Below are 122,374 nucleotides of genomic sequence, written 5' to 3' on the forward strand. Positions count from 1 at the left end.
TTACTGATCTGCCAGAATGACAGAGCAGGAGCCTTTGGGAAGCATGCCTCCCAAGCGACACTGCTCTTTCAATCCTGATGCTCTCTGCAATGCATCAAGAAGAAAGTATGGCGGAGGACCTTCCTCCCCCACAACTAGATCCCCATATGCAGGTAAATAAATGTAAGGGTGGGGAAGGATGAAAATCAGGAACTTTTCTTTATTCCATAATGTAATCCATACCAGAAAAGTTTTCGAGGATTCTTAAAGGCATGCCTTCCCTTTTAAGAATTGCAGTTTCTGAGGCAGGCAAACTTCCATGCTATCTCTAATCCATACTCATGTCTGTGTTCTGCATTCCTGTTGGATCCTTCTACAAAAGAATAGCAGATATTAGAAGAAAAAATGTTCCTAAAAGTTACACATTTCATAGTCCTCATTAGAGTTTTCAGACCCAAGGTGTACAAATGGCCATTAAAATGTCCATAGTTTATGCTGGTTGTGGACACAGAATTTCTGACATTCCTCAAGAAACTTCCTAACTGCATTTTGCAATCAGGCCACAGGAAGAAACAAATTAGCAGCAATGTGAGATCCACATCATACTTAAATGTCCCCTAACACCCAAACGAGCGTATGCAAGAGGATGAGTTAGAGCTAAAGTTCTGTTTCTGGGATAGTAGAATAAGCTCCAATACAATATGTGCCTGCTTTCCAGAGAACTCTTTAGCATTTCTATAAAATTCTGTATCTCTATATAATTTAAAGCTCTGAAGAAATTACTGACTTTCTTCTTCCTCAGTCTCAGAATTTATAATTTAGGGATCACATTGCTTTTATGTAATGTGTGATGCAATGTGATGTGAAGTACTGGCAGTGAAAAAATCTTTGAAAAAAATCTAGAGGGGTTTTTTGGCATAAGAAGGAAATTGGTAAATTTAAAATATGGAATTTGACTCAGGGCATTTCCTCTGATATGGTGGCAGTAATTGGCTTGTATTTCCCTTCAAGCAGTTATCCAAGTATAGAATATCTTCTGTATTTCATATAAGTTATTCTCTCTCTCTCTCTCTCTCTCTCTCTCTCTCTCTCTCTCTCTATATATATATATATATATATATATATATATATGGGAGTTTAGGCAAACACGATGCACATCATTTTAAGACACAAAGGGCTTCCACAGATGATATTTACAAGACTTTGTAATGTGGAACATGAATTCTGGAAGTAAAAAACCGCTTCTCCTATGGTACTATTTTATATACTATGAAAACCTGAGTGTTTACATTTAGTGTAATTATCATTCAGTCATAATGCTTAAATGGCATATAAAGCAACAAATAAAATGATGTTGATAAAATGACAAGCAATTTAATTGATGTTAACAGTAAAAACCCACATTCACTAAAGTTCTAAACTGATTAGATACTGATGCATTTGTGCCAAGAATTTCATTCTCATGAGTGCTTGAAAACTGGAAATGCTATTCAAACAATGCTATTTATTTTCAATTAAATCATTGAAAGTATATGATGGATAGCAACAAATTTAAGTAAATCATATTTTAATCAATTTCTTTACAAGACTTCTGGTCACTCAGGATCTTTAGCTGTAGACCAGGAAGATTGTCTGATAAAGTTCTCATTCATCACTTGAAGAGATCATGCCGTAGAATTCTGTGTCTTAGAAAATTGTTGTATATTCTTCTCCATATTAGCAAATTCAATAAATGAATGCCATATTTTTAAAAAAGTGTAAATTTCTACTTGTCCTCTGTACCTGCAGATGTTCAATGAGTTTCTCCATTAATTCAAGCTCCCAGATTTTCTATTCCCATTTTGTAAATGTTAGTTCAATTACTGATTTCCAGTTAGTTGCTTTGACTGAGCTGGCTGCTGTCCAGAAACAGGAAAAGAGCTCCTTATGTCCTCTTTGTGAATTAGCATTCATATAAAAAAATAGTAGCCCGAGGTTTGCAGATAGTCTCATATCATGGTCATGTGACCTCACTAGCCAAGGCAAAAACCTTCGCTCCGGTGGGCAATCCTACCACATACCATTTTGTGAGCTGCCCCGAGGCTTAGTTGCGATGGGGGCGGCATAGAAATATTTTAAATAAATAAATAAATAAATATGTAGGCAGATATTTCTGGTGGTTCCACACTTCCAACAATTAGGGCTCATATGACAATCAATGTAGCTCTGCTTTAGTGGCACATCACATCTTCAACACCTTTTCTTTCACTTTGTGATATAGACTTCAGGCTGACCTTAGAACACAGTGCTACTCACCATTCTGAACTGCAGTTCAGGTCCTTTTCTCATGTCAAATTTGCTCCACTGCCTTGCTATTAATTGTAGCATTTTACATCTTATATATTTGCACCTAAAGCTTTTGTTTCAGATTTAGCCCAAGGAATTAAACTTTCAAATGCATTTAGTGGGCACATAACCTGTGCTTTTATGGTCAGTGTAGATGTGAAATGAAGAATGTATTTCTGAAACCCTGGAAATTGTTCTCTTATCTGTGTTCCAGTTCCTATTGTACAGGTCAATGAGTCCATAAACCCTTTTCTGCCCATTTTACATGTTGCTTAAATTTGTCTCTTCAATAAAAAGGTGGATTGCATAAAAAAGGGAATAACGGGGGAGGGAGAAGACAAGTATTTATTCCATCTTTGCCAGGTCCACATCATCATGTTTAAGAAGGCTTTACCAATCACCGAGCTTTACAATGGAATGGTGTGCCCCTTAATACTTCTTTCTGGTCTGTAGGTATCACAGTACTAATCTTATGTTTAGTTTGATCATCATGTAATAGATAAATGAGTTCTTTGAGCTGAAAAGCTTAACATTGAGATAATCTGGAAAATCCCAGGCCCCTCTTTTACCATCTTCAGGTAAAATGTTTTCATTGATCCTGGCTATTTTGAGTTTTTCCCCAAAAATAACTGCTGTCTGTTATCCATGTTTATAAGTAAACTGCTATATTTTCCTTATTTGATTTGCATTCCAGCTGCTTGCCTGAAGTCTTTTAATCTGCACAGCCAGCCTTAAGCTCCTAATAGCATTTGATAGTGTTAAAATGATATTATCTACAAACAAATTAATGAAATTTGACTGTGAATTAATTTGAATCCCTTCTGTTAATGGAGAGCTACAAAGCAACTTTGCTAAGTGTTCAATAGAAAAATCATAAAGTAGTGTGGATCAAGGACAGCCTTGTTTGGTTTCTATTTAACCATATTTCGAAGGGAATCTGTTCTATTTGTTCTTATAAGTATTTGGTTTTGAAAATGTAATTAAGACAATTGTGAAATCTGTTTTCCATCACTATATTTTATTTATTTATTTATTTATTTATTTATTAAAACATTTTTATGCCGCCCCATTCGCCGAAGCCTCGGGGCGGCTTACAACATAGATAAAACAATAAGTTAAAATATCCATATAAAATAATCTTAATTAAAACACACATTATAAAATAAGCCACCCTGGCCAGATAAAATTCAATTGTATTTAGCATTTAAAATGTTGCTTGAATAAAAAGGTCTTAGCCTGGCACCAAAAAACAAATAACGACGGCGCCAGGCGGACCTCTCTGGGGAGCGCATTCCATAACTTAGGCGCCACCGCTGAGAAAGCCCTTCTCCGAGTAGCCACCCTCCTAATTTCTCTCACGGAGGGCTCCCGGAGAAGGGCCTCTCCCGCCGATCTCAGGGGGCGACTGGGCAAATATGGATGTAAGCGCTCCTTCAGGTAACCAAGTTATGCACCAACATATGCAAGTAATGTTATTCTAGCTAATCAAAAGCTTTAACTTTATTTTATGGCATAAGGATTTTTCCACTTCTTGTGCAATGCTAAAGCTACATTAAATATTATTCTTATCAGGTCAGCTATATTAAGCCTTCCAATAAAAGCAATTGTATGTGCAGCAACATCTTGTGGAGCTAAAGTAATAGGGTGGTATGAAGGAAGCCTCTTTAGGGTTTTTCCCTAGTTTTTGTAGGACTGGGAAATTTGTCAAGAGTGAGGCACTGCAGTATCATAATTTTATTGAATAGCTTTATCATATATGGTGTTAATTGACCAGTAGGCCAAAATTTGTAATATCCAGATTTAAATAAGACTGCTTAAGATAGTATTCTTTAAATAAATAGGAATGAAAAGTCTTTTTAGTTTAGAAATTTGCATCTCCATGCATCTATGAATATATATTGTTGTAAAGTATGGATTGTACTACATAGGGATTGTTTGTTTAGGGAAAGGAAACAGGGTCAACTATTAAATTCAATTCTGCACCTATTATTATCCCATCACTAAATTAAAAATTTCAAATGGTTTCAAAGCAGATGCACAAAAACGTTTTGTTCTGCATTAAAACCACAGATAGTACCCAAGATGAACTTTTGTAGTGCCAATATCTCTTTTAAGAAATATAACCCTCCTATTTTTAAGACATCTCAAAATGCCTTGTACTTTCAAAAAAAGCAGCTTTAAAAATATAGCTACTCCTCTAGCATTAGATGAACTGTTTGCATCGTAAGTTTCTCTAATACCAAGTAAATAAAAGTAGTTTATTTACCATATCTTTCTTATGGTGCATCTCTTGATAAAACAATATTGGTTTAGTCTACATAATCAGTTTTGGATCCTTCTTTGCTTTTTAAGACCCTAAGCCCTTTGCATTAAATATCATAGGGTTTTGTTTTGTTTTTGCAACCATTATAATTCTTCATCATGAACTTAAATATGTTTCAAATCTTTTTATCTCTCCCTCCACAGGTTCCCCATGTCATCTTTAGTCATTGTAATACAGGAAGAATAGCATAAGACAAATCCCAAGTTTCCTTCCCTGCACTGCCTCTTGCTTCCAGGAATGGCACCACGGCTATTTGCTTCTGACAAAAGGAGAACAAAATAGTCATAAACAGCCTCCCCACACACACAGTTAATTACAGTACTAAAACTACAATAGTGAAATCAATCTTTACTTATGTCCACATTCACCAAAGCTTGACAATCATGAAGGCCTCTCAGATTATTTATTCCTTGTCAGACATCTATTTTGCAAAAGGATTGCTTCTTCTAATGGACTGTAAGGTTCTTGTTCTTAGTTTAGTGGCAGCTGCAAAAGCTTCATAGAATCAAAGAATAGTAGAGTTGGAAGGTGCCTTGAAGGCCTTGGGCCCAACCCTCTGCTGTTGCAGGACACTGATTTACACCACCCACTCAGATGCTGTCCAGTTTCTTTTTTAATGTCTCTGGTGTGGGAGAGCCCACTGCCTCTCTAGGTAGCTGGTTCCACTGTTGTATTGCTCTGACAGTGAGGAAGCTTTTCCTGACATCTAGCCTGAATCAGGACTGGCTCAGCTTTGACTTGATTATTCTGTGTCTTGGACTCTGGTATCAGCAAGAAGAGACCTTCCTCTTTGTGACAGCCTTTGAGGTACTTATAGAGGATTATCATGCCCCCGCCCCCCCCAGTCTTCTCAAGGCTGAACATGCCCAGTTCCCTCAGTCTCTCCTCATAGGGCAGTGTTTCCAAACCCTAGATCATTTTTGTTGCCCTCCCTGGACCCTTTCTATTTTTTCTGCATCTTTCTTAAATCTTGGTGCCCAGAACTGGACACAGTATTCCAGATGAGGTCGGACTAGTGAGGAGTACAGGGGGACTACTACTACTCATGATTTGGAAGTAATACTTCTGTTAATGCATCCCAAAATTGCATTTGCCCTTTTGTCAGCTGTATCACATTGTTGGCTCATATTTAGCCTATTGTCTACAATTACTCCAAAATCTTTTTTTTCAGTTCTTTTGAGCCATCTATTCCTTCTTTTATCAATGCATTTGGTTTCTTTTTCCTATGTGGAGGACTTAGCGCTTGTCCTTATTGAATCCTTCTGTTGCTTTCAGCCCAGTGTTCAAGTTTATCAAGATCGCCCTGGATCTTCATTCTGTCTTCTAGGGTGTTTGCTATTATCTTACCTTGTATTTCCTCATCCAAATCATTATTAAAGATGTTGAAGAGCACTGGGCCCGGGATTGACACTTCATTTTCTTCCTACTCTTCTTCCACACTTGGTTATATTTCTTCTCTGTGATCCAAATTCCTATAGATCAAGCACTCTTTTGCCTCCCAGTATTTATTACTGCAGTAATAAATCAGTATTTATTACTGCAGTTGTATCATCAGGCTGTGTTACATTTTTGAAGGGGTGACTGCAGCAGTATGTTATTCTACTTTTATGCTGTTTTTCTATGCAGTATTGAAAGGTTTTGCCTTTCTAAAGAGTTGCTGGGCTGTTATCTTGGAAGAGCGTTATGTCAGATTGATTATACTAGCACTTTTGGCCAGCCTGGGTACAAGATACAATAGCATCTTTCATTTCTAGGCTTGCTGAGTGAACCAATACATCCTGCTGTTTATTGTTGTTTGGCAAGTAATTGTCTGATACTATACATTTCTTCTCTGTATCTCTTTGGGATATTTGAGCTTTGGCAAGGACACTAGCTGCATCCCACCCTTCCACCAATTTTGGTATCTCCCTGAAGTAGGGATTAAATATGTGGCTTTCCAAAGACTCAATACATTGCTGCAGCTCTTCAATAGCCTTTTTCAGCCTAGTCTTAGCTCTCCTGTTTTACAACCACAATTCCACTGCTTCAAAAGCTGTGTTCCCAATTGCATCAAGTTTGGCAGCAACTATTTTCATTCAAACAGGTGTGGTGCTTTAATCCATTTCCCAATAGAGCTTTTGTATTTGAGAATTTACTATCTGAAAGGGGTGTCCTTTGCTGCCTTAAATGCTTTTTGTACCTCCTTCAAAACAGGAGGCAAGATCTTTTTTATTTTGTGATGTTTCCTGAAACACCTCTGGACAGAGTATTCATTTTATGGCTTTTTCAGGCACACTCTTTGCTTTCTATTTCCATTATTTTACAGTGTATGCACGGGGAGTAGGCTACCATCTTGGTTGCAAGCCAATTTTACTTGCTTACAAAAGCTTAGTTATGAGTTGGGGGGGGGGGCATTTTTCTTTTCTTCTCTCTTTTTCGTAAAAAATATTACTGTCTGAAGCTGCAATATCAAGTAAAAGGCTGACATAAAAGGCTTCTTAACCCTATGTTTCTACTAAAAATATTGCCTCTGGCTTCTACATACTCTTTCTGTGGACAGGATACAGGTAATTGCCTCTATTTCTTCTCTTCAGATTGTAAATTTTAAAGATAAATGGTACATTAGGAAATATTAAGAAACTTCATGCTACTCTTTTCCTTCAAACTGAAACTTCAAAGTTGTGTGGGAAAAGTCTCAAACGATTATGGAATGACAACTAGCTAACCTCAGAAAAATTCGATCCAACTGCTTTACACACATTTAGTCTTAGATGGAATTTTTGGGCTGTATTCCAAATCAATCCAAGTCTGAAAAGACTTTGTACTGGTGCATATTAGCCTACTTTACTCAGATAAAGATGTCTTTCAAAACAGATTATGATGCAGGAAGTTAAGTGATAAGGCAAAGTTTGTTCGTTTGTTTTTTCATTTTCAGCAATTAAGCAAACATCTATATACCAGAAATCAAACTCAGGCAACAGACACTTGAAGATTTACAGCACATGACAATACTCTGAAAGATGCCAATGTCACAAAAGATCGATGTGGAGAGCAGAGTGATGTATTCTTTTTAATTTCATAAAGACACTTATGTTTTGTTGAGGTCCTTAGAAGACTCTGAGTTTTAGAAGACTAAAAGAAAATATTTTAGGAAAAATGGACTTACTCACCAGTACCATGTTATAGAGGGATTTACTTGTAAAGAGCAATAAAATGGATACTGACATAGATAGCAAAAGCTTTGGCATGCTCTAGGGCAGCCTTTCCCAACCTTACTTCAAGAAATGTGAAATAACAATTTCCTTCATTTCTGACCAATGACCAGGCTGGGGCTGATGGGAGCTGTAGTCTAAAACATCTGGAAAACACCAGATTGGGGAAGGCTACTATAAGATAAATAATAACTCAATGATTTTGCTTAACATGAGATTATTAAGGCTGTGTTTCAAAAACAGAAGCATGATCTACTCTGCACCATACAGAAATCAACTATCTGTGCATGGAACCTCTCAGATACTCAAGAGATTAAGTTGCACACAAATCAAACATCAACTGAATTGCAACAGTTTAATGAAAGGTTCCTTTGCAAATATGCTGGAAAATTGCTACAACTTGTTTAATAAAACAGTTCCTTGGACTTTAAGGAATAATTGCTATGTTGCTGTTGATTCCTTGGGCATCTAGAGTTAGTCTTCATCTGTCTGACTCCTCAATGGAACTCATACTAGGATGCTTCTGCTGAGAGTTTCTTGTTTAGTTCCAATGCTCGAACATCTCCATTAACTTTTGCATTTGCCACCAGAGCCTATAGAAGAGTACAGGATGGTGGGGAGAGACAATGGTACATTAGTGCTAATGCTTACATTCACCCTAGCAGTATGAGAACTAAAAGTTATTTCCTGACTAACATGTCAAAAGTTAAAGGGGGCACTTGATGACATGACTTACCCCAGGAATAATAGATAATATGTCTATTATCAAGGTAACCCATTCATGGACAATCTACTTCCATGCTATATTTCCATGGCAATTTGGCTACCATGTGAACATATAATGAAGAGTTGGGACACACAGTATTCTTTGCCAAAGCATCAGTGCTCCACAAATGCATATTCTTTTTATTCTTAATGTATTATTCTTCACTGCTTGCTGGGAGGTGCAAGACAGTGCTGGACCCCAGTACTGAGAATCAAAACATGTCAGTTATCATTATGGTTGCTAAAGAGGTTGTAGTAGGAGCCTGGCAGGTTTTTGGCACTAACAGCTGTCCACTTCTTTTGATGACTCCTTGTTGCCACCCCAAACATGCACTGTTCCTGCTGGGGAGCAGAAAGAAATTAGGAAATCTTATGTTTCTTCTAGAGACCAAAACTAAAGCATGACCGAAATAGAAGCAGTGCTACAAAAGCATGCATTTTCTTATGGAGCACCGGAGAGACTGGAGAGTTCATTTGCTCAGACAAAACCACAATTCTCTAGTTTTCTTAAATGACCTGCTAATTACCACTTGTCTGCTTTTTGCTAGTCACACATACTGCTTCACAATTAATGGCTGACAGTACAACTCCATGGGTACACAAATCCATGGGTACACATGGTGTAAAAAGGAAACCAGATTTCACTATTCTGAAGAATGGGTTATCTACTTAATATATAGGGGTGAGGAACAGGTTTTAGGTGGGGCCAAATTGCCCACCACTGGGACATTCATGGACTGGACAGAGTCAGTAGAAGGGGCCACAATTTGCTGACATCAGCAGGTAGGGCCACGCACAAATTTAACTCTCCCACCCTCTACTCATTTTGCATTTTTCTGCACTGAGACAGGCATGGAATTCTCCATGGGAATGGTGACCAGGGGAATTCTTTCCAACACCAGCATTCTTTCCTGCTGGTGTTGGAAAGAATAATTCCGCAGGTTTTTATGGCACATATTATTCCCAAGGGGAAGTGCATGATCAGATTCTGTCGACTTTTCTGTTCAAGAGCCCAAGCTAGGGTATGCATTTACACCTCCCCGCAAATAGTACAATTAAATCTAAATAGATATGTCATATATATACAGCATATGAATACTCCAGATATTATAAAAACACACTAAGCTAAGAACCTTGTAAGAAACAAAGTTTTAACCTTGCACAAAAAGTATGTAAAGATATGTTTGAGGTTGAATTCCTGGGGAGGGCATTCCATACCTGCACCACAAAATTTCTGGCTCAAGTGCCAGTACATTAAAATTTCTCAACCAGTGGACACACAGAACAAGACTTCATTCGCTGACCTCATATAATAATAATCCCAAGAATTACTCAGCTGTGCCTAGTTCCTAGAAGAAAAAATCAAAAGCATTTCTGTAATAGTAACTGCTTACATCTATCAATTCATAATCATCTTTGGCATATAAGTGTCTTAAGAGATACCATCGGGCAACTGATATTACAGTTTCTGGATACCCAGGTTGATACACCACTCTTTCTAGCATGCGACGAGTTTCTCTACAAAGAAAAGAGAAATTGGAATACCAATTAGATGTTACAAGATATGAAAATAAAATTACTTGAAAATGCGGTTGAGTCAGTAGCATTTTAAAAGTTCAAATTAGGTCCTTCTATTCAAAAAGTACATTCTGCACAGCAAGTTTTCACACATATTTAAGGCACTCAGTACGAAGGAACAGAAAGAATCTAGATCCTGAAGCAGAAAAACCCTTAAATAGAAACATAGAAACAGAGCGAGGCAGAAGGGGCCTCCCGGGCCATCTAGTCTGACCCCCTGGCTCCAGCCAGCTCCGCTCACGACACGCCCACCATGGGTTTCACCTTGTCTCTATGTGTGGTCTCACCTTATCAATGTCCTTGTAAGTTCCAGTTTTCAACGGGAAGTGGAACAGGTAACAGATTGACAAGGTGCAATTGCATTCAGGCTAATTTACACACAGTTGCTGCGAGCCAGTGTGGTGTAGTGGTTAAGAGTGTGGGACTGGAACTCGGGAGATCTGAGTCATTGTCCCCACTTAGCCATGGAGCCAACTGGGTGACTTTGGACCAGTCAGACTCTCAGCGCATTCTACCTCACAGGGTTGTTGTTGTGAGGATAAGAATGAGAGGCAGAGGAACACTTCCCATATACCTTTTTTACTCCCCTAGCTACTGCAAAAAAGGGAGCCGCACGCTTTTTTCAGAGCATGCTTATTGCTGTGATGATTGTGGTTCCCTCACAGTTCTAAAATGCAAACAAATGCAGAAGAAACAACTGAGTTGGACCAAGTAAATGGTGTCTCTTTAAGACAATTAAAAATTGCTGAAGAGACTTGAACAATTTTCCAAAACTGCTTTTTGGAGAACCCTAAATTACACACACACACAGGCATCGAATGAAAAGCAGCAGCCATTCAAACATGGAGAGGGAGACAAAGCAGGTTCTGCTATGAAGGATACTGAGATACCAGCGGGAGGACTAAGAGGAAAGAGGGATAAAACAGGCCACAGAGTGCTGAATCATCTGTTGGATGCACCATGGGTTGTTTTGTGAACAACTCATACTGTGTAGCTTATTCACAGGGTGGCTTAGTTATGTGTGAACATGGGCCCACTTAGTCTTATTTCTTGGCTCTGAGTCAAAGGATGATTTCAGTGTGAATAAGGCAGGTGTATGTACAGCCAGAGATTTTGCTTTCTTTTTTTATATAGCAGTTCTCACTCCTAAGAAGTAAGACACGTTTCTGTTTTAAAAGCGTTGTTAATTTGGCAAGGGAAATTGTTGCAGTAGAAACCTGCCAGAAACCACCAGTTGAAAGCACCATCTCCTTCCTCATATCAGATTTTTATGAAGTCAGAGTTTTTAGCGCTTCCCTAGTTGGTATCCTCTAGGTATATTAGACTGCAACTTCCATAGGCTATACAAGCTGGGAATTATGGAAGCTGTAATCCGAGGCCACCAGCTTGGGGAAATGTCATTTTAGGCTATCTTTAATTGGAAATGTTCTCATTATATCCACAATTCTGACTAAATGTCATGTAACAGACAAACCAGTACATACCTGGAGCCCATTTTACGGTTGTATTGCAGAAGTGCTTGAAACAGAAAGGCCAGAGGGCAGAAGGTAAGTTTCAGAGCTTCTGTTGTGGCTTCTTGAATCAGAGATTGCCAATGATCTTTTGAAATATTAGCCTTTAAGCAGAAACAATGTTAAAATCAAAATGCACTAAACTAGCCCATGTGATGCAACATAACACTTTGCTTATCTATATTATTATTATTATTATTATTATTATTATAACATTTCTATGCTGCCCCTTGCCGAAGCCTCGGGGCGGCTTACAATTTTCATGTTATACTTAATCACTCTAAAGAATGGTTTGAATGGTTTATGCAGCAAAACAGGTTTCTAGAAATGTGGATACAATGGAATTAAACTTCCGTTGTCAATGTAACTAAACTTTCTTTCTGTGCAGTGTTTCACACAGCCTCATGGACAAATAAAGATGTTCATGGTTAAATCTTACTTTGAAAGTTTACTCACTTTCTTAATTCATGAAGATCATGATCTTATATTATTTCAAACACTCACATCACACGCAATTCACTGAGAAGTGCTAGTATATCTCTTATATGCCATGAACCACCCAGAAACTTACTTACCAATTTCAGGTAAGTTAATGAAGCATGTTTGATAAAGGATTTCTGACTCCACTAAAAAAACAGCACTCTACTTTCCAGTGGGAAAGAATGAAGAAAAAGCACTGGCTACTTCAGGCCCATTTATAAGGTATAAATTAATAACATTTGCACACTCAAATGATGACAGATGAAATGTGCTTGTCTAACAATTCAGTAATAAACAATCATCTTAGTAACTCTGGCTGGAACACTGGTAGGCAAGATGCCATCACATCTGCATAAACTCTGCTGCAATTTGGCAGTGTGAAATGCTGAAACTGCCTTTGCCTTTAGAATTAAGTGAAATGAAACTCCTCTGCACGGGCTTGATAGCTAAGAATGCAGTAACCCTCATAGTACACTTCTGATTAAAGCTGATTAGTGTACATTACTTGATCACACAATTTGTATGGGAACAACTCTTGCCCTTTATATCCTCTGATTTTACTCATACTCACGAAATGAGAAGCGCCCTATTGCATTTTAAACTCAGTTTATGTAAATCAGTGCAATTTATCATTTAATAACTTATCTCCCTTACCATGCAGATTTCTAGCGCAAGCTTAGCAAGTCTTAGTAGGCTAGAGAGCTTCCCACTCCAGTTGCCCTGCTGGGATGCCACCTGCAGACTTTTTCGGTAACACATTTCTGCAGCAACCATCATCCGCTGAGACTGGTACACTTGTGCCAGCCACTGGAAGGAAGAATGAAGTCCATTGCTCAGGCTGGCAACTTTGTTTTTATTCTTCTTCTACTGCATACTTACATTTCTAGTCTCATAATTTCATTAAGCATTCTTCAAAACAAACCAACCAACCCACCAGCAGCAAAGGTTACTTTAAAGCAAGTAAAACCCCAAATACAAGTATCCACAAAGTATCTTACTATTCTTTAGCACTCTAAAGTAGAAGTATAGAGCCAGAGGTCAGTAAATCTACATGGAGCTTGGCATTAAGCTTTACTCAATATTAAACATGCTGGACAGGTGCCCCTCTTAAGTCATGGAGATGAGAGCTTAAGCCAGAAACATAGCCTCTACATATAAACACAGCTTCCAGGGGTATCAGCATAGGTAACATCTGTGGATCACATGAGTGTCCCACTGCTTACCGGTGTTATCCAAAATATATTTACAAAATTAGGGAGCTGCTACCAGGGAAATTAATGTCACCCACAAAAAGCTGCAACCCTCCCTTTCCCTATTGTCATCTTTTTTTATAAGTTTTTTATTCGAAATTATAATCCTAAAAACAAAGAAAAACTAAAAACGACATCAATCATCTAAAACATCGGGCCTACTGGGTCAGCCCCCACATTTTTTTCCATTTATGATAGCTTAAAAACAAGTTTAAATCTATACGAAGACCTGTTTCTCTAACCAATAGTAAAAAGAGTCCCAAGTTTGACAGAAGTCAGTATCTTCTTTCTCCTTCAATGATAAAGTCAATCTATCAATTTCTGCACAGTCCAAAATCTTTTTTAAAATCAGTTCATCGGTGGGTGGTTCTTCACTTTTCCAGTGTTGAGCAATCTTTCCCTATTGTCATCTGTAGGCTCTCAGACAATTATTATAGTTGCACTGAATGGGATGGGATGGCTGCCTAGTGTGTGTGCTGAGGGGACCAGCAGCTTGAGATGGGATCAAGAGGTGACCTGAGCAATGCAAGCCAACCTTCCCTCTCTTTCTCAGCCTCTGCTAGGCATGCCTAGCTCACAGTCTATCGGGACCCCATCATTTTAATATCTGCAAAGCGAAGCTTTCACCAAATACAGCTGCACCTGCAGCTTCTCATATATGTCCTCTGTGCTTACTAATAAAATCCCCTTTTTCATACTGGCCTAAGCTACCAGAATTCTCTTTCCATTTCTACTCAACTCAGCAAGACCTGCAAGTAATTATCTTGCTGATGGTAGCTCTTTACCTACTCTGCTTTGCCTATGCCTCCTGAACCTTCCCATACTTCCCCTACTGCTCCTGCCATTCTGTATCCCACCCCAGCTGGGACATATCTGAATGCTGCCTTGCAATGGGAGCACACACTCTGCTGGCTTGGACACCCTCTTCCGTTCTGTGGGCCCCAGCCTTCATGACTGGGCACAGGGAAAGGGCAATTAAGAGGCTCTATGCCGAAAATTCAGAGTGCCAGATAACACTGTAAGAATAGCCCTGCTGGATCAAGGGTCCAACTTTCCATTTCCACAGCTGCTAACTAGGTGCCTATGGGAAGCTCACAAACAGGACAGCAGCTCAATAACACCAAAGATATTCAGAAACATGCTGCCTCTGACACTGCTGGTAATATAAACTCACCATGATTAATAGCTATAAAGCTGCCACACAACTCCCTTATGGAATACAGAGCTGCCCTCTGGGAGCTTTGTCTCCCTTTTAACCATAAAAAGACCTGCTGCGATCTTCCTAATATCACTGTGAGACAAGACAGCGTTACACGCATTGTGGAAGCGCTCTTTTAACTTAGGTAGTTGGGTGGGAACAATTTTAATTCACTGCAAGTCAGTGGCTACTTGCAAGTATGAATTTTTCTTTGTTACACCTAAACCAACTTCCCTCTCAGGAGGCCTTGGGAAGGAGGGAGAGGCCTGAGAGAAGGGGCAAAGCCCACAGAGATTCTTCTGTAGGCCAGAGGGGGAACCTCTATGGGCAAGACTCAGAACACAGGCCAGAGGTTCTCCACAGCTGCACTTAAGTCTTTACACTATCTGGTCTGAATCTTCTAGCTATTTATTTTCAAGCTTTCCACTTGTTTGCTACAATTCCATTCCCTTTCATGAATCATTTGATGTTCTTCCTACTCCTGCCATTGTGCACAAGCTCGATTTGCATCTGTTCCTCTTCATCTCTTTTTCATGTGAAAGGACCTTTCTCTTCTAGGCCTAAGCTCATGCATGGAAGAGAGCATGTACTGACAAAGATAGGTATCTACAATTTTGCACTTAGCAATGATATTCTTGGCTAAAAACACAATGGTCAGAACCTAGTAGTCTGATGAGATTAAAAGATGCAGCAGCTCAAGGATCAAATACTTACATGGCCATATATTTATGTGTAAATGATACAGATTTGCCACCAAGCCACAGATAAAAAATCTTAACATGGTTTTTCAAACATCCCTATACTTCTGTTCGCTAAGAAAATGACCACTTTTGAGGATGAGGCACCACTAAAATCATGAGATCTAGCAGCACATTCTGGATATTTGTATTTAACTCCAGGGATAATAGGGAGGGGAAAGGCAAACTTGACTGCTATTTTTAGTATATTTAATAATATTTTATGTCATAGATAACGTGAACTCAGTTCTCCAAGTATGAGGCTTGCAGAAGTACAAATGAGGGTATGCTCAGTGGACACAGATTGCAGGCTGAGCATTTGGAGAATGGAGGAAGAACAGAATGTCTGGACACTGAAACACATTTTCCATATTGTAATAATTTTTTTGCAACTTCCACTTGTCCAGCATTAATGTGATTTGAGCATAGAACACTGAAACCGTTATAATTTTCTGTTACAAAATAACATGACTGTTTTTTTCTCTCAGTGGGACTGTTTAAGCTTAGAAAAAAGGCAAAGAAGGGGAAACATGATAGAGGTGTTTCAAATAATGCATGGTGTGCAGAAAGTAGAGAAGGAGGCATTTCTCTCCCTCTCCCATAATACTCAAATGCAGGGTCATACAACTTACAGTTAAACTATGGAATTTGCTGTTATGGGAATTGGTGTTGGCTGCCAATCTGGATGGCTTTAAAAGGAGATTGGATAGATTCATAAAGGAGCAGAGTATCAGTGGCTACTAGTCCTGCTGGCTAGGTGGTGCCTCCTTTACCAGAGGTGGCATGCCTGTATACACCAGTTGCTGAGGAGCTTGGACAGGAGGAGGTCTTGTACCCATCCTGCTTGAGTGATCCTGTGAGCAGCTGGTTTGCCATTGTGATACTGAGCACTAGACATGATGGTCTGATCCAGCATGGCTTTCCTTATTTTCTTATGTCCACACATGCATGCATGCACACACACAGACAGAGAAAGAGCGAGAAAAATGTTGTTGAGGAGCTCTAGTAGATGAAAATTACTTTGTGTTAAAGCAAAAAAAAAAAAAGATAACGATATCAAAGTTATCTCAGATGCATTAGATATGTCTAAGTCAATAAAATCAAATTTATCAGGCAAAGCTTTGTTATGTAGTAAGATTGCATTTCATTCCAAAGGGATCCTGTACTTATTTTATGATTTGGTTTTCGGTACATGTTAGCAGTGATCATACTAGTGGAACTGCAACAGGAAGAAAGAAGGCAGCATGTAGTAGAATAGGTGGGTAATTCTATATCTGAAATACATCCCCTCTAGCCCATGTGAATTTGTATTCTAAAGATTTTTTTTCTCCAGAAACAGTGAAAAAACAGCTCTGTGTTTAACCACTATTTGTTCTTTCAGTTCTTGGTCACAACATTAAAACATTTTTGCTTGCAATAATGAAATGCAAAAAGCCATATTCTTTGGGCAAAGTATCAAGTGCATTTCAGTGCAGAAGAATGGCATCAAAGTGAATAAGAAAAGGCTACTTTGATTCTAAAGATCAACTGGAGAAGCTACCAAGAGCTGATGTGCTGAGGCAGGGTTAGAGTTATTGACAGTATCTATTCTGCCACAGGCAGCCATGTCAACTTCTATTGACGTTAGGGGTGTGATGCTGAAGGACAAGTAAATAGCCTGACTGTAAAACCTACTCCACCTGCAAAACTATGCTCTCTTTCTTCCTCTCACTGTGTCTGTGTCTCCATGCAAAACTGAGTGAGAGTGGGAGTGAGGAGGCACAAGTACATACTTTCCCGGCATACCCATGTGGGCAGGCATACCTGTTGGGCATACACAGGTCAAAGATCCTGCCAGCCACGAACTTCCCACAGTCTTGGACACAGTTAGATTGGATCCAGATGTAGGTGTTTACAAGGGCCTGGTGTCCCTCCTGCTTATGTCAGCCCCACCCCCAACCCCCTGAAAATACTACACAAGAGGAAACCACTACTGATTTTCTTATGTGTCGTAGAAGTATGTGTATATTTTCATCTCAGAAAATCATCATTATGTGTTATAGATTTCATTTACTAGTACATTATGTTATTTACCTCATTTCAAGACTACTAGAAGTACAATACATACTTGCATTTTTGATCTTTTAAGTAAAAATTAGACATTGATTCATGAGCTGTCTTATGTGGAAGGAAGAGACTTCATGCAAGCAGAAGGGAAAAGTCCTTCCAGCTGATTTTTGGGGATCCCTCTTCCCCCCACACCACAGCTCATCCCGTTCAGCAGGGTCTCCTGACTCTCTATATAGCATTTTCTATGGGCTGAAGGGGCTGCACTATGGAGAGAAGAGAATGTGAAAGTCTACTTCTTCTAGCACTATTGACCCAGTGTAAACAGGCAAAAGTAACCAGAACAATTTTAGTATCAGAACTAATATTGTATAATATTTAGTGTTTTATTTGGTTGACTTGGGTTCTTGCTTGAATGGAAGCACCCATTTTTGGCAATTTTCCCAAAAAGCTGAGAAAGACCCATTCCAAATTAAGTGGAGGGTTTCACTTGTCAAAGCTGACAAAATTTAGTACCTCCTATAGTTTTGCATGGCTAACTATAGCGTTCAAACTTCTGAGTGAATTTTTAAAATCAGCTTTCATATTACTTTCTTATAAGAAGCAACTGTTATGCTGGATTGTAATCAGAGATTAAAAAGAGATCTGACCACAAACAAATAATTTCCAATCTTACATGCCAAGCTGTAACTGAAGAGGAGTTGGACATCACAGCCTTCCGCAGCTCTTCTAGGATGGCATCAGGAAGCTGTTTGTGAGACTGCATAAGGGGTTTACACTGAACTTGTCTTAAAAGCAAGTACAACATTGGTTGTTCGGGAAACATTTTCAACCCCTAGAGGCCAAAAGAAAAAAAAAAGGTTGAGTTTCAAGGATAAGTAGGGTCTTTGTATGAAGAATACAGCTTTGAGTGACTCTGAGGGTCTAGGCCTCTCAGTTATTAACAATCAAAAAAGGAATGTGTGTCTCTTACAAAAATAGATGCAAAAAGCAAGGCAGTAAAACACAATTATTATTAAGCTGGCCATCAATACATTCTTTGCTGAAACCAGAATTCAAAACAATGCCCACAATCAAAAGTCACAAGCCCTCCTTCCCCTACCCCACACATTAAATCATCAGTTGTTGTGAATGAAATGGAAGCAGGCAAGTATACTGGTTCTTACTGTTTGTCCTAGCTATGGCTAGAAAACACAGGGATGGTCCATCTTTGGGCTGTTTAGCATGATGTCTGACTCAATATTCTGGGTTGTTGAAGGAGAAACAATCAAGACTAGAGCCCAGGGTTTAATCTGTGAAGCATCCCTAGGTTGTTGAGCAGGATCAGCACACTTACTTGCATCTGCTCTGTTTACAACAACCTAATGGTTTAAAAAAATCTAGTTTCTTCCAATTTTTGAAAACAGGCGATATTTAATAAGTAATTCCTAACACATTTTGGTAAAGAAGTAGAACTGCAGAACAAGAATATTCACAGACATGTTTTACTAGAAGACGACACAATTACCATCTTAATTTATCGCTGAGTAAATTCCCTTAAGGGTGGCAACCAAAAAGTGTCAGAAAGCATTCATAAAATAATTGTATTCTGTTGTGTTTTTCTCTTGCACTGGTTATCCTAGGAGATGTTTAGTTAGATAGCAAAGAGTTACAACACCTTTTCCCCTTTGTGGGAAATCAATAAAGTAAAACCTCACATCTTTGGGTCAAGCAGAAAAGAAGATGGTATGGAATTGTCCTTCTAACTGACTAGGCCGTAATGCATGTATCTCAGCTCTCTACTCAAAGATTCACAGCAGACACTATCCTGAGAATGATCATACCTTTGTGCAGAGCGCCTCGGCTTCTGCGGCTCTGCCTGTTTCATTTAAGCCAGTAATAGCTTGGAAAAGAGACCACTCCTCAAGAGCTTGAGCATGGGGAGCTGGAAGATCCTTTTCTTTAGCTAGAAAGCATGTAAAGTATTATTTCTCAAAATCTCAAGATTTATTTGCATCTAAATCTGGAGTCTCAGTACCAGAAGCTATGTTCATGTGATAACGAAACATGCAATAAAATACATTTTAAATTAAAACCACTCTTGCATTGGTATATAATTGTATAGCATAAATTGTGTTATGTATATTTAAAGGCTTAGCTCCTTGTCAAGCCTTGGGCAAAGATGTGACCTCCTCTCCTTACTGACTCCACAAGCTCCCCAATGCTTAGCAGCCCTCTTTTATCCTTGAGCTCAAGTCAATTTCTGCATGCTGCAGCTACAAACACAGCAGGGAAGGAGAAAGACAAACCCTGAATTTGCTATAATCTTTGTTTTCTGAATGCACATAAAGCAGCCTTGAGTTAAATTTCCAATTTTTAAGTGAAGGTTCACACATTCCTAACAAGGTTCACACATTCCTAACAAAATGATTAACTAGATATCGGTATTCATGTGAAACACTGCCAGAACTGCTAATACTTTAAATCATAACAGTGCATTCATTCTGTCTGATAATCTAGGTCCTTACATTTACATATTTTTTCCATTAGAACTGTGACAATGTCCTTTAACACCAGTAGAAGCACTTATGGTATAAACAGTATAGAGAAAAGATAATGCATAACATCTATCAGCTAGTCACACTGTTTTTCAGGATGGTCAAGACATGAATGAGCGCTTATTTATATACAGAGCCCCATGCTCCTGCAACAGACATGTAGGTTTAATCTAGCCATGTGGCAGGAGGAGATAATGGACTGTACCAGGCTGCAGGTGCGGCCACAGGAGATGCTCCACTATGTCATACATTTCCGTCAGGTAAAACACCCCCGCCCAAAAAAAAAAAAAAAAGTTCTAGCCTAATTTTCTGCCAACAAGAAGTTATTACACTTAACACGCCCTCTAGCTGACATCTGAAAGTTCTATACCTTTATTTTGCTACCTCATTCCACTGTATCTGCAGTCCCATGTGAGAGTATTGGGTGTGGTACATAAATGTAATCATCATCACGATAATCAAACCAGGTCTTTTCCCCAGCTTTTCAACTCAGTGATGGCAGTGACTATGTCATTTTTTCTATGATGATGGACTAGAACTGTAACATTTCTGGAGTGGTTCCAAGCAACTTCCAAATTTTGGAGTTACGTTTATGGGATTTTGTGACTTTATCTACATTAGACAAACTGTGCTGCACCCAAATATGTTGGTATGTTCATGAACTGATCGTTTCATTTCAATGACTAAGGCTGGAAGAAAAATTCTGAAATCTTCCTTGCAAAATGACATATTCATACCAACAATAAATCCTTACTTTTTATTGAAATTGTAGCTACAAGCATTTCCATTAAATGTGTTCTCTTGGGCTGTGCATTATGCAGACAAGCAACTGTGTTTTCAGCATGACAGGCAGCCAGGAGCACTGCCCAAGCAGCAGCATCATCTGGAAAAGAAAAATTGAACTGTCATTTCCCAGGTATAAAAGTGGATGTACCCAGGGATACAAAACCTAAGTATTAAAATGGATACCTACTGAATCTATCATTGCCTAGCCTAAAACAGTAAGAATCTCATACTGGGAGATGCAGATTTTTCCATAAACAGCACAACATTGTACAACTATTTCTGCAGGAGTACCAACACTGAAACAATTCAGAATACAAGAAGGGGTTATATATAGAGCTTAAGAGCTGAGTAAAACTTGGTTTCTTTTGCTTAGTCTGCACAGGGAGATACAGATGCTTAGAAGAATTTCAGGGTCTTTATGCTGCTCTTTAGGAAGAGGTTCTCATAAACATGTTTACTTAGGATCCAAATATTATAAACAATGCATCAATACAGAGCCAAGTAAAAAATTCACACCAAGTTGAGATTTTAGTTTTTATTTCATCCATTTACACCAAAAGCTCAGAGCCGCCTACTAGAGTATGAAATAGCAACACACACTGTAAATCAATAACCTACAACACAACTCCATTTCTCCTCTAACCTCGGGATCAGAAATTAAAGCCTCAGTCTTTCAACCCCCATATTTATAGTCTCCTACCATCCCACTTCTGACAAAAGAGAAAGAAAGAAAATTTGGAATTTTGTAATTTAGAAATCTAGTCATTCAGAAAAAAGATTCTACAAATCAACAAGTATCTACCACCTTTAGATGGGACTCCGACTAGCTCCTTCCAGCTACTAAATACTACTGTGCAATTTCAATTCTATTAACCTTCTTTTACCTAGTGCATTACCCAAATTTATGTTCAGCCTTACTAATAAAAAAATGCTATGTTTCTGTTTACTTTTGCTTTCTGCTTGCCAAGCAATATGGGTGTTTCAGCTACCTACACTACTCTATTCCTTCTTAAGACTTGGATGATGCTGACTTCAACATCAGGTCATCCTTCCTCACTCCTTACTTTCTCTAACATTTTGCCCAAAAGAGATCTAGTGATCATAAAAGTTTGTCCACAATTTTGATCGTGTCAGCTTACCTTTATAATAAAGGGATTGCTTGACTGTGAAATGATTGGCTTATTTTGAACCAACTTCATTTTGTATGGACCAACTTTGTTTTATGCATTGTGTGACTCAACAGTCTTCCAGTAAAGTCCCTGAATCCTGCCTAAATTTAAATACTGTTAGTTTTGGATGCAGAAGTAGAAGTCACCTGGGGAAAGATGGACTGCCTTTTGGATATTCTTCAATGCATTGTTCTTTTCGTTTTCAGTTGTATGAGATCCTACAGCCAACTGATTAACTGCAGTATTCATCAAGGCTTTCTGAACATGGGAACATATTACATATGATTATTCTTGTATTTTAGAAAATCACGCTAAATTTACCATGTAGGAAACCTTTTTTAATAGGAAAACACTAACCTTTCCATGGTTCAAATCAAGAATGTGAGCAACAGTTCCTGCTGCAGCGCCACCCTGAGAAGTAAAATATCGATCAGCGTAAGACAGAGACAAGTATGACATATTAATGAGCCAGAAGAATTCTGCTGCCCTTTGGATCAATACATGTGAAAATGTCAAATAGGTCAGTACATTTAAATATTCTAACTTCTCAAAGGGATTAATAAAACTCAATCTGCCACTAGCTCCCTTTGCTCCCCGCCCTTTGTACATCTTTGCTGACAAGGGGAGACAAATGGTGTCTCCACAGACAGAACAAGCACAGAAACTCAGTGAGAGATTGTACTGCTGTTGCAAGCAAACTCAGATAGGTAAATCCAAGAGCTGATTTGCTGCAGCAATTACCTCCCATCATTATCCCGTATCCTTCAGAGAAAGCAAACATAAAATGAAGGGAGCTTCATCTGGAAAGTGCAGGAAGGTTATCTTCAATCTCCTAGGATAGCCCCCTAGCAATGCCTGTGGAGGACCATGGTTGGCTAAATACAGCAGCCCCTATTCTTTAAATGCAAAAGTGTCTATTCAATTCCCACACTCCATCTGTATCCTAAAATACCAAGGCAACTTTATTTCCCCTGGAGAGCTCTATTTCCAGGGCATAGGTTCTGGCCATAGCTACAGAAAATTTTCATCGATCAGAGCTAGTAAGCATGCATTAGAACCATGGAGTGCTTTCAGGGTCTTATCTGGGGTGGGTGAGAGCTTAGCAATGCTTTAGGAAGCAGCCAATCGCTATCATCAATAGAAACATGTTGATCTCCTAATAACTACCCTAGATACTTATCAAAGCATTCAAGGTCTATTTATAGATAGATAGATAGGTTTTAAGAAGCTTAAAAAAGGTATTGTTAATACACATTTGAAAAACAGAGCATGTTGAAAACTGCTTGTCAAAATAATTCACAGTTGTGTACAATTGCTGATGCTGAGAACTTGTTTTAGTAACATGTTATCTATTAAAATTGTAATTAAGCATATTAGCAAATGCCCATATATGTTTCACCCCATGCTTATTCACCTTTGCGTTCTGTGGTGTATACTGCGGTACCAGTTGAGATAGAAGAGACCACAGGGCAGGATTATCTGGATTGCTGGAGAAGAGACAACAGCAGGACTCAAATTGCTATATTCTATAGTGTAAAATCCATCGATAAAGACTGAAGTTATAAAATGTGCTTTTTAACTAACCATTTGTAAGCCAACACTTTCTAACTTACACCATCCATTTATTTGTTTGTTTGTTTGTGATATTTATATACCGTCCTATTGCAAAAGCCTCAGGATGGCTTACATAATAAAATACAAATGTCAATATAAATAAATTATAACAAAGTGTCAACAACATAACAAATCGACCCACTCTGGCTGCAGTTAAAAATATAATATGAAAAATACCATATTAAAATATTGATGAAATAAAAAGGTCTTAACCTGGCGCCGAAAACCATATAATGATGGCGCCACGCGGACCTCTCTGGGGAGCGCATTCCATAGATGGGGCACCACCACAGAGAAGGCCCTCTTCCGGGTGCTCTGCCTCCTAATATCTTTCACAGAGGGTTCCTGGAGGAAGGCTTCTGCTGCCGATCGCAGGGGGTGGGAGGGCAAATAGGGAAGAAGCTGTTCCTATAGGTATCCAGGTCCCAAGCCATTTAGGGCTTTATAGGTAATAACCAGCACCTTGAATTGAGCCCAGACTTCGATGGGAAGCCAGTGGAGCTGGTAGAGGACTGGGATTATATGAGAATAACGCTCAGTCCCCGTCAGCATCCTGGCAGCTCTGTTCTGCACCATCTGAAGTATCCGGACTGTCTTCAAGGGCAGCCCCATGTAAAGCACGTTACAGAAATCCAACCGGGAAGTAACCAATGCATGTGTCACTGTTGCTAGGCAATCTTCCTCCAGGTAGAGGCGATGGTAGGATTAGCCGAAGCTGAAGGAAAGCGCTCCTCGCCATCGCAGTCACCTGAGCTTCCAATGACAGCTCCAGGTTGAGGAGCACTAGCAAGCTGCTAGAAAAAGCTTTAAAAAAAGCTTTTTTCTTTTAAGCTAGAAAAAATAACTTTTATATAAAAAGTAGTGATTTAAAATGTGGCAAATAAGTAAATGCAAGAACTAGTTTGAAAAATTACTGAAAATTGGGTTAGACTAAAATTTAAACTGAAGTTATACTGACAGGTCAACATTTCAAAGAATAAGGCAAAACTTCACAACCCCCAAAACATTTTCCTTATAAGTTGTAATTTGGGCTGAATGCACTTTCTTTGGCTCAATCCGAAATGTATTTTGCTAAAACAAGTATCAATAGCATTAGTTTTGGATTCTACCCCTAGAAAGTAACTTTTCTTAGTCCAAATCTGAAATCTGGATACCACTGCAATTCCCATGGCATCATTTGAACATGATGGGGCCTGAACACTTCCACGCGATCCTACTCTAAACTTTACTGGAGTTTGGATTTGCCTATTATGTTGGATTGACTAATGTTAAGTTGGAAGCACCCACAATTTCTTAGTTATAACAAATGATTTTTTAAAAGCAAACAAAGTTCATTCTTGAAATTGTTCTTCCTCTTTTACCAGATATCACTCCATCAGGTTTTATGTTCTTTCCCCACTGAGCTGTCTGTTCATTTTTGAAGAAGAGAAAGAATGGCTAAACTAAGAGTTCATTTATTTTATAGGAAGTCAGTGCTTTTGAAGTTCAGTCAATTGTTCATATCAAGCTGGGGATGTTCACTTGACATGAATCAGCGGAATTTGCAATTTTAAAAGTCTGGCTTTTGAGTAGATAAAACTTCTTTTCACCAGAGAAAGGAGTCTGAATACATGTACATATAAAGCCATGCAAAGTTTCACATTAGTGAAGCGTAAGGAATCTGGTTTAGGGGTGGGAATCCATCAGACTTTCTCAGCTAAGTTCCCTGGACTCTAGTTTGCTTTCTCTCTGCCCTAAACTCAATTTGCACCAAGTGTTTGTGTAGGAGTCCAGCAGGAAGTGAGTCCAAGTGAGTCTACAAGGCCATGTTGCACATGGGCTGCCTATACGCCTACTGAGCAAGTGAAGTTCTGCTTCTACACAAGTGACTTGCGGGTTTTGCAGACTTTGTGAAAAATAGAGTACTTTGCGCAAAGAAGTCACTAGAGTTTCTTGCTTATTGGTAGACTTGATCTTGGCTTGGCTCAGCCAGGACCAAGAGTGCAAAAAGAGTCCAGCAAATGTATCAGAGATGGATTTCGGCTTGATCAACCAATCCCTAGTTCACATTTCCACTTAGTTCAGTTCAGCTTTGCAGTTCACAGCGAAGTCTTGGCAAGTAAATCTTCTGAGCCTGACATACCTCACAAGGTGGTTGTAATGCCAAAACAGAACAGAAGGGTATGATATAATAGTAACATTTCTTTTTCAGAAAAGCAGATTATGTACCTGTGGATAGCTTTAGAAACTTGTCTCCGGACAGCCATATTTCTGCCTTGTAATGCATAGACAGCAGACGTGAGAAGGCACTTCTTATAATCATCTTTTCTTTTTACATGCTTTAATAATTCTTTAAGTGCTGCTGTTGCCAGTGTAGCATCCTGCTTTATCAGCCCTAAAGTGCATAAAGCTTGCAGACTTTCCACATTTGGTTCCTGTAATATAGAACTGTAAGTACAACACAGATAAATGGCTACTCAGTGTATTATTACTACATAAAATGTGATGGATCTGTTGTTAACTTGGCATGCTATTTAGAAATCTAAATGTTATTTGTCAACTAAAATTTGTGTGCACTTCTGAACCTGTGAAATGGTCCAGAACTACAAAATGGGAATGAGTCTTAGCTCACCAGTAGAACACTTTGCATGTAGAAAAAGCCCAGGTTCACGCCTAACATCACCCAAGCCCAACCATTCTACCAGAGATTCTTTTAAGTGGAATATTCCAAGGAGTCTACTTTGGTCTAGTGAAGACTTTTGAAAGCTGCTGCCAGCTAGAGTAAACAGTCTGGTTACACAATGACCAGCAATTTGACCTGGAATCAGTGAGCTTCATCTTTTCCTCCTCAGCTCTCTGATGACCCAATGCCTACTTCCAACAAGCAACTATATCCTGCTAGCATGTTGCTCAGCACCCTGCAGGAACAGGAGATTTACACGACAAACTATAGCAGGTGAGGTTCCTTGAAGATACTTTCTTCAGAACTGGCAGTGGCACAGACCAATTGTGTTAATGAATTCATGTCTCCTAAGATGTGAATTGTTCATTCCTAGGGATCTAGTCACACACAGCCTAAAGACCTCTCTGACATCCCTTCCAGTCATCCTGAAGTAATGAGATGGAAACATATATTGCAGAAAGCAGCACTTCAAAGATATTCCCATAGATATCACTGCAGCAGCTTCAAAGTGCCTGCAAAAATATGTGGGTTTTGCTTTTAAGTTGATAAATTAGGACAGCAAGATCTCCTTATTAAAGGTAGAGTATCATTGTTCATTAAAAAGGACAAAAAAGAATATGACTAATATGACATATTTAGCAATATGACTTTATGCATACAAAGCCAATTGTATCCACAACTGTTTTTGGTTTTGCTTTCAAGAAAGAGAAGATAATAGCAGCCTCACTCCCAATTAACTTTGTTGAGTGTGTCTCTCGGGTCGAGAAGCCTAGAATATTAAGCCAAAGGACGATCCCCATTAGTAGTTAAAAATCTGAAGTAGATGGAATTTTATTTTATTATTTATATGCTGCCTCATAGCTCGAAGGCTCTCTAGGTGGTTCACAATGAAATTATTATGGATTGTTTTTGTTTCCTCTGAGTAGACTCCCTCATTTAAACTGTAATATGCACAAATCATAGTTTGCCAAATCTGGATGGAATGTCAGATTGTGTTTAGTCAGAACATGAGGGCAGAACAGAGTGCATGAAACCAAGACTTGTATGTCTACTGTTTTGTATGTCCAATCCACAAATTTTGCTCTACTACACAATTCATTTATCATCAAATAAAATCTTACATTTTTCAGCTGGGAAAAGTAGTGAACAATGTCAATCCCCTATGATTTCCCCAAACCTGACAAGTTAGAAAAGTTGTGCATGTGAATTAAGAGGAACATATTGAGCATCAAAATGTAAGCAATGTATTCTCTTGACATAGTAAGCTTTCTATTGTAGACTTGATTATCCATATTATTATTATTATTATTATTATTATTATTATTATTATAACATTTCTATGCCGCCCCTTGCCGAAACCTCGGGGCGGCTTACAACATGATAAAATACATTGAAATACAATAGTACATAATAAATTACCATTAAATATAACAATACAAAAAATACATTGATTTACAAATACAAAATTAAAATTATCAGTATAAAATAAAAATATGGGAGGAGAAAGAGAAGGAAGAAGAAGTTGCCCAGGCCAGATCATATGTTTTAACAATTGAAATGATGTTTAAATAAAAAGGTCTTTACCTGGCGCCGAAAAACCAGTAACGACGGTGCCAGGCGGACCTCTTTGGGGAGTGAATTCCATAGGTTGGGCGCCACCGCAGAGAAAGCCCTCCTCCGGGTACTTACTCTCCTAATTTCTTTCATGGAGGGTTCCCGGAGAAGGGACTCTCCCGCAGATCTCAAAGGGCGGTCGGGCATATACGGACGTAAGCGCTCGTTCAGGTAGCCAGGACCCAAGCCGTTTAGGGCTTTGTAGGTCATAATCAACACCTTGAATTGGGCCCGGGCTTCAATGGGAAGCCAGTGAAGCTGATGGAGGACTGGAGTCATGTGAGCATAACGCCCCGTCCCCGTCAGCAACCTGGCAGCTCTATTTTGCACCAATTGAAGTGTTCGGACTGTCTTCAGGGGAAGCCCCACGTAAAGCGCGTTACAGAAGTCTAGGCGGGAAGTCACCAGCGCGTGTGTCACCGTCGCCAGGCAGTCGTATTCCAGGTAGGGGCGCAGCTGATTAATCAGCCGAAGCTGAAGGAAGGCGTTCCTCGCTACCGCTGTCACCTGAGCTTCCAAAGAAAGCTCCGGGTCGAGGAGTACACCTAAGCTGCGGACCTTATCCCTAAGAGGGAGTGTTGCACCATTCAGGACCAGGTCAAATCCACCCTCTCCGAAACCCGATCCGCCAACCAACAGGACCTCCGTCTTGTCTGGGTTGAGTTTCAGTTTATTGGCCCTCATCCATTCCCTTACCTCGGCCAAGCACCGGTTCAGCACAGCCACTGCCTCACCTGGATTAGTGGAGAATGAGAGGTAAAGCTGGGTATCATCAGCGTATTGATGATTCCGCAGCCCACACCTCCTGATGACCTCTCCCAGCGGTTTCATATAGATGTTAAATAGCAGAGGGGATAGAATGGAGCCCTGTGGTACCCCATGGCATAGCTGCCATGACGTAGAGACATGGTCCCCCAGCACTACCTTCTGGAATCGACCGTCGAGATAGGAGCGGAACCACTGCAAAGCAGTGCCTCCAACCCCCAATCCCGCAAGTCTATCCAGAAGGATACCATGGTCGATGGTATCGAAAGCCGCCGAGAGGTCCAGAAGAACCAACGGGGATGTACTCCCCCTGTCCTTCTCCCTGCACAGGTCGTCGTACAGGGCGACCAAGGCAGATTCAGTACTGTACCCGGGTCTGAAGCCGGACTGAAAAGGATCCAGATAATCAGTTTCCTCCAAGAGTGCTTGGAGTTGTCCCGCCACCACTCGCTCCAGCACCTTGCCCAGAAACGGGATGTTGGCCACAGGTCTATAGTTAGTGGCCATCTCTGGATCCAGTGACGCTTTCTTCAGGACCGGTCGTATTACCACCTCCCATATGCAAATACATGCAGTTATAATCAATAGATGGGGTAAAAGACATAAAACTGAGAATGACTCTGAAAGCTCTTCTGCAAGCACAACCAACCACACAAATGGATAAGAAACTTGATGAATGAAGGCCAAAATCTATAGGTGACCCACATTAATGATACTTTGCAACTGGAATGGTATTAAATATAACTACATTGCCTCTAATGTATTGACTACTAGTAGAAAATCAATACAGCTTTAATATAATTTTTATAACTTCTTCTGTGGGCAACTGGAAGAACAGCTTTAAAAACATAGCTCAGCACAACTAGACTGAAAATTTGAGGACTAACTCTATAGCAATCTTCACATTTGGCTGCTTCCCCCTTATTTCCAGCCAAACCTATATTCAATTTTTTAATATTAATATTAGATGGGAGCATGCTGCCAGTTAATTGGAGCACTATAACCTAGCTTTTACAGTAATTGTTTACATATTTATAGCAATGCTTTGTCCTTCTTGTTAAAGTGATGTATCTTTGAAGAAAGTTATCATTTTTTTCTAAAATAAATTACTAATATTGTATAGGATGCTATTACTGCTCCAACAGATGGTTAAAAACAGTCAAGCATGCACAGTTTCTAATATAAGGGTATAAGTTGCTCTGGCTCTCAATCAGAGTACTTTATTAACACATAGAATCTAAGATTTACAAGCAAGGCAGTTTTTCTGAGACCACTGCAATTCTTGTTATTAAGATCAAGATAAAGCGATGTTACATCTTGCTGCTTCACCAAAGCCTCTACACTTCCACATGGACACCAAGGCATTCTTAGAAAAATTAAGTGTGTAGCTGCAGTCCAGAGCTTTGATTTGCCACATGTCTAACTGTCCACACGGGTTACCTATGGCATGTGCATGTGCATTTTTGGCTGATTTTTTAAATGTGGTCTGTGTACAACTCCAAGTGTGCGTGCATATGGAGACATTAGCCGGTTTGTCTAATTTGGTGTGGTATGCATTTTGCTTGGTGTGCATGTGTCTGCTTGTTTGAGAGGGAGAAAGGGAGGGAGGGAGAGTATCAAGTCTGCCTTCTGTGAAACTGATATTTTCCTGTGCTTTGTGAAGGCAAATATATGATATGGGAATTGGGGCTCAAATTTCACTTCTGCCTGGTACTCAGTCATCTTGTTCATATCACCCATTTTTCAGCCTTATCACTCTGCTTTCTGTGAAACAGACATTGTAAGAGAAAACTGTGGATTCCAGTTTTCTTGAGGAATTTGGAGTACACGTCTGTCCTGTACTTATTCTTTGCTTTTATTTTCTTTAAGCTTCATCAGTTTTGGAAAGGGTGTCATATGACTAGCCATGTCTATTGGCAACCATTTCGTAAACTTGCAAGCCCCTCACTCATGACAGTCATTTTGCAAAGCAACTATAACATTCTCTCAAATTTTAAATGTACTCACTAGTGCAAAATGGTTGGTAGTCCCATAATTCCTTCAAGCCCATTAATATATGGAAGCTACAATCTTATTTTGGGATATTCTCAAATTGTTTTCAAACACATTAGAAGGTGCAATCATTACTTTCAAAGTATTATAACTGTTGCTTTAGATCAGGGACAGGCAACCTGATCCCTCCCACCTGTTTCAGGCTACAACTCCTTTATACCTCTATTAACCATGCTGTTGGGGCTGGGGTTCACAAGAGCTGAAGTCTGGAGAGCATCAGCTTGCTCACCTACTTCAGTTAAATGTCAGGATCTTATACATACCATTTAAACAAGAGGGCCTTTGCCGCTTCCACTTGATTCTGCTTGTATTCCATTATGGCAAGGGCTGTCAGGATGTATGCTTTGTCTTGCTCATTTTCAGCAGCAGAAAGTGCTCTCTCATAAGCTAATAATAGTAAGAATTAAATTGAGAAATTCAGAAGAACAATGAGGAAACATCCCTGATCAAATACTTCCAAGATAAGCAGCACCTTACAGAAAGAAAGGTACTTTCTATATTTTTGTAATAATCTATTTGTATATGACTCACTTATCTTGCAACTTACTTAACATATGAGTGACCAAGCTATGCAGAGAACATAAGTGTTCAAGTTATTATTTCATATAGGCAAAGATAATCATACATTTATTATATTTACAAGTGGACTATGGCGTCTCTGTTTGAAAAATGCAACCCCCCTGCCACTTAACATTGGTAGAATTTGGCTTTATGGGTCTAGTCCAGCAAGAAATTCTTTCTGATGCTGAATTTCAAAAAGGTTCAGGCATTTATTTGCTCCTAGGAAGCCACTAGTGTGGGACCTGAGTTTGTACATTCCATCCCTTCTCTATCTGCAATGAGTACAAGTAAGCTGGGAAACTGCATGTTTATTGGAATGCAGTATCTCCTACTTTAAAAATATTTTCTATCCACAGTAATAAGAAAAACAGAGAGAAACAGTTCAGGCCAAAGCCAGTCCTAATTTTATAGAAAGAACCAAAGGGCAAGATAACATTTCAAAGACCCCATGGAAGTTGAGCACTCATATTAGCCAATCTGCATCTTCAGCATAGGAAGGTTATAAATAAAACACAATAAAATATTATGAAGTCACATAATACCAATAAAAACTCTAGGTCACAGATTATGGGACAGCCATATATAGTCTTCAAAGAAGGGGCTGACAAACCCTTGGCAGAACACTGGGGGTGAAGCCACTGAAAAGCCTTATCTTTTGTATCACTACGCTAACTGCACTTGGTCATTAGTGAATGAGAAGCGCCTCTGTTGATGACCATGAAGTATGGTCAAGCTGGTACAGGAAAAGGTGGTCCTTCGGTTAAGTTGGGCCCAATCATATATGGCTTTAAAAGCTAAAATCAGTACTTTAAATTAATGGAGCTGGTCTTTGACCATAATAAAGTTTTACCTGATCTGATCAGTACTTTAAATTGGGTGTGGAAACCACTGGCAACCTATGTAACTGGAATAGTACTGGTGTCATATGAGCAGATCACCCAGCCCCCAGCAGTATCTATTTCCACTTCTCAGCTCCAAGACTGGAAGACAGCTCAGGCTATTTTGTGCTGTACTGCAATTCAGAAATACTCTAAATTTTGGCATGATGTCAGAAGCAATATTCTGCCCATTCCTGTTGGAGGCTGGTGACCACACATTCTGAATGGACACCAAGAATAGCCAAAATTTGTGGACCTCCATTCAAGAGTTTCAGTCAGCAGAATGGACAAGCATGGAAACAAGCCGCAATTCAAGTATTTGAAGTAGAAACATATTCACATGAAAGACAATTAGTTGCAGTAATAATTTATCTTGCAAATCCATACACATGATGAGTATTTGAGACACTTACCCTTCTTACTTTCTTGAAAATGTCCTTTCTTAAAGTAAGCCAGGGCAATTCCTAGAATATCTTCAAATTCTGTGAGGTAAGTTGATAAGTAAGCCTGGACAGCATCATCATAATGCTCAAGAGCACTTTCAAAGAGGAAGAAGAAACAAAGCCCAGTTGGAACACACAATTAATTCTTATTCAGTCTTAATGTTCACCTCTTATTCACAAATGTTCAGTTCTTTCAAATTGCTGGGTGAAATCCATCTCCATAAAGATGTAAAGAGGCAATTGTGGTCATTACCTTGACCATTATGGAGTTGTTCACTCCTGCCTGTGATTAGTTCATCTATCAACTTGCTTCAAAAAATTATGTAAAATCTGTTCCAGATTTGTCTATAAGAAGATTTGGGAATATAATTTAAGCTGCTGAGTTTATGCAATAAATTCTGTTTAGTTTGAAACTCAGCTAACTTAGAGACCGCCTCTCTATGAGTGATCTTTTAAACTGTATTACTTAAATTTCAAAGTTGCATTGGGCAACACAAAACATCAAGGAGAAAGACTTCCAATCTCTTAGTCTTCATCTTTCTGAACTTCCTTCAAATCCCTCCTCAAAATTCAACCTTTCCATGAAGTGCAAAGTCAAATTCTCAGGCCCTACCGGAATTCTGCAAGTACTAGTAACATTTGCAACTAAAACTGTGTATGACACTTTCCCCAAGCTGCTACCCTTGCAGATGTCTAGCCTACTACCCTCAGAAGATTCCATTCATCACTTTTTTAATTCTATGACTATAAAAATTAGCAAGGTTTTTGTGATCCATTTGTGCTGAAGTTATTGAGCATGTTTGGTTTCACTTTAAAGCTAGAATGCTGCCAGTATGTTCAAGTGTTTTGAATTCCATATTTCCTCTCAGCACTGTGGCAGCAGGGACCAGACTGCTGTGATAGGAGTGAGCTAAATTTGAATGCTGAGGGTAATCATTCTCACTGATGAAGAGAAGGGGAAAGGAAAGGGCTATGCTGGAATCCTGTGCAGGCTTAATCAGAAGTTCTTCTGAACATACAGATAAATATCTATTCATTCTAGAACATTAACAATACTTTTCATTTTTAAAATAACAAAAAACCTCAATGAAGGGACTTGCTAGTTTAAGACCAGAACTAAAGTTATCTCATGTTGTCTCAAGCTCCACCAGCCCAGGAAATTGAAGCCTTAGGTTGATACCCTAACACATGTGCCTTGTGATCAGTAGTTATGTTGTGCAATGACACAAATTGTGCTTGGTTAAAAGTAACAAACAGGTGTATGTAATGAGGAATCCCACTAACAATACAGTAAGATTCAGCTGCTTCACAAATACAGGGCTAGGACAACTTTGAGTACCTTTGCTTTTCTCATGCACTCCATCCACCCCATCTGGACTTGGGTTCAAATGACCAAGAAAAAGTGTTGGCATATGGAAGATTGCAAGCAAGTACTATTTATGCCAATCATCCCATTACATTGCAGATCACAGGGTACCTCGATTAAAGCCTAAGTTTAAGTTTCCAATTTCCTGGCTTTGAGCCACCATAAGATAACCTCAACTTGGCCTTAAACAGGCAGATATTTTGAATTGTAACAGGTTGAATCCAGACAAAGCAGATGAAACTCCACTCTTGCAACAAGGCATTCCTTCTCCTCACCATTATATTCCCTCTAGGGCTCCCCCAAAAGATACTATACCACAGTGCCTTAAGTACAGTATGTACTGCAAGTATATATTCAGGGAATTGTTCACATGATATGACATGATACTTTTTCAGTGCAGTAAGTAAACTAGAAATCTTAATTGTAAATGAAGATTAAAATTATACTTCATTAAAAGAAAGCAGACTTACCACATTGACCTCCCATAATTTCTCATTGCTATATTGTATTTCTCTTTATCTTCAGAATTTTTCAGTAAGAGAACTGCCCTAAAAAGTAAACATAAGCAATAAGAACTTTTGTAGGTTTAATATGAATGGGTGGTCCATTTATTTTTATTTCACTGAGGCTGCTTTAAGATGGAAGGTTTCATTTTTCTAAGTAAAGTTACTGAAGCTCACTCTTGACAAAAGTTTGAGCCATTATTTGAGGTAATGCCACTTTTTGTGTTTGAGGGTCGTATTTAGTGGTTGTGTAAGAAACAGTCAGTGTGAGCTTAAGTGGACAGGAAGGCCTGGGGAAATGTTGTCCATGGGGTCGCGATGGATCGGATGCGACTTTGCGACTAGCAACAACAAAGACAGTCATAATGAAGCTATTGTAATCTTTCTACTTATTTGACATAGTATTTCCTTGAACTTTCAATATAGAGTAGGATGCAAGTTATAAATACCAAGACTATATGGTATAAAAATATGCTTAGCTTGACACTATTTTTTTCTGTTCTGCTGTTCAACCCAGGTTACCTTTGGTATGCATCTGCTGCCTGCTTTTTCAGTTGAAGATATTCATTCAAATAACCAAGCATTGTGAAGGCACATGCATCATTTTGGATTCTTTCTGCAGTAACAAATCACACACACAAATGAAAAGAAAGAAACTGGGGGGGAACAGAATAAAGAAAGAAGACCAGGAGAATATTTTAGATCAGCCATGATTGTTCCTCTAAGATTCCCTTTACCTCTGGTTGAAAAGTACAAAGACTACCCAATATATTGTTTGGAGGCAATCTGAACACAAGAACAGTTCTTTGAATCTTACCATGCTTCTCTTTCTCTCTTACCACTGAGTAGGCAATTTCATACCTTGGATTTGACTTGTGGCACAATTGCCAAAAAAGGCTGGTGAGAATGTAAGCTTATTTTCAGATAAAGAGAATATGAGTGGAGCCCTGCTGGATCAGAGGAAAGGTTCATCTAACCAAGCACCATGTTTACAATGGTGGCCAACTGATGCCTCTGGGAACTCTTAAAAGAACAGGATGAAGGTCTTCCCTACCTTGTTTGTCCCTAAGGTACTCAGATGTATACTGCTTCTGAACATGGAGGTTTCACTTAGCTATTGTTAACTAATGTCAGTTATAATTATTTTCTTCACAGAAGTCACATAAAGCTTTTAAAAGCCATCACAAACTATTGTGGAAATGAATTCCATAAATTAACTATTGTTGTCCAGCACCCCTTCCAGGTTTTTGAAGGCCCCTGGGGAAGACACTCTTGAATGGGCTTTCTTCCTCAATGAGTCTGTCTTCTCACTGCCATCAGCATGCAGTGCTACCTATCGCTCCTTCTCCTCATCACCATCAGAGGGCAAGGCCTGTCACAATGGTGAAGAGAAACTTCAGGCTGTTCTTGTCAGTAGGCCCCTGGAAGCATGTGAGCCCTTGGCAGGGGCTTGACTATGTCTGTCCTCAACACCAGTTCTGATGTTATTTGCAATGCTGCTTATGTCTGTTTTGAATATCTTAATGATCATATTTCATTTGATCAGTTCTCCGTATCTGAGGCTTTTCCCCCTTTCTCATTCTAACCACACTTCCTATAGAGTAACTTTATATAACACAATGTTTCATTCTGAGTAACTAATTCACTGAAGTTTACACCAACAGAACAACTGTTACAGGGGAAAGGGAAGTAGGCTGTCACTTTAAGCATCAGATGAAGTTACCTGTGTATTTGGTCAGAGCAACCTGTGCAGCCGGAATAGCATTCATCTGAAGAATATTGTACCTATACAATTCAGTGTTTCTGATGGTTTCATCTTGCAGGGTTGAGCATACAAAATGGGCATAGCCTTTTGCTCCCTCTGTCTGTTTGATGAGAAAACACAACTGGAGTGAACAGCTGTTCAGTTGAGAAATTCTACCTTTAACATTCCTAATTAAGCATATAATGCTGCATGGTTAACAAAGGATCAGATACTGCTCTTTACTATTCTGCTTCTTAAAGCTAAACCCTAGCCATTTGATTCATTTCGATAAAATCATAAATATATCACAGTACATTTGATCAAAATAAAGGCAACAGTCATCTGTCAAAAGTTTCATATAACAGGAAAGTGAGCAATACAATGGACCTCATGGTGGCTTCAGGCCAGCCCACAATTTCCCATTTACTGACTTGAAATCTGTAATGCTTACATGCATGCTGAGTTCAGTTGTATGCCTGAAGAGGTCCATAGTTTCATAGCTGCCTATTGTTTCTGCAACGAGAGCCTGCAAAGACAAAAAACATACAAACAAACAAAGCTTGTCCAACATACACTAGAGCACTACTCTACAGCATCACTTACTATCTTTACGTATGACAAAGATTGATTTCAACCTGATTAGTATTCTACAGTAGTAACAGCCCCAGGCTTGTGGATACAATGATTCTTTCAGTGCCCCAAACTTAAAAGTGGCAGAGAAATAGAACTGGTACCCTAGAATGTTCCACTACATGCAACCTTTTTGGACAGAAAGGTGAGGAAAGTGTGAAGACAGTAGAGAGGAAATCTCTACTTTCATGCTCACCTGAATGCTTTTCTAGCTGCAGTTGTGAAAATGTCTCTCTCTTGAGTCTTTTTTAAACAATTTTCAGTCATTTCAGGAACCGTTTTTAGTGTTGTAAATACTCGCACTATTTTATCCTTGAAACTAGTTTTACTTTTGCTGTTTTGTACTGCTGGTGGCTTTTATTTGCTTTTCACCTTTTTATCATACTGAGATTGCCCTTGTTATACCAAGAACAACATCATCTACATTTATATTCCACTTTTTCCCTCTTGTGAAGAGCCCAAGGTGACTTACATAGTCCTCCTCTTCCTTTCTGCCAGTAACAATGAGGGTCAGTGACTGGTCAAAAGTCATCCAGTGAGTGGCCACATAGGTCCCAGAACCTGGATCTTCTGAGTCCCAGTCCAACACTCTAACCATTATACCACACTGGCTTTCATATGGTTATTATATGTTTACATTTTCAAAGTGTATACTGTTCAGACAGCTTAGATTATTGGGTGATTTAAATAAGTCCACACCAAACAGCTACTGCAAACTCTGATACTGGTGTCACTTCTTCAAGCTTGACTGTACTGTGAATCATTCTGCTATGAGAGTCATAATAATATATAAACACTGGACAAAGAATTCAGCCATGTCTGAAAGCTTCTGCAAATAAGGAGATATTGCTACAGGAAAAGTTGGAGAAAACAACAGACAAATCATAATGAAAACACTCTGGTGTTAGTTTTGTTTTGAAAGCCACATATAGCAATAAGTCTAACCCTCTACATTTTGTGTTACTTAGTAAGGATAGTACTCACTTTCAGTTTCAGTAAGAACTTAAGGACAATCAGGTGCTATGCTGCCCAAATCTTAATAAGGCCGCCATATAAATGGAAAACTGCAAGAGGTTAAGACATTACCTGCCCAATCCAACATGTTAGATAGGAAGGTTCCAGGGACTGGGCTACTTTGAAGGCTTCATGTGCTTGCTAGAATATAAAAAATCAACACAGAACTAAATCAGCAGAGAGCACTCTGGGTGATGGGGCAGGATATAAATGTTCTAAGTAAATAAGTAAGCAAGCAAGCAAGCAAGCAAGCAAGCAAGCAAGCTCTGCAAGATACAATTGTCTCTTCTTCTCACACTTGCCTAACAGTTTGCTCCAAGTGGTCAAGTTACATAAAAACAACTGAATGTAACCAAGCCAACATTCATGTTAGAACAGGGGTAGGGAACCTCAGGCTTCTGGGGCAAATCCAACTCTTCGGGGGTTTCCAGTTAGGCCCCCTGGAGGTCCCCAAAGGGCCATGTTCCAGTTTTCTGCCCACATCCTTTCCCCTGACTGCTGATGGTTTGGTGATTTTTCAGTTCTTGTAGGGTTTTCACCCATTCCAAAAGGTTGGGATGCCTCTCCTGTGGCTTAGCTGCTGATCATAACATGTTTAAGCTAAAATATCCTGAAATTTGGGTATCCTGGCCCCATCTTTTTGCCTATGGTCACATTCACCACTAGAATATCGCCCCTGAGAGCTTCTCTGAAATTGTATTCAGCCCACAGTGTTGAAAGAAGTTCTCTACCTTTTGTGTTAGAATAAACCTCAAACCTGCACAACTGTCCGGTCATGAATTGGTGAACTCCCCAGGAGATTAGTCAGCCAATGGTGTGGCCATTCATCTTTCAGCACAATGCATCTTTCAACCACACCAACCTCCCTCTTCCCCACTTTCTATACCAGAGGTACAAAATGTGTGTCCCACTGCCAACAGGCAACCTTCCAAGCATGTATGGCAGTCCTCAGGTCCCCAGTGTTTACGGCCACTAAAAAAGTGGGGAGACACTCTAGGTGCAGGCTCTGTGGTGCCTGCTATGGAAACCCCATCCATGGCATGTACCTGGAATGTCATAAGAAACACTGCTTAAGGGATCTGGGATGCTCTAGAATGAGCTTCTACAGCAGAAACCATGGATTTATTTTTCAAACATATTTTCCTTCCTTTTTTGATGCTCAGGTTGGGCTAGTTAGGTTGGGCAGGGAGCTGTAACAGTCTGATGCTGTGACATGCTGCAAAATGATCTGTTGTTACTGGGTGATATATTTGTACACACTTGTGGACACTTGCCATTTGAGCAGACACCTAGTGAGGCCACTGAGACTGGAAGGGTTGTGCATCCCTGTTCTATATGGTTTTCAAGAACTATGTTAAGAAAGTTTGGGGGCACAGCTGTTGTTGCAGTCTCTGGGGCACTCCTGTGACATCTCCGGGGGACAGTCACATAAGGGTCTTCACCCCAGTAATTATATTTTGACTGACATTCAAATTATATTAATTAAGCATTTAATGCTCTGACAGCTCACTCAAATGGAAAGGTAAAATAGCATTTATTTACAGGTAGTACCTAATTTAGCTCTTTACACTTAAAACTACATGTTTGAAGACACACTCTTATTTACCTCTATGTTTCCACTTGTTAAGTACAAGACACCCAAGTTAGTCCAGGCAACAATGTTCTAAAGAGAATAAAGGTTACAATATAAGTTAAATATTCTTGAAATCTCCTTCAAAAAGATGCAGCTATCTAAAGCACTTACAATTTGGTCTGCTTGAATAGATTTAATGAATGCATGTTGAGCAAGGGCATAGTTTCCAACACCTGAAAGATAAAGACCTCTGCAACAGTTAGCAAAAATGCAACAACCTTTGAATGTTGAAAGCATGTGTCAATATTTTAAAAGTTTTCCTTTGAAATGTACCTTTGCAACAGGCCACCACACCAAGGGCATTCCAGTATAGATGATTTTTACTGTCTAATCTCACAGCTTTTTTAAGACACTGGAAGAGATTAAGAGTGCAGTGCTATAGTCTTACATGTCATTTTTGGATGTCTTATGGTAACAAGCATTTTATTTTTACCACAGCTGAGAAATGTCCCTAATGCCAAGGGATCAAAATATCTGCTAGCATCAAAATCTGCTATTAAAGACAACTGGAAGGTTTAAAGAATTACCTGTACAGATTTCTCTAACAAGTCACTTGTCTCATTCTTGTTCCTGTCCAGTGCTGTAAGGTGCTGTGCTTGATGATAGTAATTTATCCCAAGATCACACCATGTATTTGGTGAAGACATCAGTTTTAATCCCCTGCTATAACACCTGCAGAAATAGGGAACGTTGAATGAAGAGATTCATCAATTCTTAGCAAAACAGTTGGGAAAGTAAACACATTAATTTAAGGATGTTTTCAAAGGCTGCTGTGTTTATGCATCCCTTTTCTGAAGAAACATGACTTTAGGAAATGATCTCAGAGAGGAGAATGTTAAACAGACTTCATTCCTGAAAGCAAATGTTTGCTGTGGTTAGAATTAGATAATGAGTTCACCTATGCCTACACAGCATAAGCTGGGGGCAGCTCTACTGTTGAAAAAAAATGATATCTCAAATTCCAGAAGTTCATTCTAAACAGATATTGATAAAATAGTGAAAATGTATTTTCTGGGCTATAGCTAAGGAAGTAAACTTCCCCTTCAAATTGTATTTACCCTACCTTTCTCCATATCAGTCTGTTTTCTCTCTGTCTTGAAAGTCCTACTACTGCCTATTTTATCCAAGCCCTGCATAGCCAAACAGATGAGGTTTCAAAATTCTGGCTGTTTTGCACATTTGAAAGCCCACTTTCATTCTCAGCTCTTTGGTTTTCAGTCTTGTTGCGCATGACAGTCTTCATCCTGTTCTGCAATGTGACCACGCTGGTGTTCAAATGCGTTAAGACTGATATAATGGCTCTACGTTCAAAAGCACTCAAAGTGTTCTAAAGTAGGGGAAGAATGGTTATACTTCTGTGCATTTTCTGGAGGAGAGGGAATTTCTCCTAAGTAAAAACTTGGAAATTGTCCAAACGCTCTTCATTATCTTCTCCTCCCTCTCCTGCCCATGCCAGCAAATCCACTCAGGAGAAGTCAACTAGCTTTATAGAGCTGTTGAACATTATATATGATGTATGTTCATCTTACCTTCCCCCCAGACTGAGCAGATCACTTTTGTTTAGCACACATTTGTCCATGTTCTGACCAAGAAGGAATCCTAAAACTTGCACATTCACTTTGGATGATGAAATAACACAAACAGAACTACAAGCATCTCCAAGCAACTTCCAAAGGCAAGACACTTCTGGACGATGCTTTGTTGCTCTGAAAGAAATTTTATAAAAAATCATAAAAGCAGAACTGATTTAAAGAACGGACAGTCTGGTTCCAGATTGGCCATGGGATTCAGCAAAGGCGCTTTACTGGAGATACAAGCAGGGAGATGCTCTTTTTTGTTTTCCCCTTCCCTCTGCATCCGCTTTCAACACTGTCAGGGTTCTGGAAGTCCACCAACCCTCCAGAGTAGATTTTCAAGAGGCACAGGAGGCTGCAGAAGGAAGGGTGAATCATAAAGATCATCTCCAACCTCATTCCTCTAGGACAAGTGGAGCTCCAGTACATGATGCTCTGGATCCAACACTTTCTTACTTCCCAAATAACATTTAGTTCTCTCTCAAGTCAAGAAACAGCACTCCCACCTGCCCGCACATGTCCAGTTTTTCAGCTGAGCTTTAGGGAAAGGGGAAATAGGTTCCTGGCAGCTCTTGGGACTGTTGAGGGAATTGTCTAGCGCCACAGGACCTGCACTCCTGATTTACAAGAACTCCTTTATTTGTTCTACTGATTTTCTCTTTAAATACCAATGCTATTTATTGAAATACAGCAATTTCTTTCAAAACCATCTTAGTATAGAATGGGTGATATAGAAATTAAATAAACAAAACCTATAGGACATTGTTGGTAACATTGATTAAGACATGAATACTAACCGTGCTAAAAAAGTAAGGGAATGTTCAATGTAGTCCAGAGCTTTCCCATCCAGATAGTCAGCAAGGGCCATCTTTGCCAACATTAGATAGCATTCCCCCAATCCTAAACAGAGAATAACTTATCCACATGTGACAAGCCTACAATAAGCGTAAGTTAAACTCACAGGGCTCACACTGTGGCAAATATTGGAAAAACATTGGACACTCAAAGTATTTAGTATAAACTTTAAAATCATTAGGTGCACATTATCAAGAAAGCAGCAGTAAAACGCCCCAGAAAGCTAAGCATAACTGAATATTAGTATATTTTAATGTCACATATGCATGCACACTACTTCCAAAAATAAAATATAAAATAAAATAAAATAAAATAAACTTTTCCAGCCCCCACCTGGAGATGCCAGGGCTTGAACCTGGGACATTCTGCATGCAAAGCAGGTGCTGTTCCACTGAGCCACAGCCCTTCAGTAAATGATTAAATTGTCCTCTTAGTTTACAGCTTTTTAAATAGTTTGAACAAGTGAAAAAATACTTTACTAGCAATGTATTCATCATATATTTAAGGAATATAGGTTGTTTTACATAATGTTATTGTGGGATATATCCCACAATTACATAATTTTATTGTGGGATATATCCTTTCTTTCACAAGTCTCAAAAATAAGCTAGCCATTCCTCTGATTTCAAATCACCTATACAAATTCACATATGTTGCTTAAAAGTGGTCACATTAGTCTTAAAACAGGGGCCAGTACTGAAACATATTAAGCAAGAAATGATAGCGCCATAACTCTCTAGTGTGACTATATTGTATATGTCATGTACATATACAAATACACAAATACCTTTCAGCGCAGGGACATAATTATCTGATTTCTTCAAGATGTGTTGATATTCTGCAATAGCTTCTTTATATTTTCCTAGGATCTGCTCAATTGCTGCAGCCTTATAAATACTATATATAGACTTGGGGTTTAGTTCTCTGGCCTTTCGGAAAGACTTCAGCGCGGTGGTGTAGCCCCCTCTGCTCAGATATGCCTCTCCGAGGGATTCCCAACAGTGGGGATCCTTTGGATCTGCTCGAAGTGCTGCCTGCAAACTGAGCACATTGCAAAACACAAGCCATTTATTTATTAATAACATTTGTTACTCTACAGGTATCTCTTTAAAACGTTTTATCTAGAAGATTCTAGACTGAGACTTTGACAAAAAACCAACACAGCACAAAGTGTGTGTGTTTTTTCCTTTGAACAGTTTGCAGAGGAAAAAAAATACACAATATGACTGCCATAACTGTAAACACAACTTGGAGCCTTCCTGGTGTGTTCTCCTCCAGTTGCCAACAAGGCTCTAGCAGGGATGCTGAGAGTCTGAATCCAACACAGCTGGAGGGTATAAGGTTGAGATAGGTTAGTTTGGATAACATTCTAATTTCTGTTCAAGGACAGAATACTGCTCCCTGAGCACACACAGGCTCCTTCCTTATTTGTAGTCTTCGAGCATCACTGTTAGTGAAGCCATTCCATTACAACCATGTCTATTTCGCGTTTTCTTTTTTTAATTCTCCAAAGTACTACAGCTGAAACAGAAAAAAAAACCAAAACAAAACAGGATAGGATAGGATACTGTCAGTAAAATACAGGATGGCTTTGGTTGCTAGTGAATGGTATTGCCAGGTTGCAACATGCTGAGATGGATCAGTAGCAGAACCCCATCTATAGAGGCATTGTCTCGGGACAAATACAATGTAAAGATAAGCCACTGAATTGACTGCTAAAATGAGAAACTTTCCACAAAGAATTCTGCCACCCTTATGAGAAGAGAAATCAAGATTAAGCAGTTCCAAATCTATTCATCTATCCTTTAATCAGTAGAAGTGCACCGAGAACAGTTTGGCTGGCTTAGGTTTTTTGTTTGCTTGTTTGTTTTTGTTCTGAACTGGCAACCATGTTTTCCCCTCATGCTGTACTCCTGCATTTGACAATCAAATTATTTGAGAAAACAAAGATGGAAGCAGAAAGCAAGATTTTGTTTAAGCATTTCTATAAATTTCTCAAACCTACCCACTAAATTCTCCAGCTGCATCTCAAAAATAATAAATAGACTGGTGAAGAAAGGGGGGCATGAATCTGAATGGAAACCAGTGTGTTAGCTGGGTTTTCCTCATGGACCTGTCCCTAGGCAAATTCAGGATTCTCAGCAACACCCTACTAAGCAGCTGCTTGGTAGGCTGGGGAGTGTGGGGACAGGAAACTGAGGTAGCAGATTCACTAAGCAACCTGCTATATGTTTACTGCGAAGCATGTCCCAGTGAGTTCAACAGAGCTCACTTCTGAATAAATAGATTTAGGATTGTAGTCTTTAAAAAAAGAGGTTCAAAGAAGATAGCAATTTTGGAAAGCAGCGATACCTGAAATACAGGTGCAGACAATCTCTACTTGGAGGTAAAATGGAATGGTAAATCTAAAAGAAATTTTACCCATTTTGTTAATTAATATTTTATTAGTGGTCATTCCAGTACTAAGTACATTTTAAAGTGCCATTATTATAGTGGACTTTCTTTTTATTTACATAGAAATCATGTATCTGCCTCCTTAGAAGTTCCACTTACAATGGGGCATGCTCCCAAGTAAGTGAGTATATGATTTCAGCTTTCATATATTATCAGACACATCCTAAACTCTGAGCCCATTTATTAATTTGAAAATGGATTTGAGCTTACAATGCTCATTTTGATTTTATGTTAGATGTTGTCATGAAGTAGAGCCAGGCTGCAATTGGTTTGGCTGCCAAGTGAATAATATCTGCAGTTCAATTCCTCCATTAAACAAACAAATGGAATTCAATAAACAATTAACCTACAGTTTACATAAAAATGTAATGCTGCACAATTTTCAACTAAGCATTAAAAAGCAAAGAAACTGAGGACTAAGGATCACAAGCACACATCTTCCTTAGGGAGGCAGAAAACGCAAGTGAAAATCTCACTTGCAAAAACAAATAAACACTGTGGACAAGATGGAGGACAGAATATACAGAGGTGACAATTGGGTTGTGGAAAACTGATGACAAGAGTCAACAACTTCTTCCTTTTAAGAGCAGCCTTCTGCAACCTAGCACCAACTATTGGATTGCATTTTCCAACAGTGCCAGACAGCATGTGGCCTTTGGCACCTTCTTTTCTAACATTAGGACAGAAGATATACAATCCAATGGAGGAACTTTAAAACAGGTGAAGACCTTTAATTAGACTACTGTAAACCAAACGAGAGGACAACTAATGAATCTTGAATACCAGTCCAGAAAGGTCTAAGATATTCTGTTTAATACGCTGTGTCTGTTTTAAGTTTCTTGGTGGATCACACACATTCTGCCTTAATTGTGGAAAGAGGATATCTTAAAACAGCTTTCTTCAACTGGTGCCTCTTGTTTTAGACTACAAGTATTCCTGACTATTGGCCATGTTAGCCGGGGTTGATGGGAACTGAAGTCGAAACAACTGGAGGTGCATCAGGTTGTGGAAGGTTACCCCTGTTACAATACTTGCAGATAACTGATTGTGTTGGGGAACTGTGTTTTCCTCTCCCCATGCTGAAGCTGTCAGTTTTCCATTTGCACCCTTTAACTGTAATCCTACATACCCCTGGTTGGGAGATGTAAAGATACACTTACAATGGTTATTGCAACTCAAAAGTAAGAAGAAAAATTCAGAGTGGAAGAGAATTTGTCTTTTTTAAAAACATATATATAGACATCTATCCAATCATCTGTTTAACCAGCACTTTGTAGAGAATGATGGCATTATTATTATTGCTACTATTACAATTATTAATTATCTTACTCTGCCACTGCTTGGGAATGCTGACCAGCTCGGAGGTAATACAGTCCACGACGAAGCCAGGCCCATTTTGCTCTCCCAGCACTGGCTCGTTCAGTGACATCCGTCAAGATGGTAAGAGCAGTTTCCTGACAAAAAAGATAAAGTTTGATCCGAATCTATGCTGGACATTTGTATGGGTGGAAGGGGACATCCCTACTGCCCCTTTCCCAAATCAGCCTCTCCAGCCCCCTGAAAATGCTACAGCATCAGGAGAACTTGCTGACTACAGTGAGTTGTGGTGTGAGGACAAGGGGGATCCCCCAAAATTAGGCAGCAGGAACTTCTGCCGCCTAATGAACGTGGCTGGTTGTAGCTCCTTGTTGGTAAGGAAAAGTCACTTACAGGACTGCTTGGTGGGTCTGCAATTGATGTTACAGGTTCTAGCATAGAGCTTCAACACTGAACACATATACTGAGACCAAGCTTTGGCTCATTATTATTATTATTACATTTCTATGCCGCCTCTTGCCGAAACCTCGGGGCGGCTTACAACACGATAAAGCTTCCTTATACACATACTTACTACCTGAGTAGTGGGTAAGCACTGATGTGCATTATAAACTTATTGACAGTGACATTAGCAAAAACCCTGACATCTGTGATTTGACTTTAAAGAAAAGGGAAGCACGTTGGACTTTTATAGAGAAGCTGTAATCATAGAAAGGATCACCTTCAAGCTCTTGTCTTTCAAAACAGATTGCACACAGCATATGAAGTGTGTGCAGAACTGCAAAGGCCTTTGGGGCAGCATAGAAGGAACTCTCTAAACGTTATATTCCTTGCTTGTTTCCATACTCACCAAAGTTAATGTTTTGTAATTGTCAATGTCACAATGGATTGCTATGCTTTTCTCTACTTTAAAAGTTTCACCCAGAAAGCTCCCTCTGTTGACCAAACACTGAAATACCTGGGAGAAGAACAGAACACTCTTCTCTGTCGCAGTCTAGTTTCAGAGCTGGCTATTTTGGCAGCTACTAAAGACGTCAACTGAATCTCACAGAGTCCCTCTCAAATCATGATCAACTCTGCTATAGTTGCTAATATTTCCCAGTTACTTCTCCAATCTTGTAAATATTAGTAGATATGTAAACATATGCCAGGTGCAACCAGAAAAACCAGCTGTGGGATTGCAGGGCTTATGAAGATGAATATAAGGGGAACAAGGATGTAATCCTTATAACATAGGACCTTAATGCTGTTAAGCTGGAAAAGCTAACAGAATAGTGGGAAATATTTTGGGGAAGCACCTGCCACCTCACAGGATCAATTTATCAACTACTGTACCAAGTGGTAAGTAGATCCTGAAGTCATCTGAATTGGATAGAAATGTTGACAGTGTAAAACATTCTGGGGTAAAATAGTTTACAAGTGAACAAGAGTAATTGTCCACCTGGTAAAATTTAAGCTTAAAGAGAAAAGAACATATCTTTGAAATGCATTTTGGGAGGACCACTGCAGCTATTCTGATCACTATAGTATATAAAAATGCTTAAACTGATATGTAAAATACCAAGTCTCCAAGTTCAGTGCTTAAGTCTACCACTGCTGCTCCAGCTTCTCCATCTGTTTTATCTTTCTCAAAAGCCTTTTTATAACAGCCAAGAGCTCTGTTTTTATCTCCTGCAATATCCTTATAGTAGTGACCTAAATAGCGAAATGCACCTCCAAAGTAATTGTCCAGTTTTGCTGCCTGCAAAAGAAAAACAGTTACTTTAGTCTACTGCTTTCATATGCACAAACATAGGTTTGATATAAACAACAGGGGAAAAAACCCCTGCCAGACCCTGCATGAAATAACAGAGAGCATTAGTGCAGGAGTTCTACAGGAACTTGAGTAAGTGAAGGAGCACCATGTCCCACAAAAATCTGCCTATGCCTTAAGGCAATCTTTAGAGGCTCCCAACCACAGAGGTGAGATCAGTTGTGAAAGAGAAGGGGGTTCTGGAATGGAATGGAATGGAATGGAATGGAATGGAATCACTGGAATGCCCTCCTGGACTACTCTGAAGCAAGGCATTTTTTAAAACTTATCAGGTCTTATAAAGCTATGGCTGACTCTTAAGGGATGTATTTATTTGATGCTGCTGCTTTATGTATTTTGCTAGCCTACTTTTTATATCATTGTCTTACTGTTGTGTTTTGATCTTGGTGCTAATCTGTTTCTTTGACAGTGAGCTATACCCTAAGAGTGGCTTATAATGAAAAGTGGTTTGAAAATCTTCAAAGTATATAAACATATAAATAAAAAAAACCAGTGAAAGGACCAAGGGGATGAAAATTACTAGCAATACCCAGTTCTAATGTTCTCAGCTCAGATCTTTCAGCCCTGTCAGAATCTATCTCTTCCATGTAGCCACTAAATTAACCCAGTGTCCGCATCTCTAAGACAAACCTAAATAGGAATAACTTTATTTCTCCACTATATTTGCTACTCTTGCATCTGTTGGATGCCCACCCAGAGAAAATTCCTTGTGGCAAGAATGTGTCTCTTTTTGCAGATAAGGAAGTAGATATTCAGCTTTCAATTTGTCCCTTGGCTGTTGTATTTGCTGACCACTGTAAGCAAGTAATTGAAACACAGGAGAAAGGAAATCACTGCTAATTATGTGCAGTAGGCAAGTTGTCCCTTTCCATATTTTACCTTCAGAAACTGAGTAAGAGCTTTAGATTTATCTTTTCTTGTCTCTTCACTCATAAACCAGTAAGTGAGGCCCAGGCAGAAATGGAAGTCAGCAACTTCAGCTTCTTTTTCAATAGCTCTCTGGAAACTAGAACAGTAATAGTGATTGTGATAGTGATAGAAATAGAATTGTTTTCAAATATCCTTTCTGCTAATTAATATGTGATTTACCTTGTTGCTGCCTCATGATAGTTCTTGTGCCTGTAATGAATCAACCCTTCAAGATAATAAGCTTCTGCCAGTTCAGGATGTGTCAGTTTAAGTTCTTCTGCAATCTATAAAAAGGTGTTAAGTTCTACAATTTCACAAGGTACAATGCCATCTTTTTAAGATAATATTGAATTATACAGAAATGTATACCAACCTTAAAAGCTTCATCAGCAAGTCCTTTATTTAAATGGGCCTGTCCTTTAAGAGCTATAAGTTTTGGATCGTTGTTTTTTTTCTAAAACCTAGAAACAAAATGCATATTTTAATTCTCAACAGTTGGAAAAATAGAAGACATCTCACAAGATGGAAATATTTAGTCACACCAAGCCTCCAATTTAATACATACATGTTATTGTTGTTAGCATTTATATCCTGCCTGTTCCAAGAGATTGGGACTCAAGGTATCTGTGGCAATTTTATATATGAAAGACTTGATTTTCACTTCCTCTGAGTAGATAATAAAGTCTGAGAGTATTTCATAATGTTGATTTATTCTCTGCAGTAATTTTTTGGGGAAATTACACACCCAATTGATTTACAAGCCACCAGCAGCTAAAGAACTTCTACCGCGTACTGTAATACATCCTGTTGTTACTGAAGGAAATCCTTCTACTGCATGCCAGAAAGTTTTAAATCCTTTCTTACTTACCCAAGAAGTGCCTAAAAGACTGGTGAAAAATGTATAACCTCATTATCCCTAGTGATCTTTGGCTTTCCATGATCCTCAAGCCTCAATTTAAATGAGAAGCCAGCCATGGAATATAAGAAAGTAAAGAACTAGTTGACATTATGGATCTTGCCATAAGGGAGCCCTGGAGAATTTTATCTGCACTGGAAGAAAGGTAACCATTTGCTCCAAGGAAAACTTTACTACAAAGGCAAATAACTGGTATGGGGTCTCCAATTTGGCCTCAGCTCCCTCACCCCTGCACAGCAGGTCCCAATCTAGATTCAGTCCCCTATGTCTGCTATTTACTTTTAGAAAAAAATCTTGCCTAGTTTACTGCTTAGGGCAGAATGCATGGGGGCAGTTCCATTCTGCCAAATGTGTTACACAACTGGTCCACACCACATGCACAGCAGCTTATTGCATCTGGAGCAACCTGAACAAGTGGGAACACTGATTTCTGGAAGGCAGGTGCTCAGTGGAGCTTAACTAAAGTAGTTCCACCAAACTGCCTCCTTCCATAAATGGTGTCTCTGCTTATTGAAGGGCTTCCCCTAGGAAGTATTAAGTCTCCCTTACACAGCAGTGTGTCAGGCCTCCACAGTGGAATTGGCAGGGCCCAATGCTTGTGGAAGAGAATCAACAGGATGGAAAGCAATTAGAGGAAGGACTAAGCACTTCCTGAGCTTCTGACCACTGTATTGAGTAATCCTGCTATCTTCCAGAGCCACAGATCAGGATCCAAAGACATATTTTAAGGCTTAACATAAGTTCAAGCTCTCTTAAAAACAAAACAAAAACAAAACCCTTTCTTTTGAACAGCGAAATCCCATGTTGTATCCACCCATGTTTTGCAGTGTTTGTGTTCATTTGCATGTGACATAGGGAACAGCAATTTTAAGAAACAGGGTCTACAAAGACCCTTTGGCATGCAAAACTAGTTACACCATACTTTAGACTGTAATATCGGAAACAGTGAAAAACTGCTAGCAATTTATAGTAGATGTCACACATTCAAATAAATATTGGTGGTATTAAAAACAATTACACAATATTAAATTATAAATGTACCTCAGAACATTGTTGGAGTTTCAAGCAAGAAATTGACTATTCTCACAACTTTGTAATTAGATAGATGTTCAGTGAAGACAAATTAGATTCTCTTGGGGAACTATCCCCTGACAATGCCTAAGGCAGTGCAGTAATTGATGTACATTCCTCTTAAGAAGGCAGATTCATATAGGCTAATGGATTACAATTGCAACGTCACATGAATTTTATCAAGTTTTAAACATGTTATAAAGAAGCATGACCAGTTTATCATAATTTTTAAAGTATATAAACACAGTTGGTTGATTTGTCCTGTCCACTGGTTAAAGATAAAATTACAATGAAAGGAAATAAAAATTAGATTGCAGCCTGTTTCAAATCTTTTGTGTTTGCTAAAATAAAGTAGTGTTAAGAATCATTTAAAAATATATCATGAAAAGAAACAACCATGTTCACAGCCAAGGAGTTGTTGTTGTTACTATTATTACTATTTTCATTACTGCAATTTCTCTTGGCGATACACAACAATGCATAAGCATATGTACAACAGGAAAACAGATACAATAAAGTACATAAACAATAAAGTATAGTGTATTTTGGCCTTATGCAAGCACTAATGCAGAAAAGTTATCTTTTGAATATATTTATATTTCCAATGAAAATAAGAAATGTGATTATCTTGCTGCATTGACAAATATCTCTTCCTAGCAAGAAGCCAGATATGTAATTATTTGAACAGAAAACACTGCAGCAAGTGAAGCAGCAGATATTTAACAGCTCTTTCACTACAGATACAGAATCTGAAATTAATCAAGGATGTACATATAATACCAATAGCAAATGGCATGTACTGAAATCCCAGAGGCATGGCTTTATGTAGAAACATTAATCAGTGAACCTTTTCCTACTGCATCTCCACATAAGAAAAAGAATACCTTGTTATGCTGCTCTATGCCATACAACTGAAAGGAGCCTGCAAACAAAAGTTACCACCATCACCAGCAGCCTGAGTCTGGAGGAACTGTACTCTAGAGCAGGGGAAGAAGGCACTGCAAGCATGAATAGAAATCAAGAAACTGAAATGTGTGTAATGAAGAAGGGCAGCTGTGGAAAAAACCTTACAAGATATGACTGTGTTAACAAGGAAGAAGGGAAGGAGGAACTTGTCTCATAAATGCAGCATTCTGAAGGAGAAAGTAATGCTGGATGAAATTCTCACTTTTTGTAATTATTAGAGTGGGGGGAAACATCTTGTGGCCTTCCAGATGTTTTACCCTTCAGCTGCCACCAGCCCAAACCAATGTAGCCAGTGCCGAGGAATCACAGCAGTTGTAGTGCGAAACATCTGGATGGCTACAAGTTACCTAACACTCTATTAATGGAGCATAGGACCTCTAGGATCTAAACCAGTAAATTCTAAGAGGTGAGCAGCTGTACAGGAAAGGTTGAGAGTGGAATGTCAAACAGATTCGCACTAACTAGATACCATGGAGAGTAAGAAAGGTAAATCTTGGCCAGGTTGCCAGATAGGGCCCGTCTGTGACGCATGTGTAACTATGATGACAAGCAGCAACACTGACATCAGAATTTATTTTTGTTTCTTTTCCTACCATAGCAGAAGCAGTTTTTTTCCTTTGGCAAGGTACATGCATTAGGCCAGTGAAGGTGGCAACCTAGGTCTCACTTCCCTCTAATGGAGCTATAGCAGCAATGTACAGGCATAACTTCAGCGTAAGGGTGTTCTTTAAAATTAATGCAGAGTGCTTCCAGATGGGGGGCTCTTAGTGCTAATAGTCAAAAGACATCCTTTCTTCCTTCTGTTTTCTGGCAAGAAAAAAGATGCAAGAAGCAGGGGACAATATGGGAGAGCTATGAATGGAAGATAATGTTGTCTAGAACCCTTGTAAAATTCTGCAGACGTGGCAGTGCATTTGAACACTACAAGTCTCTTCCGGAGGCACTTACAGGTTGTATTTACCAACACTGTGTTGTTATTTAAAAAAACAAACAAACAAATCACATACCTGAGTGAGGGAACTTATGGCTTCTTCTGCAGAGTCAGAACTTGGAATTTTAAGCAAGGCCACTGCTTTGAAAAAATGGGCAAGGTCTTTCTGTTGCTGACTGGAACTGGAGTCATTAAGTTGTCCCAGTGTCTTTAAAGCTGTTAAAGAAAAAAATCTGTTCCTATGCTTGTTTTGAAGGTCCTGTCATATTAACAATGTTGACGTTACAAGTTTGATAGGGTACTATTGAATTATGGATTTTACTAAAACCCTGTCAATTCAGAAACTGCTGCATTGTTACTACATTAGGACATTTCAAGAAAAAGTTATTCAAGTTCACCTTTTTGTAAACTATATTTTATTAGTACAGTCTAACCCATCACTTGCTCCATTAACGTATGCCAAGAATCTTACAATTCTGCGACATAACATGCACAAAAACATTACGAGCATGATTCTATGTCCTCCTGACAAAGAATAGCTCAGGGTTCACAGGACAGGCCTGAGTCCCAACTCCAATCTTGGAGAAACCCTCTGAGGTCAGAACTGGGAGTCTGACCTCAGAGGACCCCCCTGCTGCCCTTGCAGCTGGTGCAGCCCTTTCTGTACTGGCTGGGCTCCAAGGATGGAAAAATATCATCAGAACATGTACAGAGAGGGCAGAAAGGAAGAAGCATGCACCACTGTCTTCCAAAGAATCCCAGCAGTAGCTCAGCCTCTCCTCTTTGTGAAAAGGGCAAAGCCTTTAGACAGCTGAAATCACCTCTCTAAATGATCTGGAGAGCAAAGGGTTAGGATTGCCTTTGCACTCCTTCTACCTTTCACTGGATGCCCATAATCCTCTAAGTTTGGAGGGTTACACACTTGATTCTACCTTCCATATACTGAACACTGTGTTAAAATAGTTCTAGGGGGTTTTTGAAAGTGCCTACCACTGAAAAATTACAGCAGGTGAGAAGGTTTTTTGTTATTAAATGATACAAGAAATCCACCATATTCTAGAGCCTTTGACTGCTGAATATGACAGCTGCAATGCCTGCTTGTTATCGGTATCCAAAATTATTACTCTATTGCCTTTGTTATTTATTTCACTGCCTGGATTACCATGTCATAGCAAACAACACTGCATGGTTTCCACAATGCATTGGTTTTTGCCATTTTATTACTGGTCATATTGTGTGTGTGGTTCCTTGGCCAACATGGTTTCCCTGGTCTCCACTCTGTCCCCTCAAACTCCCAGCAGTGCATGTGAGTAAAATCCCATTCTTTACTCTATTGCTCTCTATAGACCTCAGCAGCTTTGTCCCGATTGGTCACTGGGCAATTTCTCCATCTTCCCTCTTGTGTGTTCCTTCATCGCTGCAATGTTTCCTAGCCACCCCAGCCCACAAAGGAATTTTTATTAAATCATGATAATAACTTTTGCCACAATTACCCTCTTTTCCCACCGAGTATTTATCCACCTTCTCCCTGTTTTGAAAGTGAACAGGAAGATGTGCATATCACTTACCCAATTGGAATATAGTGGGTGATGATGCATATGTTGCTAGGGGCCTGAGGATAGTAAGAATTGAAGGCTGAATGGCCACTTCCATGGCCACTCTTTCTACAAGACTCTTATCATATTTCTGTACCAAGAGAGCCAAAATGGAAATACCAGGTAAAGGTGACCAGAGATGCCATGGTCAAGTGTGGAAATCTTAGAACAGAGTTGATTTTTTTTCTGTGGTTTTGGGAAGCCAAAGGTACCATGCAAAAATCCCACAGCTGAGTCTGGATGACATGACAGACCAACAAGGCTTACTGACCCTGGCTTCTCAATATGCAAACCTGGCTAGTTACTTTTTTGTCATTGTATTATTAATTATATTTAATTGAAGGGTAGACTATAGTTTTTTGAAGTTGTATACAGTTCTGCAATTACCTTGATTACAAGCATGAACAGCCTCTTTGTACTTATGCATTTTCACCTGTGCCTTTCCTAAGTAACACCACGCTACTGGACACTGGCTGGTCTTCTGCAAACCTAGGAGAAAAATAGGGTTTAACACATTTCAAACACATGAGGTCAGATGGATCTTCTTGTTCCTACAGTTTTAAGATCAAATGACTTTTCAGTCCAAATGTAGAGAAGGATTCCACCAAAGCAATGTACTCAGTTATTATTTGGACCAGTTTATGTCCAAATATAAGAGTAGAAATGCATTTAAAAATATATACTTCACTCTGAGCACTGATACATAATCACAGAACTCCACACGTCTCTAGTTCCTTACCTTCTGTTAGTTTTTTTTCAGCTTCTTCATAATTTTTTTCTTGGAGAAAGTGAATTCCTAAACCAATAAGAGCTGGCCCACTTCTTGAGTCAATATCTAAAAGCTTCTGGCAACATTTCAAGGACTCCTCAGTGAAAATGCCTAGTAGACATGGAGGAAATTGGTCACTTTTTAGAAGTTAAGAAAAAATATAATGCAACCAATTTTGCCATTTTCCTTTTCACAAGTTTCTACTGGAAAGGTATACCATTTTCCAGTTTGTTCATTTTCAGGGTCTAAACATAAGACAATCTTGTTAAGGGATGGAATCTATAGGCCAGATCAGATTTTGCAATTTAGTGCACTGTTTTAAGTCAAGCATTTTCTTGTCTTAGAGGAAGATATCTAAGTAATCTATCCTTGCAGAATAACCATTTATCTCAATTGTTCAACACATTTAAGAAATGAAGGTCATCATCACCACAACAGAGGTATGTGCCTTGTAACATGTTGTCTAAATATAGTCATTTTCAACATGGGTTAAATCAAACCTCACACAAGCAGGTAAATATATTTAAGAGCTTTGAAGGTCCAGAGCAGCACTCTCAATGATAACCAGATGACTATATGAGGTGGCTTCAAGATGACTAATGTAACTTTTTCTTGCATTTTCCATCTCCCACATCTGCTAGAATTTCTTTATCGAGATCTAGTTAATGTACCCAGCTTTAGGCAAACTGGAATTGTCCTTAGTTTGAAAATTTATATAGCTCTCAAAAATTTACACTGGGTGCATTTGCATGTCACAGCAACAAAGCAACTTACACTGCACTCAAAAAACAACCAAGCTCACTACAGGTTGTCAGCCCATGCAGTAGTCAAGTAGAAGATGGAAATAAAGTAACAAACAGCAAACAATGAATTACATTTAAAAGCTACCTTGATTACCTGATTGAATGAAATGCACACAAAGAACTTCCAGAGGATCACTCACAGCAGCGTACATCATCATCATATCTTCACAGGCTTTCTTTAGTCTAGAAGACTCATGCGGCATCTTGTTTTAGGGGGAGAAAAACAATCGATCAGCAATGCAGATTGTGGGGCACATTGAAGTGCATCATTGTGCATTTCACCAATTCAAGTAAAAATGATTCTTACTTTTGACAAACACTGAATGAACTTGCTGTAAAGCTTTTGGTGCTCTTCACTTGGCACTGGGTCTGCGGAATTCACTGCCTCTTCAAATGCATTAAGTAGCTGAAAAAGATGGCAGGATGGAACAAGAGAGCCCATCAAACAGCATGCTTTGAGCAGATAGTGCTAACTGGATACTGTATATGCCTAAAGCCTGAAAAGATTCAACTTTAGCACAGTAGCAGCAAAAGACAAAATTAGAACCAAACTAATATTATTTGGTTGCATGACCCTTTCTGATATTTTTTTTATTTTTTAAAGGAACACCACCTATGAGAAATTTGATGACAGGGAAACAGTAGGGGCTGCTTAACTGTTCCTCTGACAGCCATTTGTCTACTCAAAATCTACTCTCTCCCTCTCAAGTTATTTTGCCACCTACAGTGGAAATGATATAAGGACCCATATTTTTATACACATATTGAAGAGCAGCCTAAGGAGTTGATGCCAATTAAATAGCTGGCTGGAAAATAGTTCCCTCTAAGCCACCCACACCCTGCCAACCCTCTCCGCAAAATTGGTTTGGCTAGAAAAATGAGTCAGGCAACATGGTTACATCTAACACACAACATGGTTTGGTCATTACATACAAGGATGAAAATGTAAGAACTGATAGTGTGAATTGTTACACAATTTCTGCATTGCTTTATTATTCCAAAATGCAGCATGGCTTATTTTCCAGAAGCAATTACTAGCCATAGGTCTACAGGTGCTTTCTGTTAAATGTTCATCTTTCTTATGTATTATTTTCAAAAGTTGCAAAATTACTCCTTGGAATGAGGTCAGGGTGTCTTTGTGGCAGCACAGATATCAGCTTTCCCTGTCAACATGGATAATTTTGTTCAGAGCTTGAGACTGGATAGAAAAAGGTAGGCCTGAAAAACTTCCCTTCCGGCTGGCCCCACTGTCCTACAGTTGTGATTTCTGTCTTGACACTTAACAGAAGAAATCTGACAGCAAACTCATGCAGGAAGATAGAAGTATGGGTCAAAAGGCAAGATTCTTCACAAATTAAACATCCTCTGATTCTACATACAGAAAATTTTCCTAGATTCTAGGTGTGTGGTTTGTTTCAAGAACAGAGCAAAAGGGAGTATTGTGAAGCATGTTAAGAGGAAGATTTAGGAAGGATTGGTTTGATCAAATGTTCCAGCTCAATCAAGGGAGCTAATGCACATAAAGCAGGGATAAGAAAAAAAGGCCAAAACTGCCTGAACTATTTGCTCATTTTGACATTAATAAATTGGATTGCACCTTAGGCTTTCATGTTTATTTTGTATTTGTTTATTTTATTATTTTTCATTACATTTATTTACACAGTTTATTACTTATACAATAAGATATTTATGACACACAAAATTTTGACACACAATTTGCATCAGAGATGGGCACAAGCAAGTTTAGCCACAGATTCAAGCAGGTAGTCCAGGAAAAGTCCCTGCATCTTGCCATTTCTTACAAAATACAAAATTTCCAATGAAATTCTAGACTGCCTTGATCTGAGACTCAAACTTGAATGATTGTTTAGCACTTTTGCTATGATGGGGTTTTAAAAACAGCAGATAGTCTGAACCTAAATGGGAGCCCTTACCAGTTGCTGTGTTTCATTATCCTGGAGATGTGTGCCTTCTTCCAGTAACTGGACCAATCTCTTCCACAGCTGATGAAGCTCGGCATTATCGGCACCTTCTTCCTGTTTTATTTTTATTAGCTTGTGCCACATTCGAGCAACCTGTCAAGAAAATTAGTCAAGCTTCAACAACTTCTCAAATCAGAGGAATGTTTGATCTTTGACTACTAGAGAACTGAAAGGCATTTTCCAATTTCAGCAATGAAGGTGAATGTCTTTTAGCTTGACTGAGATGTCAGAGGCAATAAGGAATCAGTATTATAAAATTACTTTGCAGTATTGCGTACTGTTGCCTACTGAACCATACAGCTACATAAATTGCTTTACTGCTATGATGTGGGCAGTGCCTCCCAAAATTGGCTGTTTCCACACTGCATTCTTGAATTGCCATTCATTAGTTGTCGCTCATTTCTTATGGAAAATCTAGATGTTGTCACTGTCAGTCTATTATGTTCTAACATTTATGTGCTGTTCTTCTGTGTTTCTTTCAGATCTAAATGGTGACAGCATTTGGGAAGAAAATGCAATTGCAGTATTGGCCTTGTCTAGATGGACAGGCAAAGCACATCAATGCTGTTAAGGAGTTGCCTCTAAGGTCTTTTTTTTTTTTTTTTAGCAGACTCAGTCCATTATTTAGCTTTCTGCTCCCATTTTATTGTTAGTGATGGATGAATGGTCTACCAATTGTCTCTTCAGGAGATTCTGGCATTAGGACAATCAAGAATTCTGTAAAGAAATAAGCTTGAATGGTTGATTTCTCTCAATTATTGTTGCTGACTGTACTATAATAGCAAAGTAGTGTTACAGAAAGCCAAAAAAAAAAAAAAAAGCAGCTTCCCAGTGATACCTTCAAGATGTGCTGGATTACTATTCCCAGCATTCCCCAGCCAGCATGGCTGGTAGGGGAATACTGGGAATTGTACTCCGGTGCATCTGGTGAGTAACAGGCTAGGAAAGGCTGAAATAAAGTCTTGCCCACCTTTCATTTTTATTATTAGATTTATATCCCACCTTAAAAAAAAAAAAAAACCTCAAGGTGGCTTACATCATTCTCCTCCTCCTGTTCTCAATCTTATCCCCACAACATTCCTGTGAGGTAGGGTGGCCTGAGAGTCCTGACTGGTCCAAAATCCTCCAGTTGGCTCAAGGCTGAGCAGGGACTAGAACCCATATCGCCTGAGTTCCAGTCCCATACTCTTAACCACTGAACCACACTGGCTCTCTGTCTAGGAACAGAAACTGACACTGGCACAACTGAGAAGTTATTAATCATTAATTTTACCACCTGCAATCGTGAGAAAGTAATAAAAAAGGCTAAAGTTCTTAATTAACACTGCTCACAGAATGAGAATTACCTCTAAGCAAGCAATAACGAGAGGATCTTGGCCATGGAGAAAAGTAGTATTAGATAATATAATGTGACATTTACTGGAAAGTCTGTTTTAATTCCACTTTGAGTTAATTGTGAAAAGGCAATACCCCAGCAGCATTGAAGTGCTCTAGCAACCAATGTATTGCTGGACAATATAACAACAGAGGAACTGACACTAATAGAAGCACTCAAATAGCCATTGAAGCATGCCAATAACAGATGGTATGCCAATACGCTGTACTGTGAAGTAACATTAATGCTAACTACAGGGTTTGGTAGTTTTATTTTTGCATGAAAGAAATAACTAACTTAATGGATGGTTCAATGAATACAAAGAACAAATGCTACCATAAGATGCACAAGTAAAATTGTTATATAATTTCTATCCTTTTGACTTAAAAGGGTTGAACTGTCAAAATGTTTCTTTATGAAATAGACCTTCAATGACTTTTCTTATCTTGGCCACCAACATAATTCCATTTCGGACTGGGTTAGTGATAGATGTTGATATTCCTAAAATCTAAAACTAAGTGAACATAATCCTTAAATCCAGAGAGTCAGAAAAGTCATCTGAGGAAAACAATACAGTGCAATTATGAGATGGAAGAACAACATACATTGAGACAAAATTCAGCCACATAATATGACTAATAAAAATTGCCTTGTGTCTGAGTTTAACACTGGCAAACATTTATTCACTGTAACATTCCAATTGTAAAAGAGATTGGTTATAAATGCTAATCACAATAAATGAAGCTCAACAAGACAGCAACTAACCTGAAGGTAATTTTTTTCTTGCTGATATTGCTGCACAAGCTTTCTACACACTTCACACCACTTCTGTTTATCAGTGCTAGAAAAAATATGACAAAACAGTGTCTATTAATTTCATATTTTAGTTGACATACCATATCAACTTAGAATGAGGTCTCTAAAGACCAGCTGTTCTGTGTTTCTTGTTGGGATCAAGCCTCTATTCTACCACTTCTTCAACCTTTTAAGAGCAGCCACTGGTTCCTGCAGTCCTCTTTGTGCTCCTCCTGTGTGCTGGTATTGGGAGGGGTAATTGCTCTTGGCACACATTCCCAGGGCATGCTGGGAGAAAGGGAAAGGGGAGCGGCAGCAGAAGCAGCAGCAGCAACAGCAACAGGGGGTCTCAGTATGCGGGCCAATGCCATTCATTGAGATGAGCGAAGCAGAGATGTTTATCTCAAGGCCAGGCTCCCCAGGTGCTCCAGCCACCAATATGAATGACCAAGATTTACAGCTATTGGGAAGGGGCTCGGAACAGGAGAATTTCTCAGAAACAGATGAAGCTGATACTGCTTTTGAACGCATGATGTGACAATGGGAGAGGAGCGCTACCCAATTACAGGACTGGCACACAGAGAGGAAGCATGCTTGTTTCCAAAAGGCCCCTCGGAAAAGGATGTGGCATAAAAAACTCAGAAGGAGAGTTCCTAGAAGTAAATACTAGATGCAGTTCAACGCACCACTCTGTGCACGTTCAGAGATTCATTCTGGGTGATTGTGCTTTTGGAAAACACTTTGGTGAGTAAAGAACTTTGTGCAAGGAAAGGTCTGTGGCTCTGAAAGGGCAGAGGGAGGAAACCTAGCTCCTGACACTGCGTTGTGTTTCTCCTTCCCCTAGGCATTGACCCCCTCCTTATCCTTTATTTTTCCATCACTTCCAAGCTGATCTTGGCACAACTTTCCTTCTTTTGGTCTCTGAATCCATCCACTTATGTTTAGGGCCACAAAAGGTTTTTTTTTAATCCCCCCACCTTGACTTTGCTGGGGTTCACATGCCACAAGTAACTCTGTGTGGTTCCCACTGTGTGTGTGTGTTTGTGTTTTGTTTGTTTTTTCTTCACGTGGAGGTGCCTGACAGACAATCAGGCTCATTGTGGTAACTCTTGTTCCTCCCCCATCTCCATCTGACTTTCGATGTCTCTGCACTAATGCCCGGAGTATGGGAAACAAGCAACACAAACTTGAGCCCATAGTACACGAGGGCAATTACGATCTTGTAGGAATAACAGAAACTTGGTCGGATAACTCCCATGACTGGAACTCTACAACTGAGGGATACAGCCTGTTCAAGAAAATAGGAAGGACAAAAAGGGAGGTGGAGTTGCACTATATGTGAGAGACACATATATCTGCACAGAAATTCAAGAAGAACTTAGTAGCCCCATAGAAAGCATCGGGCTCAATTTAAAGAGAGCAAAAGATAAGAAAAACATAGTTGTTGGCATATATTACTGTCTACTCAGTCAAAAAGAGGACAAGGATGCAACCTTCGAAAAGCAACTTGCCAGCATTTCCAAGAAGAATGTCGTAGTCTTTATGGGGGACTTCAATATCCCTGATATATGCTGAGAGACAAATTCTGCCAAGCATGGCCCCTACAAGAGGTTCCTGACATGTGTTGCCAACAAATTTCTCCAAGAGAAAGTAGAGGAAGGTACGAGAGGATCAGCTATCTTTGATTTAATACTAACAGGAATGGTTGGGTGGACAAAATAACAACCATGGGAACTCTTGGGGAAAGTGACCATGCAATACTTGAATTCTCAATTATAAAGGAGACAAAAGGTGACTGGAGCCAAACAAACACCCTGGACTTCAAGAAAGTCAACTTTAATGCACTCAGAAAAATAAGAAGCAAAGTGCCATGGCAACACACCCTTAACGGGAAAGGTGTTCAAGAGGGGTGGGAAATCTTGAAAAAGAAGATTCTCCAAACACAACTATGAACAATTCCATCAAGAAAAATGTGTAGAAGATGGCAGAGGAAGCCCACGTGGCTCCACAAAAGGTTAAGTGATATCCTGAAAGAAAAAAAGAACATGTACAGGAAGTGCAAGTAGGGCCAGGTCATGAAAGAAGAATATAAAGAAATAGAAAGGAATCGCAGGAATAGCATCAGGAAGGCTAAAGCAGGAAATGAACTGAGAATAGCAAGGGATGCTAAGCACTACAAGAAAGCCTTCTTCAGATGCATCCAGAACAAAAGACATGAGAAAGAGAAGGGTGTTCAGCAATTTAAAGTGGATGGCAGAATGATAACAGATGACAAAGAAAAGGCATAGAGGTGCTCAATTTCCACTTCGCCTCAGTCTTCTCCCACAAGGAAATCTGCAATCAAGAGGAAGTACAAGCTGGAACTGAGAGATGGCAGCCCAAGATTGACAGACAAATGGTCAAGGAATACATAGGTAGAATAAACACTTTCAAATCTCCAGGGACCACCTCCTATTATCTTGGATAAATCTTGGAAAGCAGGAGAAGTGGCAGATGACTGGAGAAAGGGACAACATTAGCCCATCTTCAAAAAGGGGGAAAAAGATGAACCTGGGAACTATAGACCAGTTAGTATGACATCCATCCCTGGAAAAATTCTGGAGCAAATTATTAAAAAATCTGTCTACAAGCATCTTGAAGAAAATGGAGCCATCCAAAATAAATCCTGTCAGACTAATTTAATCTCATTTTTTGACTGGGTATAATCCCAAATGGACAAAGGGAACACTGTGGAGATAATCTACCTAGACTTTAGCAAAGCTTTCAACATAGTGCCACATGACATTCTGATAAGCAAATTAGGAAAAACCTGACTAGATGGAAAAACTATTATGTGGATCCAAAATTGGCTGCTAAATTGGACACACAGAGTGCTCATCAATGACACCTTCGCAAATTGGAGGTGACTAGTGGGATGCCACAGCATTCATTCCTGGGCCCAGTGCTCTTCAACATCTTTATTAATGATTTAAATAAGGAAATGCAAGGAAAGATAATCAAATTTGCAGATGATATAAGAGTGGGTGGAATAGCAAACAACCTAGAAGACAGAATGAAAATCCAGGGCAATCTTCATAAACTTGAACACTGGGCTGAAAGCAACAGAATAAGATTCAATAAGGACAAGTGCCAAGTCTTCCACTTAGGAAAAGAAACCAAATGCATCAATACAAGATGGGGAATATGTGGCTCAAAAGAACTGAACAAGAAATTGTAATTGTGGACAATAGACTAAACATGAGCCAACAATGTGATGCAGCCACCAAAAGGGCAAATGCTATTTTGGGATGCATTAACAGAAGTATTACTTCTAAATCACGAGAAGTAGTAGTTCTTCTATAATCCTCACTAGTCAGACCTCATCTGGAATACTGTGTCCAGTTCTGGGCACCAAGATTTAAGAAAGATGCAGGTAAATTAGAAAGGGTCCAGGGGAGGGCAACAAAAATGATCCAGGGTTTAAAAACACTGCCCTACAAGGAGAGACTGAGAGAACTGGGCACGTTCAGCTTTGAGAAGAGAAGACGGAGGAGGGGCATGATATCCCTTTATATGAGTATCTCAAAGGCTATCACAAAGAGTAAGCTCAAGATCTCATCTTGCTGATACCAGAGTCCAGGACACGGAATAATCAAGTCAAAGCTGAGCCAGTCCTGATTCAGGCTAGATGTCAGGAAATGCTTCCTCACTGTCAGAGCAATACAACAGTGGAACCAGCTACCTAGAGAGGCAGTGAGCTCTCCCACACTAGAGACATTCAAAAAGAAACTGGACAGCCATCTGAATGGGATGGTGTAAATCAGTGTCCTGCAACAGCAGGGGGTTGGGTCCAATGGCCTTCAAGGCCCCTTCCAACTCTACTGTTCTATGATTCTATGAAATAACACCGCAGGGTTCAGATGACACAACAGACCAAATAGTGCCAAAAAAAAAAAAAAAAAGTTGCTTATCATATCATGTGAATCCACTTATTTCTCTTCTGTTTTCTTCCCTCCAGAGTAAAACTCTATCAGAGTTGGCTGTTTCTGCTCAGTCTTTAAGATATACAAGGACTTGCTCTACAAACTACTGTTGTTACAATAGCATTACTACCTATCTTATAGGCAGTCTTTTTGAGTTTCCCCACTACAATTCCTAACAAAAGGTGGCAGGCTTTCTCTTAACTGAAGGTATAAACAAGATCTTATCTCTTTCCCATCCCCACTCTCAACTTTCTGATTGTATGGTCCCCAAATTGGTAAAGCAGTTCAAAAAGAAAAGAGGTCCATACAAATATATAAAAAAACATTTTTGGGGTGAAGTGATAACACACAATAAATATATGAGTGAAATTTCACAACAAACTGGAATATCATCCTTTTATACAGACAAACCCTCCAATTTTAAATCAATGTGATAGAAAGGTTACCATGTACCAGGGATTTATATTCATGAGTAAATGAGGATTTTATATTATTGCAGAACTAACAGATACATCTATTAATGTGAAAGAAAATAAAGAAAATTATGGATGGTGTTGTAATCAAAGATTGCTTTGTGATTAATGGCATGAAATTATCTTGAACCAACTGCTTAGCCAACTGCTGCAACAGACTATACAATGATCAACTATTTCTTACCTCTCATAGAGTTCCAGAAGTTTCTGGTAAACTTTAATCAAATCTTCTCTGACATCTGCATGAGTCATTTTTTCATATAAATTAGCCAAGCCCTAGATGAAAGTGAAATGTGTTACTTTTGAAATAATTTCTTGGTATATAATGTGTCACAACTGTTGTTTCCAACTTCACTTATGTACTGTTCCAATGATCCATTTTTAAAGTCCACATCATACAACACAAGGTGAAAATATTACAAAATAATCAAGTGAAAATGAACTGAAAATTGAATCTGTATCTACAAATATAAAAGAAGTTGGTTATATTCTCTTAATGCTATTAATGGAACTAAAGACACTACCTCCCATTTTCCATTTATAAGTTATTGTACAATAGTGGGGATAGTAAGGATTGAGTCATATTTTTTTTTCTGCATTAGCAATCTCAGTTTATTCTGACCAGCTATAGTAGCTATACTTCTTGTTCAACCATTCAGGACACTGTTTACACAATTTAAATTTGCAGTTGCATCACCATGTTAGTGTTTATTTAAAACCAGATTAAACACAGAAACTAAACAAGAGTTTAACTTTTTTTTAAACCCTTTTGGATGTATGAAGACAATGAAAAAAGCATCAAACTAGAATTTTTATGTCCTATCAAAAGACAAACAACACTTGACTGTAGAAGGAAAACACAGAAGGAATAGAGAGTTCTACCTGCCATTTAGAACTTGTAAGCTTTTACTTCGATCAGCTTTTCTCTAAGCAGTAAAAATTTGAAGTGTTTGACCAGATTAGTCTAAACTGGTGCCATCCATATGTACTCGGACTACAACTTCTGTCATCCCCAACCAGCAAGATATATTCTGAGATATGCAGGGTGCTGGGATGTGTTTTGCATGCCTGAAAGCTGCTGTGCTGTGGCTTACTTCTGAGTAAATGTGCACAGAATTAAACTACACTTTGCATGCTTGGTGAGAATATGTCAGTATGTGCAGACACATTCACAGATATAATTCCTACAAATGTGGTTGTTTGGACCTGCACATGCATTCCCACAGCATACTCCAAAAATGGCCCGAAGGTGCAAAATGTTGAACACCTATGTAATGCTTACAATAATCATGTAAGACAGCTAGATAAAGCATATAAAGGACTTTGTACTCTTAAAAGACAAAGATTCCCTTTATCATTGCAAAGCATGGGAAAGTACTTGTTTCTAATCAGCTACTGATTGCAGAGAAAAGTTTTTCCTAGCAGCAGAAAGGGGCTGAGGAAAGGGGAAGAACTTGGCAAGCTAGACGGGGAACCCTGCAGGCCATATCCCTATCCCTGTTGTATAGTGTTCACAATATTTGCATTTTACAGCTTTTATTCATACAAGCATACAGAAGTCCATTTCATGCTAAATGGAAAATGAAAGCCATTGCATACATACCTGCCATGCCAGCAACTGTCCTGGTTCAAGCTCAGCAGCCTTTTTGTAGGCCCCTTGGGCTTGGTCAGGTTGGTCCAACTCAGCAGCTGCCAGACCGATAAATACCCAGGCATTGTAGTTATTTTTTTCTTGTTTCAGTACAGCCTAGAAATACACAAGTTCAAGTGAAAAGCACTATGCATTACCAAGATAAATATAATAAATCATTTCATAGCTGAGTAAGCAGAAAATATATAATACTCAGCTGCATCATCCCAATTAATCCATTATCCTGTTCAAAATATTCAAGATAGCTTATGACATTCAAAGCTGTGGAAGAGTGTGGTACAGAAGTAAAGTACATGCTTTGCATGCCTAAGGTCCCAGGCTTTCCAGGCAGAACTGTAAAACTCCTTTCTGAAATACTGGAGCCACTGCCAGTCAGTGTCAATAAAACTGGGTTAGATGGACCCATACTCAGACCCATTATAAGGAGGCCTCCTATGTTCCTAACATCTTCAGCTCAAAATGTAACAGCTAGTAGGGCTGGCGGGGAGGAGAACCCTCCTGCATTACTAAAGCAGCCTTCCCCAGCCTGGTGCTCTTCAGATATTTTGGGCATAGCCAATGGTCAGGGATGTTGAGAACTGCATGATGAACAATCTGGAGGGCACCAGATTGGGAAAGGCTATTCTAGAGCCACTACTTGACTGTGAAGATAGAACTGGGCTAAAACCCATGATGCACTATAAGGAAGTTTTGTATATTTGTATCTATAATGATAAAAGAAAACTGACACATTAAAAGAAGAAAGCAGTATAAGAATACAGTTAGAGAACTCCCTTACAAGTTTTTAGGTACAGTGAGGATAATCCCTTAGTGATCATCAGAGAAATAACTGTGGATAGATGATAAAACAGTACATGCACAAAGCTTAGTTGTATACTGGAATGCTAATTACCTTGCAGTGTTTCAGTGCTTCTTTGTATTCTTTATTTCTTATTGCATCTCTGGCACTTTTCAATGCTGCTTTCACTTCCTTGTTTGACATGACTAGTGGTAATGTTAAGAGAAAGAAATTACTGCCTTATACAAAGCCATTTGTAATACTTTACAATCATTCTTACAGCTTACACTCAACTACTTGCAGTGGTAGCAGTGGCGGCAGCGGCAGCAACAAAAATACTGTAACAATTTACTGATCAGCAGGCCTAGATCAAAAGAAATATGCTCTACAGTTATGATGCACAAATTTCATTGGTTAAATGTAGCTTGAAATGTAGCTGACACTGACCAGGCACCATTCCAGAGAAAGCTAGTTGGCACTTGACAGATAACAGCAGCACAAACAAAGGCCAATTCACACCAGCCCACCCCATCCTCCTTCTCTTCTATGTAATAGCACCCCTACCCCCACCTCCTTCAGAGCATCTTCTTTGGTATGCAAGTGGAAAAGATCACACCATTGTAACTTTTTACTTCTGTAACCTATTGGAAAGTACAAACTATGTTACATGTAATGTTGTAATGATCAATGTTTAAAGGGTCAGCTGAGGACTGCTCAGGTGCACCATTTGGAACAATTCATTGGTAGTTTGTTATTCTTGAGAATAAGTCATTTAAAAGAAAACTTTCCCATTGTGTATTTGGGGCATATGGACACCAGGATATGGACCATTTGGTCAACAGTTACATTGATTGTTTTTATGCACAAAGGTAGGCAAAATGTCTGAAAAATCGTCCTTTACTATGAACAAGTTGCATACTTATGAGTGCAACCTATGTGTTCCCACCATATTGAACAGGATCCAGTATTTGTTCTGCATAGAATAGTCTTATTGAAATGAATGAGACTTAAGCTAGTTGTTATTAACCAGTCTCATTCATTTCAATGGATCTATTCAACCCAGGGCTAATATTAGATACTACACATTACCAGTCTAAACCAATGATTTTATTAGTCCAAATTACAAGAGGCCCTGAGGAAATTACAATCTAAACTTCAACCCAGGGAGATGCAAATAGAGGGGGGGAGATGTTTATTTGCAGGTGCTTGGATTCATTAAATTAGGGTATGAAGGCTAAGGCCACAATTCTACAGTCTCTGGGAGTCCTGGGGCCACAGGAGTTTCCAGATCTCCCTAAGGGCATAGAGAAGTCTGACCTCAGAAGAGATTTGACTTCACAACCCTACAGCCAGCCACTGAGGAATTGCTCTATTTACTGTTATTACAGCTTTCCTCCTCTCCATCTGCCTCCAAACAAGCCTCCCCCTAGATGCTGGAACATGTATTCCAATACATCTGGAGAGCACCAGCCTGAGGGAGGCCAGTCAATATTGCACCATCATCCTCAGTGACATGACCCAAAGTAAGGCAAACACCTTACATGTAAATGCAAACTTTAGTTCAGTTAGGAATGAGGATCTGGGAAAAGGGCTGCTCTGCCAAAGGAGTGCACGCCATAGCAGGCCGTTATGCACGCTGTTTAACCGATCTTGCGGGTCACTGAAGACAGGCACACCTCGCGCAACTCCAGAGCGAGCCTAGCTCAGCGGTTCTTCCCCCTCCGGTCTCCCCATCGGAACCTCGGTCCAGCTCAAGCAGGGGAAAGCCAGGCAGGGTGGCGGAAGCAGACCCCTCAAGGCCTTCAAGAGAGGCCTTAGCCCGGAGCCGCACAACAGACAGTCAGTCAGTCAGTCACTCACCGGCTGTCACCACTCCTTGCCACAACTACCACCAGCAGCCGCCAACAACCATCCCACAAGACTCGCGCAGGCGCACCGTCTTGCTGTCCCATAAAGCCCGCCCCTTTCGCTGACGCAAAGCCTGAACGCCTTAGAGTTCTTGGCTGTCAATCACATTGTCCTGCCCGTCTTCCGCGTGGTGATGGGAGGTGTAGTTCATTAGATCTTCTCTCGGCAAGGATGGGAGAAGTTGTGTTACTATGTGCACGTACGATGCGCTCAAGCCTTGCAGACTGAGGCTACAGTCAGGTACACAAATTTTCCCAGAGAGTATGTCCTATTAAATACAGTAGGACTTACTGCTCAATATGCATACTTAAGACAGGCTTACGGCTTAAACCTATGCAGGTTTGAACAGAAAAAAACCCTATAATTCTCGATATTGGTGGGAAATGTTGGGAAATGTGGGAGTTATTTCTGTTGAAACGTGCATAAAATTATGTCCTTATTTCCTTGTCTCTAATACCCAAAACGTAGTGCTTGACTGGAATTTTACAAGTTCTGACTTAGAGGTCTTTTTTACACTATTGGAAGGGAAATTTCGCCTGCAAATTGATTTTCGTTTGCCTTTGCCCCCTCACATAAGACTTGAGTTAGAAGCATACGTTTCTTTCTTTGGTTCTGCTATTGGGCAGAAGGGGGGGGATCGTGTTTTGCTGTCCACTCATAGCTACTTTAACGTCCCGGATTTCTCTATAATTGTTTCACATGAGCAATTGCCCTTCCTTTGACTCCCCAGGAGAACTGCCATCTGAGCCTTCCGACAGTAGAATAGAAATGGTACACAATTCTATGTTCATCCTCTTCCAGATTTACCCCATAGCACTGCATTATGGGAGTGGTAGTTCGTCGCCTCATCTAAATTTCCTCTTTTGTTTCCCCATTGATACAGATATGAATGCGGCTCTGCACTCCCCTGGGTCTTTGGCGTGATGACAGTTTTAGGTCGTCCCTTCGCAATCACCCGTTTCTGAAACGGGCTTTGAAACTACCTCCTGATCCCTCTTATTTTTTTCCTGATATGCATGACGGGAGTCGTAGTTTCTCCCGCTGTAGGTTTGAGTCTCTCGCGCTGAAATCCTGTCACTTGCCCTTGTTGAACGTCCGCTTCTGCACCTTGGCAAACCCTTCCTGACAGTCAGGAGACATGCAGTCAGGCTGCAGGAAGTGAAGGGCGGTTCCGAAAGGGCGCTCTTGATGGAAGCCGCTTCGTGCTCTTGATCTGGTCTTAATGAAGAAATGTATCGACAGGGTCTAAATCACGCAGCCTCGCCAAGGCATGGCTGTCTAATCGCCTTGGTGGCCCTCCTGCTCTTGAGTATTGCTTCTTGGAGAGCTGTGGAGGCGAGGCCTTTATTTGGCACTGATGATTTTCGTGGCAAGCCTAACGTTGTGATGGTGATGTGCGATGCTTTTGTAAGTATTTTGTTTCTAAAGCTATGAAACTTGCTTTCCGACGCCTCTGTCGGAAGGTGAAGTGAAGCAGCTACTCTTTCAGCTAAGTACAATACCTTTCCTCTAACTACTTGAGCCGCCTACTTCTTCTCTTTGCATCCTTGGAACAGCCTAGGTAATTTTAGACCAATTTATTGAAGCACTCTTCAGATGACCTTGGGTATTGCTTCAGTTCTGAAGTATATAGCTGACATTTCTCTTCTCCATTCCATGCTTTACAGCTGTTTCTACATTCCTGATATATGCTAGGACAATACAGCAGCCACAATAAAAGTGTTTCTCAACTATGGTTTAAAACAAGACAGAACAAAAAACCTGTAAGCATGTGCATTTTACATTTTGCATTACATCACACCACCACCTCAACTAAAGGAAGGAAATGGAGTTTGCTTCTGCAGCCCCCATCACCTGATGCTTTCTGGCAGGTCATTTGCAGGGCAGGGAGGCTGGGCTGTAGGGCCTTAGACTTTGTCCCCAAAGTCCAGCACGTGCTGCATCACTGCTTTCCACTTGGAAGTGTCTCATGTATGCCCCAAAATCTGCATGCAGACAGATCTTGCACTGAGAGTAAAAATGCTTGCTGAGCTTTTGCTTAGTAATTTGGGAAGATCTTCACATATGACAGTCCTACACACAGAGAAACATTTGAGTACATTTGTACATTGACAGCCTGGGACTTACTTCTAAGTAAACATGTGTAGGATTGGGTTGTTGATTTACAAAATGGTTGCTGTCCAATCCGGTATTCCGCAGGATAAAATGGGGAAGGGTGAGCAGCATGTTGTTATACAAAGCCATTTTCAAATAGCTCTTTGTGTCCAGTAGGTGTCCTGCCAGCATAGCTAGAAGAACTGTAGACTGACAGTGAGACATTTTGTAACATCTCTAGTGTAGGTGTTTGTACACAATGGTAGTGTGAACATGAAACAGCTTGGTCAGTGTTACTCAAGAGTGAAAGAACAGAGGTGGTTCTTAGAAGTGAGATCATTAACCTAAGTGACAGCTTGAAAACAGATCAGATGGCAGTGAACAGACAGAGCTGTGTTAAAGGACTAAATCATACGTCTGACCGCTTGCAAGTCTTCTTTGCCCATGTTTTATTTATTTATTTATTTATTCCTATTCCATCCTATGGGGATGCAGGTGGCGCAGTGGTTTAAATTGCTGTGCTGGTTGATCGAAAGGTCACTGGTTCGAATCTGCACAGCGGAGTGAGTTCCTGTCGCTCCTTCCCAGCTCCTGCCACCCTTGCAGTTTGAAAGCATTCCATCCCATAGACAAAGCTTTCTGGGGAATTCACAAGATTTACTTTGCTTCATCACAAACAGGCAGGGCTCCAAAACCATGAGCTCCAAACCATTGGGAGCAAAGTCTTGTGAGCAAGTAGCAGTCATGGTTCATGTTCCTGCTCAGGAACTGGTCACAAAAGTTGCTCCAGATGAGGCTTTTATAGTGCTATAACCCTGCCTCATTCACTGAATTTTACGGGATGTCAGATTGAAAAGGAGAATCTTGATGATGTAATCTTCCACTTGAAATTTTTCCATGTTTTCCAACTTCTTTCTTACTGGGGAACATCCATTAAAAAAGAAAGGATGAAATACCTGCACAAAGCCTTCTGAAAGTTATCACTAGGACTCTTGCATCTGAAAAAACCCCAAGACTTGCTGAAATCAACCTACTCAGTGTAGAAGATCATAGGAATAGTGGAGTTCTTGCCAAATTGTACCACGAGAGACTGCAGACATGGGATGACAAGGTTTCCCCACTCTTAGAGTATTGAAGGTGTTGGAAAAGAAATTGTTTCTCTGACATGTCAAGCCAAGAATCATGCCCTAGGCCCATTGTCTCAGCTTCTGATGCTATAATTTTTCCACAATGTAGTTATAAACATGTTCCATTTTGGTAGTAGCACATTTGGACTATAAAGTCTGGTTCCAAATAAGGTTCACCTAGCAGCAAGGTACGTATGAAAACTGTGAAATTCTACTATGTGTAAATTTTATATGTAGGAACTTTTTAAAAATTCCATGTTGGTGTCTGTCATCAAAAACCTGTCCATAGACAAAGTTTCCAACAAAGGTATCATCTACAAAAAAATTACATATCTGTTGCATTCAGGTGATCTGAAATAGTTGTTTTAGAAGTTTTACTGGTTTCTTTGCAAGATTGCATATATTAATCTGCAGAGTAATTTTCATAATGTTATTTCCCCTCTGCATACAGGATGGAAGACTGACATTTCACCCAGAAAATGAAACAGTAGTCTTACCTTATATCAGTCTCATGAGAAGATATGGTAGTCTCTTTCTTAATGCGTATACGAATTCTCCAATCTGTTGCCCTTCTCGTGCAGGTAAGTTCCTATTTAAGCAATAAATATTTGAGTGGAACCAGTTCACATACTAATTTATTACAGTTAAACCTCAAAATATTTTAAATAAACTTATTTTAATATTCTGTGATAAGAGCATTACATATATGAAAATTAATAGTAGATGCAACAGAACAAATTTAAAAGTATTCTGACTTTGGTTCTAGATGCATTGTCTTTAAAGATTAAAGTTTCCTACCTGTGACATTTCTGAGCTGGAGCAAAATGAAACATTGACAAGTCATGAGGAATGCTACCATTGACATCCTGAGGACAGGTGGAATGTCCTGTGAGAACCAATGTTTGGTTCTGTATATATGGCTATTATATTTAAATGATTTCTTATAATTTCAGAGTTTCTCTGGCAATTAGTTATTCTTTTTCCAGTATTCATAGATATGATGTGTAGAGTTATGTATTTTATCTTCTGCCGCTAGTACTGGGGGCATTTCCGTAAGTTTCCCAAACGAGACAATATCTGCTTCTTTTTGACAGGCCATGTCTACTTTTCATAATATTTCATAACATCCTTCACTCCTTTATCTCATGCGAAATATATTAATGGTATGTAGCTTTATGTATACAGGCATCCATTTCTGCAAACTTTCTTATTTCAAATACATGCTGGCCTTTCCTGAGGTTAGCTAGGAAAATTTGCCTTTTCCTTGGCAGATACAGAGCTCAGTGAGAAATTATAGCATGCCAATTTCAATGCCTCTGTTAGAAGGGCTTGCTAGAATTAAATTGATGTAGACTTAATACAGGAACAGATCTTAACATTCCACTTACTGCTGTATGAAAATTGTAACTTAGGAGATGTTTGCAATTTATGAGAGAAATGTGGAAGGCCAAGTAACATTTTATTTTTTATAAATACTTGCAAGATAGCCTATTCTGCAGGTTGGTGCAGGACTCTCTCAAGATACACAGGAACCTTTGGCAAATGTTTGTTATAGCTTGCTTTGGTTTTTAATTTGGGTTGTTAGAATCCTTGGAAATTTCTTCAAACTGGAGAAATGGAATAGAAACCATTGCACAGGGTCAAATCTAGTGTTAGGAGTTCGTTCCATAGAACCCTGAAATCCACTAGATTCAGATCTAGCCCAATAGGGTCAAGGGAAAGGTTGTATTATTGTTCCTAAGTTTTTAAAAATTTAAATTGCTTTGTAAGGTAGAATTAAAAGAACAAAGTTTGGTGGAAAGAAAAGAGGGATCCTTGACAATTTCTCATGTCATTGGACTTGCCCTGGTTTCCTAGAGCCAATATAACATTGTGTGTGTGCGTGTGTGTGTGTGTGTAAACAAACAGTATCAAGAAAATCTTTATTGGTTCTTGAAGCAACAGGTTCTTGCCTTATGAGATTTCTCTTAGCTGCATATAAACAAAAGAGGAAAACTATAAAAATTGTTATAGGATGATTTTATGCACTTCTGACCATCAACAAATGTTGTTATCTTTTTAGCTATGTGGAGTGGCCTCTTCACTCATTTAACAGAGTCTTGGAATAACTTCAAGGGTTTAGACCCAAATTATACAACATGGATGGACCTCATGGAAAAGCAGGGCTACTATACTCTGAAATATGGAAAACTAGATTACACTTCAGGGCATCATTCACTAAGGTGAGTCCAAGGGAAAACATCTTATCTGATGCCTGTTGATTTAAACTTTATCATTTTTAATCATTTTTCTTTAACTACAAAACATTTTTCAATAGATATCTCCTTTATCCTGATAACAACAGTTTTGGAGCAGGTTAGCTTAAAAGATGTCCTCTTACAGTGGTGTCCTACAGTAAATGGTACGTTAGTTAATCCATCAATTGTGGGCACATGCATTGCATTAACAGTCTTGGAAATCTGCTGAACAAAAGCACTTGATGTTGGTTGTTCATGGGTTAAGCAACCTTAGGTTAACCCAATATCAAGCCATTGACTAACTGGAATTTGTAAAACAAGTCCATGTTTTTCTATCCCACTTCTAGTGGAAAGGGTTGAGCACATTTGAATAGTGCTAAGAAGTGCTAAACTGTTTGTGCTAACAAGCATTTGGGAGCTGGAAAGAAACGGATAGAGAAAACTTTTTGTAAGTGGAAAGAATGGTAGAGAATTGTTTGCGAAGGTAAAGTGTGGGCTACATATTGTATGTTTAGGCAGGGGTTAGGGAAGAAAACAGTGGTGAGCAGTGGGAAAGCTATTTGGGGGTGTAAAGAAAAGAGAATATTTGAGAAAAAACAGCAGTTGCAGGAATTGGGCATATGTGCTTCTTTGTGGGTCAAAACCATATTAAATTGTAGGTATGCATCTGTTAAATGGAATATTGGACTGAAGACATTTGCTGTTCTAATATCTATTGTGTCTGCATTGTTTCCACTGGAGGGCTAATAAAGCTAAGAGGACAGGTTAGATTTGGAAAACAGTACGAAACCAAAGATTTAATACACACACATTATTGTGGAGCCTCGTCCCCCAAGTGGCTAGGTGCTCTGAAGTAAAAATAAAAACATTGGGAATTTAGGGCACAATCCTATTCATGTAGGACTTTTTTCTGTCAAACCAGTCCCAGCATTCCTCTGCCAGACATTTTTCTATCTAACTGTGTGTTGCATTGCAAAAGATTTGTCAAAGATCTCTTGCGTCACTAGTAGTTCAGCTCTCAGACATGCCACAGGACTCTTTGTACTGCTTGTTAACTTGCTCATAAATAAATGTGCCCTCTGTTGTAACCCCAGTTTCTGACAGTGCAATGCGTGTCCATTAACTGTGTTATCCTGTCTCTAAGTAGATGAGGCAGTAAAGTCTTATTTCAATGTTTTTATTATCTTTTCTAGAAACCTCTTGTAACTGTGTAACTGAAATCCTTGCTATTTATCCTTAGGAACCCTCATTGTGTAGGAGGCATACACCTTAGAAAAGCAGCAAACAGAGCAGTTATATTTTTTGTAAGAATTCAATGCCTTTTGAATATTCTACTTATATGTGTGGGTTTTTTTAAAGGTCTAGCTTTGTTCTTCACAAAGTGCAGACACTTGTGGGTACTTTTTGAGGCTCATGTTTTGTTTGTACTGTTACAAGGACAGAATGACTGAGTGTGTGTCATTCTTTTTCTGGCTTGTTTAGATTTAGTCAGAGAAACTTAAGTCTAATATAAAAATATTGTTCTTGTTCCCTTTGTGTCTCTATTATAATAGAATAATAGGTGCTCAAAAAGGTTTTCAGTGTTTTTATAGAGCTGGCTTATTATTGTTTATTATAGTGTTTATTATAGTGTTTCATAACAAGCAATTACTAATTCTAAGGGAAGAATAATGAAATAGTAAGAATTTTTTACTTATTTTTAAATTTTAGTTCTTGAAAGGGAAAAACACACAATGTAGATTCAAACAGTTCATTAAATACCAATTATACAAAATTTCAAAACACAAATGATATTTAAAAACCAGGAGATTAAAAAAAATTGTAAGCCTCTCAGTTGTTTCAGGATAGAACAGAATACCTATATAATACCTATGTGTGTCCATTCATCCATCCATCTACCTATCAGGGCCATAGCTCCAAGACTAGGAAAGCTAGACTGTGTTTTATCATATCAGTATTTTTAGTGTATCCATTTTTACTATCATACTTTGATAAATTGCTGTGAACTTCCCAGAAAACCACCCATTATGCAATGAATGATAATACATACCTGAAACATGGCATGCATAGAATGGGTGCACACCTCTGCATTTAAAAAATAAATAAATCTTTAGTTACAGTTAGGGCACAATCCCATTAATGTTTAAACAGAAAATTCCTACAAACCAAGCATTCCCTAGACTGCTAACATTCCCCTATAACCTTTCCCTATAAATGGTTTGAGGAATTCTCTTCAGAAGTTCCTCAACAGGAAATCCACAGAAAAACTTCTTGGTTCTGTCTGACTTTCTAAATGTCTTGCCCATGAAAAAACACTACGGCCCAAATCACACATAACACTAAATCATGATTTATCATTACTAGGAAGAGTTTCTAGCAAGGCTCAGGCTGTCCTCACTCCCTTCTCATTCAATGCAGCCGTAAGGAAGAGATTGGAAGTATCCTGAACTCTACACTGTGGTTATCGTTAGAATATAATAATGAATATAGAATATAACATCGAAGCAAAAGGATTTGAAGTCTTCCATGTGCAAGAGGAGTTCACAATAAAGGTTCTCTGAAACTCAGCCTTCTAATGATATGGTTTGACATTATAAACATGCCCAGCATGTATCTGATAATATGCTGGAAAGATTTAAATATCCAAAGAAAAGTGTCTCCAGCACTGTGACATGAAACCACTGTATTCAAAAGGCAAATGTTTCAAAATTTTGAAAATTCTGATAATCTTACTGTAGCTGTGAGTAAACTGAAATTGCACATGCTGAATACTCTTCTCACTTTCAGCAACCGAGTGGAGGCTTGGACCAGAAATGTTGATTTTTTGCTTCAGCAAGAAGGCAGGCCTGTGGCCAAGCTCATAGGTAACAAGACATATGTAAGAGTCATGCAAAAAGATTGGGAGACCACTGATGAAGCAGCAACATGGCTAAGAAAGAATGCATCTCACTTAACACAACCCTTTGTTCTTTACTTGGGATTAAATTTGCCTCACCCTTATCCTACACCCTCCTCAGGAGAAAATTATGGATCATCAACATTTTTAACATCTCCATATTGGCTGCAAAAGGTATGTAAATGCAATAGAAATATTGAAATAGATTTAAGAATAACATTTATTGGATATCTTATTTGTCAGTTCTGTGTAACTCATTCTTAGTCTAAAGAAGTAGTCTTTGACTATGTTGCTAGATTAAAGGAGATGGGTTTGCTAAAGCACATCTGCATGAGCAATTTGTAGTGTATTTATTTATTTATTACCTTTCTCTATCATCTAATTGCTGAAGCTGTCCAGGTGGTTCACAACAATTAAAACCATAAAGTGCAACATGGTAAAATGCAATGTAAAAGTTGAAAAGTATAAAAATATAGTCTGAAATAAAATTAATATTCAAATAGAACCTAGCAGCCATGCGAAGATTTAGTAAATGCTAGCTGAACGGTCATTCCCTCCTCACACAACTGTAGTTAGGGGAGGGTGCTACCTGATCTAGGAGGGCTTCCCAACCCTAGATATAGCATTTTAAACTTGTCTGGAGGGACTGCTATGAGAATGAGGGAATAGGCATGCTACCTTCTGCAAGCCTCATTGCATATTCCTTGATCAGGATCCAAGCAAATATAATTTAGTACAGTGCTGTCGGTATACCAAATTATATAGGAAAGTGCTACCTGCAAGGAGCTTCCAAGCTCGAACATGCAGTGGGGCTAAACTGTAGGTACTGGGGCAGGTTGCAGGAGACATGGAATGTAGACAAATGCATTTAGCTTGAGACACACAAGACTTGTCCCTGGTTTGGTGGTAGTGGAAAAGTAAGGCATTGTAGCAGCATAGCAGTAATCTGCTTTACACCATTCCCTGATTTTGTGATTCTCTTTCCTAATGCTTCTCCTTCTGAGTCTGTCCACTGTGACTATGAAAGCTAATGTGGGAAGAAGCAGTGCCTGCTTCCAAAATGATGCATGTTTATGAAGCATGTATTTTCTACATTCAACAACCACTGTGTTTGCTGGTATAGTCCTAGTGTCTCACTGTTCACAAGGGATGCATTCTTACTGCAGTACTGAATTCTGTGTTGGGATATTAATCTTTCCTGGAATAATGTTACAATTTCAAGTTACTTTATTTTCTAATGGGGCTGGGGGGTCTCCAGCTATTTTCCTATATAGGAACCCAATAATATTTTTGTCAGAAGAAGTAAATTGTTCCTGTTTATTTGTACTGCATTTGAATTATTTCCTAATGCTGGTTTACTGTGGTCACAGTACTCTCCAGACTGGTTACCATGGCTCCCAGTGCTTAGACAGCAGTGAAGCCCAGTATTTCAGCACAACATTTTAAATTAAACAATTCTTGCTTCACAAAAGCTTCTTCAGTGCACACAGGTTACTTTTTCTTTTACTGTTTGTGTAATTGAACAATTGGTCAGATCATCAGGTACCTCAGAATTTCAGTTGTTTAAATACATTATTGACATCTTCTTTTCTCCTGCTCTAACGCAGGCAGACTAGTGGTCTATATTCCTCTTGTTAAATATGACAGGTTCAGAACTGTGTATCTGAAGCTCAGCTCAGTTCTCTGCTCAACACCTTTAAAATGGGAACAAAAGGTATACCGCAGATCTATGCCTATATAATTCTTAGGCTGGGAACTGAGGTCTCATGCAGTGTAAGCAGTCTCTTTAGACTTCTCTTGTAATTTTTCATCGTTGTGACCAGGTGGGACAATTTCAGGCCACTAATGACTTGGCTGTTAGCACAGAGAGACCCAGTAGAAGAAAAACAGTGCCTTACCCTGGGATCCACTGCTTACTTGCAGATGTATGCTCAAGTGCCTAGTGAGAAGTGTGAGTACTACTATGCAGATACACTGCAATGCCCACTAGGTATGTACAGTAAAACTGATCTGTGCCAGTGCATAGTTAAATTATGGAATTCACTAAGACGCTAAGTGAATTCACTAAGGATGTAGTGATGGCCACTGGTTTGGATGGCTTTAAAGGGGTTTAGACAAATTAAAGGAGGATAAAGTGATCGATGGCTACTAGTCACAATGGCTAAACATTACCTACAAAACTGGAGGCAGTATGCCATTGTTTATCAGTTGCAGGAAAACCAGAATGGAAGTATGCTATTACAGTCGTGTTCTGGTTGTGAGCTTCCCAGAGACAGTTGGCTGGCCACAGAATGGTGAACTGTATAGGTCACTGGTCTCTTCTTATGGTTTCAGATGGTGAATTTCTGAGCCTTTCTGTTCCTTCCAGCTGACTTTCACCTTTAATTTTGAAAGTGGCCGTATGAATGGATGATGTACATTTAGGTTCTTTAAGGTCATATCTATGTTGCTAATTGATAGGATTTATTCTGTGCATGTTTGATTAGGTTTCTATGGCTGAGTTGGAGCCAGACAAAAGTATTCCTTTGTTCACTGCTCTGCTTCTCAAGTGGAAGGCTGTGGACATCTAAGAACTTAAGATCAGTTCGGGGTCAATTTAGTAAAGCACCCTGTTTCCCACAGTATAGCCAAGTGGTTGCTTTCAAAAAGCCCACAAGTAATGCACAAAAGTAATAAGTTGCCTGTACCTTTGCCTCCCAGAAGCTGATATGAAGAGTCCATATGTCTGGCTGTGGCATTGTCTCCACTGAACCTGATTGACCTGGCCACATCTGGTACTGAATCCACTGGAACGAATCAACCTGACCACACGCTTAGCTAAATCCTGGGGATTTGCTAACACAACTGTAGATCTGCCATCATGTCAAACTTTGCTGGGTAAACAAAGGGGCTCTTTTGTGTGAGCCTAAAGGATTTCATGCACCAAGCAGAGCTTTTTTTTCTTTCTAGTTTTCCATGGTTTGTGTGTGTGTGTGTGTGTACGTGTGCGTGCGTGTATACGTACATAGCTGGAAGTCCTGCTGGGCTTGGAGAATTAATTCCATGGTTGTTGGGTTTGTGGCAGCCTGACTAGGTTTGAAGGGAGCTTAGCATTGAAGCAAACACTCTGTTCATTTGGTGCATCAACATGATGCTCTCACAGTACACTGTGTTGCTAAGCAGATGGTCTGTAAGGCAGTATATCAGCCAGAGCCATCTTTGAAGCATGTGGCTTTGTTCCGAGACACATGAGTTGTAATCAGCAAAGACAGATCAAGTTCAATTTTGTCAGAAGAGGCTTCCTTTTAGAGGCTTTATATACGCATTTGAATGGTTGATGCTGTACGGTTAGAGAGGGGTTACTGTGATCAGAAGAGACTGCTAATCTCTACAGAAGAGGCAGCCATGGCAGCAGAAGGATGTGATACTGCCCTGAAAGTGAACAGTAGTTTGTGGCAACAGATTGTACTTGCTCCAGCTCTTTGCCTGTGCTTTCTTAATGACTGGTACAGGCAGAGGAAAAAGGACCCACTAGAAGCAGTAGAGTAATACCTGAAGTAATCCTTCAAAGGCATGCAACATTGCTGCACAGGACCTTGCTGGGAACAGCAGCGGGTCAGGGACACCTTCCTCAAAAGATTTTGGCACAGCACCCTAATCCTCATGCCATTCTTCTATGAAGCTTACCCCCTACCTTCTGGTGCCCCTGCTGAATGAGGTGAGGTGGATGTACACTAATGAAAGGGACTGTTCTGTAGAAGCACTCCAGTTCTGGGGTACCCTTGCTTGCCTGGCACCACACTGTGGATTTTTTGGTGCCAGGTGAGGACATTTTGTACATTTTCCTAGGCTTTTAGTCTTTCATTTCTATAAAAGTGAAGCAAAGCAGGAATCCACCCAACCTTCCTGCAGAACAGGCAGGGATAACATTAACTGGTAAGCTGCCACCCACTTCAGCCATCCAGTCCAGTCCTCAGACCTCTTCAGTTGAAAGTGAGGATGACTGAAATAAGGGTGCAAACTTCTACCCTCTATTTAGTCTCCCCATCTTGAAATCAAGTGGCTAAAAGCACTGAAATTACCAATGAATTTACCAAACAAAACACACACATTTTGAGGGGATAAAAGAAAACTTTATTTGATAGGTATCTACAAGGAAATGGGAATAAAAAAAAAGGAAAGAAACAGGGAACAAAAGAAAGAGCAAACAGTTATGCAAGGTACAGAACATTTAATAAAATTCCTCAAATAGAACAATAGAGTTACCGCCTATCCTATACATTGCTATGGTAATAAATCACTTATAGAATAACTCTCAGCCAGGATATACAGAGTGATGGCATAGGTTCTAAAAGACCTAGAAGACAGCTGACTGCAACCATACTTCCAAGCACTGTTTTTATACCTCCTTTCCTCACAGCCACTCTCAGCAGATTGGTTTCTGACAATTATAGCTTAGCCTACCTTCACCCCTCAGCATCTCAAGGGGGGAGCAATTTCTCTGGAAACTTCCAGCTGTGGCTCATCTGACTGCTTTCGGACCTTGAATACCAGTCTGGCTAAAGCAGAACAGATAGACGACAGAAAATTAAACTCTCCTTGGCCCTGCCATCTCAAGAGGCCCAAGAAGGGGAAAAAGGCAAATCCTTTTAACCCATTCCATCCTTACCCTGACACATCTTCACAATAAAAAATACTTTTGTACATTTTTAGATCTTTGCACTATTGCTGGTACAGGCAGTCTCTGTGTTATGGCCATCCGAGTTATGAACAACCCTTGCTTAGAACTGTCATAAAGCCTATTCATTTTTTTAAATTCCTGCAGGAGATCATCATTGTAGGCATGTCATGAGTGAAGCTAGCTGGAGTGGGAGGGGTCAGACTAGATGGTCTGAGAGACCCCTTCTGATTCGCTCTGTTTCTATGCTTCTATCATCACCTTAGAGAGAGAGAAAGCAAAAGGGGAGAGAGGAAGGCCTCCAAAGCATCCCTTCCTGTCCCACTACTCAGAGAGGGAAAATCTTTCTGGCATTTCCTTGCTGCAAAGAGGAGATGCTGGTGAGTTTGGGTGCGGAGGCTAGAGATATTCACATTTTTTTCCACTTTCACAGGCATCCTGCACCTCTAACTGCAGTAAATGTGGAGGGCCAGCTATGTGTGATCCAACTTACATACAAATTTGACTTAAAGACAAATTTCTGTTTTTTCAGGAATGGAATATATTCTCGACCCAGGGACCACCTGTTATTTACATTTATTTATTCTGTTTTAAACTTTAGGGTTCCAATATTATTTTATATTGCAGTCCTTTGTGTTCCTTGGATTCCCAGATCAGAGCTTAGGGACAAAGCTCTGATTTTAGAGCCATGATCTATCTTGGATCCCCCTCCCCCCACTCTACAGCAGGTATGGAAAGACATGACCTGAGGGGTAGGAAGAGGAAGAGACCAGGGCTACATGGATTCATGGTATGCCAATGGTGCTTCTTTCTCCTTCTTTCAGAAATCAGCCAACTTCTAGCTCACTTGTTAGGTGGGAGGATCCTCTACTGCTTCTGCTGTGCTGCCCTGCATAGGATGCCTATAGTCCTCTGAGTTCATATGCTTAAGAAATCTCAGTTTGATTGTGCCTTTACTAGGCTATTCAGTTGATGGTTCTACATTTTGTTTTGTGAATCACCTAGAGAGTTATTGGGTGGTACAGACATGTAATAAATAAGTAACAGAACATAATGCATGTGCTTTCACTGTATTTCCCTGCCTATATTTCCTTCTGTTGTTTGATAGATGCCACCTTTCCTGTCAGGAATAGGACCTGTGCTTTTTTACTCTGTCAGTCTTCGTGCATATTGCAATGTTAATAAAATAAAAATAATAATAACACTTGATGATGAATGTTTCATTATATTAGCAATTATTTTTAAATACTATTAGGAGCCAGGTTGTTTAAGGGTTAGCCCATGTATTAGCTGCAGCTGATATTAAAACTTTCTAGATTTTTCTTTGCAGTCAAGCCACCATTCTGAGGAAAAGAAACTCTTGCATGTAACTTACAGCATCTTCCTCATGTTCAGTCAGCACGTACACGTTGGGGTGCCTACTTGAAAGCTGCCGACAAAATGTAGGTGTACACTAGTTGCATTTTGCCAAAATAACATATTTCTATTTTGTTACTAGGTGATATATAAAGCCATTAAAATTCCAAAATGGACTCCATTCTCCGAGATGCACTCAGTAGATTATTATTCCTCTTATACAAAGAATTGCACTGGAGAATTTACAGAGAAAGAAATTAGAGATATCCGAGCACATTATTATGCCATGTGTGCAGAAACTGATGCCATGCTTGGTAGGTGAAATCCTAGTCTAATTCTTTTACTAATTTATGCATGTAGTTCTTAAATACAGCATTAAATACAGTTATTCTGATCCTAGTCATGCAGAAATTGCAGCACATTCGAGTCATATGTTGTTAGAAGTCTTAGAACTAGAGCCTGTAGAAAGCTTTTAATGCAGGTCAGCATATTTTTTGTTGGAATTAAAAAATATTTAGGCTTCTGTCTTACCAGAGGATTTGAACATGATGCCCAAAGTAAATAATTTGGCCCAGTTCAAATATCCATGGCTGTAGTAGAGGCCAAGGCCAGATGTCAAGAATGTGCATATCTAGCATCATGCAAATGATGTGCTGTGCAATTCTATGACCCTCTGGAGAAAAGAAAGGACCACAAAGCTGAGGAGAGAAGTTTGCCAGTGGCACCCAGGGCATCATTCTGTGCTGCAACATCTGCACCATTGACCTTCACCATGCAAAGAACATTATTGTGGGCCTAGATATCTGGACTGAACCCATGTGACAAAGAATGCTGTTTAATGAAGCAAAGGACTGTCTTGAAAAAAGGGAGGAGTGATTTTTTGCAGTGCCTCCATTTCCTGTAGCTTCTAGCAACTCTCCAGAAATCTGCTTCAGAGGGTTGGGTGACTCTACAGCACAATGTGGGAGTTGCTGTAGGGGTGAGGGAAAATTACCCCCTTCGGTTGATGGATATACTGGTGGATGCTTTTCGTTGGTGGAGGGACACCAACTGGATACCACCTGATATTCTGTGAAATGGCTTTTTTGGGAAAGAGGTTAGAAATAAAGGGATATTATATGCTGGCACATCACTGCAGACATATAACAGCTGGATATTGTTATTGCCAAAAGAGTGGGAAACTTGTGAAGACCGAACTGGGGGAAAAAGGAGTCTTTCTCAAGGTTTTTCATATCAAATGGTGATATAGGATTTTCTTTATGTTTGTTGGAATGCTACAGAATTTGTCATTTTGAGAATTTCAGCTGTACTTTTTCCAAATATGAACATAGTATATTTAGAATCTATGAACCAAGAAGGAACCTCAGTAAAATGTCTGAGATCCTTTCAATAACTTTAGCATCCTAGGTAGTTTTCTATCTTGGCTATTAAGTTCTTTGCTGTACCTGCCCACATATCATTTGAAAATATTTAATGAATACAAAACTAACAGACACAACATTTTAAGCCTGTTAGCAGTGTCAGTGAAATAAAAGGAACTGCCATGTTGAGTTATACTTGGATATTGAGGGCACAGTCTTATGAATGCGCAGAGAAAAAAGGTTCTACAACCCCCAGAATTCTCCAGCCTGCCCTTATGAGTATGGTTGGCAGGGGAACTTGAGAAGTCATAGGACTTCTGCCTAAATGTGCATAGGATTTTATCCTAAATTTTATGTAACACCTTGGATGTAGCTCATTCCCAGCACTGAGCCATCAGGGATTTTTCTTTAGAGGGCTACACGGGAGGCAGAAAAAAATAAGTTTTTTAAAGTCAATTGTTGTGGTTGTTTATTCACAGGTTCAGAAAATAAGAGTGTTGTGGATGGAGACTTGAGGAAGCATGGAAAATGCAGTTCTGCCTGGTGATAGTTAGCTGTGCAAGAAACTCATTCTGATTTCTCAGGGGAAAAGTAATGTGTCCTTCATGATCTCCCGTTATTAAACTCTGTAGGCTTGGAATCCTTCAGAACAGCAGCACCACCTATATTGACCTCCTTCAATTTGATATCCTCCAGATGACTTGGGCCACAACTCCATAATTCCCAACTAGTAAATTGGTTGGAAATTCTGTGAGTTAAAGTTCATCATGTTTGGAGGGCACCAGGTTGAAGAAGGCTTATCTAGTGCTTTTTTGTAATGGGGAAAGAGCTACTTTCAAGACTTTTTAAAAACAACAAAATAGTTTTTACACATATACATGTTTAATATTATAGTATTTGTGTAGTAACTTTTCCTTGTCTTTTAATGCAGGTGAGATAATTTCTGCTCTAAGTGAAACAGGACTACTCAAAAATACTATTGTCATATTCACAGCAGATCATGGAGAACTTGCTATGGAACATAGACAGTTTTACAAGATGAGTATGTATGAAGCAAGTTCCCATGTTCCTCTCCTTATAATGGGGCCAAACATCGGTCTGCAAGTTATATCCAATGTAGTTTCCCTTGTGGATATCTATCCCACCATGCTTGGTAAGCACCATTTCCACTGGAATGACAAGTTCACTTTTGTAACTTTAACTGCTTTGCAGAATTACCTGTTTACACCAAAAGATTGCAGCTGATTGTTAAAAAGCATTGTTGAGGTGTGTCTGTGGCATCTCTGATGACAAACACCTTCCCCAACATGCCTGTACCATGTTGTGCTGTACTGCTTAAGGTGCAAAGCAACATTTATAGGACATGAAACTGACTGATCAAGCCTTAAATCAGCATCACCGCCCATGATTTAGCATGCAGAGTACCTTTTTGGCCACATGCACTTTAATTGGGCTCTCCGTTTCATGTGCATGTAGGCAAAAATATAATTGTACTACTTTGCTCAAATATCTAAAAATGCTAACTGTTTCTGGAAAAAGTTAGAAACAAGGCGACCTAAATGACATATAAATGCTGAGACAGAGATGCGTTGTATATAAAGCAGGGTGGATGGAGAATCTGTGGCCCATCATCCCTGACTCTTATCTGGGGCTGATGAGAGTTAGAGTCAACAACATCTGGAGGGCCACAGGTTCTACATCTCTGGTGCATGGTTTTCAGTAGTTGCTGACTCATTTCCAGAATGAAAAATAACAAAAGGAACCTTCATTGCTTCACAATCTGAATAAAATAAACTTTCAAAATATTTTCAAATGTGTAACTTTTCATTCTCTTAGACATGGGAAATACCATGTTTAAGCAGGATTTTCCCATTTTAATTTTCAATCAAAAGCAGTATTTTGTAGAGATAGAAGAAATAGTTCTTATAAAGAGCTTTTTGTTTTGAAAGTATTCACTTTCTCCAATTAACTTTGCTGTCACTGTTATGTTGACCCCCTTCCTTCTGATCACGTCTTCCTGAATTAATCACTTGGGCAGTCTCAGCTAACTGGAGGCTGCACAATGACCAAAGCAATGCCAAGACATTAACGGCACAGCCCCACTTGGTTGCTCATTAGAAGGAAGCCTCCAATCTCAGAGGTTTCTGAACATCCTATGCCAGGCTAGGGTGCTGCTAGCAGAGCAGGAGAAGTGAGGGAGATTGTTGTTCTCTCAGTATCCTCCTTTTTTTTATCCCCTGTACTCTGGCCTCTGAACCTATCTAGAGGAGTTGCACTGCCAGGTACAGCACTGGAACTCGAAGGGCCCTAGATTTTTCATATCCAGGCTTTTCCTTTCCTTGCTTTGCCCATCAAATTGCCTCAGTTTTTACCTCAGTTAAGTTTTCTGTGGCCACTTTTGTTACCTTCAGAAACAAGTGTTATGGTTCTTTCCATGGCAGCTACAAGGAGGAAGGTGCAAATCTTGGAATTCCTTTCCCAAAGTTGGGGGTGGGAATAAAAATCTGGAAAATCCTTCATCTGTGGGATGCTGTGCAAAAACTGAATGATTGTGCCCTAAGTAACCATAGATTCGGCCTTGCAACTTCACTGAAATCAGAGAAAGACAATTGAGAGCGAGGTCAGTGCATCCTGGAGCAGTGGCTTGAGTGAACCCATTCAATTGGAAATCATGTAAACAGGATGAGATGAGATGATCATATTTGGTTGAGCAAAATAAAGCGAATTCATTTTTCCCTGTTGTATTGTTTGAAGGCATATGTTGCAGCAACCTTTCTTAAGCTAAGCAGTCTGAGTATGATCTATGTGCGTAGATAGGAACGCCAAGAATGATGCATTGAGATTCTTGGATGTAAGGTCACATATAAACAAGAGGGAAGATGATGCATCATGGATCAGTCACATTGGTGATCCCAAATGATAGGGAATCATATTGTGAACATGATGACTTGGCAATGCTGCATTTTTAATTGAAACTTGATTGGACAATATTACTGAGGGCAAATGAAATCAATTCAGAGTGAGGACAATGTGTTCTGAACATTTTTGAAGTAATAATTGAAGAACTGGCCAAAAGCCAAAGGCAGGTGTTGGTACACTTTGCTGTTGTAAACTTCCTGCAAAATACTCAGCATGTCCAACTGAAACCCTATATTCTAACTAGAGAGTTCAATTTAACATTACTAATCAACTGAGTCATACAGCACATCTCAGCCCCTCCCTTCTTGTTGGTGACTTTTTTGTTCCAACTGTGTTAATTTTCTCTCTCTCTTCCTGAAGTTTGTATTTTTAAATCACTGTCCTTCCTGTTCTCTCATTCTCCATATGTTCTCTTGATTCTTCTTTCCTGTAATGAGAAGGTTAAAAATAAAAATATAAATCAAGAAAGTTTAATTTATTTAGATGACGAGCCAAACAAATGACTAATGTTATTTTCCCAAGCATTTGGAGTGATGAAGAAATAAATTATGACCTAGCTTGTAGTAAACAGGAGTATCTGTCATTGATCCTTTTCATTTTATTTTGCAATGTATTGCTTATGTGCATGCTCCCTGTTTATCACAACAATGCATACCTTAATAATGTGGAGATTTACTTATGCATTTAATCCTAATACCCTAAATGGCTTGTGAGGCTGCAATCCTATATCACTTCTCATGAAGAAAGTTCCCCTGAATTCTTTGGAATTAACTTCTGCCTATAGTTATGTACTGGATTGTATTGCCAGTTAGCTTGTTCAGAGATATAAATTTCATTGTATCTGTTGTTGATGACCAACTTGGTTTCTCAAAGATGTAAATAACCATCAAAAATAGTATCTGGAGTTCTGTCCTTTAAGCAGTTAATACAATAGAGGAAAACAAAACTCTGGACAGTTTGATGGTTCTTGAGTAACTGTCAGTGTTAGTCAAGACAGCTTAGTTAAAAATCACAAATTCTGTGTGATTTTGGTTGTGGGAAATGGGAATAGCAGTGGTTGCCAAATCTGAAAGTTATTGTACATACTGTAAATACTGTTGCATGCATTAATATTATAGAAATAGCTGCAAAAACTACTTAGACATATTTTAACAGAGTCACAAAAGAATGAGAATGAATTTTATTGAATTCTATACTACTGGGAAGAATCATATCCTTAATATTTACATATTTACAAGGCTGTAACAAAAAAAGAACTGTTTTGCCTATTTGCAAATCATCAGGGCAATATCATACAACTAAGGTGAAATGAATTAAAATGTATTTATATGAAATTCTCAGAATAATATCAACTATACAATGAATTTAAAATTCTTTGGCAACATTGTGTGTGCTGTAGTCATACAATACTTATTTATTTATTTAAAGTTTTTCTATGCAATCCCAATATTAAAACTCTCTGGACAGCTTACAAAAACAAAAAACAAAGCAACCATTTACAACAAACAAACAATACTTGCTCATTTACTTCATTTTCTTACTGTTGGGTACTTCCATTGATTACAGTGCCTGGCCTTATAACCTGAAGCACACATCATAGTAGTTTTTATCTAGAAAGAAATCTAACAGATTTCAATGGATCTTACTTCTAAATAGCATCCTAATCCTGAATATTGACACTGATGTGTCTCCCAGTCCTGTTTCTGTTAAGGATGCTGCAATGTTTTATGATGTTAGATTGATATTATTTTCACTACATCCCATTTTCTCAATAGAATTGAAATTTTCATGGCAAGAATTGGATAGGTAGCATTCAGATTGTTATAAGAATATTCAGATAAACAGATTGCAACCTGAGAAACCCTGTAGAATACAATTGGGCTTTACTTCTGACGTATTTAGGACTGCATAGTTCACAGGCATTTGGAGAGTTAAAATAGACACAAAGATCAGAAGAAGCCCTCTTTGAAGGAGATTAGAAAAGTGGCTACCCAGAGAAAAGCCTTCTTTGTGGTGGCTCCCCGGCTCTGGAACATGGTCTCCGGAGAGGGGCACCTGGCACCAACATTTTAATCATTTTGGCACCAGGCCAGGACCGTTTCATTTTCTCAATATTTTAACAGCTGATATGATTTTAATATGGATTTTATTCTGTTACTTAGCTGCTTTTTTATTATTGTACTGCCATGCTGAGACCTTAGTAAAGGACAGGGTAGAAATGCTTTTAATAAATAATAAATAAATAAATAATAAAAAAGAACAGGACAATTTCTAGAAGATCAAAAGGACATTAAATGTTTTCATACTTCATATGGTATAATTGGTTTTACACTTTTAAAAATTCAACCTTTTATTTGCTTTTAGTCAAACTGACTTAGTCGCATCTTTTTTCAGATATTGGTGGAGTACCGATACCAAAAAATCTCAGTGGATACTCATTGATGCCTTTGTTATTGCAAAAGGCAAAAGATGATGCCTCACCTAGAAATCTACATCCTGCTTGGGTTGTGAGCGAATTCCATGGCTGTAATGTGAATTCTTCAACCTACATGCTTCGAATTGACAAATGGAAATACATAGCTTATTCAGATGGTCATTCAGTGTCTCCTCAGCTGTTTGGTATGTTTCAGTCATTAATGTTTCAGTCTGACTCAGTGGCCTGATCAACATGAGTGGTGTGTTTCCAGTGTTGCATTGGTATATTTACACATCAGCACAAGACACTAAAGTTAAGAAGCAATAGCAGCTGGACAATGCCTTGTGCAGTTTATTTTAAAAGTAGAGAAAGAGTGTGATTCAGCTGGGAAGAAAGAGTAGTAATAATAATTGTCCTCCTATGTACAAAACCCAACAATGATCAGGACCATCCATTGCAATAATCTACAGCAGTACATGGAAAACATGAGTGTTAATTCAAGATACAATATTGTAAATGCACTGCTCAATTCAGCCAAAGAAGGGGTAGGGGAGAAACCCTGGAATGTTGTCAGTCACTGTTTACAATACTGGGCTAGATAGGCCAGTGGCCAGTATAAAGCGGCATCCTGTATTCCTAGGACAGTTGTCTTGATAATTTCTCTCAATCTGAGCAACATAGTCCAGGGAAGGAAGGGCAGAAAAAGGTAAAATATTACCTTAAATGTGCTGGCTATGAGTCAGTACTTATCGAGTTCCCTCACTGAGTGGGAGATCTGGGCTCCATCCCATTGGTAACTGAATTCAGTTTATCCTATGGCATATACATGTTTACATTTAAAATAATCATTTAAGGTATCCAGACAGGGACATTAACATAAGTCTATTACACAGAATGTAAGTATAGAATTAAATTACAAAGTGTTCCAGTTTTCAATTGTGTGGAACAAATCAACTGTATGGGGTATGCAGCCAGGATAAGGAGATAATACCATTTACCAAAATCACAATCTCTACTCATATCTCCCAGCCTCTAATGAAGCGTTCTCAATCAGCAATCAACTACCTGGCTGCTTTGATCTTGCTTTCATACTTTTTCTCCAATGACCGTGGCTTTGCTTTGTACACCCACTCACATTTCCATTAAAACTCAATCATTTTAATAATGTAGATGATTGCATACATCAGTTTTGAGATCACCTGAGTATGTAACTATGGGTGGGTGTTAGAGCTGAGTGTCAGAACCTACCAGAAGCAGCAGCAAACATTTCTTTTGTGATATATTTGTCTTTGCCTAGAGGTTATAATATGGGAATTTTTAGCTGGTCATGATAAGTAGGTAAGTATATGCTATAACATGTTCCAGGCACAACGTGTCACTGAGGGATGGTTAATTTACAACAGAATTTTTTAAAATACAGGACTCTCAAATTAGTCATGTCTTTTTATCTTTTACTTTAAAATCTCAAGCAGTTTCTACATTGTCAGGATGTAAAAATGTTGATTTGGACAGAATACAAAAGTGGGCACAAGCAAAATGCATTTCAGAACATTTTAAGTTTTGTTCTAGGATCATTGCCTTCATTTTAAAGACTGAAGCCCCTTATCCAGTGACATTTATGAGCTGGGAGCAAAATGGAGCAAAGATAAGGACTGCTGCCATTGCACTCCTGAGGACAGATGTGTCCTATTAAAAGAGGGCTTAGAAGCTTGCCTCCCATATTTATCTGGCTTTTTTAACAGCACAGCTTATGTGCTTCCCTTCCACTGAATATATCTTTAACAATTAGCTTTTACTTATTTTTTGGCAAAATTTTCAGCTATGATTTTGGGAAGTAATATATTTACTTCATTGGGTGTATTGCATTGCTATATTTCCATCAGTCTTCCAATCAGGATATTTGCTTGTATTCTTCAGGTTTACTGTTTCATTGTTTCAAATCTTAACTATTTCTTAGGTCTGCTTACTGCCTACAATATTTTATTTTCACTTCTTTGCATTGTAAGTAAAACAAGTACAATAGTAATCAATTAACTTTTTTCTCCAACTTTCTTATCTGTTACTCCTTTCCAGAGTTCAACTCAGAAAAATGTCCTCTTTGTCATGGCAGGCTCCTGGGTAAATGAAAAATATCAACACAAACCCTTCTGTTAGAATGCCTCTTTTAGAATCAAGATGATTCAGACTTGAATATTTTATGTGTTTCCTTGTGAAATTGAGAAGTTTATGAGAGTGATAACTTTTTGAGAGAAATATGAAAATGGCCAATAATTTTCCTTTTGGATAAATATTGCATGGGAGCTATTGTGTAGATTGATGCAGGAGTCTTGCAGATGCAAAGACTTTTGAGGGAAATATTTGTATTTATATTGCAGCACCTTCAGTCACGGACCTACAGTGCCATGGTTGAAGATTTAGTCCTCCCTTTAAGGCTCATCTAGCAAATCACATGGTGAAAGAAAAATAAAAATGGGCAAGATGTCACCATCAAGACAAGAATGATGTTGAATATCCAGATTGAAATATTTACTGCATGGCTCTAGGGCTATCCCAGCATGAAACCATGATTGGTGTAGGAGTTGCAGTATATTTTGTGCAGGTGCATTAATAGTTCTGGCATTGTTGTGATGATGCAAAGCTCTGGCTGAAACAAATGGTGACAGCCTTGGCTAGACTATATGATCAGGCTGCCCAGCAATCCCCTTCCCACAAAGTAAAACCTCAACCTGTTTACTTTCTTCTGTTTGTTTCTTTCATTGCCATAGATCTTTCTGCTGATCCAGATGAACTAACAAATATAGCAACAAAGTTTCCAGAGATCACACAATCTTTGAACAGAAAACTCTATTCCATAGTTGACTATCCAAAGGTCTCTGCCTTAGTTGAGGAATACAACAAGCAGGAATTTATCAAATGGAAACAAAGCTTAAGACAAAACTATTCAGAAACCTTAGCTAACCTCAGATGGCACTGGACCTGGAAAAAGCACCCTAAGAAGTATGAGCTTGCAATTGATCGATGGATTAAAGGGAACACAACTGTATAAAATGCCTACAGCAGGTATGGACCAAGTATCCGAAATAATCTGATTCTGAAAATAAAGGGACCATGCAGGCATTATTTGCAGTGATCTCTTACTGCTACAGAAACTGGAATTAGCCATGGAATCTGATGCTGCTTGTCTCCATCTCCAGACACAAGCTGACCCTGCCAAGCTTTAACCACAATTACAGATTTATCAGTGTAAACAGATTAATTTAACCCATTTTTCTCTTAATTAGGTTTTTCTAGTTTATATTGGTAGTTTTCTGTCTTCTGTGAAGACTGTTTTCCATTCTAAAAAGTAGAAAGCCTTTCCTAAGGTTTACTTATTGTCAAGGAAAACTTTAAAGTAAAATAGGTTGTTATCTATTATATTTTCGTTTGCTTTTAGTTTCATCTACCCCTGGAATGCAGCCTCCGAGGACTTCTACAAAATAGATTTTGGCCCATGGGCTGAAATACCTTCCTCACTCCTCTTTAAAATATGTAAAGATTACAACTAGATAATGTATTTGAAGCATTGGAATATTCAGAAACATTCCACAAAATATTATTACTCCCAAGTGTAATTTTTATACTTAGAGTATTTGTAGCTCTGTATATATATTATATTTGTGATCATGAGTTTCTGCTTTAAATGAAAATAGAATCATTGTAAAATCAGGACCCATATCTCTTGATTCTTTAAAAATGCTCTTTTAATGTTTGCAGGAATGTGATTTTATGCCTTTCTTAGCTCCTGAATGGAGAAATAGAACATGCTGTCTATCTTAGCAAGATGTGCTTTGCATCATGAAGACCTCAGCCTTTTGAGCTATTCATATAGCTGTCAGGATTTATCCCCTAGAATACTTTCTCATCCTCTTATCACAGGCTACCAGAAATCGATGCTGTGCAGTTACTGATACATTGACCATCCCAAGTTAAAGAAGCCTTCTCAAACCTGCTGCCCTCCAGATGTTGTTGATGTCATTTTCCATCAACCCCAGCCGACTGGCTGGTCACAGATGCTGGGAGTTGGTGTCCAAAACATCTGGAGAGAACCAGATTGGGAATGGCTGATGTAAACAAATAGCAGATTGAGAATTTGAGCATATTGTGCACAAATCGTTTTGCACAAGACATCAGGGCACCTTATTCTGCAGATAGATGGCTTGGGAGCACAGTTTTTCAGAGCAGGGGTCCCCACCATTTTTTGGATCAGAGACTATGTTTAGAATTTTGAAATCACATCACAGATGTTCTCACAAAATAGCATCCATAAAGGGGGATAAAATGGCTGTAATCATGGTCGGTTATTTTATTTCTTTATTTCTTTGGCTTTTTTGTATACTGTCAAATTATTACGGAATCTCAGGATGGTTTACACAAAGCATAATTTATGGCTTACAGTGTAAGCCTTACACAAATTAGTCAGCATTAATTTATCAGAGTGCCATTGGTAAGACTAAAGGAAAAAATAACTTGGAGCAGCTGAAAGATTAAATCCCCAGTTGACCCTTCACACCTTTAATTCAGTCATTTTCAAATACTTCAGCAGTATTTTTCAACTTTGAAAGAAATCACTTAAAGTTGCTGGAGAAAGCGGGACTTGCCAAAATTGTTTTCTGCTTTTGCTATCATTGGGAGCAGTGCCTGGGTTCTTCAAAGATTATATGATATGGCTCTCTATATTTGTATTTTATTGATTTGCATGGCACCTGATAGTATTTCACCTAAAAGAACCCCAAAATTAAATATGATGATGGTTTGCATTGTATGACTTAAGACCTAGTTCATCTTCAGTTCTTTACAGCTCTTGCATAAGACTTTTCAAAATGGTGCTTTATTTTACCATCTTGTATTTTATATAGGTTGCTTATCCTTCATGTAGTGTACTCTGAATATAGCAATGTGACTTGTATTTGCAATTCAGATGTCAGCAACACCAGATCTTTTGAATTTATTCTAAAAGAACTGGATAAAGGATTAACTCAATAAATGAAGTAAGACTTCTTAAAAGCATAGTAGTTGTTACTATCTCCTCTTCAATATACTGGAAAAATACTAGTCATCTTACCTTTTCCCACCTCCTCACCAAAGCTTGGGAACACAAAAGTGAAATTTACAACCAAGAAAAGTAGGACATGTAAACTCAAAGATCATCATGATAATTACCTCTAATGCCAAACTTGAAGAGTCTCATTTTGTTTTGGAAGCAAAATGGGCTACCCAAAAATGAGCTAGGAGATCCTGAATACTCATGGAACTCTCTATTTACAAACTATTTACATAGGAGTTTGTAAATTAAAGAATATTAAAACAAAAAATATTTATTTCATTATAAATACATTTTTATACCACCATATAGCCCAAAGGCTTGCCAAAGACCTGTCCTCAGTAGCTTTCAGGACTTAGAATATGTTGAGTGTTATCAGTTGAAGGAGGGAAGAATTGCCAGTTTGAGCTCCTATTGGCTTGTGGTATCCTAGAGTAGGGGGCTTAGGTAGATGCATGCCATGAGGTTGAAAAAAACATCTGTCACTGTGGGAAGCTTTCAGGAGGAAGGAAAAATAAAATCTATTCCCTTTCCTACACCTATGTCACTCTAAGCTCAAGTGCTCAGATTCAGGTTCAACAGCCAGTACAAACCAAGAGCATATAGTGGGAGGTTTCAAATTAGTAGCAAAAAAGTGTCCTTTTCATTTTCTCTGTCATGAAACCTTCACCTTACAAATTCTAAGACTGCTTGGAGACTTGAGACAACTACTTCTGTTGAAGGATGGAAAAACTTTAACGTTTAGCTGTGGATCTCCATTTATCTTATGTTGCACAAGTCTAAAGGATTATTTCAAATAGATAGCTTGTTCAACTCTCTAAAGACACTGAATTGTTCCTGCTTGAAGTACTGCTTGTGAAAAAAGACTGTGACTTGATGTCAGCATGAGTAAGTTCCAGACCAGCACTTGTTACTTTTTGTTCGATTTCAGTCCCCTGGTATTCTGCTACATATTTTATATTATGTTGAGGCACAAATGTGCTTGCTCATTTTAGAATTGTTGGCTTTTGTTTATTGAATATCTTTAATTGTACCTCTGCTTATCATGCTCTCATTTGATTAGTGTATGCTGAAAAACAGGAGAGATGGACAGGGCGTAACTTTTGTTGGGACCAGCTGCCCTTTTACTGACAAACAGGGAGAAGCAGAGCACAAGATAACAGATGTTGGATAGTGGCAACACCTAAGCCAGATTCTTTCTCCAATGTTCTGATTCATATTATGTAATAACAAAGATAAAAACAACTTTACTAGTATGAAGCCTGTAGTTCTATCAAAGCATATACAATACAGTCCTATGCATGTCTACTTAATAGCAAGCCTAGTGAAAGTGGCTTAATGAGGCTTATTACCAGGAAAGTGCATAGGCATTGCAGTCTTGTTAATGTTAGAAGGTGAAACTTCTTTAGAAACACCTGCAATTGTAGAATAACAGAGTGGGGACTGCTTATATGCAACTTATTTATTTAAACCTGTGACAAAGCCACATATTTTAGCATACTTTCCAATTATATGGGAGCTACAAATTTTGTAAGGTATATTTTATACCTGATTTTTGTCACCATCTTCCCACATGGGAACTGATTCAGCCTTCATGACCGTTTATAGTATAAACCAAGCAGACCAGCCACAATGACTAGAAGACAATTGTTTGCATATACTCTGTATACAAAACATCTCATGTTATATATTACTTTATTTACAATGATAGTATTGAATATGACAAAAATTAAAGAAGGCATTAATAAATACCATCTGTTTGCATAGCACTAGCAACCGTCTTTATTTTTGCCCTTTTCTCTTACAAAATGAATGGAATAGAATTTGTGACAATTTAATTTAGAAATAAAATGCCTGAAAATTGCTCTGATGGGTGAAAGCAATGTATTATGCATAACTCCATTTATGGTGAGTCTGGTGGAATGGCTGTGCTGTAATGAGGGGCTACTTCTTTACAGATCCTAGCATCAGTTAGAGAAGCTGTGAATAAGGTTCTGTCCCATCCAATCAACTAACACCAGTTACAAACTGTAATGAAAAGGATCCCACTTGCTTTCAACCCAGATGCTAGAGTAAAATGAAGAAAATCCCATAAGGCTGAAAACTTGGTTACGTTATCTCCACACTAACTAAATGTACTTGGAAATATGTCCCCACATTCCAAGTAAGTACTTAACATAGCAAGGGTTGACTCATTTAGTTTCCCTTGATCTGAAAGTGGGTGTAAGGCTCACAATCTGCATAAAGTGCCTAGATTCAGCACTAGAAGTGTAATGTCTCTGTACCGAGGTTTCTTAAGCATGTGCAAAGTCATTTTTTCCCACTGAGAAGTAGCTAGCGGCCCCCTGGTATTAAAAGCAAGGTCTTCCAGATAAGAAAGCACACAAACTTGAGTTTCAGTTCTTCATAGTTTAGAAATGAAGGGCCTAGAGCGAGATCCCGGGCACCGTAAAGAGTCCCTGGCAAGTACTAGACAAGTTTTGCCGAGAGGGTTTGGTCTCGGTCCGCGGACTTCTGCAATGCGAATTACGTGTTAGAATCCGCTCTCGCAAGCGAGTGAGGCAGCCCGGGTCTCAGGGTCCTCTCGCTGGACGGCCGTGGAGACACTGGATGCCTTACTCTGGCAGGGGCACAGCCAGAACGCTGTGCGCTCCACGGCTGCCTGCGGTGGCGGACCGTGGCGGTGACGAGCTCGTCGTCGGGGCTGTCCGTCGGGGCAGCGGCAGAGGCTGCGCTGGAGGCGCCGCGCCCAGGACCGGTGGCTGTGGAAAAGGAGGCACACGTAGGGGTTGAGGGCGCTGTTGGTGGCTGCCATGATGCTGCCCAGGCTCGGCTGGGCGTCGTCGCCGCTACTCCCAGGGGGCGCAAACGCCAAGCCGAGCTCCAGCACGAAGCGCGGGAAACCGCAGAGGGCGAAGAGCGTGGCCAGCGCTAGCGTCAGCTGCAGTGCCCGGGCTCGCGCGCGGGGCAGGCTTCGGGGCGCGGGCGGCGAGGGGAACACGCATTTGGCGACTGGCAAAAGCCGCAGCAGTATCGGGACCGGCGCCGGGGCTGGCGGAGCCGGAGCGGTGACACCAGGCAGCTCCGTGCGGTACTGGCGGGCGCTGCCTCCGGCCGCCCCCCGCGATGGCTCCTCCTCCTTGGCGCGGGAGGCGCTGAGAGCCCAAAGGATACGGCCGCAGGTCCCGCCCAGCAGGCAGGCGGGGGCCACGAAGCTGGTGAGGGCCCCGTACACGGCGTAAGCTTGGCCGTGCCAGCGGGGCCGCTGCGCGAAGATGCTGAGGCAGCGGCCTCCGGGCTGCGGCGGGGCCAGGCTGTACACGAAGGCTTGCGGCAGGGCGAGCAGCAGCGCCAGCAGCCACCCCAGCGCGGCCAGGGCGCTCCGGGCTGGCATGGAGGAGGGGAGCGAGTGCGTGGGGCTCCTCACCAAGTGGTGTCGCTCCAGTGCGATGAGAACCAGCATGAGCGAGGGCGCCAGCAGCCCCGAGCCTTGCAGGAGCCGCAGCAGGCGACACGTGGCGTCCCCTGCAGGCCACGCCGCGTCCCCCGCTCCTACCCCGGGCGGAGGCAACTGGGAGAGTAGCGCCAGCCCGCACCTGTAGAGATCGGCTATAGCCAAGTGCGCCAAGAGGAAATCCATCTTGCGCCGCCCTCCGAAGCGGCCCCCGCAGCAGCAGCAGCAGCCCCCGCAGCGCAGACGGTGCAAGAGTAGCCCGTTGCCCACCAGCGCCAGCAGCATGATCGCGGCGGCCGAGATGGCCCGCGCGGGCTGCTCGGGAGTAGCCCAGCGAGAGGGGAACGAACGGTTCAAGTTCCAGCCGCCGGGATGCTGCGCGCTAGACAAGTTGGGTCCGAAGGCAAAGCTGTCCGGCTTGGCTGCGCCGTCCATGGCTTGCTCTGTCCGTCAAATTGGGAGCAACTAACTTTAACTCTTAGAGAAAGAAAGCCCGAGGATTGAGCATGAATGGACGCGCCTCGGCAGCATATATAGGGCTCTGCCTGTCACCTGGCATCCGTCGTGGGTGGGCACACACTCTGCAGCCGTTGCGCCCCACCCCGAGCATCTCCCCCTCCCTCCAATTCAGCGGTAGGCACTAGTCTTACCCACCCACCTAGCTAGAGCCTGGATCTCCCCCTCATATCCCTCACAACCATCGCTTTAAAGAGCATCTTGCACACCTGAACCAGCCGTCATCTTCTCTGGCTGTCATGTCGTTTAATCCTTAGCGAAACCAAAAAAGCATTTCTCCCCTCAGTCCGCCACAAAGATTCACAGTTCCGTTTGCCCAACTGACAGAATTACACCTCTGGACTGAATATGAATTTCTGAGAAACCTGTTGCAAGCCAGGCACCATAATTAATGGCTTCCGTCCTGATATAGGAAAATCCACAGCAGCTTTGTCACTGATTTAAGAACAGGATTGCATATTCCTCATAGCCATATCGCAGAGCTAAAATCCAACAGCAGCCTTAGCCTGAGCTATACTTGTGCCCCTATGGCAGCTTGATGTACAGAAATCAGCAAGAGATGCTTATTACATCATTGAAACAAGCACCAGCAAGTGTTCGTGTCTGTATATCAAGCTGGTGTTAAAGGCGCAGGTACAGTGTCCCATTAAGTACTTGACTCTAGACTGAACCATCCCTTAAGCTAGTATATAACCTTTCCTGCTTCAGAACTTCAGGGTGAAACACACAGATTAAAACCAAGATATTGACTAAATTACCACAGTCCTTTGTTCTTTCTGTGGTAATTTTCTAAATTCTGCCCCAATATGGAGGAAGGTAAAAAGACCAGCCAAGATACTTTTTGCCCACCACAAACTCACCCCATTCTTTCCTTTGGGGAGCAGAATGGAACCAAATAGCTCCTCAGTTTTGAAAAGCATGAACAGAATCTCATGGCACACTATAACAAATTTATGATGGCAAACTTTTGTGGATTGAAACCATCTTAATCCAAAGTATATGTTTTCACCTTTAAGGTTGCACTTTGTTTTCTCTGACAGTCAGATACAACAACTACTCTGCACTCTTATTATTACATTTTTAAGACTATCCAATACCCAACTTCTCTGGATGCAGTACACATTAAAAACATGAAATGCAAAGTAGCAAGAAAATTTGTAAAATAAAAGCAAGCAGTAGGGCATAATAAAAGTAAGACCAGCAGCAAGAATAAAACAATGCACAGATTTTTAAAACTTTCTAAAATAACTGGGAAAATAAAAAGGGTTTTACCCCATGTGCAAATATCATAATGTAGGTGACAGGCAAACCTTCTTAGGGAGGGTATTCCACAGATGGGGCAACACCACTGAAAAGGTTTTCCTTTCCTTCACCTAATTTGGTAGGTTATCTGGGTAAGGGTCTCAGAGGATGACTTTAGCATCCAAGTAGGTAAATGCAGGAAAAGATGCTTCTTCAGGTAACCTTTCCCCAAGCTATTTAAGGCACAATCATGTTAAGAAAGAAAGAAGGGAGGGAGGGAAGAAGTCTTACCAGCATTCCCTAGCCAGCAATGCTAGCTGGGAAATGGGAGCTGTAGGACTTTTTTCTTCTCTAAACATGCATGGAATTGTCCCTTTAGGGCTTTAAATATTAAATCAAACATGGTTGCTTGTATCTGAGAATGGAGTGGCAGCCAGGCAAAATACTGGCATAATGTGATCATAGCAGCCAATCCACATTTACAGTCCAGCTTTCCTGTTTTCAACCAGCTGAAGTTTCCAGATCATTTTCAAAGGTAACCCCACAAAACAGACCAATGATCCAGGTGGAACATTACCCCAAGCTGATAAAAGACTAAGGCACTAATTCTTGAAATACCTTTCCTAAACTTAGTTATTTTAAGAGTAAACATACTGGTATTTTGGCTCTGCCCCCTTTACCTTTAGTTTCACTCACCATTAGGATATGGTTCACAAAAGTCTCTTAAATGAAATTTGGCCTTGGGCTGAAAGAGGAAAAGCAACCTGATGATTGTTTTTAAAATGTTTTTTTTTTTTTTAATTTGTTGGTAGATGCTGTGCTTTACTGTTGTATTACCATCCTGAGACTCAAGTGAAGGACAGGATAGAAATGCCTTTAATAAATAAATAAATGAATGAATGAATAAACCTTCAGCCATCACTTAGCAGGACAGCTGAGCCACTCATAAGTAATAATTGCATTTTGTCTAAGTTAAATCTCAGTGTATTGGCCCACATCCAGTGCATTGTTTTAAACTAACTGTTTTAAAACATACTACTCTCTTTTTGTAAATGGCCATCTGAGGAAAGTATTAATTTTAGTAGTGGTGGTAGTAGCATTTTAAAGAAATAATTTGCTTCTGATGTCCTAAGTAACACACCTCCTTTCCACTGCCACCACTGTCCTTGCCAGTCCCCTGAAGGAGAGTGTAAGGCAAGTGGAACCTGTTCTTTCTATGGGCATAGCTAGCTGAGTGGTCAACAACGTCAAGGAGGTAGTCCAGGGGTTACTGGAATATGAGCCTCAGGAGGTTTCTGTTGACCCTGATTCCAGTTATGCCTTAACAGTTAAGGAAGGTTAGCATTTAGCATCACTCAATTAGAAGCATGAAGCTATTATTGCCTGTCATTGTGCTCCATTTAATAGAAAGCCAGTAGCAAGCATAATCAGGATTGCAGGGTTATATATTTTACATTAACAAAACAACTTGCACACATAAACACACTGTTTATGGTAAGCCTGTTTCAAAATCTGATGCAACTGAAAGTATTCTTGTTGTTTTTGTAGTTTGTAATAAAAGTAGTATCCAGCTGGGAGGCATATATGTCATACTGTGATTTACAGCAATAGTTTGCTCCATCCTTTCATTTCAAAAAAATTGTCACAGAAAGAAAAAAGGTCAGTCACAGAGTAATACTAGCTCATCAACTCACTCACATTCACATCCCAAAGGATAAATCTCCTACACCTTCACTTCTATTATGATTTCCACCAGATGGCACTTCTCTGTAAGCACGCCCCCATGTAAAGGGAGGCAAAATGAATCAGAAATGGCAAAAAACATAAAAGGTTTTCATCTTCAGCTCATGAAATGAATCTAGAAATGAAGATATGCCCTTAGAAGTACACAGCCTTTATTAGTTTGAAATCTTTTTTTTAAATAATGCTGTTTGTACTGTTTTTGTTGCTCCATTTTTCTTTTATATATAAATTTCATGTTTGCTATTATGTGATTTGCTATTCTTATTTACTTTCAAGATAACATTGAGAAAGGGTGCAATTCTGAAATCAGTGAGTCAGATCCAGGGTAACAGTAGACCAGTTTATATCAATGAGGCTTACTTTTGCTAGAAAAACTAATTAGGCTAAATTCCATTTATTGCAGTGGGTCTTTCTGTTTAAATAAATCTGGGACCACCTTCTAGAAACACATACTTAATGAATTTGAGATGGAGTTGTAAGGCTGAAGATTTCAAATAATAACAACCTGTAGTAACCCTAGTGGGCATGTCGTTAACCGTTCTGTGAGGAGTTGATAGATGTTGATAGATGCAGTATTCTGTCCCAAACCAGAAAAGATTGCCTGCTGGGGTTCAGAATTAGCTATCTTTGACTAGGAGAATTATAAAAAGTGGGATTTTGCCCTGTAAACCACATTCAAACCAATTGAGAGTGCTGTGTAACTTCTCTAACTCAATTCAAAGAAAGGTATACCTCAGAGTATTCATGTTTTAGCGCTATGAACAGGAAAGCAGAGAGGGAACTTCTCTGATTCTTCAAGAGATTACAAAAAGGATGGAACGCTCTGCTTATGTACTACTCTCTTATTGCTGCCTACAGAAATGTCAGCAATCCCAGACATTTTTCCAAACATCAGTTTTCAGGGGAAAAATCTATTGCATAGACAGAGCCACTCTGCTAGATCAACACCAGTGCTTTTACTATTGCTTACTAGTTACTGCAGGTGGCACAGTGGTTTAAACTGCTGTGCTGCTGGGCTGGTTGATCGAAAGGTCGCCGTTTCGAATCTGCACAACAGGGTGAGTTCCCGTTGCTCCGTCCCAGCTCCTGGCAACCTTGCAGTTTGAAAGCATGCAAATGCAAGTAGATAAAAAGATACCACTTCGGTGGGCAGGTAACAGCGTTCCATGCACTTCGGTGTTCAGTCATGCCGGCCACATGACCACAGAGACTGTCTGCAGACAAACGCTGGTTCCCTCGGCTAGGAAAAAGAGATGAGCACCGCCCTCTAGAGTCAGGCATGACTGGACTTAATGTCAAGGGGAAACCTTTACCTTTTACCTTTACCTTACTAGTTAAGCAAAGTATACTCTTACATATGTGCATCCCACCTCTGAGTAGTGAGAAATTTAAGGGCCACAGCATTTGCTCAGGGTTCAGTTTCCTTAAAAGTCACTGGAGACTTTGAAATGTTATTGTGATACTGGGTTTTTTTTACAAGTCCACAACATTCCTGAGCACCATCAAATTCCTGATCCCTATCATATTTCTAGGGGAACCCATAGTGCTATACTCGTAAGTTTCCTGTAGAAAGCAATTCTTTTGCCTCCTTTCAGTTTGTTTCTATACTACCCCACAGCTGAAGTTCTCTGGATGGCTTACAACATCCATAAAAAAGATATTGCAATAAAATATTTGTACAATACAAATATGCAAATACAAACAGATATTAAAATACAATAAAATATATAAAACAAAATACATTAAACATTTACAATTTAGAATTTAAAACCAAACAATATCAAGCAGAGACTCTGACACATTTGTGTATGGATGAACAGTAGTGAATAGGTTGCTGCTTAGTGGACCTGAATATCCTTGGAGTTCTAAGACAGACATCTATTTCTTGCATGGTAAGTGGAACATACTGCACTCATTCACTCCCTTTGTTGAGTGACACATTGTATTCATTTGTGTTTCTGGGCTACCCCATTGCAATAGAAATGCATCAGCAAATGTTACTAGCCATCCTCTGTCCTTTGCCAAATCTTAAGAGGTATTGTCTCCTGGCATCTACACTGATAATTACAGAAAATTTCAATCACAACTTAGAATCAGAAGCAGTATTTTTCCAGAGGGGATGCAATCAGAAATTCTGGACTGTAAGGAATCCCTGAAAGTTCATTCACAAATCAGAAATACATAGCAATATTGTATATAAATAGGATGATGCAGTTTAACTGTTTGCAGTCCTAATACCACAATTCTATAAATGACAATTGACAATAAAGGAAGCCACAGTCTTGAATTTCCAAAAGCTGAGCAGGGCTGTCATAGATATGTCTTGACAAGAAAGCTTTCGCTCATAGGGTTGTCAGAAATTGGAGATGACTTGACTTCACATAAAAACATCCCACAATATATATATATATTCCAGGAATGATAGATGAGGTGTCTTATGTACTTGCCATAATATCCCATTTTCTATCACTGTCAGATCAGATATAGAGAATGGAGCACATCTCCCCCCCCCCCCCCCCCAAAGCTTTAGCCAACTGTTGGAGGACATCTCTCATACTTCAAAATGTTGATAATTAATTGTGTGGGTGAGGCTAGGTAGATCTGTGCCTAGGGCATACTACCTACAATTATTTCGTGTTTAGCTTGTATAAAGGCTACCATCTGTTCATTTCACAAACAACCTGTATATTGCTGTCAGCTGGATATAGAGAAATGAGTAAGCTTTATATTTTTTAAAAAAGTGGGGCAGCAGTTTTTGCTTCTTTGTTGCAGGAAGCCTAGGTAAAACCTGAAATCTGACTGATTCTGGGTGAAACACGTTTGCCTAATTTCCCTGCTTTCCAATCATTCTTTAAAAGTGATGGGCTTTGGCTAATATGCTGAACAGCTTTTTCTGGCCCTCCTCACCTCACATTTTGCTCTCCATTCAGTCTGATGAAAAGAGTGCTGAGAAATCGAAAGGCTGCTTAGAGGCTAGGTGACATTTTGATTGATCCGAGTAAATGGTATTACCATTTGGATGTATAAGGAGCTAACACATCTACTGACAATGTTTAGGCATTTCTAACACAACAGTCCTATACAAGTTTACTCAGGGCTGACCCAGTAAGTGGGATAAGAAAATGGGGAATCTGGGGCTTGGCTACACTTGACCCAAGGAGGTTGGAAGAGAATCAGGGCTGTTTATTTAACAGGAAGTGCCAGTATGTTGAATTAATGAGGTCGAATAAATATGTACAGGATTGGAGTGTAGCGCAACAATAGAAAGTAAGTCCCCCTGAAGTCAGCGGATCTCACCGCCGTCCACACATGCCTCGAATCGCTCGGCGTAGCTAAGAGAGGCGGGCCAGTTTCCGGCGCGTGATGCCTCGATCTCCAATGGTGTCTCAGGTTTTGTCGTATTAAGCATGCGACGTTTTGGCGACAGAAAACTCGGGGGGAGGGGATGATGACCACAACCATCGAGCAGCAGTGGGGATTGAGTTGATCGGAATCATCTTCTGGAGGGAACGCGAGATGGAGCAGGTCCGTATTCATTAAGAACATAATCTTCCTCTCCCTACGCAACCCTGGTCCCATATAGCGCACACGTGGAGAAGAAGGGGATAGGGAGGGGCTGAGCACAAGGACTTCAGGGTACTGTAGTCTTCAAGACCGCAATGGCTGCTGGGTGTTGTGGTCTTTGAGCTTGTGTAATAGACACGCCCTGTAGGGTTGCTAGCCTGCGGTTTGTGCGAGCGCCGTCTGGTGGTAATTGTTTCGTTTTTTCCCCCTGATATTTACTTTGAGCTGGGTTTGATGGAGAGCGATATGGAGCCTGGTCCCGAAACTGGGGAATGACGAAGGCGGGTAGCTACAAGCGGGAAAGGAAAGTGCTGTGTTGCATTTAGATCTCTCGCAGCTTTTCAAATAATACATGTGTGTTTGCAGGGAACGTGTGGCGGTCAAGAAATTCCTGCAAATCCCATCAGCCCCAGCCAGCGGTAAAGGCTGATGGGAGTTGCAGTGTGGTGACATCTAGATGGGTGCCGGTTTCTTGCATTGCATCATACAGTCATATTCTTTGAAAAGCATTACGTATTAAAAAGCGATGGAAGGACTTTTAGTGTTCATACTTCACAGTCATTTCTTGTGCAATTGGATTTTCATAATAGCATGCAATATAGGTGGGGTTTTATATTTTCATTTGGTGTGGGAGGCGCAACTGACAGGGCTTTTTGGATTTCTGTACAAATATCTACACAATCTTTAGTATAAAAAAGCAAATGTTCTGATGTGTATGTTATTCCAGAAAAATGCTTGAGTTATTTACATAAGCTGTTTGTAATGACATTGGTCAGACATCATCTTAGAGCATTATGCAGAATAGCAAATAATCACAAACAGTTTCTACAATTGGAAATAAACAATAAGATTTTGAGAGAGATCTGACCCTGAACTGACAGAAACAAGAACCCCACTCTCACTTTTGCAGTCCGCATTAGGCATTCTGGAACTGCAATGTCTCCTTTCACCTCTGGGTCCACATTACAATCCAAACCAAATCATGTCATTAAAGTTTAAATAGTAATAATGAGTTTAAATAGCAATGATTCCAAGCAGGACTGTGTGCTAATGCCAGGGTCCACCGATGCTGGATGAGACAAGGGCCAAAATGTAGGTGGGGGATAAATCTAGCAGCTCCAGAAAAAGGGGAGGAAAAAAACTCTAGTAAAAAGCAGGCGCCCCGCCACACACACACAACTCACAAAAACAGTCCAGCTAACCAACTAAAAAGAATGTGCAAGACAGCAGAGAGCTAGTAGGCTTGCAAAACTATCTCTAAAAGGAAGTAATTGACCAGGGGTCTATATAAGCTTACATATATACTATTAAAAATAAATAAGTACCAATCCTACATAGCATCTTATTGCTCTTTTTAGTCACACTGTGAGGCGAGTTCCAGCAGCTGGGACTATGCATTAGTGGCAGTAACAGAGCCTGTGATGAGACAGAGGAGAATATCCCCGGAAATGAAATCGCTGTGATCAAAGAAGTCTTCTCACGTGATTTTCTCAGCAGAATGGACAGAGCTCCACAGTACATAACCGAGCAGTCTCCTGCTGCTGGGCAGTGTAATGCACACAGGCACTTCCTCCTGCACTTGTGAAGCTCCCGTACAGATACGTGTAATTTCACAATTATTTGTGTGTGTGACTGAGAACAATTCCAGTTGAAGCAGCTGTGTCCAACTGCTTCCCATCTTTATTCTTCTGCTTGAACCTAGAGACATTCTTAGGAAGTAAGGCTGGCAGGCAGCTGGAAGTCAGTATTTTGCTCTGACGATCTCTGGGTGGCAGGGGAAGGGGGGAGAAAGCCTTCATTGCTACTGCCTGATAAAGAGGAAGACTTTGGGATGGCGGGGGGAAAGCCGGGGAGTGTTGGGGCTGACCCCGAGAAAGTGGGATAAGAAAATGGGGGATCTGGCGCTTGGCTACAGTTGACCCAAGGAGGTTAGAAGAGAATCAGAGCAGGGTATGGCTGCAGTGAGCAGACATGGGGGAGAAGGAAGGGAGATCAGAGCTAGTGGCAGACAAGGGTTCAGAGAGCAATAGGAGTTAGAGGGCACCTTAACTTAGGAGGGAAAGAAAGCAGGGAATGGGGGTGTGAGCAGGAGACTTCGCAGGTGATCCTGAAAAGCAAATAAGTGAAGGGGTATATGGATCTTGTGTCCTGGGGGTGTGGGGTGTGTGTGTGTGTGTGTGTGTTCTCAAAGTGAGAGAACTATGGCTTCAAAGGAGTGTGGTTGCGTTTTGAAGCTCAGATCCCACCTTTGCTTTTTCTTGAGGTTTTGATGTATTTATTTACTTATTCTGCTTATTTTTTCTCAATGCTGTAGCAACTGGTAAGCTGCTTATAGTCAGATGCATATGCCATACACTCAAAAATATTTAAAAAAAATGAAAAAGACACAGAGAAGTTACATAGTCCACTGCAGGCCAGATACATTTCCAAAGGCTGATTGGAACTTGCCACAGTTCTTGCTCATGGACGATTGTTGCACAGAGTTGGTTCAACTACTGCGAATATATTTATTCTCCCAAGCATTTGAAGCACTGTTTTTAGTGCTTCATCTTGATGGTTTTAATTTATGTGCTAGAATGGCCTTAATCCTATGGCCTCCCAGTGTTGTCTGAGGGGCCCCCACCTCCCTCACAGCCCCCCCCCCCGCCCCGCTGCCTCTCTGAGGACACAACTGGGCCTTGGAGAAGGCAAAACAGGGTCTACTGGATGGGGAGCATCATCGCTGTACACCAGCTCCTGTTGGCATCCCAGCCTCTTTCCTTCCCCCTTCTTGCCATCTAGAGTAAATTCATGCGGTGAGGCCCTGCTGCCGTGCCTTGCTCCATTCTTAGGCTACATGTAAAGCTCTGAGTTCAGAAGCTTATGTGCATGTATCTCAGAACACATTGGATTGCACTCTAATTTACTTTTCTTTTGTTAACTATCTCATTCTGACTCATTAACTGCTTACTGTTATTATGCTTTCAACTAATCATGGTTTCAGTGGTCAATAAGGTTTGTTTTCCTAATTTCAACGTTTGTCAACCTACCCTGGCTTCAAAAGGTTTCTGGTAGTTTCTTGTAAGTTTTTTATTATAGTTATTTCATATAGGTGTTGTTTGTGAATAAAGGGATAAATGTTTTAATACTTTTGGAATGAATTTACCACTTTTGATGTCTACGCTTTGGAATGTTTTAAAACCATCTGGCTTATTCTTTTGAATTTTATCTCAGAATCAGGCAATTGACAATTTAAAATGTGCATACAGATAAATGAACATATGTGAGCGAGCAGTAGGCAGTTTCTTCCTACAGAGAAAGGGGTAACCTTAGACATTGGTGAGATTTAGTCCTAGCCGTGCAGTGTGGGTTAATCATTATGCTACAGTGGAGAGAGCAACTCCTAGCAGAGCAGAGTCAAGAACTATTTCCATTTCACCCCTCACATTTTATGTATTCGGCACCTAATGCCACTTTAGAGGCTGTGCCAGCATGTTTGCTTCCAGCCAGTTCTTTGAAAAATCACAAACCTCTTCCAATCGTTCCCAGCTAAGAGGCTGCTTGGCAATGGGAATGGTGACTCACAGGGAGAATGATAGCTGGAAAATGCAAGTGGATGGGATTTGCTATAGCCGTTGGCAAGTGTTCACAGCAGGTCTTGCAGCTGAAATTGTCTAGGTTATCCAAATTGAGAGTTTAATAGCCAACGTTACACATTTGTAAGCGCCATCAGGTTCCACTTGGTTCTGGCTGAGTGGTGAACTGGATGCTTAATTGTGCTGCTTTATGGAAAGCAATGGTTAATTTTGAAGTGTAGGAGCTCATGCCCACATCTCTAAAGGTAATCGAAAAATGTAGGCAGCTATATTGATGCATATTAAAAAGCAAACCAAATAATTTCCAGCACTTTTCCTATCTGCCAGGAGCAGGCCTTTTGTAAAACTAAAGGGTCTTAATTGCCCAGTGAAGACCAAACCCTTCCAAGATATTTCACACTATAACAATGGTGGCGAACCTATGGCACGCGTGCCACATCAGACATGCAGAGCCCTCTCTGTCGGCATGTGAGCCAAGTCGCCCCAGCATCGCCCCAGCAGTTGAGCATTGGATAACAGCACACATAGGGGCCATGCGCCTGCGCGGAAAGGAGTAGCGGCACCGGGCGATAACGTCACGAGCCGCAACTCATTAGCTGCGACTTAACCGAGCTTTCACATGGCCGGTCAGTGCGCTGCCAAGGATACATATATATTTGCTTGGACTGGCTGTGAGTTGTTTTTTCTAAACTAAAACCTCAGATGCAGGTTTTATTGCAGTGTTGGCACTTTGCGATAAATAAGTGGGTTTTGGTTTGCAGTTTGGGCACTCAGTCTCTAAAAGGTTTGCCATCACTGCACTATAAAAAGGACAGCTCACAACAAAAGATTGTTCCTAGGAGAGTTCACCCCCTCCCACACACAGGTTAGTGTGAGGGTGCAGCTTAGAGAGAACGAAGCAGCTTAGGTGATATCCTCATCCCCGTTAAAGAAAGTCTCAGTGTTTCCTTCCTGTGAGCCCAGCTTCCACTACACCATTGATTTAAAGGGTTTGTTTTGAACTATTTCCTGAGAGCGGCATAAGGAAAATACTATTTCAAAGTTCCTTTGATAGTGACCCCATTCAGTTTACCAGGCTTATGTCTTCAAAATGCTGATATTGGTGAAAACTTATTTCCATTGAAGTGAGTAGAAAGCCTTACAGCCTGGTGCCTTGTATGCTTGATTGGTAATAAGTACCACTGAATCCAGTCACAAGGTTTGTATGATTACAGCCTCGCTCTGGAAAAAATAGTTACGGATCTCTATGCTCCTGCAGTTGCTAACTTTGTCAGATTTTAAGTGATGCCTTGCCTGTTATTTACAAAGCAAATATGATGGAAAGGAATGGGCTGAAGAATACAATGTTTACTCACTAATGAGGACTACTCCTCTTCTGAAGAAAAAAGTATTAGCCTTTAAACAATAATGGCAGGAAGTAGATTACATTATGAAGAGCACCAAGCACCGTTCCTTTTTGATTCATACATAATTGCTTAGTGATAATGGCAGTGTTGTTAAGGCTAAGACATAATACTTGTATTATTGTGGTTAAAAACCCTCTGTTTTGGAGAAGGCAAGAATAAGGAGAGAAGTGATTGTGGAAGTCTCTGAAATGTAACACGTCCCTCTTATCAGTTCTGTGCAGACTTGTTCCTGTGCTGTTATCTGCTCAGGCACGATGCATCATCAGCCATGTTGATCCCTGTCTTATCACACTGCACACATCACTGTGTACAGGCAACTTGTGGGAAAATGTTCTCTCCCAGTACATGTCGTTACGTAAATGTAAATATGTACATATATGATGGATATGATAATTAGCCATTTCAGCAAAGCATTCAGAAATGTCCTGCATTTCTTTTTAGCTTCCTTCTGATCACTGTGGCCACCTAAGACTTTGTGTGGTTTACTCTGCTGGTGTGCAAGGCTACCATTCTCCGCTCCTTGGGAGGGTGAGTCTGCTGTTTTATCACCACGTGCCACATTAAAGTAGTTTTAGAATTCAGTTCTTCTGACTTGTACTTAAAACGGGTCTAACGGGTCAGCATAGAAGAAGGAGGGACAGATGGTTAACACCTGTTCCTCTTTCTGGTTATTCCCCCAGCCGGCGGGTTCCAGGTAGACATGTCAACTGCCCCCCGGGCCTGTCGGTGCTGCTGCTTAATGCCAGGTTGGTCCAAAATAAGGCAACCCTCATCCATGATTTGATCACGGATGAGAGGGCCGACCTGGCGTGCATCACAGAGACCTGGGCGGGTGAGGGGAGGGATGTTTCCCTCTCACAATTGTGCCTGCCCGGGTACCTGGTCCAGCACCAACCACGCCTGGAGGGGAGGGGAGGGGAGGGGGGGTCGCTCTGGTTTATTGAGCTTCTATTTCCCTTGTGGGGCTCCCTGTCCTCTCGAGGCCGGGGCTGGAGTGCCTCCACTTGGTGTTGGGCGACCGGGACAGATTGGGGATTCTGTTGGTGTACCGTGCACCCTTCTGCCCAACAGACTCCCTGCCTGAGCTGACAGAGATTGTCTTGGACCTGGTGTTGAAGACTTCCAGGATGTTGGTCCTGGGGGACTTCAATCTCCATGCCGAGACGGTGCTAACGGGGCGGCTCAGGACTTCATGGCCTCCATGGTGGCCATGGGGCTGTCTCAACACGTCATTGGCCCGACCCATGAACATGGACATACTCTGGACCTGGTTTTCTCGACGGGGCAGGAAGAGGGTGATCTGAGGGTGAAGAATTTGAGCTTGATGCCCTTGTCATGGTCAGATCACTTCCTCATAAGGTTTGAGCTCAAGAGAGGCCTTTCCCTCTGCAAGGGTGCGGACCCAATTGTATTGGTCCGCCCCCGGAGCCGGATGGATCCAGATGGATTCCTGGAAGCTCTGGGGGATTTTCCGGTTGACAAGGCTGGTGATCCTTTCGATGCCCTGGTTGAACTGTGGAATGAGGAGATGACCAGGGCTATTGACACAATTGCTCCCAAGCGTCCTCTCCCACCTGGCAGAGCCCGTTCATCTCCTTGGTATACACCTGAATTACGGGCAATGAAGCAGGTTGGGAGACGTCTAGAGCGTAGGTGGAGGAGATCACGGGGTGATTCTGACCGAACACACTTAAGAGCCCATTATCGGGCCTATGCTGTGGCGGTGAAGATGGTGAAGAAGAAATTCTTCTCTGTTTCCATTGCCTCCTCACAATGCCGTCCGGCGGAGCTTTTTCAGGTTGTGCAGGGGCTGATACATCCGGGCCCAAAGAAATATCTTGTGCCACCCTCGAAGGCTGTGACGACTTTGCCAAGCATTTCAGAGAGAAAATCGCTCAGATACGCCACCAGCTTGACTCTGCTATTGAACCAGATTCTATTGGGGAGACGCCATCGATGCTGTCGAGTCCACAATTAATGGATGAATTTCAGTTGTTGCAGCCTGATGATGTGGACAAGGTGCTTGGACAAGTACGTCCCACCACTTGCTTACTAGACCCATGCCCATCTTGGCTACTTAAGAAAGCCAAGGACAGGATTGGGACCTGGATCCTGGAGGTGGTCAACGCCTCTTTAAGAGACGGCCGGGTACCCGCCCCTTTAAAGGAGGTGGTAGTCCGGCCAGTCCTAAAGAAGGCATCCCTGGATCCAGAGGTGGCCGCCAATTATAGACCAGTGGCCAACATCCCGTTTCTGGGCAAGGTGCTAGAGCGGGTGGTGGTGGGACAACTCCAAGCACTCTTGGATGAAACTGATTAACTGGACCCATTTCAGTCCAGCTTCAGACCCAGGTATGGCACTGAATCTGCCTTGGTCGCCCTGTACTATGACCTGTGCAGGGAGAGACACAGGAGGAGTGCATCCCTGTTAGTTCTCCTGGATCTCTCAGCGGCTTTCGATACCATCGACCATGGTATCCTTTTGAATAGGCTGGCGGGATTGGGAGTTGGAGGCACCGCGTGGCGGTGGTTCTGCTCCTCTCTCAACGGCCGATTTCAGAAGGTGGTGCTGGGGGACTATGGCTCTGCGCCATGGCAGTTATGCCATGGAGTTCCACAGGGGTCCATTTTGTCCCCTTTGCTATTTAACATCTACATGAAACCGCTGGGAGAGGTCATCAGGAGGTGTGGGCTGCGGAATCATCAGTACGCTGATGATACCCAGCTCTGCCTCTCGTTTTCCACCAATCCGGGTGAGGCAGTGGCTGTGCTGAACCGGTGCCTGGCTGAGGTAATGGGCTGGATGAGGGCCAGTAAACTGAAGCTCAATCCAGACAAGATGTAGGGCCTGTTGGTGGGTGGCTCGGGCCTCAGGATGGGGGACTTGGGCCTTGTCCTAAATGGGGTTGCACTCCCTCTGAGGGACAGGGTTTGCAGCTTGGGAGTGCTCCTCGACCCTGAGCTGTCTCTAGAAGCTCAGGTGACAGCGGTGGCGAGGAGCACCTTCCTTCAGCTTCGGCTGATACATCAGCTGTGTCCCTTCCTGGAGAACGACTGCCTGGCGACAGTGACACACGTGCTGGTAACTTCCCAGTTAGATTTCTGTAACGTGCTCTATGTGGAGCTACCCTTGAAGATGGTCCGGATACTTCAATTGGTGCAGAATAGAGCTGCCAGGTTGCTGACGGGGACTGGGCGTTGTTCTCATATAACCCCAGTTCTCTGTCAGCTCCACTGGCTCCCGATTGAAGTCCGGGCCCAATTCAAGGTGTTGGTTATGACCTATAAAGCCCTAAATGGCTTGGGACCTGGATATCTAAAGGAACGCTTGTGCCCATATATGCCCTCCCGCCCCTTGAGATCAGCAACGGATGCCCTTCTCCGGGAACCCTCTGTGAATGATATTAGGAGGGTGAGTACCCGGAGGAGGGCTTTTTCTGCGGTGGCGCCCCATCTATGGAATGTGCTCCCCAGATATGTCTGCCTGGCGTCGTAATTATTTGTTTTTCGGCACCAGGCTAAGACCTTTTTATTTAAAACTTATTTTAATTGCTAAATTATTGTATTTATTAGGATTTTAAAATTAGCCGAGAATGCACCGGGGGTTTTAAATGTTCGTTTTTTCTTTTAAATTGTTATATTGTTATTGTTTATGTATTTTTTTTGTATTTTTTGTGAGCTGCCCCGAGGCTTTGTTGCGATGGGGGCGGCATAGAAATGTTTTAAATAAATAAATAAATAAATAAATAAATAAATAAATAAATGGCCTTTCTGGGTGTGTGATGACAGAGGAATGAAAATACTTTCAAAAATGCCTTGTTTTATCTCTAATCTTGGCATATATGTTGTTATGTCTGTTTTAAATTGCCAGAATTTAGGACCTTACCTGGTAATTATGTTTTATCTTTTACTGTAACGTTTTTTTTTACCTCTCTTGGGCTACAGTTCTGAGTGTGCTTACTGGAGAGTAAGGCTCATTGAACTCACTGGGTTTTATTTACAGTTGGATTGTTATTTGGATTGTGAAAAGGGAATTCAAGACACATGAACTGCAGATCTGACAATTTAAGGTTTAGGCTGTACTCCTGATCTATACCCAGTTACTTGGGAGCAATTGCCATTGAACTCAACTAGCCTTCTGAGTCATTGTGTGTATTGTTCCTTTACTGTCTCTTAGTTTGTAGTGTTGTTCAGTTGGAAAAGCATGACTTATATACCCTGTTTTAGTTCTCATTTAGTTTTGTGTGTGCTATATATACCCATGTTTTATAATAACAAAAAACAGAAGTATGTAGTATAACAATATTTGTTGACAGAGCTGGTACAGATCAGGTGTAACCTGATGAAATCAGGCAGTTTCTTAGCACTTTTCATATAGTAGTGAAGTATCTGCTTTTCCCTTCTGTTCAAATTGTTGTATATGCCTTGTGTCTTCTGCATTGCATTCTTCACTATTTCAAAAAAATGATAAAAAGTTGAAAAACTGCTTATGTTTTTAACAAATAATGCTGTTACTGAATTAAATAGACTTCCACCAACCTCTCCTTCACTAAAACCCCAACCACATCCTTTTTGCTATTACTTTTGAAATGTGTTGCAATGTTGGGTCACTAGAAAAGAAAAAAGTTGTGGTTTGATTCATTGGAGCCATCAAGTTAAGGTCTTTAAAAATCACTCCTTGTGGCACTGTCCATATGTTCAAGGGCTCAGCACATGTATCAGTTCATTTAAAAGGATCTATTCATTTTAAAAGATTGTATGATTTATGATTGTAGTCATAATCAGTAATAATGAATTTCAGCAAGGTTTTCTTTTGTTGCTTCATTATCATATTTTAATAGGATATTGTTTGATCTTTAAATGCATTTATTGCTTTGTTTGCAGCGAAAAGAGTCCATTGGGCACCCATCTTTCTGTACGTTTCATGGAGTATCTGCAAATGCCCTAAGAACTGAATAGAGGTGAATGAAAGTAGCAGTACCTATGGGACTGTAGTTGCTCATACACCCCCATTACACCCACACCCCTAGCAGGTGTCCTCCAACTGTTTCAGTATTGTGAGCTAGTTGACAAACCTTTATAATATGCAAGATAAAATTAACTCATTAAGTTAGGAGAATGGCATTTCTTTGAAAAGATGTTAGCAGCTAACAGCATGTAGGCTGTTGACAAGATCAGACCAACTCAAAGTACGTCAGTTCTGTCAGTTTCAGGTCTGGGTCACAGTGGCGATGCTAGGTATCCCCTCTTTCAGTGCCTCCAGGATCTGATGCATAAGAATCCAGAGTCAGCAGAAGTCATACTGGATAGATGGAAGAGTGTGCCACTACTCCCTCTTCCCCCCACGATCCTCCCCCCTGGCCACAATAACGACCGTCACCCACCTGTCCTTCCCCCTTTTCATTCCTCCTGTGATGGTGGCAATAGCAGCAGCCAACTCTTCCTTTCCTTCATTCCTACCACTGTTCTCTCTTCTCCCTGTCACCCAGGCCTCTCCCCTCCCTCCATGCCTCATGTGAGGGGTACTCATTCAGAGCAAGACTTTGCAGGAAGGCAGTCCTGAGGATGGGCTGTGCTCCAGCAGCACAGGCATGTTCTAAGGTACCTCCCAACCTAGGACTTGCCCTGAAGATGTTTGGAATGGGCACTCTGGAGAGCCACACTAACTACCCTCTCCCTGAGCAGCTAATGGGGCTTTCCAGAGAGAGTGGCTGCCTGCTTGCACATTCCGAGGGGTCCTCTGAGTGGATGGTGCTGCACAGAGCTGTGCCATCCATTCTATCATTTCAGGGAGCAGCAAGCACAGCTTTCTAGCGTGCCACTTTGGACACACAGTTCTCCTGGTGGCAGATGGAATCTCCTTGTTGGTGGCATCCTACCCTCAGGTGGCCTTTTTATATTAATTGATTACATATGCCTTTACTGCTGATAATTCTAGAGGTACAATTCTGCATACACAGAGAGGATCTTTCAGATGCAAGAAGCTCGTACATCCTTGCAGAGTTCCCTCATTTTGTTCAGCATCTGTTCCATGCATGCCAGGGTTCAATCCTTGTCATCTCCCCATAGGCCTGGGAAAGACGCCTGCCTGAAACACTAAAGAACTGCTGACAGTCAGTGTAGATGAACCTGACCTAGATGGACCTGTAATTTGACCCACTATAAGGCAGCTCCTTTGGGAAAGTAACTTCCATTCAAGTGAAGAGTGAAGCCCACCCAACAGGTGCTCTCTGTAATCATCAGTACACAGACAGAATTCTAGGTTAAGGCACGTCATGTGTTTGTGTGCATGGTTTCTTGTCAAAGCTACCATTTCTGAATAGTGGTCAGCTGCTAGGCAGCTCTAATGAATACAGTAGATCTCTGTCAAGGGAGTAGAATGTATACAAGAAACTACTTGACTGGAAAGGATAGAAACTGAACAGACATAATTAAGAACTCGGAAGCAGTGGGATTCCCTAAGAAAAGTCCCCACAAAGAATGATCTGGAGCCAGCAAAGGTTGCACTATTTCCAGGAAAAAGACGCCCAGGACTATTCCATGTGTTCTGGCACTTGCCTTCCTTATGATGGGAAGAGAAGAAAGGAGCAAAACAGATTCCCACTGCTGCTTGTCTTGACTCCTAGGAGAGGACAGCTGGCTTCCTTTTCTTAGTGCCCAGGATAAGTGATAGACTTGCCCCAGTCCTTGCTTTCTATTTTCTTTGTGCAAAAGAGCAATCCAAATACTATGTTAATGCATTTAAAGATTAAATTATAGATATGTGACCCCTAAAAGCAAATATGTAGATTATGTCTGCAATGGCTTTTGACAGTTTCATGGTCTTATAAATCTGACTTGCCCAGCTTGGGACCTCCCCACAAATAAATGCAACTCACATGCCATGTGCCAAGGCCTGCCAAGGACTTGATGGTTCCCTGTCTCTATTTTTGCATACTCAGGCAGGCCCAAAACCGGAGGTATGTTGATCTCCTGGTGAACTAACTTACATGTTTGATCACTTGCAAGGAGTACCGGCCTCCTAATGATCTCAGTACAAGTATGATTTTCTTGTATCCGTTCCAGTATCTTTGAGTATCATGTCAATGTATAATGCAATGGTTTTTCCTCCTTGCTTGCAGAATATGAATGAGAACAACTCAATTGAAACATCTAAAACAAAGATAGCCAATAGTCCCATTTGTGTCGGCAGTGAAGAGGATTTAAAAAAACTGCGAAAAACAACAGCCACTGTCCATGGCAGAGAAGTTGTTGTTTTCTACCATGATGGAAGATTTTATGCTCTGGATTGCCGTTGTTACCGTAAGAATTTTGCTGTTTGTTGAACATCTTCACATTTAGGTAGATGGAATAAGAGCATAACAAGAGCCCTGCTGGATTGGACTGAAAATGGGCTGATCCAGCAGGGCTTTTGTTATGCTCTACTTCCGTGCTCTGTTCCCACAGTGACAACCAGAGATGCCCACAAGCAGGAGGGTGCAGTGGCCCTTTCCTGTTCATATTCCCCAGCAACTAAGATTCAGGGCCATAATGCATCTGATTCCAAAAACAATCAGGACTAGTAGCCATTGAGAGCCTTATCATCCACTAATTTGTCCAATCTCCTTTTACAGCTGTTCAAGTTGGCTGTCAACGCTACATCTTGTGGAAGCACAAGACTGACTGTGCACTGCATGAAGTAGCACTTCTTTTTGTCAATCCTGAATTTCCACCATTCAGCTTTAGTGGATGACCCTAGGTTGTAGTATTCTGAGAAACGGACGAAAACCTCTTATGCACTTTCTCCTGGTTACATTTAAACACCTCCATCATCTTGTTACCCCCTCACCATTTTTTTTAAGCTGAAAAGCCTCCAAAGTGTCAGCAACTAGTTTTCAGAGGCCACTCCTGGTAACAAAATACCATCATGACTAGCATCTCTAATTGCATATTTTCTTCTCTGAACAGATGCAGGAGGTCCTTTACATCTTGGAGAAATAGAGGTATGGAAGGACAGTAAAAGCTCACTTGATTAGGCAGCGTGATGTCTAAAACGTTTGGATAAATGAAGAACACAGTTTACATAAGACCGTAGTAACAGAGCAAAGACAGATAACTGCATGATCAGAGGGAATACCACATCCAGTGGTGTGGAGCTGAAGGCAAAAGGGACAACCCCCCAATTTTGGCATATTTTAGCTTAAAAAGCTGTTTCTGCCAAAAACTAAGCCTTACAAAAGGCAGTTCAACCTTTTACAATGGACTGTAGAGTGCAGTGGGGTGGGCACAGAAGCCAAAAAACCACCAAATGATTGGTGGTTGGGAAAAACAGTTGGGGCATTGGTAAAAGGGGACCATTCTGCACCCCTGATTAATTGCATCCATTAATAAGGGTCAGACTATTCACTTCCCCTGCCCCACCCTCTGTTCATTCAAAAGAATGGAGATGTAGTAAAGGGTGAACCAGTCTGGGAGCCTCTTTCCAACTAAACAACATGAGGCTATCCAGGGCAGAAAAGCAGAACGGGCCCTTCAGATTCCCACAGTTTCCTTCAGATCTTCACTTACATTTCTTAAGATGGAATCCTATGGATGCTTAGACTGCAAATAATGGCTGTGACTGCCAGCATGCCCCAGCCAGCATTGCAGTTGCGGGCCTTATTTCGGTCTAAACATGCATGGGACTATTCCCTTAACCTAGTACAGTGGTACCTCAGCTCACGAACACCTTGATTCATGACCAAATTGGGTCACGAACAAAAATTTAATGAAAATTTTGACTTGGGTCACAAACTCTGCTTTTGGTGGCGACCAAGATCGCAGCCATCTCCCCACCCACCCCCACCCCCCGGAGTGGGGAGATGGCCATGATCACAGTTGTATTTGTGCAGGAAAGATGTGCATGATCATGGGCGTGCTCCTGCAGGAAAGACGGGCGCAATCTCAGCCATCTCGCCCCCCACCACAACCAGCATGATCGCGGCTATCCCTCCCTCCCCAAGTGGAGAGATGGCTGCAATCACAGTTGTGTTCGTGCAGGGAAGACATGCGTGATCGCAGCTGTGCTGTGCCCGTCTTTCCTGCTGGAGCGCGCCAGTGATCACGCATGCCTTCCCTGCACGAACGCAACTGTGTATTTAAAACTTATTTTAATTGTTCAATTATTGAATTAATTAGGATTTTAAAATTTTTAGCCGAGAATGCACCGGGGGTTTTTTAATGATTTTTTTTGTTATCATTATTTATGTATGTATTTATGTATTCTTTGTGAGCCGCCCCGAGGCTTTGTTGCGATGGGGGCGGCATAGAAATGTTTTAAATAAATAAATAAATAAACTGCGATCCTGGTCATCTCCCCACTCGGGGTGGGGGGGAGATGGTTACAATCATGCTGGTTGTGGGGGGGTGGGAGATGGCCGAGGTTGCACCCGTCTTTCCTGCAGGAGCACACCCATGCCAAGGTTTCTTTGAGAAGCAACACCCCAACATAACTGCAACGAACAGAGTGTTGAATCTGATGAACAATAACGTGGTCTCTCATTTCCAGGGGGTTATGCAGTGCAGGAAAAAACAGGTGACTATAGACAGACTTTTCACCAAAATTGACCCTGCAGCTAAGACACAAAGAGAGGAAACCCCTGAAAGAGATCTCCTCAGTGTCCTTACGGAGGGGGACTCTCCCTCAAAACAATAACCTCCCCTCCACCTAGGTCAGTGTTCTCCACTGTTCTGTACAGTACTTTATTACTTTGTTGTTCTTTGTCATTTTGTTTCAAAATTTCTGATTAAAAAAAATAGTTACAGAACAGATTAACCTTATTTACATTGAAACTTATGGGGAAATTTGACTTAGGTTACAACCAATTTGGGTCACAACCAGAGTCGTGGAACGGATTAAGTTAGTGAGCCAAGGTACCACTGTACTCCTGCTACAGCAGTATGAAAGCTCATGGCTGTCTGAGATTGCTCCAGCATATGTATATTATTGAGGTATATAAGGAAATAAATGTGATTTTCCCCTCGTTTGTTTAGGACATCAATGGACAGCCGTGCATTATTTGTCCCTGGCACAAGTACAGGATAACTCTGGCTACTGGTGAAGGATTGTATCAATCAATTAACCCCCGGGAACCATCTTTATCACCAAAATGGCAATCAAAAGGAGCTAAGCAAAGGACTCATAAAGTTACTGTGGACAGTGGAAATGTTTATGTGACTCTTTCAGATTTAGCAGACAAGATGGATTCTGATTACTATGCTGAAAACTACAAAAAGATAAAAAATTATCCCCAGAAAAAATAACGTATTTTGTACTTAATACTTACAGGCATTAAACTGAAGCACCCTTGCTGTCTAAAGAGCACTTGGTTTTCCAAGTGGTGATATGAAATTAACTGAACTGGGTTTAATATTGAGTATACACAAATCTTTAGTCCAGGCAAGGGTGGGCAACTTTTGGCCCTCCAGATCTTTTGGCCAGTAATTCTCATCAGTCTTAGCCAGCACAGTCAAAGATGAGGAAAGATGCAGATGTCAGCCAAAACACCTGAAGAGCCATGAGCTGCCCCTCCTGCCATTGTCAGAGACAGGACTCTCTCTCTCTGTGCATGTGCGTGTCCGTGTGCATGTGTCAACAATGAGTTGAATAAAGAAGTGCTTGTGCCTTGGAGAAGAAATATGCTAATTGTATGAATTTTAAAATTATAATTGAAAGAGTTGATTCTTTTTCTTGCACTTAATCCAAGGCTTCCCGAAATAATCAAGATTTGGATCTGAAACTGTTCCAGTTGTGTACTTATTCTGCAGCACCATAAATTGGTCTGTGAGCTAGGCAGGCTCTAAGTGGCCAGCTTATGCTGAATGTAACTCCGCAAGCGCCAGCTCACTTATATTAACTGGAAACGACATACTGCTTTTCAACCAAATAGGCTGTACTAATGGCCTAGCTCGAAGAAGCTGGAGTCCTAGGAGATTTATCCTTCTATTTTGTAGCAGGCAAAGTGGTGTGAAATTTACGTGTCAGTAGCTAGGGCTATGTGCATATTTGTGTGTGTGGTAAGATACTGCAGTAACAAAGGCCTGAATGGCCCAAAGAAGCAGAATATTTCCAGGAAAGGGTGGAGTATTTTGCCAAAGGATGCAAGAACAGGCCGTAGAGAAACAAACATGGCTCTCATTCACAGCATACAGTTATCCTTTTCATCTGATATAGTTTCACATTCACAATGTGATGCTGAAGGATTTGACTCGCTGTTGTTTTAACATGTTTATGCTTGTTTTAAATAAATTTGCAAAATTACCTGGTTATGCATGGTTCTCGGGTATCCACATGCCCCCTGCAAGATATAAAAAGTGTTTAACTCTTGGTTTGCATATATACTCCTAGATTATATTGAAATATCTGTGAACCTTTCACTAGGATATAGAAGAATGCTAAACACATACTCGTAAAAAGTTTGTGGGGAGCATATTGCAGTTTTTTCGTGAGAGGTTATTTTCTTTGCTCTTTGTATATGCACAGATGGCAAAAACCCATTCTGTTTGACTGCTGACTCAGATGTGGCATTCCCACACCAGAACTGGAGATTCCTGGTAGTTATTGGAGTAGATTCTATAGGATATTGGTCCAATGCTGCTATGAAAAGCTTTCAAGGCAATGCTGCTACATAAGGGAACTGTTCAGCAACAGCCACATGGGGTCTGTAACATTTAATCAGGTCTTGGATTTCTGCTAAGCAAGACAATCTGTCCTTCTCTTCTAGCTGCAAACAGAGCCCTTTTCTTCTCGTGTACAGAATCTGTGTACAGGAAAAGTTTGTGAGCAACAAAGCTCCTTTTACACAGTAGCTTTGGATAAGCTTGGCATTCACTGTTGTGTAGGTGGGGCTTTAAGAGCAATCTGCTCTTCATACATAATATGCAGTTACCTAACTAGCAACTGAGGTTTCTAGAGGAAAAAAAACAATCACACTAACTGAACCAAATTCCTGTACTACCCTTAATTTGATGACACTTCTTTTGGAGTTATTATTAATTTTATTTATACACTACCCAATATGCAAAACTCTCTGGGCAATTCAAGATAATAGATTAAAAACAATAAGAATCCAATAAAGCAGCATAAAATGCAATCATTTTTTTAAAAAGTGTAATAGCTACAACAGATTACCAAAATTAAGTTGCAGTGCCCTCATATAATAGAAAAGTAATTGAATGGCATGTCATAGAGGATAGCCTTAACTTGTCACTGAAAAGATATTGGGGTTGGTGCCAGGCAGGCCTCAGTGTGGGGAGCGGGTGGGGGGCAGGGACAACCGCTGAAAAGGTTCTAGAACCATGTTCCAGAATATCACTGCATTTTGTTTTTAAACTAAGCTTGCAGGAAAACAGTAGTATATGCACACTAAAAGAGTAAATTAGGAGGCAACCAACTGTGAAACTAGGATCCTTCTTAATAAGTCAGCGAGCAGGACTGTTCAGGAAAGTATGTTTAGGAAAGTAA

General features: G+C 40.3%; 4 protein-coding genes across 16 annotated transcripts; 2 read left to right on the forward strand and 2 right to left on the reverse strand.

Moving 5' to 3' along the window:
- Positions 1-8,159: 8,159 nt before the first annotated feature.
- On the reverse strand, positions 8,160-68,286 carry TTC37 (tetratricopeptide repeat domain 37). Its single transcript, XM_044446335.1, has 41 exons — positions 68,204-68,286; positions 66,458-66,549; positions 65,518-65,661; positions 64,099-64,190; positions 59,450-59,525; positions 57,262-57,402; positions 55,635-55,733; positions 55,422-55,530; positions 54,495-54,635; positions 54,143-54,244; positions 52,222-52,376; positions 48,650-48,730; positions 48,457-48,560; positions 48,247-48,373; positions 47,116-47,295; positions 45,567-45,691; positions 42,571-42,824; positions 41,726-41,828; positions 40,884-41,060; positions 39,882-40,026; positions 39,628-39,706; positions 39,466-39,527; positions 39,328-39,384; positions 37,794-37,862; positions 36,529-36,603; positions 36,057-36,198; positions 34,856-34,949; positions 34,301-34,378; positions 32,435-32,559; positions 30,846-30,969; positions 25,698-25,916; positions 23,290-23,362; positions 22,233-22,286; positions 22,022-22,133; positions 20,675-20,803; positions 19,207-19,328; positions 18,060-18,218; positions 12,807-12,959; positions 11,646-11,776; positions 9,978-10,101; positions 8,160-8,411 (listed from the first exon to the last, which is right to left on the reverse strand). The coding sequence occupies exons 2-41, from the start codon at positions 66,545-66,547 to the stop codon at positions 8,331-8,333; spliced, it is 4,707 nt and encodes a 1,568-aa protein (XP_044302270.1). The 5' UTR covers positions 66,548-66,549; positions 68,204-68,286; the 3' UTR covers positions 8,160-8,330.
- A 141-nt stretch (positions 68,287-68,427) lies between these two features.
- ARSK (arylsulfatase family member K) lies at positions 68,428-96,033 on the forward strand. Of its 3 annotated transcripts, XM_044446697.1 has the most exons (10): positions 68,428-68,491; positions 69,135-69,658; positions 71,924-72,053; positions 73,535-73,694; positions 76,497-76,779; positions 82,761-82,932; positions 84,911-85,132; positions 89,293-89,517; positions 92,080-92,374; positions 92,748-96,033. In XM_044446697.1, the coding sequence occupies exons 2-9, from the start codon at positions 69,482-69,484 to the stop codon at positions 92,358-92,360; spliced, it is 1,650 nt and encodes a 549-aa protein (XP_044302632.1). In that variant the 5' UTR covers positions 68,428-68,491; positions 69,135-69,481; the 3' UTR covers positions 92,361-92,374; positions 92,748-96,033. The 3 variants fall into 3 exon arrangements, with proteins under 3 accessions (XP_044302632.1, XP_044302631.1, XP_044302633.1); XM_044446696.1 differs by having other exon boundaries at positions 92,080-96,033; XM_044446698.1 differs by lacking the exon at positions 92,748-96,033 and having other exon boundaries at positions 91,690-92,179.
- An 894-nt stretch (positions 96,034-96,927) lies between these two features.
- On the reverse strand, positions 96,928-98,133 carry GPR150 (G protein-coupled receptor 150). The gene has a single exon (XM_044446141.1). The coding sequence runs from the start codon at positions 98,131-98,133 to the stop codon at positions 96,928-96,930; it is 1,206 nt and encodes a 401-aa protein (XP_044302076.1).
- Positions 98,134-104,799: 6,666 nt separating this feature from the next.
- RFESD (Rieske Fe-S domain containing) lies at positions 104,800-121,171 on the forward strand. Of its 11 annotated transcripts, XM_044446133.1 has the most exons (7): positions 106,525-106,630; positions 110,336-110,422; positions 114,778-114,854; positions 115,383-115,494; positions 117,015-117,195; positions 117,841-117,875; positions 119,905-121,171. In XM_044446133.1, the coding sequence occupies exons 4-7, from the start codon at positions 115,459-115,461 to the stop codon at positions 120,172-120,174; spliced, it is 522 nt and encodes a 173-aa protein (XP_044302068.1). In that variant the 5' UTR covers positions 106,525-106,630; positions 110,336-110,422; positions 114,778-114,854; positions 115,383-115,458; the 3' UTR covers positions 120,175-121,171. The 11 variants fall into 11 exon arrangements, with proteins under 11 accessions (XP_044302063.1, XP_044302071.1, XP_044302065.1 ...); XM_044446128.1 differs by lacking the exons at positions 106,525-106,630; positions 114,778-114,854; positions 115,383-115,494 and adding exons at positions 104,800-104,874; positions 106,272-106,517; XM_044446135.1 differs by lacking the exons at positions 106,525-106,630; positions 110,336-110,422 and adding an exon at positions 106,503-106,517.
- The last annotated feature ends 1,203 nt before the right edge of the window (positions 121,172-122,374 follow it).

This window comes from Varanus komodoensis, unplaced genomic scaffold (assembly GCF_004798865.1).
Source record: "Varanus komodoensis strain SLA01 unplaced genomic scaffold, ASM479886v1 scaffold5, whole genome shotgun sequence".
NCBI classification, from domain to species: Eukaryota; Metazoa; Chordata; class Lepidosauria; order Squamata; family Varanidae; genus Varanus; species Varanus komodoensis.

Excerpts from the sequence above, each read along its gene's own strand:
- TTC37 (XM_044446335.1), bottom strand. The coding sequence starts at position 66,547 with ATGTCAAACAAGGAAGTGAAAGCAGCATTGAAAAGTGCCAGAGATGCA. Across the intron at positions 22,134-22,232 it reads TTGATTTGAACCATGGAAAG|AAAGCCTTGATGAATACTGC; the intron begins GTTAGTGTTTTC and ends TCCCATGTTCAG. Across the intron at positions 10,102-11,645 it reads AACCGTAAAATGGGCTCCAG|AGAAACTCGTCGCATGCTAG; the intron begins GTATGTACTGGT and ends TTTTCTTTGTAG.
- RFESD (XM_044446128.1), top strand. The coding sequence starts at position 106,467 with ATGCACACAGGCACTTCCTCCTGCACTTGTGAAGCTCCCGTACAGATA. Across the intron at positions 117,196-117,840 it reads TCTGGATTGCCGTTGTTACC|ATGCAGGAGGTCCTTTACAT; the intron begins GTAAGAATTTTG and ends TTCTCTGAACAG. Across the intron at positions 117,876-119,904 it reads TACATCTTGGAGAAATAGAG|GACATCAATGGACAGCCGTG; the intron begins GTATGGAAGGAC and ends TCGTTTGTTTAG.
- ARSK (XM_044446696.1), top strand. The coding sequence starts at position 69,482 with ATGTATCGACAGGGTCTAAATCACGCAGCCTCGCCAAGGCATGGCTGT. Across the intron at positions 72,054-73,534 it reads CTGTTGCCCTTCTCGTGCAG|CTATGTGGAGTGGCCTCTTC; the intron begins GTAAGTTCCTAT and ends TTATCTTTTTAG. Across the intron at positions 76,780-82,760 it reads CTCCATATTGGCTGCAAAAG|GTGATATATAAAGCCATTAA; the intron begins GTATGTAAATGC and ends TTTTGTTACTAG.
- GPR150 (XM_044446141.1), bottom strand. The coding sequence starts at position 98,133 with ATGCTGCTGGCGCTGGTGGGCAACGGGCTACTCTTGCACCGTCTGCGC.